The sequence below is a fragment of the Leopardus geoffroyi genome, chromosome D3 (assembly GCF_018350155.1).
Source record: "Leopardus geoffroyi isolate Oge1 chromosome D3, O.geoffroyi_Oge1_pat1.0, whole genome shotgun sequence".
Taxonomy (NCBI): domain Eukaryota; kingdom Metazoa; phylum Chordata; class Mammalia; order Carnivora; family Felidae; genus Leopardus; species Leopardus geoffroyi.
In genome coordinates, this window is record NC_059339.1 from 31,836,361 (window position 1) to 31,948,645 (window position 112,285).

Sequence of the window (112,285 nt, forward strand, 5' to 3'; positions counted from 1 at the left end):
GCCCAGTTCTGTAAATGCATATCTTCTGTACAGACAATAAATTTTTGAGTTATATTTTGATATGTTTGTCCCTACTAAAGGTAGTAGGTACATTTTCCCTGAAGGGGGTATAAATTTCTTATGTTAATTGGAGGAAGAGGAACTTCTTAGAGAGAAAACTGAAATTCAGAAGGTAGGCCTTAGTCCAGTAAAAGAAGGGACTCTAAATTCTTGTTATGCTTCATTTCTTTTGGTCTAGGCCAGTGGTTCCCAATCTGTGGCAGCAGAAGCTGAAGGGGGCAAGACATTACTATGGGCTCAAGTATACAATCCATCAAACATTATCTGTAAAATGAATAAATAGATTGATAGATTTGAAAATACACGTGGCTGCTTTTTTAAATTAAAATTTATTTAAAAAATTTTTAATGTTTATTTATTTTTGAGAGAGAGACAGACAGAGTGCGAGCAGGGGAGGGGCAGAGAGAAAGGGAGACACAGACTCTGAAGCAGGCTCCAGGCTCTGAGCTGTCAGCCCACAGCCCGACACCGGGCTTGAACTCACCAATTGCAAGATCACGACCTGAGTGAAAGTTGGACGCTCAACCGACTGAGCCACCCAGGTATCCCAATTGAAATTTATTTTATTTATTTATTTAAAAAAAATTTTTTTTTCAACGTTTATTTATTTTTGGGACAGAGAGAGACAGAGCATGAACGGGGGAGGGGCAGAGAGAGAGGGAGACACAGAATCGGAAACAGGCTCCAGGCTCTGAGCCATCAGCCCAGAGCCTGACGCGGGGCTCGAACTCACAGACCGCGAGATCGTGACCTGGCTGAAGTCGGACGCTTAACCGACTGCGCCACCCAGGCGCCCCTGAAATTTATTTTAAAAAGAATTTTTAAATTAACAGATTTTGTTCACTGTGTATTTTCTTAAATATATAAAACTATGTACGTAAAAGTATAGCTACTGTCAAGGAGACTTCAACAATTTAGAAACTAAGGATACTTAGTTAACTTACTTAAAAATCTTGGAAACTTCTTTTTTTCTTAAAGAATGGCATTTCTAAAACATTTTATTTATTTATTTTGAGAGAGAGTACCTGCACAACAGCTGGGAGGGGCCGAGGGGGAGGGAGAGAAAAAGATTATCGAGCAGGCTCTGTACTCTGAGCTGAGTGTGACTTCGGGCTCAATCTCAGGATCCTGAGATCTTGACCTGAGCCAAAATCAAGAGTCAGATGCTCAACTGACTGAACCATCCAGGTACCCCGAATCTTGAAAACTTCTGATCTCAACTTTAAACTGGGCAAAGATCTAGGTGCAGTCCCTGGAAGTGGCAAGGTAAGACCTGGTTGACTTGGGCATTGTATGCCAGAGAACAAGCCATACTCTGTACACAGAATATCTAGAAACAAGTTACTCTCTTGTTTTCTTTTCATCTCTGAGCTTTAGGAAAGCCTTGTACACCTATTCTTCTAGAGCAATAGTTTTCAAACTTCAACATGTGTAAGAGTCTCCTGGAGAGCTTGTTAAAACAACTTCCTGGACTCCATCACCAGATATTTTGATTCAGTAGGCTGGGCTGGCGCTTGAAATTTGCACTTCTAACAAGCTCACAGTTGATAATGCTGGTGAGATCTACTGCCTTAGAACGTTAGCTGCTCTCAGCAACATGGGCTGACTGTCAGAGGGGCAAGCACTACTTCCCCAACTAGGGAGGTTGACAAGTGAGTTCCAAAAGAGTGGTAAAAATCTGGTGACAGAATTGTTGCTTTTAGATCAAGATGCTCTTCCTTTTGTAGAAATGCCCCAATATTGCCAACCTTGAAGAAAATGAGTTGATATAAGTGGGCAAATGTGTTTCCTTTCCTTATAGAACAGCATATATTTTCAGATTGGAAAGCAACCTGATGAGCTGGTTAATGCTGAAGAGGTTCAAAACAAGCCTCCCCAAAATGTACCATTTTGGCTATGGACTATTTTCAGCTGAAGGCACTCAAGACCCAGCAGACTCAAGAAGAACTTTTACTTCTCCCTTAAACTCCCTAAAATAATTTGGGTAGGAGGCATGGTCCAGAAAGAAAACTATCCCCAAGAGATAACTTTTTTATCTGTCTGGCAGGACAAACATTGAATTACCAACGTCTGCTCTTTTTATCATCCTGTGAATCACCTCCTCCCTTTTGAAGCCCAGACCCCTATCCCATTCTTTAGCTCAAGATGGCATATAAACCTCAATTGCCAGGCTGGTCTGTGAGTGTCATATTGTGGATCTCCCAAAAGTATGTAATCAAATTTGGTTTTCTCCTGTCAATCTGTTTCATGTTAACTTGATTATTAGACCAGCCAAAGAACCTATAAGGGCATAATAAAATTTTTTCCCTCCCCGACAGTTGGTACAGCTGGCAGGATATTTTGCTGGCTGGACACTGCTCACTGCCACAGCAGAGAGATCCTGGGGCCTCTGAAAAGTGCCAGAGGAGGATAAAAATTCCTACCACATTAGTCTCCTGGATCTCTACCTTCAGGGTCAGGTGGAAGTGAGAGTGGTGAGAATCTTTTTTATTTTTCTAAATTTAGATTAGCAAGAGAAAATATTTGTGGAACTATTTCCTTGGGTATAGCAACCCTGCTAAAGATTTGCTATGAGTACTCCTGGTTTTACTGATCCTTTCCCACCCAAAGATGGTTGCTGTTTTCCTTTGTCTCTGTCCATTGTGTTGTTTGTCTTAGGGAGGAAAAACCATAGGGCAGACCACAGGCATATGCCCTATAAACCTGCTGTTCAAGTCAGACTCATAGACTGGTGAGTTCACGGTTCTCACTAGACTAGACAAACTTTACTGTGGGTCCCCTAAGTAAAAACCAGATGAGGTTTTTCTTCTTGTCTTATTCTATGTCCTAAGAGCTTGACTTTTTGACCAGTGAGAATATTCTCTCTGGTTTCTGTCAGCTGGAAGGTGCACTTCCAAGGGTACCACATCTTGGTGGCCAGTTGAATAGACTGGGTTTCCCAGACATGAAGTCACAAGCTATGCTCTCTTTGACTATGCCAGCTCTTAGGGGACATTGTTATAAAGGGTCCCAGCATGTAAGGTGGTCTTTTTTCTGTCTCAACCTTCATTATCTCATTAGTGCCATTCCAGTAGTACCTGCCTGGTGTCACAAATTGGCAGGGTGACTGGAGGTGTCTTACATTCTTGTGGAAAACTGGAGACACTGTTTTCATTACACTATCCTTACTACCTGTGCAATTAAGTCCTTTGCTTTCTCAGTCTAAGTCTGGGAGTGAATTTTCTAGATTTTGTGAGGGTTATGTCTTTTGTGGTGCCTCTTGCATCCTTGGTCTAGCCAAAAAAGGCTTATTGGTTTGAGTCGCTATTGAGATTAATGAGATCCTGCTTGTCAGTGGCCAGACAATGGATCCTTTGAATTGGCTATATCTGAAAGACAAAAAAAAATTAGAGAACTCTCATCCTAAACAACTGCCTTGGAGAGCCTAGTGGCTCAGTCATTTAAGGGTCCGACACTTGGTTTCAGATCAGGTCATGATCTCACAGTTCGTGGGATTGAGTCCCTCATTGGGCTCTGCTCTGACAACGTGGAGCCTGCTTGGGACTCTCTCTCTCTGCCCTTCCCCCCCCCCCTCTCTCTCTCTCTCTCAAAATTAATTAATTAAAAAGAAAAAAACAGAAACTAAACTGACACAACTGTCTTATTGGTACCTATAAAAGGGCCAAATTAAATAGAGGACACACAAAAATATAAAGATTAGCCTTGGGGACTCCCTTAACAAGATGAAAGAACAGAAGTTAGACTTACAACAAAAATTAAAACCAACATAAAGGTCTTCTCACAATCCAGCCCCACTGCCTGTTTTAACTTCCTTTTCCCTACAAGATTTACAGAGAGCGCTCTGGCCTGATCTCCAGGTCCAGGTATACAGGTTACTTGTGTACAAGCTGAAAGTCAGGAAGTGAATTTAGCAGAATCACCTGGGACTGGCAGTAATGCTTGCTTTGTGGGGTTCTGTAATTAGCTTCTCCCAGCTTCAGGTCTTCCTATGCAATGATCTTAGCAGATATTTCCTAGACCTTTGCTCCCCAAAGAATTAATGTCCCATAGAGAGCAGCAGATTCTTTAAATTATAAAGCCCCTTTTCCCCACTTTTAGAGGATCCCACTGAATTTAAAAGGAATTAAAAAGAATTAATGACTATTTACAAACCCACTCAGAAGGATCTTGTTTGGCTTCTAAGGGGTAGTCTTCCCATCCATGATTATATTGTAGTTATCAGACTAGCCACTTAACCCTCTGGAACATCCCCCCTCCAGAGGAAACAGGTGATCAGAATTTCTTCTAGGCCTTCCTACAAATGATTAGCTGAGGATCAATATTCAAGGACTGATAGACTTTTCCCCTAAGGTGAATCAATTCAAGGTTGAATTGCACACTCAGAAAGGCCTCTGTTAAAACATTTTATGCAGACTTCACAAAGGCACGTTGCATTAAACCCTGAAAATGCTATTTGTCCTGGCTGAAAACTGACAAGATATTTAAAATAAAAAAAAATTTTTAATGTAGCTCTGTAGTCAAAAGTTGGCCAGATTGGAAGCTGCTACTCAGAGCCTGATAGAAAATTTTAAAGACCTTCTCTCCTAAGCTAAAGTAAAACTATGTACGCAGGGGGAAAGTAGCATATTCAAGATAATGTAGTGGGATGGGTAGATCAGTCTATGATGTCACTGATGTTGCAACCCAATTCCTTGGGGATTAAAAACAGCTGTCCTTATTTTACAAATCCTTGCAAAACTAGAAACATAACCCCAGAAACAATTCAATGTCAATCTTTCCCTTTTACCAATCCCCAAACTTCACTTCTTTATCTCAAAAGGCTTGTAAGTATTGTCCTCAGGAAACCAACATTTTTGTTGGAGGATCTTGGGTACTTTCTCTGTACCTTTGTGATGAAGATTTTCTTTTCTTTTTTCTTTAAAAAAAATTTTTTTTAATGTTTATTTATTTTTGAGAGAGAGAGAGCACAGGGGAGGGGCAGAGAGAGAGGGAGACACAGAATCCAAAGCAGGCTCCAGGCTCTGAGCTGTGAGCACAGAGCCTGATGCAGGGCTTGAACTCACAAACCGTGAGATCATGACCTGAGCCGAAGTTGGACACTTAACCAACTGAGCCACCCAGGAGCCCCTGTGATGAAGATTTTCTACTCCCATTTTCTTTATAACCAAAGAGCCATTCTTCGAAATGCAAACTTTAGAGAGAAGTTTCTTATCACAAGGGGGGAAAAAAGAGGAGAGAGGAAGTATAGGAAATTGGGCATAGGAAAAATCTTCTCCACAAATGTTAGTAACTACAAAATCTCTGTGTCTATCCATACGTCTGTGTATTGCTATGTGTGTATATTTAGGTGTGTGATATTTTTCTGCCTCTGAATGTATTGTTAAAATTAATTTATAAAAGAGCTCTATTTAATTGGCTTAAAATTAATCCTTTCTAAATTAAGCGTTTCTAAATCTCAGAAATATAATAGAAATTAACCCAAATGTTTTTGAGTTTTTGTGATCTAGGATAATTTTAAGTAAAATAAAAGCTAGTTTAAGTTTGTTGGTTTAATTAATACAGACAGGTCTTTAGTATTAAATATAGTACTTTTATTCCACCTAAGTTTACTAAAGGTCAAATAAGCTCAAATTATCTCTGTTACAGAACTTGTCAGCAAGAAAGATAACTTAAGATGATGGCTAGCTGTTTAACATCGCATGAAATTTTCATGACTAATCTAAACATAGTTGTTAAGAAAAAGTGAATTAAATAAGATGTAAGTAAGATAAAAATTTATGAATGAACTTGTCACAATATTTATGTTTTAAGGTATGTTTACTTAAATACTTACCTCAAATCATTTTGGTAACTTAAAACCTTAGAGTTTTGCTAAGCTGAATTAGATGATGGATAATCATTAAATATCTAGATAATTTACAAATAAGAAAAAATATTGAACATTTATTACTAGCTCTTCTGCCTATGAAAGCCTTCCATTTTGTTCAGCTCCACAGAACTCCTTTCCATTTGCTACATGGGATTCTACTTGATTCATGAATTTTGCCAATTACATATTCAAATTTACTCAGTTGAATTTTGTGGGTTTTAGAATTTTTTTTATGTTTATTTATTCTGAGAGAGAGCGATTGAGAGCAAGTGGGGGAGAGGCAGAGAGAGAGAAAGAGAGAGAGAGAATCCCAAGCAGGCTCCCTGATGTCACAGAGCCCAACACGGGGCTCGAACCCACAAACTGTGAGATTATGACCTGAGCCGAAACCAAGAGTTGGATGCTCAACCCACTGAGCCACCGAGGCACCCCATGTGGGTTTTTTTTTTAAGTTTATTTATTTTTGAGAGAGACAGAGAGACAGAGAACAAGGGGGGAGGGGCAGAGAGAGAGGGGGCAGAAGATCTGAAGCTGGATCAGCGATGACAGCAGAGAGCCCTAAGATCATAACCTGAGCTGAAGTTGAATGCTTAATGGACTGAGCCACCCAGGCGCCCCTGTGGGGTTAAAAAAAAAATGTTTATTTATTTTTGAGAGAGAGAGAGAGACAGAGAGAGAGAGAATGAATGGGGGAGGGGCAGGGAGAGAGAGAGAGAGAGAGAGAGAGAGAGAGAGAGAGAGAGAATCCCAAGCAGGTTCTGCACTGCCAGTGCAGAGCCCAACTCAGGACTCAATCCCACAGACCCTGAGTTCGCAACCTGAGCCAAAATCAAGAGTTAGATGCCTGACTGATACACCCAGGTGCCCTGAATTTTGTGGGTTTTTAAAAACACCATTAAAGAAAAAGATATTTGGATCTGTTGGTAAATATGTGTCACATTGAAAGATCATACTGTGAAGAAGCCTATGCTTCTAGAAATTATGAAATGGATTAATAAATTTGCCAATGTAAAGAGTGCTGGTATGACACATTTCACAATTGCTTACTTTTTAGTTTTTACTAGGAATTAAGGTTTCTAAAGGCTAAGAATTCTAATTAATATATGGCACTAATGATGTGGAAAATGTTGGGGTTTGGAGCCAACAGCCAAGAAAGAATTCTTGAGATGTCATTAGTGCAAAAAGTTGGTTTTATTAAAGCACAGGGACAGAACCCATGGGCAGAAAGAGCTGCACTGGGCTTGTGAAAGGTGACTGATTATATACTTTCAAATTGGGAGGGGGTTAGGGACAGCATAAGTCTCTAAGGAATTTTGGCAGCAAAATTTTGAGGATCCTGAGGGGGCTAGCTGTTGTTAGGAAAAGGTCACTTATAACTGTCTAGTAAAACCTCAGGCATGAGACCCTTCGGATGCCTATCAGTGGGCCATATGCTTGGAGGATGATTGCTAACATATATTTGGGGGGTAGAGATAAAGGAAGTTTTCAAAGGAATTTTTATATGTTAAAGTAGACTTACAGGATCTTGGGGTAAGGGGTTGGGCTAAGATTGCCTTTTGCCCTTAGCAAAGTGTCGTCATGGAGGCAGCTGAGATCCTAGAGGAATGTCATTCTTCTTGTTTCAAGGACTTGTCAATGGGTTGTAAGTTGTAAGGAAATTTAATTTTTTCTTTTGCCTTTGTTTCCCATATTAATTAATGATGCTGGAAATAATAAGGGAAACATCTTAGTGTGCAAGGAAAATTAAGTGTGTGTTGTAAAAGATTTGTAGAAAAGGAATCTTTGGAAAGGATTTTTTTGTTTTGTTTTGCATAGTCAGGACTGTCTAGGATTTCTAGGATTGAATAAATTTAATTAAGTGAACAAGTTTTAATATCAAAATAAGCTGGTGCACAATTAAAATTTGGTTTTCTCTCTGTTAAAAGGACAAACATTTCTTGTACTATTGGTTTGCTTTTTTTTTTTTTTTTAAGTTTATTTATTTGGGGAGAGAGAGGGAGCAGAAAATGGGCAGAGGGAGAAGGAGAGGAATCCCAAGCAGGCTCTGCACTGTCAGTGCAGAGCCCAACTTGGGGCTTTATCTCATGAACTGTGAGATCAAGACCTGAGCTAAAATCAAGAGTCAGATGCCTGACTGACTGAGCCACTTAGGTGCCCCTGCTCTTGATAATAAAAGATTGTGAAAGGATTTTCTTTGCTCTTAAAACAAAACAAAACAAAACAAAAAACCACTTTTATTTTGAGAAAGAGTGAGTGTGTGAGCAGGAGAGGGACAGAGAGAGAGAGGGAGAGAGAGAATCCCAAGCAGGATCCATGCTGTCAGCACAGAGCTAACACAGGGCTTGATCTCTCCAACCATGAGATCATGACCTGAACTGAAATCAAGAGTTGGCTGCCTAACCGACTGAGCCACCCGGGTGCAACAGGATTTTCTTTGCTCTTAAAGTAATCTACCTAGAGAACAAAATTTCTGTGTTTTATCAAAATAATGTCCTTTGTTTGTCTTAATTAGGTCTCTGATTACTTAAGAAAACTCAATCTTCTCCATATTATAAGAGCTAGGTTTTGCTAACAACTATGTAATCTTCTGTATTTGCCTTTACAATGTTTATTGTCACTTTGGTTAAATAGATAAGTATTATTTCATATTGGCCTATGATCCTATTTAATCAAATGTTGAAACCTTTTGATATTTTTGACAAATTTCCCACAATACAAATTCTAAACAAAGGCTTTTTCAGTCACCTGGGTGGCTCATTCGGTTAAGCGTCCCTCTTCTGCTCAGGTCATGATCTCACAGTCCATGAGTTCAAGCCCTGCATCAGGCTGTGTGCTGACAGCTCAGAGCTTGGAACCTGCTTTGGATTCTGTGTCTCCCTCTCTCCCTGTCCCTTCCCCACTCACACTCTGTCTCTGTCTCTCAAAAATACATAAACATAAAAAAAATTTTTTAAAAAATGGCTTTTTGACTTAGAACTAACTTTGAGATATAAGATATTCCAGAGGATCCCTGGAACATCTCAAAGGATTTATCTCTTTTTATAAAAGAGAGATATTAAACTAATTAAACTTGGGGCGCCTGGGTGGCGCAGTCGGTTAAGCGTCCGACTTCAGCCAGGTCACGATCTCGCGGTCCGTGAGTTCGAGCCCCGCGTCAGGCTCTGGGCTGATGGCTCAGAGCCTGGAGCCTGTTTCAGATTCTGTGTCTCCCTCTCTCTCTGCCCCTCCCCCGTTCATGCTCTGTCTCTCTCTGTCCCAAAAATAAATAAACGTTGAAAAAAAAAAAAAAACTAATTAAACTTATGTGGTATGTTAAATTACATGGGAAGCATTGTCAAATAAATGATGATAAACTTTCTTAAGTTATATTGTAAGGGAACATATTATTAATACAAGAGTTCTAGATATTGTATAAAATTCTTAAAATTCTATTATGTCCTAGTATAGTCATAGTTCTAGCTACTCTCTTAAGATGTATGTCATAAAAACAACCCAATTCCCTTGTCAATTACATTATAATGAACTCTCATCATATCTTTAACCATGGCATTTTTAAGTTTTTTGCTATTTATAGACAGTTATTGTTTTACTCTGATGCTTTTGCAAATGTGTTTCATCTTCAAAGAGATTCGTGGAAAGGATTTTGACTAACACAGGTTTCTGGTAATTTTAAGGTCATAAAACTGAACTGGGTAAGAATTTCCAGAACTAATGGCAAAGAAAAAAACCTGGGTTCAAATAAAACAATTATTAATTACATGGGACTACATGATCTAAGGAGGATAATTATAATTATTTATGAGTTTTTGTTTAAAATATTGCTAATTCTTGGGGTGCCTGTCTGGCTCAGTCAGAAGAACATGCGATTCTTGATCTCAGGGTCTTGAGTTTGAACCCCATGTTGAATGTAGAGATTTCTTAAAAATAAACAAACAGACAAACTTTAAGGGAAAAAAAAAGGAAATATTGCTGTTTTTAAAAATTTTTATTTTTCAGATATAAGAAATCTTTCCTGTCAAGCTAACTATGACTTACAGAAATTTGGTAAGTTGGGTGGCTCAGTAGATTAAGCATCAGACTCTTGACTTTTGCTCAGGTCATGATCTCACAATTTGTGAGTTCGAGTCCCGCATCAGACTTTGCACTGGAAGTGTGAAGCCTTCTGGGATTCTTTCTCTCCCCCTCTCTCTCTGCCCTCCCCTGCTCACTTTCTCTAAGTAAATAAATAAACAAAAAAAGAAATTTGGTAAATTATCTCCTTGTAAGTAGAGCCGAACATTTTCTATTTTTTCTCCCTACTGGATCCCTCCAGAATTCAAAAACTCTTAATGAGTATTCTTATTTTCATGCAATATAGTTATCGACATAAGTTCAATAAGAATCTATTCTCCTTGTAACAGGACACAATTGGAAACATTGGTTAAAATACCAAGGCTTTAACTAAATATTGTATTTGAGAGAGATATAAATAGACTTAGATGCAACCAGATTGCTTTAAGGAGCTAACGTTGACCTTATGGAGCCAATAAAGCCTATTGTAAAAATTGGCCTGGTACCAGCTTACAGGGTTCCCAGAAGCCTTACTAGGTAAGAAAAGTCACTTCAGGGCAAGCACAGGAACTTCAGGATATTTTGGGGACCTTGACAAGAGGAGAATTCGTCTAAATCTCTAGGTATTGCAGGCAAAGTCTTATGGCAAGTCCTTGGTGTGGCTTCTTAGCCTCAAGAGGCTTTTAAAAATTCAGTCGTAGATTCTTTACGAAAAGGTCCAGCCAAGTAGATTTAAAAGAGCCTAGTGGTCAATTACTATCCTTGATGTACTTATGTAAATAATCAGGCCAACTTTATTGAAACTAGATTTGTTTTGCAGATGAATTAGTCTTGCTGTGATTATCTTTGATCAAAATGAGAGCAATTGTACGGGGAAAAACTATGTTTCAGTAATATACTTTTGTGGATATAAATTCTAGTGCTGTTAATTGTCTTTGAGATTTTGTTTTCTACCTATAAACTGGACTAGACTGAATTCTTCTAATTTACTCCAAAATTCATCTATAACTCTTCAAACTGACATTTCCAATTTTCTCTCACTCTTCTGACTTGGAATCATTGAGAATTAAAACTGTCCTATTCCATGGGGCGCCTGGGTGGCGCAGTCGGTTAAGCGTCCGACTTCAGCCAGGTCACGATCTCGCGGTCCATGAGTTCGAGCCCCGCGTCAGGCTCTGGGCTGATGGCTCAGAGCCTGGAGCCTGTTTCCGATTCTGTGTCTCCCTCTCTCTCTGCCCCTCCCCCGTTCATGCTCTGTCTCTCTCTGTCCCAAAAATAAATAAACGTTGAAAAAAAAATTAAAAAAAAAAAACAACTGTCCTATTCCTGAACCCATGCAAGCCAAAGCTAGACAACTTGATATAAACTTCAGATAAATCACCACAACCATTAATGTACAGATAATCTTCATGCCCACCGCTGTGCACGCCATTCAGAAAGACCACCAGAGACATTCAAACTGCAAATCAGAAAAATCTATCAGATTGTTACTGCCTGCCCTCACCCATCCAAAGATGCTTCAAGCTGGACATCTAGAAGTCTTGCCTGGCTGCCTTCAGAATTCAGAAACTGGGATTATAATCTGCTCCAATTATGAACCTTTGTTCCCCCCCCCCCCAAATGGCTCTTATTAAATACGTGATTGCTTGTACCATAGACCTAATATTTGGAGCCCACCTCAATCACTGTCTTTCGAAATGATACCCAACTAGGGTTTTGTTGTTGTTGTGGTTTGTTTATTTATTTTTTTTGAGAGAGAGAGAGAGAGAGCATGAGCAAGGGAGGGGCAGAGAGAGACAGAGACACAGAATCCAAAGCAGACTCCAGGCTCTGAGCTGTGAGTACAGAGCCCAATACAAGGCTTGAACTCATGAACTGTGAGATCATGACCTGAGCCAAAGTTGAGGCTTAACTGACTAAGCCACCCAGGCACCCCTGAAATGAGACACAACTGTTTAACTGAACTGGCCTATTCTCAAGACTAAGAGCCTGGTTCACTGAGCTGGAGTAATCAACCAGCTTAACTTCTGGACTGTGAAACTTCTTGGGGAAGTTTCAAAGGTACAAGTGAAGGGGTTCAGAACAAGTCTCCCCAAGGGCACCTGGGTGGCTCAGTCAGTTACGTGTCCAACTCTTGATTTTGGCTTAGGTCATGATCTCATGGCTCATGAATTCAAGCCCTGAGTCAGGCTCTGTGCTGACAGTACAGAACCTGCTTAGGATTTTCTCTCTCTGCCCCTCCCCTGCTTGTGCTTTCTCTCTCAAAATAAATAAATAAACTTAAAAACAAAAAAGGACAAGTTTCCCCAAAATGTGCCACTTTGGCATGTGGACTATTTTCAGCTGAAGGCACTTAAAACCCAGCAGACTCAAGAAAAATTTTTACCTCTCCTTAAACTACCTGAAAGAATTTAGATAGGGGGCTTGGCTCAGAAAGAGAAGTTTACCAAGCGATAACTTTTTTCCCATACGGCAGGATAAACATCTAATTACCAAGTATCTTCTCTGCTTTTCTAATTGTTCTGTGAATCACCCTCCTCCTCTCTGAACCCCTTGGCCTCTATCCCATTCCTTAGCTTAAGATGGCATATAAGCCTCAATTGCCAGGTTTGTCCTTGAGTTTCATGGCCTTACGGGGCTCCCATATGCAGGTAACCAACTTGTTATTCTCGTTAATCTGTTTTATATTGATTATTAGAACCAGCCAAAGAAACTGGAAGGGTAGAAGGAAAACTTTTTCCCTCTCAACAATCTTGGGAGACACCATGTCTTTAACATAAATAATCGGTTTCAGTGACAGAACCTTAGAAACCAGGACTATTAGATTGTGGGATATTTCTGGAGGGACGTTTCATGTATTTATTTGTAAATTACACTATGTAAGGAGAAAGGCTGGCTGTCTGCTTAATTTTCTGTTACTATGATTTCTTCTACTTCCCACAGCGTATTGTCTTTACGGATAAAAATTTTCACTATGTATATAAGGACTCTTTTTTTTTTGCCCCATATTTTAATCCTTTCAGGCAGCTCTGTCTCATAGAACTTTGATGATATTTGTGCTCTGTGATACATTAGCTACTAGGTACATATGGCTATTGAGCATTTTAAATGTGGCTAGTGCAACTGAGGAACTGAATTCTTAACTTCTGTGAAAGAAAAAAAATTATTCATGAGATTTGTTGAAAATGGTGAGGTAGGAAGACTTTATTCAAAGTGAGGGGGACTATTGCAATAGGTATAGGACTACTGCAATGGGTTATGTAGTGGTGGAGAGATTGAAATCAACTTTGAATGGGACAGCATCTAATCAAGTAGATAAACTGAGGAGCTGTACAAATCGAAAAACTTTTAGAGGCAGAGGGGGCAGGAACAAATTACTTATACTAAGCAGAAAAGGAGATTGCTTACTGCAAAGTTACTTTCCTTCAGAGGATGGCAGCGGTCTATTAGGCAGATTACCTAACTAGTGCTGATCAGGTGACTCCTAATTGACTCATTTAAGATCCCATTTGTGGGAGAGCTAAAACAGTAATTAAGGGTAGGTTTGGTGACAGGGGGCTTAAGAAGCAACTCCATTTTAGGACTGTTGTCTTGTTTTTAACACAGAAAACAATCTACATTCTGACTAACCTAATAGGATTCTTGTTGAAGGCAGGCCAGGGCGATCAGACATCACCTGGGGGATAGTGGAAGATGAGGAACCTGATTAAATGTCCAGGGTGAACAGATATTGAGAATGGGGGATTCTGGATAAATTGGCTTAGTAAGATTCTTGCTAAAATTAGACAATGCAGAGAAACACGAAGTCCAAAAGTCAAGGCCTAGTTGAAAAAGTACTCAGAGGAACCTGTATAGAATTTGGTCAAGGTGTGAGTCTTTGTCATTTCATTTAATTTTAATTAAAATTTAAACTTCAATATTAGACAGCATAGCTAAAATTTTTCTAACCCTTCATATTTTTTATGATGATATAACAAGATACTGTAAGCATTTATAATTTACCAACAATGAATTACCTTAACCTGAAAAGAGATGATTTCCATAACCAGCATGTTTGGGCTGTAATAGATGACTTGTCCTTTTTATAGGTAACATTAATTTTTAATCGTGTCACGTTTACTTAACCACGTGTATTCTTCCTAACTCCGGGAGAGGAGTTTTGCTATAGTGGCTTATTTGGCACAAACCCCTCAGGTATACAAGAGCTGGCATCAGGGCTGGTTTATACTCTCTGTGAGAGCTGAGAAATTTGTTTCAAAATTGGACACAGGCTGCTAAACTGACCTAGGTGACGTTTAAAATAAAATGACAATATCGCATTAAAAAAAAATTAGGAGTAAAGAGAAAAAGAGAAATGGGACAGCAATAAGTAAGGAGGTCTTCCCAAGGGATTTTGTTGGTCCGCTCCATTCCTGGGAAATTCGCGGTATTGCTTCTCCTCCCCAGGGCCGGTGAGCACAAGTTCTGAGAACGGGTCACCTTCCGCCCAACTTCCCGACAACAGCCTCAGGGTGGTCCCCTTGGCCCCGCCCCCTCCACCTGGGCGCCCTATGGGCCACGCCTCCCCAGGGCGCCCCGCCCCGCCGCCGTCCGATTCCGGGAGGCGCGAGTCGGCGCGCTGACGTCCGACGCTCCAGGTACTTTCCCCGCGGCCGGCCGGGCCCGGCGTGGGGGCGGGGCGGGGTGCGGAGCGCGCATGCGCCGCAGCGCCAGCGTTCTCCCCGGATCGTGCGGGGCCTGAGCCTCTCCGCCGGCGCAGGCTCCGCTCGCGCCAGCTTGCTCCCGCCGCCATGTCTGCCACCGTCGAGCGGGAGTTTGAGGAGTTGGATGCTGAGAATCGCTGGCAGCAGCTGTACTTGGTGAGTCACGGGCTCGCGCAGCAGCCGCAGTCCTCCGCCGAGGACCCAGGCTCGCGCTCGCCGGCTCCCTCCCGCCTCCCCCGCCTTCTGCTCCGGGCGGAAGTGGCGGAGCGCGGGCCGCGTCAGGGGCGCGCGTGCGCCGACCGAGTCTCTGATCCCTTTGGAAAAAAATGACTTTAGATGGGGGGCGGGAGGGGGGGGGGGGGTTCTTCGTGAGCGCAAGCGCAAAGTCGGTTCTCGAAGGCGGCTCCACAGCGGCACCTGGTGGCGGGCTAGGACGGGCTCCGCGGCCGGGGGAGGGGAGACCCCGGGAGGCTGGGGAGTACCAGTGAGACCCGTGGGCGATCCGAGAAGCTGCTGGGGGCCGTGAGGAGCCTGGCGAGGCTTGGGCGGGGGGCGCGGGCGGGCGGCGGGGAGCCGGCGGCAGCCTCGCGGTCGCTCGCACGCTCTGGTGCCAGGCTCTGCCCATGGACACCTTTTTCGCTGGCCAGGTGTTCTGTGGCCGCGCGGGCGGAGGCGGACCGCGGCACCCATTTCCAAAGGCGCGGCCGGCTCTTGCCCCGGTTGTTGTGGGTGACTCCGGGGCCTCTCGAAATGGCAGTGCCTAACCGTAGTGGTGGCGGAAGCTCCCGGCGAATCAGCAGTCATCGTGTTTTCAGAGAGCGCAGTGTCTTCAGCGCGTGGGTCGTCCTCCACAAACAGCTTCCAGACACGAGAATAGGGTTTGGTTGTTTTAGTTAAAAGAAAGAATAAGGATGTTCTCTTTTAAATTTTATTTACTGAGGAATAGTTAACGTACAGTAAAATACACAGATTTTATACATGGAATTAAGCGAGTTTTCTAAATGTATATACCTGTGCAAGCCCCAAGTCAAAATAAAGAGCTTTTCCATTACCTCGAAGGTGCTGTCATGCCCTTCCATCTCAGAGACCACTGTTCTGATTTCTTACCGCCATACAGTAATCTTGCTTGTTGTTAAACTCGTCTGAATGGAATCATGTAGTTGAATTCTTTTGTGACTAGATTAACTTGAGAACCCTTTAATTCAAATAGGATTTTATGCCTTTTGAAATGATTTAGATGCTTGTTCTGTACTGTTTAATTATTAGCATATTATTCCCAAGATTGAATTGAGTGGTTGGTGAGTTAAATGCTGCTGCTCCTGCTGCTGGGTTCACTCTTTTTACATTAAAAAAAAAAAAAAAAAAAAAAAAGTTTTCCTGTAATTTGGATGATCCTGGGTTTTTCCCCATTTCATTTAGTTAAATGACAGTAAAAAGTGTTTCCTTGGTCATTATGATTAGAATGTAACATTTTCTTCTTGAACACATTATCAGGAAGTGTAATAAATACCCTGATTCACAGGAGTACAGAGTATGTTAGAATAGAGTACTAACTTTTAAGAATGTTGGTAAGGGCTTTACCATTTATAGAACATTTTAAATGCAAATTCTAGTAGGACTCTTTATGTGAGAGCCTGCCAGCTGTCTCTTCTCCAGTTACATTTGTTTAAATAGAAGCTTCTGTTTCCAAGTTGCTAGCAGTATATCAAAATACAGCTTTGAGAAGAGAAAGGTGAATGCTGCAGCTTAATTCAGCTTAACATTTTGGTTGGACAGTTTGATTTGGGGGGGGGGGGATGGGGGGTATCATTAATATCTTTGAAAATTTAATGAAAACTGTAATCCCTCTCACCAGAAAAATGTACTTTCTTACATCCACTGAAAATTTCACATTTAGTTTCAAGGAGTTCAGGAAACCCTTCCATGGACTCATGCCAAGGAATCCTTTAGTGGGTTGTTCATTGCTCTTATTATTTTTTCCTAATGGAAGAAGAAGAGCACTCGTTTGGTCAGTAGAAATCATGCAATAAATATACCCTCTCTCTCTGACCCTCCCCCTGTTCATGCTCTGTCTGTCTCAAAAATAAATAAACATTAAAAAAATAAAAAAAAAAAGGGGGGGGCGCCTGGGTGGCTCAGTCGGTTAAGCGTCTGACTCTGGCTCAGGTCGTGATCTCGCATTCCGTGGGTTCGAACCCCGCGTCGGGCTCCTGGGCTGACAGCTCGAAGCCTGGAGCCTGCTTCGGATTCTGTGTCTCCCTCTCTCTCTGACCCTCCCCCTGTTCATGCTCTGTCTGTCTCTGTCTCCAAAATAAATAAACATTTTAAACAATTAAAAAAAAAAAAGAAATCATGCAGTATACATGCTATTACAGTAAACGTAGGTCACGAACCAAGAAAGTTAGTAATGGAAAGCAAGTATAGGAAGAGATTTTCCTTTGACTCTAGAATATCCATTCAGCCACACTACAAATGTATTGAGCATCAGTGGTGTGCCAGTCCCTAGCTTTGGGCCTTGGAGATTCAACAGAGAATGCAACGGAGTTCCTTCTCTTGAGGAGTTCACATTCTAGGACTTGTTCTTTTGAGGGCCTCATTGCAATTCCCCATTTTCACTCATTTACTTGTAACACATCTATTATATGTCAGCATTACACTGAGTCCCAGCCTCAAGGATCCACCCTGCCATAGAGTAGTAAATAGGTAAGAAGATGAAAACATAAAGTAAGAAATGCAAAAGCTAGTGTTAAGCACAGGGTGCTGCCTAATCACCGAAGGGGTGCACCTGGGAATTCTGGTGATGCTTCCTGGAGAAGGGATGACCTTACCAAAGTCTTGAAGGACAAGTTGGCCAGGTGTAGAGAATAAAGGAGGGGAAAAGAATTAGTGCTCCAGAGAAGGAAGGAATGTGTACAAAGGCACAGATCATAAAATCCCATGAGGACTACCAACAAATTAGTAAGATCATTCTACTAGTGTGATGGATGGGGCTAACTGTAGGCAAGTAGCACAGAGAAGTAGTCTCTTGAAATAAACCTGAGGAGAAATGTTGACCTCCTGAACTAAGGCAGTGGCAGGAGGAATGAAGGAAGGGGGGATACACATTTGAAGTGGGAGAGGGATAGGTGTATTTGGTCTTGAAATTGTTCAATTCAGTTTGAGATACCTGTGAGACATCAAAATGGAAGGAAATAGTTTAATATATCAATTTGGAGTACAGGAGAGGCCTGAGCTGTAAATAGCATTTTGGAAATCATGAGCACATAGGTGGTCTTTGAGGTCCTAGATGTGGATGAGATCCTCCAGGGAAAATAGGGAGAGTTTGGAAATGCTGAAGGCCAACAACAGAAATCTTGACCACCAACAACAATTAAGGGCATAGGTAAAGAAAGAGGAGCTTGCTAAAAAGAGTGGAGAGGAATAGCCATGGAAGTGGGGAGACAACCAATGGTGGGTGTGAAGGGAGTTGATGGTCAGGAGGGCCACATGCAGCAGATGGCACAGTCAAAACTGAAAGGGCCTTTTGACTTAAGGACTGGATGATCAATAGATACCTTTTTTTTTTTTTAATTAAAAAAGTTTAATGTTTATTCATTTTTGAGAGAGAGACAGAGTGTGAGCAGGGGATGGACAGAGAGAGAGGGAGACACAGAATCTGAAGCAGGCTCCAGTCTCTGAGCTGTCAGCACAGAGCCCGGCTCGAGGCTTGAACCCATGAACCGTGAGATCATGATCTGAGCCAAAGTGGGACGCTTAACTGACTGAGCCACCCAGGAGCCCCAACAGATATCTTTAAAGAGAGCAATTTCAGTGGAGTACAGAAGTCAGATGCTGAGCATTGAGAAGAGAAGGTGGGAAGAAGTACAACCAAGCAAGTGTAGACTGTTTTTTTAAATAAGCTCAGCTTGACCAATGGAGTGGGGAAGGTAGCTAAAATGAAGCACATTTATGTCCCTTCACTACTGAAAACCTTCAGTGGTTTCCCATTGCTCGTAATGTAAAATTCAGATCCTTCTGTGGCTTGCAAGACCACATGGCCTGCCTGCCCATACGACTTTCTTCCCTCTTTTCCCCTGGGTTCTGTTCCTTGAAAAGTGCATGACCATTCTCCCCTGAGGGCCTTCATAATTGTAGCTGTCTTTGCCTTAGCACAACTTCTCCCCTTTTTCCCCGCACTTTTGCTTAACTGCCTCCTACTCATCCCTGAAGTCTCACTTCCTTAGGGGGTGCCTTCCTGACCCTCCCATGCAGGATATAATCCCCTGTTACATACTCCATAGCATCACATGACTTCCCCTTTCATAGCAATGTGTTGGATGCAATGCAGCAGCAGATTATTTAGGGAACACAAATTTGCATTAAGAAACCACTGTTAACTTGAGTAGGGAAAAGTGTTTAAGTGGGCTCTCTGCTTTGATTATCACAAGACAGGGTGGTATTTGTGTTAGGTTTTTTGTTGTTTTTGTGTGTGTGGTGTTTTTTGTTTTTTGTTTCGGCAGTGCTAACTGGATTAGGAAAAGAAAAGCTTTGCTGTTTTTTTTTTTGTTTTTAACTTTTTAAATGTTTATTTGTTTTGAGAGAGATGGAGAGCACAAGCAGGGGAGAGGCAGAGAGAAGGAGAGAAAGAATCCCAAGCAGGCTCTGTACCATCAGCACAGAGCCTGGTGTGGAGCTTGAACTCATGAACTGCAAGATCATGAACTGAGCCGAGATCAAGTCAGCTGCTTAACCAACCGAGCCATGCAGCTGCCCCAAGAAAAGCTTTGCTCTTGAGCAAAAAGTAGATGTAACTAGAAATTGGACTTGCTTAGTGGTATGAGAATTTTTACTTTACACCTTCTTGAAAGTCTTGCAGAACAGTGAATTTATTATTTGAGTCTGAAACTCTTCAGCCCCTTACTTTTTTTCACCCAGTTTGAAAAGTTGGTTTTATAACACAGCTTTTGATAATAGGAGATTTTGTGTCAGAGCCAAACAGACTATGAATTTATCTTTTTCACTACCTCATCAGAGCTTCATGCAGGCAGTGCCAGGGCCTTGCACAGCATCAGGCACCTAGTGGGTACATGGTAAATATTGTTGAATAATGACTTCTTACCAGAAAAGGGAGACTTGATATGTTTACATGTTGGGGCGGGGGTGGGGGGAAGGATAAGCCTAAAGAGAGAGGTTGGAGGTTGAAAAATAGAAGGAAATACTGTTGGAGCCAGAAACCTTGGAAAGCAGGTGCTGATGGGAGTAAGAGCACACAGGTTGAAGAACTGGCCTTGAAAGGGCACAACTAGCAGTAGTGAGATTGCTAGAAAAATCTAATTTGGTCTGACTGACAAACTAATGACATTAATGTAGTCTGAGGTTAACTCTCGCTTTTTGAGAAATGTTCATGATTGCTTTTTTGCTTTTAGTCACTGCTGATTGCTGTCTGAATCAGTCTGGGGCATGAGAGGGGCAGAGAAAGAATGGAGTTTTGTGAGCTTTCAGGGAAGGGAGTACAACTGTAGGGAAATAGCAAAAAAACAAAAAATGTAAGCCATGGAATAATGTTTCTAGTAAATGGTAGCTCAGAAAGAATTTGGTTGACTAATCAGAGTTTAGGAACCATGGAACTCTTACCTGGTCATTTTTCTTTATTAGAAATTTGTAGTTCAGGATGCCTGGGTGGCTCAGTTAAGCGTCCAACTTCAGTTCAGGTCATGATCTCACGGTTGGTGAGTTCGAGGCCTGCATCTGGCTTTCAGCTGTTTAGCGCACAACCTGCTTTGGATCCTCTGTCTCCCTCTCTTTCTGCCTCTTCCCCGCTTGCGTGTGTGCACATACACTCTCCCCCCACCCTTACCCCCCCCCCGCCCTAATAAATAAACATTAAAAAAAAGAAATTTGTAGTTCAAATATTGTCAGTAAGAGCAGGTTGTGGGTTTTTTTTTTGTTTTTGTTTTTAATGTATTTATTGTTTGAGAGAGAGAGAGCTTGCACGCTAGCAAGTGGGGAAGGGGCGGAGAGAGGGTCAACAGAAGATCCAAAGCAGGCTCTGCGCTGACAGCGGCTAGCTCTATGCGGAGCTCAAACCCCATGAGTCACAAGATCATGACCTGAGCCTAATGCTCAGTCTACTGAGCCACCCAGGCGCCCCAAGAGCAGTTTTTTACTACTTGGGCGTCAACTACGTTTTGGAAGTAAGGTATCAAGGGAAGTCTTCTAGTATTTATAGTAGGTAGTCATAGGGTAAAAAGCAAAGCCTGCTTACTCTAAAACACTTCCCTTTGTATTGTGTACTACACTTTGCCCTGCAGTTGTTTAATCTTAGGGTTTGGGGTTTCACATCGTTGCATGTGCTCTTGCTGTATCAGATTCCTTGAATTTCCTTGAAAATAGCCTGTTTTCTCACACCTTGGAGTCTGCACATGTTGGATATGTTCTGTGCCTACCTTATCTATCTAGGAAACCTCTTTAAGACTAGACTGTGGTCTCTTTAGGCAAAGCTATATGTTCCTTCTCTGATTCCTGAACCCTCTATGTTCTTTTATTGGAGTATAAATCACATCGTTTTAGAATTGTCTGTTAGCTCTTTAAGGAATGCTTTGTTTTTGTTTCCCCACCATTATCCTGTAGTTCTGAGATGTTAGATGCCCAGTAGTCACTAAACAAAATAATACTGTTTCCTTTTAAAATGTCAGCACCTTGGGGCACTTGGCTGGCTCAGTCAGTGGAGCATATGACTCTTGATCTCAGGCTGTGATCTCAGGGCTCTCCACATTGTGTGTAGAGATTACTTAAAAATAAAATCTTAAAAAGAAAATGTCAGCACCTTGGTTTATTCCAGCCCCCTCATTCACAGCTGAGGAGACACCCGTCCAACATGAGGTTATGATTTATGTAAGGTTACCATATCCAGTGGTGATACAGATGGGATCCAAATCCTGTCCTTATTTTTTTATTGTTTATTTAAAAAAATTTCTTTCTGGGGCGCCTGGGTGGCTCAGTCGGTTGAGCGTCCGACTTCAGCCAGGTCACGATCTTGGCGATCCGTGAGTTCGAGCCCCGCGTCGGGCTCTGTGCTGACGGCTCGGAGCCTGGAGCCTGTTTCGGATTCTGTGTCTCCCTCTCTCTCTGCCCCTCCCCCGTTCATGCTCTGTCTCTCTCTTTCCCAAAAATAAATAAACGTTGAAAAAAAAAATTCTTTTTTTACATTTATTTATTATTTTTTTTTTTTAATTTTTTTTTTTTAACGTTTATTTATTTTTGAGACAGAGAGAGACAGAGCATGAACGGGGGAGGGGCAGAGAGAGAGGGAGACACAGAATCCGAAACAGGCTCCAGGCTCCGAGCCGTCAGCACAGAGCCCGACGCGGGGCTCGAACTCACGGATCGCCAAGATCGTGACCTGGCTGAAGTCGGACGCTCAACCGACTGAGCCACCCAGGCGCCCCTACATTTATTTATTTTTGATAGAAAGAGACAGAGCATAAGTGGGGGAAGGGCACAGAGAGAAGGAGAAACAGAATCCAAAGCAGGCTTCAGGCTCCGAGCTGTCAGCACAGAGACCGACGCGGGGCTCGAACCCACAAACTGCGAGATCATGACCTGAGCCGAAGTCAGATGCTCAACTGACTGAGCTACCCAGGCGACCCTGAATCCTGTCCCTATAATTCTCATTTCTGTGTTACCCCAATTTGTCAGTGTGACTGCTTACATTGCTTTCTCCTTAAGATCTACTTGAGATTAATGGAACAGAGGGAGTCATTTAAATTTTTCATAGCAAGGAGGGAGTGGAATGTGTTATAATAGGTGGGGTCATTTTGGGGATTGGAGGCCTTTAACACAGTATCTAGGATCCATCGATTAGACTGGAAAGTGATTTCCAAGTCCCCTGAAACTGTATGTGTGAGTGTACCTGAGTATTTCATTTCTAGGTGATTCCATAACTTTTGTCACATTCTCACATGGATCTCTATGACAATAGGTAAGGACCACTGCTTTAAGAGAGAGCAGCCTTGGGAATGGTGCCCCAATAGAGAATATATAACTGGAAGTTATAACTAGGTTTGCCTCTGTGTAGTACTGATGCCTGTCTGCAATTGTGGAAATTCAGACAGTCACAGTTGTCCCCTAGCCTTTCTAGCTTGCCTCTTTTTCAGTTTTTTGATTTTAATGTTTATTTGTTTTTGAGAGACAGAGACAGAGCACAGGCAGGGGAGGGGCAGAGAGAGAGGGAGACAGAATCCACGAAGCAGGCTCCGGGCTCCGAGCTGTCAACACAGAACCCAACGTGGGTCTTGAAACCATGAACCATGAGATCATGATCTGAGCCAAAGTTAGACGCTTAACCCACCAACTGAGACACCCAGGCGCCCCTAAAAAATTTTTTTTAATGTTTATTTATTTTTGAGAGAGTGTGAGCAGAGGGGCAGAAAGAGAAGGAGACACAGAATCTGAAGCAGGCTCCAGGCTCTGAGCTGTCAGCACAGAGCCCAATGCAGGGCTTGAACTCACAAGCTGTGAGACAGATCATGAGTTGAGCTGAATGAAGTTGGATGCTTAACTGACTGAGCCACCCAGGTGCCTCACTTTTTTTTTTCTTTCTTTCTTTCTTTCTTTCTTTCTTTCTTTCTTTCTTTCTTTCTTTCTTTCTTTTTAAGCCACTTGTATTTCCTTTCTTTTTTTGATATGTTGGAGATCTTTACACACTGAAGAAGTTAAGCTTTTGTCATATATTGCAAATACTTTTCAACCTATCAGTTACCTTTGACTTTGATTATGGTATTTTTTCATGTAGAAAACTTACGTGTTTGCAAAATCAGATTTATGAGCCTTTCTAGGTTTTTGTGCCATGACTTAGAAAGACCTTGTCTATCTAAGGTAGCCATCCAATTACATTTTTTTTGTGTGGGAAAATATATAATAAAATGTGCCATTTTAGCCATTTTTAAGTGTACAATTCAATGTCATCGATTCCATTTATATTGTTGTGCAACCATCACCGCTGTTTCCAAAACCCTTTCAGCACCCCCAAATAGAAACTCTGTACCCATTAAGCAATAACTCCCTATTTCCCCCTCCTCCTGTTAACTTCTGCTCTACTTTCTATCTGTGAATTTGCCTATTCTAGAGACCGCATGCAAGTGAAATCACACAATGTTTTTCCTTTGTGTCTGGCATTTCACTTAGTATAATATTGTCAAGGTGGAACTATGCTGTAGCCTGTTATCAACTTCATTCCTTTTTATGGCTGACTAATATTTTTTTGTATGTGTATACCACATTTTGTTTCTCCATTCATCTGTTAATGGACATTTAGGGTGTTTCCACCTTTTGACTATGAATAATGCTGCTGTGAACATGGCTGTGCAGATATCCATTGGAGTCCTTATTTTTAATTGTTTTGGATTTGGACCCAGAAGTGGAGTTGCTGGATAATATGGTAATTCTGTGCTTAGCTTTTTGAATAACTGTGAACTGTTTTCCTTAGTGGCTGCAACATTTTACATTCCCTCTAGCAGTGTTTGAGGATTCTGATTTCTTCATATCCTCACAAACACTTGTTATTTTCCATTTTTAAAATTATAGTCATGCTAGTAGGTATGAAATGGTTTAGATTGCATTTCCGTAATGACTAAGCATGTTGACTATCTTTTAAATGTGTTTATTGACTGATTGTAAAACTTTGGAAAAATGTCTATTCAAGTCCTTCACTTTTTTTTCCAAGACTTCATTTTTTAAGAGCAATTCTAGGTTCACAGGAAAATTGAGGGGAAGATACAGAAATATCTCACATACTTCCTGCCCCCACACATGTATATCCTTCCCTTTATCAAAATCCCTTGCCAGAGTGGTATGTTTATTATAATTGATGAGCCTACATTGATATATCATAATCATCCAAAGTCCATATTTTACCTTGGCGTTCATTTTTGATGGTGTACATTCTGTGGGTTTAAACAAATGTATTTGAATCCAGCATTATGGCATCATACATAAAAACCCTGTGCTCTCCCTATTCATTCCTACCTCCTTTTCCCAACCCCAGCAACCACATTGATTTCTTTTACTGTCTGCATAGTTTTGCCTTTTCCAAAATGTCATATGGTTGGAATCCTGTAGTAAGTAGCTTTTTCAGATTGGCTTCTTTCACTTAGTAATATGCGTTTAAGGTTCCTGTGTGTCTTCATGGCTTGATAGTTCATTTCTTTTTTTTTTTTTAATTTTTAAAAAATGTTTATTTATTTTTGAGAGAGAAAGCATAAGCAGGGGAGGCACAGAGAGAGAGGGAGACACAGAATCCAGAACAGGCTCCAGGCTCTGAGCTGTCAGCACAGAGCCTGATGCAGGGCTCGAACTCACAAACTGTGAGATGATGACCTGAGCCGAAGTTGGACGCTTAACCAGTTGAGCCACCCAGGCGCCCCGATAGTTCATTTCTTTTGAACACTGAATAATATTCATTTGTCTGGATGTACCATAGTTTGTTTATCCCTCACCTGCTGAGGGGCATCTTGGTTGCTTCCAAGTTTTGGCAGTTATGAATAAAGCTGCTATAAACATCAGGTTTTTGTGTATATGTAAATTTTTTACTTCTTTGGGTAAATACCAAGGAGTGCAGTTGCTGGATCATATGGTAAGAGTCTGTTTAGTTTTGTAGGCCAAAACAGCCAAACTTTTTTAGAACTATACCCTATTGGTGGGAATGCAAACTGGTGTAGCCACTCTGGAAAACAGTGTGGAGGTTCCTCAAAAAGTTAAAAACAGAACTAGCCTATGGCCCAGCAATTGCACTACTAGGTATTAATTCAAAGTATAAAAAAATACTGATTTTAAGGGGCACATGTACCCCAGTGTTTATAGCAGCACTATCAACAATAGCCAAATTATGGAAAGAGCCCAAATGTCCATTGACTCATGAATGGATAAAGAAGGTGTGTGTGTGTGTGTGTGTGTGTGTGTGTGTGTGTGTACACACACATACACAATGGAATATTACTCAGCCATCAAAAGAATGAAATTTTGCCATTTGCAATGACATGGTTTGAACTAGAGTGTATTATGCTAAATGAAATAAGTCTGAGAAAAATACCATATGATTTCATTCATAATGTGGTATTTAAGAAACAAAACATGAACATAGGGGAAAGGAAGGAAAAGTAAGATAAAAACAGGGAAATAAATCATAAGAGACTCTTAACTATAGAGAACAAACTGAGGGTCACTGGAGGGGAGGTAGATGGGGGTGGAAGGATGAGTTAGATGGGTGATGGGTGTTAAAGAGGGTGCTTGTTGTGATGAGCACTGGGTGTTATATGTAAGTGATGTATGAATGAATTCTATCCCTGAAGCCAATACTGCACTATATGTTAACTAACTTGAATTTAAATGAAATCTTGGAAGAAGAAAAAAAAAACAAAATGGCTGTACCATTTTGTATTATCACCAACAATGAATGAGTTACTGTGTTTTATGTCCTTGTCAGCATTTGGTGGTGTCAGTATTCCAGATTTTGGCGATTCTAATAAGCGTCTGCCTATTTTTATGTTGTTTGTCCTCTTGTTCAATGGTAGGAGTTCTTTGTATATTGTGGTTATTAATCCCTTATCAGATATATGATATGCAAATATTTTCTCCCAATATGTGTTTCCTTTTAAGTGTATATTGTTACTTGATGTTCAAAAGCCTTTAATTTTGATGAAATCCTATGTATTTTTTTGTTACCGTGTGCTTTTGGTATCACGATTTAAGAAACTATTACCATATCCATGATTATGAAGATTTTCATTCCCTGTGTTTTCTTCTAAGAGTTTTGTAGAGTTAGCTCTTACATTAGGTCTTTGATCTGTTTTAGTTAACTTTTGCATATGGTAATGGTCCAGTTTCATTGTTTTGCTTGTGGATATCCATTTTTCCCAGAACCATTTGTTGAGAGATTTTCCTTTCCACACTGAATGATTTTGGCCTGCTTGTTGAAAATCAAGATCTGAGGGTTTATTTCTGAATTCTATATCCTGTTCCATTGATCTCTGTGACTGACTTTATGTTATACCACATTGATTTGATTACTATAGCTTTGCAGTAAGTTTTGTAATTGGGAAGTGTGTGTCCTCCAACTTTGTTACTCCTTTTCAAGATTGTTTCGACTCTTCAGAGTCCTGTGAAATTCCATATGAATATTGGGATGACTTTTTTCATTTGTGCAAAAATTGTTGCTAGTATTTTGATAGCGATTACATTAAATTAGTGTATCACTTTGGGTCATTTTGTCATCTTAGTATTTAAATCTTCCAATCCATGAATATAAGATGTTTTTGTATTTATTTAGGTTGCCTTTAATTTCAGCTGTGTTTTGTATTTTTTAGTATACAAGTCTTTCATCTTTCTGGTTACGTTTATTGCTAAGTATTTTATTTTGATTTTATTGTAAATGGGATTATTTTCTTAATTTCCTCTTTGAATTCATTGCTACTCTATAGAAATACAACTGATTTTTGTGTGTTGATTTTGTGTTTTGCAGCTTTGCTGAATTTGTTTATTAGCTCTAACAGGCTTTTTTGTGTGGGCTCTTTAGGATTTTCTACATAAAACATCATGTCATTTGTGAATAAAGATAGTTTAACAGCTTTCTTTCCAATTTGGATGCCTATTTATTTTATTTTATTATTGCCCAGTTGCTCTGGCTAGAACTTCAGTACTGTGTTGAATAGAAGTGGTGAAAATGGGGGGGTGGGGTGGGAGGGCACCTCGCTGGCTCAGTTGATAGAGTATGCAACTCTTGATCTGGGGGTTTATTAGTTTGAGCCCCGTGTTGGGTGTCAAAGATTACTTAAAAATAAAATATTTGAAAAATAAATTAAATTAAAAAAAAAAAAAGTAATGAAAGCAGGAATCCGTGTCTTGTTTCTGACCATTTTTCCTCCTAAATAACTGCCTGCTTTTATGATACTGTTTGTTGAGTATCCTATACCTCTCTCCTTCCTCTTCCCCCCATTTGCCATCTTTGTAATTTGCAAAATTCCTATATGTGTGTATTGGGTGGATGAAGCATGAGCAAATGCCTGTATGAGCTGATCTCTCTGCACTTGTTCATCCCCATTTCTTGTATTTTCCTCTCTTAAGCACCACAGGTTTTGTGTTGCTTATACTTCTTGTAAGATACCAGTTATTCATGTTTTCATTTATGTTTTATGTACCTTCACATCTTTGTGACTTTGCACAAGCTGTTTTTTCTACTTAGACATGTCATTCCCTACTTGTTTACGTGGCATACTCCTGGTCATTGTTCAGGTTTATTCATGCACTGTGATCTTCACTCCCCCAGGTGAAAATAAATCCACTTTCTGTGTTTATTTATTTGTGTATTCTTTTTTTAGTTTATTTTTGAGAGAGACAGAATGCAAGTGGGGGAGGGGCAGAGAGAGAGGGAGATACAGAATCTGACATGGGGCTTGAACTCATGAACCAGGAGATCATGACCTGAGCCGAAGTTGGATTCTTAATCGACTGAGCCACCCAGACAACCCTCTGTTTATTTTAAATGTGAGCATACTTTTCTTATGGTACTTATTAGGCTGGCTCCTTGATAGTCTCATGAAAATTCTCAAGTTTGATTATAAAAAAAGAGAAAGTCATTAGATACAGTTGTACAAATAGCAGTAAACATTGGCAGCAAGAATAGTGATAGATAATGATAAGTGGACATAATTTTCCAGGTTCTTAATCTCATTCAGTAGAGGCTTTTTGTTGTTGTTGTTCTTATTTATCATTGAAATGACCAAAATACAGTGATAAGAAAAAAATCTACATTATTATTTGACATGAGAGAAGGGTCCTACCCATATATTTGAGACTTAGAGGATTTTTTTTTTTCATTTTTATTGAGAAATCACTATACGTTTAAGGTGTACAGCATGATGGTTTGATTTCCATGTATTGGAAAATGATTACAGTAGGTTCAACTAACATCCATTTTCTTGTATAAATCCAATCAAAAGAAAAGAAAGGAAGGAGAAAATTTTCTTGTGATGAGAACTTTTAGGATTTATTGTCAACATTTCTCTGTATCACACAGCAGTGTTAGCAATAGTTACCATGTTGTATTACCTCCCTGGTACTTATTTATCTTGTTAACTGGAAGTTTGTATCTTTTGACCACCTTCCTCCAATTCCGAAACTGAGGGGATTTTGATAGTAAACAGTGTAAGCATCCACAAAAACTTGGGTAAGAGCTGATGCCTACGTTTTCTGTGAAGATGAACAAATGTTAGGCATGTGAAAAATTCAGCTCCTCAGAGACTCAACGGGGTGCCTGTGTGGCCCTGACTGGTTCCTCGACTCTTGGTCAGAGGTCATGATCTCAGTTTGTGAGATTGAGCCCTGTGTCAGGCTCTGCACTGAGAAGCCTGCTTGGGATTCTCTCTCCATCTCTCTCTCTCTCTCTCTCTCTCTCTCTCTCTCTCTCTCTCTCTCTCCCCTTCCCCTGCTTATGTGCACGAGCTCTCTTTCTCAAAATAAATTAATAGACTTAAAAAGTTTAAGACTCACTAGCAAAATAGTGCAAAATACCAAGTTAGCTTGACAAAAATCTCTGCATTTGGGAAAAAGATTTTTAAACTGAATATTCTGAGAAAGCATTTAAAACACATAAAGGTCTCAAATCTTTGTGATAGGCAGTTCTGAAAGAAAGACCCTGAGGTGATACAATGACCAAAGAAATAATGGAAGAATACCTCTGAGCTGAAGAAAGCCTTGAATTTCAAGATCAAAGGGGACCAGAAAGTCTTCACCAGGAATATATTTAAAAAGCAGGAAAACCTGCATGAATTTCTGCATGCATCCTGATGACTTTTCTAAGTATTCAGGATAAAGAAAAAGCCCTGCAAGGTAGAAAAACAAGTAATCTTTAGAGAAGAACCAATGACATTTGCATCAGACAAATGCACTCTGACATTGGATGCCAGAAGATAATGGAGAAATGTCACCCAAGAGCTGAGAGAAATGGAATAGGTGTAGAAAGTAGGTTTGGGGGGCGCCTGGGTGGCGCAGTTGGTTAAGCGTCCGACTTCAGCCAGGTCACGATCTCGCGGTCCGTGAGTTCGAGCCCCGCATCAGGCTCTGGGCTGATGGCTCAGAGCCTGGAGCCTGTTTCCGATTCTGTGTCTCCCTCTCTCTCTGCCCCTCCCCCGTTCATGCTCTGTCTCTCTCTGTCCCAAAAATAAATAAACGTTGAAAAAAAAAAAATTAAAAAAAAATAAAAAATAAAAAAAAAAAAGAAAGTAGGTTTGGGCAGTGAAGCCAAATACAATCTAGAGTTAACGCTAAATAGTTATAATTATACTTGTAAACCTTACTTAAATGATAAATATTTTTGAAATAATTGCACATGTTAAAAAATATGGATGCAAAGTTCTAGCTTATTTCAAGAAGATTTGGGGGATTGAGCTGTAGGAAGAGAGAAGTGAAACCTATAGCAATTGTACTATATATTTACCAGTAGGGATTTATTAATAAATATTTTCACATTAATAGAAATATATAAGTCCAAACATGCTTTTGCAAAATTTTAAGACTAATTCCTGGTAAAATAGGAATGGTGCTTTTACTTCTAAATTACTGGAAGTAAAGAGGAACAAAGAAAATGTGATTAATACAGAAAAAAACGGGGAAAAGGAAATAAGGAAGCGTAACATAGAAAACAGCTAATCATTTCTGGGTGAAAGAATAAATCAAGACTGCCATTAAAGACTAGAAAATAATGAGATGACACTATTCTAAACTTAGAGGATTTGAAGTTTAGAAGTTTGGACAGTCTTTAAAGTAAGAAAAACAAAAAAGAATATTAATGAGCTAAGTATTGTATTCAAGCTAGAAGAATGATAAAATGAAACAAAGCTTTAGAAGGGCAGATTGAATACACAGGAAAGGTAGAAATGAATGAGTAAGCATTTCCTCTCCCCTTCCAAATAGGTAGTTCAATTTTACCTATGATTATAGCCCTAAAACTAATGTGTCATCGACAGATATTATCTAGAGATAAAGTATAAAACACCATTCCCAAATTTATTCTGGGGATATAAAGAATTAGTAACACTATATATACTGTTATATAGTGTTACATAGTTATATAGTGTTACCATAGTAACAGTATATAGTAACACTATAGAATTCATCCTCATTGATTAAAGGACGAAAAAAAAAAGTGTAGTCATGTTGAGATCAGTTAAAATTAAGCAACAAAAATTTTTTGAATACTTAAGAATATACTTAGGAAATGTGTTGGGTTTTACAGTTGCACCAAAAACCTTAAAATACCTAGGAATAAACCTAACCAAAGAGGTGAAGGTCTATACACTGAAAACTATAGAAAGCTTATAAAAGAAATTGAAGAAGACACACACACACAAAAGAAAAGTATTCCATGCTCTTGGATTGGAGGAACATACACTGTTAAAATACTACCTGAAGCAATCTACGTATTCAGTGCAATCCCTATCAAAATAACACCAGCATTCTTCACAGAGCTAGAACAAACAATCCTAAAATTTGTATGGAACTAGAAAAGACCCCTAATAGCCAAAGCAATCCTGAAAAAGAAAACCAAAGCTGGAGGCATCACAATCCCGGACTTCAAGATGTATTACAAAACTGTAATCATCAAGATAATACGGTACTGGCACAAAAACAGACACTCAGATCAATGGAACAGAATAGAGAACCCAGAAATGGGCCCACAAACGTATGGCCAACTAATCTTTGACAAAGCAGGAAAGAATATCCAATGGAATAAAGACAGTCACTTCAGCAAGTGGTGCTGGGAAAACTGGACAGCGACATGCAGAAGAATGAATCTGGACCACTTTCTTACACCAGACACAAAAATAAACTCAAAATGGATGAAAGACCTAAACATAAGACAGGAAGCCATCAAAATCCTTGAGGAGAAAGCAGGCAAAAACCTCTGACCTCGGCTGCAGCAACTTCTTACTCAACACATCTCTGGAGGCAAGGGAAACAAAAGCAAAAATGAACTATGAAAAGCTGCACAGCGAAGGAAACAGTCAGCGAAACTAAAAGGCAACCGATGGAATGGGAGAAGATATTTGCAAATGACCTATCAGATAAAGGGTTAGTATCCAAAATCTGTAAAGAACTTATCAAACTCAACACCCAAAAAACAAATAATCCAGTGAAGAAATGGGCAAAAGACATGAATAGATACTTCTCCAAAGAAGACATCCAGATGGCCAACCGACACATGAAAAAATGCTCAACATCATTCATCACCAGGGAAATACAAATCAAAACCACAATGAGACACCACCTTACACGTGTCAGAATGGCTTACATTAACAACTCAGGCAACAACAAATGTTGGCAAGGATGTGGAGAAAGGATCTCTTTTGCACTGCTGGTGGGAATGCAAACTGGTGCAGGCACTCTGGAAAACATTATGGAGGTTCTTCAAAAGATTAAAAATAGAACTACCCTATGACCCAGCAATTGTACTACTAGGTATTTATCCAAGGGATACAGGTGTGCTGTTTCGAAGGGACATATGCACCCTGTTTATATATAGTAGCACTGTCAACAATAGCCAAAGTATGGAAAGAGCCTAAATGTCCATCGATGGATGAATGGATAAAGAAGATGTGGGATATATATACAATGAAGTATTACTCAGAATCTGAAAGAATGAAATCTTGCCATTTGCAACTGCGTGGATGGAACTGGCGGGTATTATGCTAAGCGAAATAAGTCGGTCAGAGAAAGACAAATATCATATGACTTCACACATATGAGGACTTTAAGACAGAGAACAGATCAACATAAGGGAAGGGAAACAAAAACAGGGAGGGGGACAAAACATAAGAGACTCTTAAGTATGGAGAACAGAGGGTTACTAGAGGGGTTGTGGGTGGGGGGATGGGCTAAATGGGTAAGGGGCATTAAGGAATCTACTCCTGAAATCATTGTTGTACTATATGCTAACTAATTTGGATGTAAATTTAAAAAAAGTAAAATTTAAAAAATTGTATTAAAGAAAAAAAAATGGATTCTACCAGAGCAGTAGGTAGTGTTCACATTTAAGCTGCTGAACAGTTATTTAGTGCTATAAATAGTCCCAAATACTATGCTAAAGATTTTTCTCTTAAAAGAATAAAGTTATTATAAGAATTGGAAAAAAAAAAAAAAAAAGAATGTGCTTTTTACCTTGTTGGCACAGGATATCTCCTGCCCATTTCCACCCCTGACCCCTAGTGGCAAAACCAGTACCCAGGGCAGGCAGACGTGAGAAGGACACAGGTCAGCAGAGCCCTTTTTATCTGCAACCCAGCCCAGCGATTTCTGCTTGTTCTCTGGCTGGAACTGTGTCGCATGACTATTCTTACCTGTATTGGAGACTGGGAAATACAGGTTTTTAGTTGGGCTAACTGTAAGTTGGAAAGTAAAATTAGGAACTTTGAGTAAAAAAGAATGGGTATTGGGATAGGCAACTAGTATGTACCTCTGGAGCTGCTTTTTAAGTATTGGATAGGTTCTGTGTTGAGTCGACTCTAGTCTGGCATGGTGAAGAAAAAGAAGTATTAGGGGTTCTAGTCTTCCTAAATGCACTGAAATTAAAGAAAGGTAAAGAAGAACAAATAATAACATTGGAAATGAGAGAATGGACCCTGTAAGAGTTATGTGGTTTTTTATTTTAATTAACTGAGAAAATAGAATGTATTTGTTATGAATATATTTCTTAACCCAAGAACTTGGCTGTTTTATGGTGTTTTGTAAATTAAAATTTCTTCCCTACCTCTATACTTGGGGCTCCATCTATTTGATTTTTTTTTTTTTTTTGGTAACATCAGTAATGATTTGTCACAGTGTACACAAATAAGTGTGTTTCTTTAGGCTAAAAATTGGAATCAAACTGACAGATAAACTTAACTGTGGAAAATAGGTTTAAATTTTTTTTAATGTTTTATTTTTGAGAGAGCGCGAGTGGGAGCAAGTAGGGGAGGGGCAGAGAGAGCAAGACACAGAATCTGAAGCAGGCTCCAGGCTCTGAGCTGTCATCACAGAGCCCAACATGGGACTTGAGCCCACGAACCTAAAGATCATGACCTGAGCGAGATCATAACCGACTGAGCCACCCAGGTGCCCCCGGAAAATAGGCTTATATGTATAACACAAGCATTCAAGAAGGGCTCATATAATGGAGGGACCCTCTGTGCCCAATAAAAAAATTTTTTTTCTTAATTGAAGAAGTTCTTGATATAATCCAGATAGCAGTCCCTTATCAGATACATGATTTGCAATGATTTTTCTCCCATTCTGTGGATTGCAGCAACTTTTCAATCTGATTTTAAAACTATATAGCATTAGAACTGATATTATACTACTATTTATTAGAATTTTAGTTTATTTTAAAGTAATATATGAACTCAAGAATATATAAATATATGGTTTAAAACCCAAATGGCACAAGAAGTGCCCAATAAAAAGGAGTTAAGTTCAATTTTTTTTCAACGTTTATTTATTTTTTGGGACAGAGAGAGACAGAGCATGAACGGGGGAGGGGCAGAGAGAGAGGGAGACACAGAATCGGAAACAGGCTCCAGGCTCTGAGCCATCAGCCCAGAGCCCGACGCGGGGCTCGAACTCACAGACCGCGAGATCGTGACCTGGCTGAAGTCGGACGCTCAACCGACTGCGCCACCCAGGCGCCCCAATAAAAAGGAGTTAAAAGGACAGGTTACTTTGGAAAGAAAGAGGGGCAGGGTAGGGGGAAAGCCTTTAGCTATATCTGATTTATGGGGTTTTCTTTTTTTAATTATGTAAGTTTCAGGTGTACAACTTTACTGTTTGACATCTGTGTACATGACAAAGTGATTACCACCACAAGACTAGTTACCATCCATCACCATGCAGTTGGCCTCCTTCATCCATTTCACCCACCCTTAAACCCTCTTCCACATAGGTAACCTCTAGTTTGCTCTCCGTATCTGTGAGGTTTTTATTTTGTTTTGTTTTTATTTAAAAAAAAAAAAAATTTTTTTAACGTTTATTTAGTTTTGAGACAGAGAGAGACAGAGCATGAAGGAGGGAGGGGCAGAGAGAGAAGGAGACACAGAATCGGAAGCAGGCTCCAGGCTCTGAGCCATCAGCCCAGAGCCTGACGCGGGGCTTGAACTCACGGACCGCGAGATCGTGACCTGAGCTGAAGTCGGACGCTTAACCGACTGCGCCACCCAGGCGCCCCTATTTTGTTTTGTTTTGTTTTGTTTTTAGATTTTACACGTGAGTGACTCATACAGTATTTGTCTTTCTCCTGTGACTTATTTCATTTAGCATACCTCAAGGTCTATCTATGCTGTAACAAATGGCAAGGTTTCATTCTTGTTTATGGCTGAGTAGTAGTCCATTGTTTTATTTACATATATTTCACATCTTCTTTATCCTTTCATCTATGAATGGACGTTTAAGTTCTTTCCACATCTTGGCTATTGTAAATAATGCTGCAATGATGTGTTTTATTCCTTTTCTAAAAAGATTTGAATGAGATACTCAAAAGTGGCAATAAATGTTTAATTTCACTGATGGTAACATGAATGTGATATATATTTTTGTTTGATAGCTTTCATTATTAAAACAACTCTTTAGTTACATAAATCTGTACCCTTCCCTAGATGTTCACTTTTCCTCCCTGGAAGTTACTAACTTCTCATCTTCTTCTAGAAGTATTCAGTGTATTCTCAGGCATATATATGTTTGAGTGGAGTGCTTCCTCCCCCCATGAGAGCCTATTCTTTTGTACTTTCTTTCACTACACAGTGTATCTTTGAAATCCTGTCATATCACTGTAGCACTTAGTGTCCTTTTTCCTGATTCCCATGTATTCTGCTGCGTTGGTGCATTGTGATTTATCTCCCCAGTTCACTCCTGAAGGACACTTAACATTCTTGCTAATTTTTCACTGTTATGTACAGTGCACATCCTTGTGTGTACATCTTCACACATACCTGTGTGGCTGTGTGATATAAAACCCTCCTAGAGGATAAGGAGGGTGAATCAAATTTATGATCTTATTAAATCATTCTCACACATTGTATCTGTGTACGTTCTGTCAGTCATGTATGAGAATGCTTCGTCACTCTTATCTGCATAGTGTTTCAGAATTTTTTATTCTCACCAATTTGTGTCTCTACAGTTGATACAGAAGAGCTATTAACAGAAAACCGTGTTTTAGTATTATTTCATATTAATATTTTTTATGTTACTAACTTGCAATATGAAATTATTTGTACTTTGTAGTGTTTCAACTCTATAAAGTGTTTCAGATTATGCAAATAAATATAAGCTGAGACCTAAGTGTTTAATTTTACATATAAAATTTATTACTTAATGTTTAAGAATGTTTATAATGTGTGGAAATAGTTGACACTTTTTCATCTTTTCAGCTAATTACAAATATTTGTTAATCCGTTCATGGAAAAGTATTTGAAACTGAAAGGTAGTATTTCTTTTTATTTTTTTTTGAAAGGTAGTATTTCTAGCCAACTTTTTTTTTTTTTTAATGTTTATTTTTTAGAGAGAGACAGAGTGCAAGTGGGGAGGGGTAGATAGAGAGGGAGACACAGAATCCTAAGCAGGCTCCAGGCTCCAAGCTGTCAGCACAGAGCCTGATGCAGGACCTGGACCCACAGACTGCAAGATCATGACCTGAGCTGAAGTCGGATGCTCAACCAGCTGAGCCACCCAGGCACCCCTCTATCCAACTTCTTATATGAGATTGTGTAACTTTGGTACTAAAACTGAATAAATAACATGCAAATAGAAAATTAGAGGTCAGTTTAACTTAAAAACATAGGTGCTTACATTTTAAATTAAATAATGATGGTACATCCAGACAGTGGAATATTATTCTGCACTAAAGAGAAGTGAGCTATCAAGCCATGAAAAGACATAGAGGAAACTTGAGGTCATATTACTAAGTGAAAATCTGTTAATTGTAATTTAGCACATTACCAGAGTAAAGGAGAAAAGCTATATGATCACTTCCATAAATGTAGGGAACTCATTGAATACAATTCAACACCCATTCATGATAAAAAAATGTTTAGTCAACTAGAAGTTGAAGAGAAACCATCTTAATTTGAAAAGGGTATATCGATCAGAAACCCAAAGCAAATGTTGTGTTTAGTGGTTAAACCTTAGAGGCAGTTGTTTACAAATCAGGGGAAAAAGTATGTCTATTTGATATTGATTAGGCAGTCCCAGCCAATGAAATTAGATAAGTAAGGGAAATAAGAGGTGTGAATAAATAAGAAATATGAAATATAGGGAAGAGACAGAATGATCACTATTTGGTTATATTGAGAAATTCAGAGTCACTACAAAATAATAGAGAGCTCAGCAAGATTGCTGGATGAGAGAGAAGCATTAAAAGTCCATAGAAACAATTGTGGGGTGTGTGTGTGTGTGTGTGTGTGTGTGTGTGTGGCAGATTGCATTTTCCAAAGTAGCCAAACCAACATACATTCTCTGCACACACAGTGTGACTGAGATTTCCTCCCACTGAGAGGTGGTCTGTGTTTCACTACTCTTTGCATCTTAGAAGGCTCAGTGGGTGAAAATACGAACTATAAAGTTACCTGTTCTGGGGCTGGTGGCATATAAGAGGGTGTGGAACCCACAGTAAGGTCATTTGCTAAGTGACTTCAATAATTTATTTATGCTTAATTTATAAAATTATCTGGTGCCTAACTTAAAATGCTTTTTCTCACATGTGATAGTGTGACCAAAGACCCAATTAATTTTTGCTGTTAATGCACACTTTAAAACAATTTTTTAATGTTTATTTTTGAGAGAGAGAGAGAGAGACAGAGTGTGAGTGGGAGAGGGACAGAGAGGGAGGCACAGAATCTGAGGCAGGATCCAGGCTCTGAGCTGTCAGCATACTTAACCGATTGAACCACCCAGCTGCCCCTCACTTTTTACCAGAATTCTCAGAAAAAACATATTCTATTTGGGTGAAAAAACAAATTGGGTGATACACCAAATAGCTGAGTGCCTAGTGCAGCTGTGTCCTCACAGAATTTCTTCCATTGTAGAACACAGAAAACTGTAAGGGTCCTAAAATGAGCTTCTGGCCTAGTGGTGGTTGCTAAGCACTTATGGCTCTAGAAATAAAATTTGAGGATATTTCTGGACTCAAAGTAACAGTAAAGTGGCATAAAGATGAAGAAATAGATTAAAGGTTTTTTTTTTTTTTTAATTTTTAATGTTTATTTATTTTTGAGAGATAGAGTGTGAGCAGGGGAGGGGCAAGACAGAGGGAGACACAAAATCTGAGAATCCAGGCTCTGAACTGTCAGCAGAGCCTGACACGGGGCTCAAACCCACAAACCATAAGATCATGACCTGAGCCAAAGTCAGCTGCTTAACTGAGCCACCCAGGTGCCCAAGATGAAGAAACAGATTAAAGTTTTAAGGTAGAAACTCCAAAATAGAGATGGGTATTATTGAGAGTTTAGTCAGAAATCTGAGTGTGATGTGTTTAGCCTAGATAACCTCCATTGCATTAGTTCTGTATTACATAACGTGTTTAAGGTTACTTGTAGGGGTTGAATATTGCATGGCAATATATAAATTCATCAAGAGCAGAGACTTTGGTGCCTGAACGACCTTTGTTGTCCTGCTACTTACTGGTTTTGTGACCTTTGACAGATTGTTTTATCTCTCAGAGTCTGTCATCCCTCACAGGGATAACTGTTCCTACCAGTGTTGTCAGAATTGAAATAGATAACGTAGGCAATGTGCTTTGTGTTGTACTTGGCATATCATAAGTGTTCAATAAATGTTACTTTATACTGGCTGGGAAGGTATCTGTTTTGCTATATACAATTTAAGAGGAATATTAAAATATATTTTTGTTATTTTAAGGAAATTCGCAATGAGTCCCATGACTATCCTCATAGAGTGGCCAAGTTTCCAGAAAACAGAAATCGAAACAGATACAGAGATGTAAGCCCATGTAAGTATTTGTGGTTTTGTGTGCATGTGTATGTTGGTTTGTTTTAGGCAGGTTACGGTGAAAAAGTTTGGGATAGCGTTGATAAATACAGTGGTTTTTTTGCATATTAACATAATAAACGTTCTTTAAGGAAAAATTTCAAGGTCTAGAATAGAAGGAAGGAAAACTGCTCATAATTCATCCTTCAAACACAGCCACCGTTACTTTGGTGTACTTTCTACTAATCTGTTTTTCTTATGCATAATTTCCTTTCTTTAAAATAATTGTAGTCATATATGTGTGTATGTGTATTCATAAACATACTTCCTTTTCCTATTATTCCGTAGGCTTTGTAAGTTTTACTTAAAATATTAATCAGTATTGTTTGCTTTTTTCCCCAAATTATAAAAGTTGTATGTACTCACTGCAGAAAACTTTTAAAACAGAAATATGTAAAGGAAAAAAACCCATAATTTAAAAACAAATAAAAACTTTTGGGTTTATATTCTTTTTGTATTTTTTCTGAACAAACATATATACACATTCTTTTAAATTTAAAATTAGAATCCTTCACATATTGATTGTAGCTCTTTTCCCACATAGCAATACATTATAAACATTTTCCTATATTAAGTCTTTTAGTGGCTTTAATAGTGGCTTTGGATGTGCCATTCTTTTGTGTAACGGTTCCCTTGTGGTTGACCATTTGGATTCTGATGTACCCACTCATGTACATGCAATGATGGTTTGGTGTTAGTGTGCTGAGTCCTCCTGTATAGACTGAATAATCTCACTCTATTCAAGGTCACAGATTATATACCCTTATGTATGTTGTATTCCTTGTTAGAAGGGTATGGACATTCCATTGAAAATCTAATTACTGGGGGGAAAGTCCATACTTTATTTCTTCCATGAACAATGTTTTTCCTTCTGTCAACCAAGTACATTTCCATGAAAAGTATGTTGGCTAATTTTGGACAAATCAGATGGACTAATCTGTTAAAATATTTCATGTCTGTTATCAATTACTTATTAAATACTAGGTTTCTCTTTCCATATGGTGTGGGTGTGTGTGCAGGGAATGGGGTTGTGGGCAGTGGTTGTAACATTTAGGTGCTCCTTCACCCTCTTCAAATTTCTGGTTGAATATCCTTGAGCTAGAGACACTAATCTCCAGTGTTTACCATGACTTTGAAGACCCTATGTTCCAGGTGTACACTTTGCTTTGTTGCCTTTAATTTAAAAAAAGAAAAAAACAAAAAACCAAACTTCTTGTTTTGATAATTGTAGATTTGCATGCAGTTGTGAGAAATAGCACAAGGGTATCTTTGCCTGGTTTTCCCCAGTGGTAACCTCTTACATAACTACAACCAGGAAATCCACGTGGATGCAACCCATTCAGATCTCCCCAGTTTGACCTGCACTTATTTGTGGCTGTGTTCAGTTCTTTGTGGCTCTGTTACACGGTAGAGTGTGGGATCACAGTCTGGGCACAGACCAGTGGACCAGCCCCACCACAAGATCCCTCCCTTTTGTGGCCCCAGCCACCTTGCTCCCTTCCTCCTATTCCAGGTCCCTAGTTGCCCTTGTTTTTTTTACATAAATCTGTTGTAATTGCAATCACTGGATATGATAATTGATGTTTGAATTCCCTGATTAGTTTGATCAAATTGATCTAAATCGAGGAATTGGTAAAAATTGGGACTGAGATGCTTAAAAGTAAGACATTTGTAACTTAAATTCCTCTCAAATATACAAGTCAATGAAATGGTTGTGATTTGTCCCTTAAATGTTAGACGTATTTACCCAACTACCTGTTGGACAGGCCAAGTTGAAGGCTGCAAGGAGAGCTTGGTTGTTACCAAGTGTACTTAGTAACCCTGCCTCCATCCTCACTGGCTTGGGCTCTTTTTTCTGTAAGTCTTCTCAGGAAGAGAGCCATTCGCCTTGTATGGGTACCTAGTATTAGGGACAGGCATTTCTTCCTCAGAGGAGGTGTGGCCCCATGCCCCCTGCTGTCTTTCTGGCCACTCTCTATATATGGTGGTCTCCAAAGCTGCACTCTGCTATGGGCATGCCACTCAGTGAACCCCGTCCCTGCATCTTCTCCTTGTAGAGGCCTGGCTCTCCCCTGAGTAAACTACCTTTCTGTCTTTCTCAGGTAGAGGCTACTTGTTCTTGCTTCCCCTGTAACCACAGAACTTCCTAGTCCAAGCCATTACTCTCCAACTTGCATATTAAAATGATCTCCTCTGAGACTAATGCCATCCAGACACATCACACTGCTGCCCTTGGATCTGTCCCGACTTCACAGTCTCCATGTCGCAGCCTCCTCTCACATATTTGCCAAAGGCTTGAATGCTGAGGACGCCGTTCACTGTCTTCCTCTTTGCCCTCTCCTCTCAGTACCTCTTTCTTTGTGCCTGGATGGCGTCGTGTCCCTGGGAAGGAACCATGTAATGCCGTAGACAGCTCACAACCTGAAATCTTAAACGCCGCTATCTTGACGGCTACTTTCTGTCTTCTTAGCCCTTGACTTCACCAGGATCTTTAGTTCCTTGATTTTTTCACCTATTGTAGTACATTACTTCCTTCCCCACCTTACTTATTACTTAATGACTTTCTTATTGTTCTAATATGTTGGAAAAATAATCTCTGTGGGTCTGTAATTCTCCCTAACCCCATGAAACTTTGCCTCAAGTAGTTTGTTGTTCAGCTTCTGTAAGCTATCGTTGGGTTCATGTGTGCACTTGGGTAAGCTTGGGCATTGATTGGACCTGGGGTGCCTCACTGTCCTCCTACACACCGTTGTCATTCCCACTGCTCCTCCGCTATGGCTTGTCCCAGAGGAAGCCAGCTCTCAACCCACCTTCATGCCCACTACTCTCAGAATGTGATCTGCCTTCAGTCCTGCAGAGAAACATTTTAAAAATCAGGAAATAACTCTTCAGCTTCCACCACCTGGAAAGTTAATATCTCTCTGCACTCATCTTAAGTCCCAGGAGAAGAACCTCCCTGCTCTGATCCTAGGTTTGTATCCCAATGCCTCATTCCTCCTCAGGGACCTCATTCTCTGTCATTACCACTCTTAATCGTGTCTTCAACCTTTTTCTCACATCTCCTCTTCCTTATTCTATAAATGTGCTTCAGCCTCTTCTCATCTCAACCCTCTTCTCTCATCTCGGCCCCACTTGTCCTATTACCTGTGTGGACATAAGCACGTGCACACCTGTGTGCACAGAGTCTCAAAAGAAGACATCATACTATTTGCCTCTCCATCCTCATCACCTATGCATTCTTCAGCCCATGGTTCTGCCCCAACCTCCCCACTGAAACCTTTATTCTAAAGTACCATTTTCAAGCTTTCTAGTTTTGAAATGCAGTGAGGGACTTTCCATTGGTTTCTTTTCTTATCCCTCTGTGACTTTTGATAATGTTGACTCTGCCTTCCTTCCCTAAAACCATATTTTTTCTAATTTTGCTGTTACTTCTCTGGCTAGTCACCCATTTCAGAGCTTACCTTCCTCAGTTGACTTTGTCTTCTTCAGGGTTCTGTCTCTGTCTCTCCTCCTTCTCACTCTTAACAATTGTATGTATGAGTGGTCTCATTCTGTGGGTTTGTTACCATCTTTCTGCTTATCACCCTAAATCTCATCTTCAGCCTAGGTCTCTCCTCTCAGCCATAAACCCATCTATGCAAGGCACTCATCTCTGTGTGGATGTCCTGTAGCTGCCTCAGACTCAATATGTCTAGATACTGAGCTAGCATTCCTCCCACACAGTCCATTGGTCCCAGCCCTGAGACCTGCTTTTTTCCCCATCCATAAATGGTGCCACTGTTGGCACATTTACTGCAGCTAGAAACTCAGACTCCTTTCCCATTCAGGTCCCATATCTACTTGATAACTAAGTAATTATAATTCCATTTTCACAATGTGTGGGGTTTTGTTTTGTTTTGTTTTGTTTTTAGATTTTTAAGTAATCTCTATACCCATTGTGGAGCTTGAACTCACAACCCCAAGATCAGGCATCACATTCTCCACCAACTGAGCCAGCCAGGCATCCCCCAGTGTGACCAGTTTCTGGTATCATTACTTTTTTGGAACATCCTCCTCTTTCTGACCCAGAACAGTCAAAATCTTCTTCTAATTATCTACAGCCACTTCCCCCTGGATGTTATTCTCACACAGTGGAGGAGGTCATGAAGGTGGTGACTCTCACTAAATCTAGACAGCTCCAGGAATGTGTATTTTTTAAACACTCTCAAGATGATGTGGATGTACCTTACCTGATTGATAGTCACTTTATCATTTAAAAATATATTTCCATACATAATACTTGACAGTTGTTGATTTGGTTCAGAAAACATGTATTGAAAACCAGCTACTGACAATATGCTTGCGTTGAGAATACCTTGAATATGTGTACCATGCCCTCTGATAATTCATAGTCTAGTGGGAGATACAGACCTGTTGTGCTTTATGTATCATGAGCTAGTACTGTGTATTGGTGGAGCTGTGTCTGAGGAGTTAGGGGTGGCTTTTAAGAGAATACATGGTGGAGTGCCTGGGTGGTTTAGTCGGCTAAGTGTCCGACTTCAGCTCAGGTCAGTGATCTCATGGTTTGTGAGTTTGAACCCCGCATTGGGCTTTGTGCTAACAGCTCAGAGCCTGGAGCCTGCTTCAGATTTTGTGTCTCCCTCTCTCTCTGCCCTTCCCCCACTTGCACTGTCTTTCTCTCTCTCTCTCTCAAAAATAAACATTAAAAAAATTAAAAAAAAATACATAGTAACCAGCTAAATAAAGGGGAACTGAACATAAGTTATTTTTTTATGAGTCCTAGATTTTTCTAGGTTTTGATTCAGTAGGTCTGGAAATCTGTGTTTTTAAACAGTCTCTTCCTTATGTGATTCTTATATACCCAGCTTGGCACCAGTCCTCAGACTGACATATAGAAACTACATTTGGAGGTGTGAATATGAAAACTGTATTCAAACAGGGATATTTTGAAATAGAATTTGAAGAAGTCCACAATCTTCCTATAATTGCCACAACCAAAAGATGCCTCTATTGTCTCCATTAACTGTGAGACAGTTGTGAAAGAGGCAAGAACTTGGTTGGTTTAGAAGAGAGTAAAAGATTGTAATAATCACTTGAAGAATTATATTTATACTTTTAGAGACTACTGCTAATTTTAAAAGTTTCTTACTCTCTGCTTTACAGGTAGAAATTCTGTAAATCCTGTATTTGGTCTAACTGTCACCTGTTTTCACTGGCTCTGAAGCAGTTTTTTTTTTTTTTTTAATTGTGGTAAAAAAACCATATAACATAAATTGACCCTCTTAACAATTTTTAGGTGTATGCTACAGTACTGTTAACCATATGCACATTGTACAACCCATCTTTTCATCTTGGATGACTGAAACTCTGTACCCGTTGAACAACATCAGTTTTCCCTCCCTTCAGCCCCTGACAACCACCATTCTACTTTTTGTTTATAACAGTTTGATTACTTTAAATTCCTCATATAAGTAGAATCATGCAATATTTGTCTTTTTGTGACGAGCTTATTTCACTTAGCATAATATCCTCAAGGTCCATCCATGTGAAACTGTCAGTTTTTAAAGGAAAGTAACACAAAGACTTATGATTCTGGTAGTGTGACAGGTTATATAGTCCATAGTCCTTTAGTGCTACAAAACAAGAAGATTCTCAATAAACTTTTTAAAAAGTTACTAGGTGGGGAGGAAGTAAGGAAAACTTGCAGAATTCCTGTGCCCCTCCACCTCCAAAAACAAAAACAAAAACAAAAAACTCACCAAATGGCATAGCTACTCTGAATGCAAATGCCAGTATTAGCTCTGAGATTTGTATTCACTTAGTAAAATAACCTCAAGATCGATTAAGCAAAAAAGAATAGAATTATAGGAAGAAACTGACAAGTCCATATTCATGGGCTTCTTAATAAGATGAAATATAAGTAAAGAAATAGAAGATTTAACCACACAATTAAGCTTAATTTAATAAGAAAAATATGTAAAACCTTATGTCCATTTTCTTCTAGGACTTTGGAATATTTATAAAAAATGGACCATTGACTAGGCTGTAAAGTAAATCTTAACAATTTAAAAATTGCTGTCTTACAGGCCATGTTCTTTGACCAGAATGCAATTAAATTATAGATTATTAATAAAAGGATAAAAAATCACATAAATTTGGAGATTTAAAGATTTCCGAGTAATTCATGTGTCTTGGAAACTTTAAAATGCTTAAAAGTGAATAATATGTAAAATATGTAAATAAAAAGTGAACAATATATACAGTGTTTATATAAAATAATGTATAAAACCTAAAACTTTAATAAAGCAGCAAAATAGTAATGCAAAGAAAATATGTTGTCTTAAATGTATTACAACAGAAGGATAAAAATTAATGTGCAAAGAATGTGCCCCAGTTCTTTCTCTGAGCTCATTATAGAACTTTGATATCCAAACCAGAAAAGTTAGTAAGAAGACTAAAAGTTACAGGCATATCTCCCTCATGAATATAGATGTAAAGATTAGCAAACTGAATACAGCAGAGTCTGTAAGTTTATTTTAGGAAGATAGGGGTGGCTTAACATTAGAAAATCTTTAAAATGTTGGTTCACCACAGTAACTAGGTAAGGGAGAAAAAGTCATATGAACATTTCAGTAGGTGCAGAAAGATTTTTTAAAGTCAGTTCTTGCTCATGATTAAAAACAAAACACATAGCAAATTAGAACGGGAGGGGGAACTTCTGTAACTTAATATAACAGAAGTCTAAATGATAACACATTAGAAACATTTTTTTAAAAATGAAGAACAAGGATGCCCACTGTTACCACTTCTGCTTAACATTGTGCTTTAGTCCTAGTCACTACAGAAAGAAGAATAAGAAATGAAAGGCATACAGATTGGGGAAAAAAAAAATTAAGACAGAAACAAAGCTGTCATTTTATCTGGTGCCATAACAAACCACCCCAAAACAGTGGCTTAAAACAATAGCAATCAGTTATCATATATACAAATATATGGACTCAGGAGATTCTTGCTCAGGGTCTTTCATGCTGATGGTAGCTGGGGCTGGAGTCCCCTTGAGGCCTTCCTCGCTCAGTTGTGGGCTGTTAGCCGGCACACCTACAGGTGGCATGTCCATGTGACCTGGACTTCCTGGCAAACAGTAGCCAGGTTTCAGGAGTGAGTGTTCAGAGAGAGCCAGCTAGAAACTGCATTGCCTTGTGCCACCTAGACTTAGAAGTCACTCCAGTTCCATCACATTGTGTTCATTAGTGGCCATTCAGGTTCAAAGCGAGAGGACTGAAGCTCCGCCGTTAGGTGGAAGAATTAACCAAAGAATTGTGGACATGTTTCAAAACCATCAAAATTATAGATGATACTGTTTTCTTGGTAATCCAAAAGCACAGATACATCAAAGAATTGCAAGGAACCATTTTGATAGTCTCAATTATAAGACAGCAGATATTTGAGTTATTAAAATAGGTCTTTATACCTGACAGGGATATGCTTATCATCTTCCTTAGCAGATTTAAATAAAAGCTGTTGTATAATAGTAATCAGAGCAAGTATAGATATACTTAAGTTTTATAGTAACTCTTATGTAAATATTTGTCAGTAGTCTTCCTTATCCCATCTGAAGTTCAAAAATGAAGACCTAATGCGCTTCGCATTCTCAAAATCCATTCTGTTGTCAGCTTCTGTTCATTCTTTTCTCATTCTTTGTTAGGACTTTGACCTTTGGTTCTGTCTTTAATTTTGTTCTGTTGTTGTTGTTGTTTTTAATCTTTGATCTTAATCAAGGCAAAATCAAAGCTATTTTGGACTTTTAATAATTTATTTCTACAGGTCACTGCACTGGAGGGGACCCAAGGTATAAGAATTAGAACTCTTGGTGAAGAAGCTAGAATTGATTAGGTGAGGAAAGAAAACTTGAACTGAACAACATGATAGCTGACTTCAGATACTTGAACTTCAAATGACAAAAGGAATTCATTATCCTGTATTAAGCTCAAACAATAGAACTGAGGTTCACAAGTGAATAGCACAGTTGGTGAATTTCAGGTCAGAATATGCAGGATCTTTCTTGCCCTGAAAAGCTACTATTTAAACATACAAATGAACCATATGAACTAGTGCACTCTCATTATTGTAGGTATTTATTCAGAGTGTGGACTTCTCAGAGACATTCTAAAGAGCATTTGTGAATAAATTGTAGAGGGTTGGTTAGATAATTTTGAAATATCTCTTGTATGCTTCACTTCTTGCCCCATTCCTCATCCCTTCCTCACTTTCTTCCCCCATTTGCCATTCTTTCCTCTTACACTGTTGATTCCTTAACAGGTGCAGCCTGTTTTTTTTGTTTGTTTGTTTTTTTAATTGGACTACCTATCCCCCAGTAAGGTTTTGTTCAGTCTTCAAGACATAGGTATCACTCCTCTGAGAGGTACCTACTGAAAGTTACTGGTTTGCTTCTATAGCACTTTATTTCTGTATTCTGGTTCTAATCTTACTGCCTTATAATTTTATTTATTGCGTTTACTCTGTAGAGCAGTGACATTTAACAAGGATGCTTGCCATCTCCTAGGAGACATTATGGAAATTTGTGGGGGCTTTTTTCTTCTGGTGTATTTCTATTCAACTATCTACCTATGTTAACATATAAATTACTTTGCATTTATTTTTATTTCAATTAGGTCATTATTGATATTTAAAAAATTATAGTTTCTGTTATCTCTAATAGGGAAGCTACAAAAGGTATTAAAGACATCGTTAAGCCTCCCCTCTGTCCTCTGAATAATTCAGTCTAAAAGCCCTTGGGGTTGGGGACACAAATGTGGAAGGCATGTAGGTAAGGGAGGGCATCTTGGGGGGGCATATTTGAAGAGTTGAGGGAAGGTGAAGTGAGCCCTATGATGTTAGATTAGAATTAGTGTTTCAGTGGCATGGCTCAGTCAGTTAAGCTCCTGATTCTTGATGTTGGCTCAGGTCATGATCTCATGGTTTGGGAGATCGAGCCCTGTGATGAGGCTGTGCTTTTGACACAGAGCCGGCTTGGGATTCTCTCTCTCCCTCTCTTTCTGCCTCTCCCCCACTTATGCTCGTACACTCTCTTGTTCTCTCAAAATAAATAAATAAACATTAAAAAAAAAAAAAAAAGTAGCCTGGAATGTCTTATAGTCCCAGAAGGTTAAGGATGCTGAAGAAATGATGAGGCTGTGTCAAACGGACATCGAAGCCAGCTTGAAGTCCATGGGCCAAACTTGGGAGTGATTTGAGCATTGAAATAAATAATGATTATAACCTACTGAATAAAATAGGAATCCACGAGTTTGTACTTCTATCAGTAATTAGAATAAATGGGGAGAAAGGAAAGATCTACCTTAGTGTAGGATGTCAAGTAATGTTGAAATAAATGCTAAACTTGGTGGGTAAAACTTTGATGAGGAACAAAATATTTACATAGTCTTAAAGTGTCCTTATACAAAATACTTATTAATACAGGAGGAGAATAGTAAGTGTGCGGTGGAGAAATCTGGCAGACACCAACCTTAAACAGGTGATCATGACCAATTATGGGACACATCACATTGAAATCCTGAACTTCCCCTATGGAATGCAGCGAGTACAGAACATCACTCTGTGCTGAACTTGCCAAATGTGTATTATCTAAACTCATCCATGGGGAAATACCAGACAACTCCAATGGATTGACACTCTGTAGTCTTCAAAGGGTTATAAAATAAAACCCTTCCCAGGGAAGACTGAGGAATGGTTCCAGTTTAGAGACTAAAGAAGTATGACATCTAAATGTAACATGTGATCATGTATTGGATCCTTTTGTTTAAAAGGTATTATGGGGGAGTGGGAAACGGTGCCTGGGTGGCTCAGTCAGTTATGTGTCCGACTCTTGATTTTGGCTTAGGTCATGATCTCAAGGTTGTGGGATTGAGCCCTGCCTTGGGCTCTGTGCTGGGCATGGAGCCTGCTTAAGATTCTCGCCCCCTCCCTACCCTTCAGCCCCTTCCCTGCTCGCATGTGTGGGCGCACGCACGTGCTCTCTCTCTCTCTCTCAAAAAAAAAATGTATATTCCCTTAAGTACCACATGATCATTGAAAGATTCCAATAAAGAAGTTTAAAAAAAGAAAAGATATTAGGACATTTGGTGAAACTTGAATGGGGTCTGAGTTAGTAAAGTATTATTGTTAATTCTATGATTTTGATGGTTGTACTGTGGTTAAGTAGAATTGAGTCCTTCTTTGTAGAAAATACACACAGAAATGTTCAGGGATAATCAGGTATCATGCTTGCACTTGCTGTCATGATTTAGGGAAAAAATTCTTTGTATTTTTCTTGGCATTTTTCTGTAAGTTTTGAAGTTATTTCAACTGAAAAATTTTTAAAAGATTATTTAAAGGGGAGGATACTGAAGTCAACACGTGAAGGCAAGAAAAGGAAATAAAAGACATACACATTTGAAAGAAAGAAATAAAACTGTCTCTATTTGCAGATAGTCTAGACATGATAGTCTACATAGAAAATCCCAAGAACCTCCTAGAACTAATAAGTGAGTTAAACCAGGTTGCTATGTGTAAGAGCAGCATATAAAATTATCTTTCTGGGGCACCCGGGTGGCTCAGTCAGTTAAGCGTCCGACTCTCATGATCTCGTGTCATGATCTCGTGGTTGTGTTGCGTCCACACGACTCCTGAAACAGAATGCTACGGGCACCAGTGACAGTCACAACAAAGTTTATTGCAACAAGAGGCAAGGCCGACCGATCGGCACCGACGCTCTTCATCAGAGTGTGGCCTCGAACAGCCGGGGTACAGAGTTTTTATAGCCGACCACATCGTCTTATCATCACCTGGGAACAGAACAAAGAAATAGTTCCCAGATGGGGGTGGAAACAGTTCAGATCTTCTGCCGTTAAGCCACAACCAGTTGACATCCTTGACCCTGCCTCTGGCACCACCTTTTCAAAGTTCTCAACATGCCCTTGCCCCAGTCCAGTCAATCACCAATCCAGTTGATTTTCCTTGAACTTTTTGTTCCCTTGATTGATAGGACAAGGCTGTTATCTCTTAACCTACAGTGTCAAAACAAAGCTGTTACTTCTCAAGGCTACAGGTTAGCCCTACACTAACCCTTACAGTTGGTGGGTTCTAGCCCCGCATTGGGCTCTGTGCTGACAGCTCAGAGCCTGGAGCCTGCTTCAGATTCTGTGTCTCCCTGTCTCTCTGCCCCTCCCCCACTTGTGCTCTGTCTCTCTCTCAAAAATAAGTAAACATTAAATTTTTTTAAAATTATCTTTCTACATACTAACAATGGACACAAGGAAAACAGGATTAAAAATATAAGGTCATTTGCAGTTGCTCTTAAAAAATGAAATATCTTGGAATAAATCTAACAAAACATGTATAGGGCCTGTCTATTGAAAACAACAAAACACTGATAAAAGAAATCAAAGATGACGTAAGTAGAGAAACATACCATGTTCACAGATTGGAACTCTCAATGTAGTAAAGATGTCAGTTCTCCCCAGATTTTTCTGTAGGTTTGATACAATTCCTATCAAAGTCTCAGAAAGATTTCTTGTAGATACAAACAAGCTTACTCTTAATGTGTGTGAAAAGGCAAAGGAACTAAAATAACTAAAACAATTTCAGAAAGGGAGAAGAAGGTGAGGAAGAATCATTCTGCCTGATTTTAAGACTTACTGTATTAACTGTGGTATCAAGATGATGTAATATTGGCAGAGGAATAGAAACATAGACTGGAAAACAGAACAGGGAACCTAGAAATGGACTCGTGCAAGTATAGTGAATTGATTTTTGACAGAGGTGCAAAGAAATTTAATGGAAGAAGGATGATCTTTTCTACAGTCAGTACTAGAGCAATTGGACATCCACAGCAGCCCCCCATCTCAACCTAATATTCCTTATACAAAAATTAAAGTGGATCATAGACTTCAATGTAAAGTATAAAACTTTTAGAAGAAACAGGATAGAATTCAGGACCTAAGGCTAGAGGAAGAGTTCTTAATGTGACACCAAAAGCACTGTCCGTGAAAGAAAAAAATCAGGAAATTGGACTAAACCAGAATTAAAAGCTTTTGCTCTGCTAAAGACCCTGTTAGGGAATTGAGGATGAAAAGACAAGGACAGACTGGGAGGAAATACTTACAAGCCACAAAGAACTGAGACCTAGAAAATAAAAGATCTCTCATAATTCAATAGTAAAAGACTAAAGCGTAAAACAAAAAAAGTCCAATTAGGAAATGGGCAAAAGATTATGAACACAGATGTCAGGTAGCATATAAGCATATTAAAAACATCATTAACCATTAGGGAAATGAAAATTAAAACAATGGTGGTGAGAGTGAGAGATCACCACACACCCACTGAACAGATAAAATAAGCCACAATACTCTAAGAATGTAGAGAAACTGGATCTCATATAAAGCTAGTGAGAATGTAAAATGTGTAGCCATTTGGAAAATAGTTTGGCAGTTTCTTAAACTAAACATACCTTATACAACCCAGCCATTGCACTCCTGGGCATTTATCCTAGAGAATTGCAACATTATGTCCATACAGAAATGTGTGTGTGAAGGTGCATAGCAGTTTTATTTGTAATAGCTCCAAATTGGAAACAGCCAAAATGTCCTTCCAACAGGTGAGTGGTTAACAAACTAGTATATTCATACCATGGCATACTACTCAGCAATAAAAAGAAATGACCTATTGATAACATGCAACAAGTTGGATAGATCTCAGAAGACTCATGCTGAGTCAAAAAATCCAATCTCAAAGGTTACATATTATATGATTCCATTTTTACAGCATTCTTGAAATGATAAAATTATAAAGAACAGATTAATGCGTTAGGGATGGGGTTGGTGGGGAGTATGACTGTAAAGGGATTGCACAGAGGATCTTTGTGGTAATGGAACAGGACTGTCTGTATCTTGATTGTGGTAGTGGTTACACAATCTCCACGTGTGATAAAATAGCATAGAACTGTACACACCCACACAAATCTGTGCCCATAAAACAAGAAATTGGAGTACAGTCTGGATTATACCAGTATCTTTCCAGGTTTCTGAATTTGATGGCTTCTTGATTTGGGTACTGGGTAAGGGTACTGTGCTAGGCAGTGGGAATACGTAATGAACATGACAGGGTCCCTGGCTACACAGAGGTTAACCCTAACAGAAGGCCACAGATGGCTGAAGGTCTGGGCACTGCTGCTGCCCCAATTTCTGAGTGGATCAAAATCTTATCATAATGGTAGCCTTCTAAGAGAGGACCCCCACTGTAGCCATGGCTCATCACTTGGGCAGCTCACCTATAGAGTACTTACACTGGGGACTGGAAGAAGGTTTCCAGTCCCGCATAGGTTTCACAATGGTTTAATAGTGATTTGTCATTCTAACAAAATTCTACTGTAGTTTAACAATTTAAATATGAAAAATTTCTGGAATTCAGTGTATAAACAATGCTTGAACACTTGCCAGCCTAAATTGTTATGGCGCTGTACTGGGTAGACGCTAAGAAGATGGAAGTAGAAACTTTTTCTCTGAGTTGAATTTAGGAGGTGTGACTAATAAATCAGTACAGATTTTCTTAACTTTCTGAACCTAACTTGCAGGCTGTTTCTCTACCCTTTGTTCATTGGGCTCAAGCTCCATTATTTGTGTCCCTCAGACATGCTGGGCACATACCCACCTTAAGGTATTAACTCTGCTCTGTGCTTGGAACAATCTTAACCAAAATATCCATATGATTGACCTCCTCCACTCCTCCAGGTCTTTGCTAAAATGTCACTGTCTTAATGAGGCCAACCTTCCCCCCTATTTAGAATTGTAACCTATCCTGCTCCTCCTCCCCAGCATGATGTTCCCCTTCACTCTGCATTTTCCCCCCATAGCATTTGTGCTGTATAACATATCATTTACTTAGTTGTTTCGGCTGTTGTTGTCTCCTTTTCTGAGAAGGTGAGCTCCACAAGAGTATGGATGGGTCCTGAGTGCCGAGAGCAGTGCCTGGAATGCGGAAGGATTTACTAAATATTTGGTCTGTATTGTTTCTATGGTGTCCCATGGACTTTTGGATGTAAGGAAAGTACTTTCTGCCAACTCCCTCTACTCTCCATGCTCTCTCTCTTCTTGAAGAGGCAATTATGAGTTTCAAGGAGACGGTTGAGGTGTTGACTGATAATATTAAACTAAAGTTTGTATGTCTTATTTTATACACACTATTAAAGAGGAAGGATATCCGTGTTCCAGAGTATATTAATGTATTTTACACATTTTTAAAGGATACTTCTCAGGCGTTCTTTCCATTGCAGAGACATTTAGGGGTAGATTAAAGACCTGTTTTTAGATTTGGAGATGTGTGGAAGTCAAATTTAATCAATGACCTTGCCCTATCAAGTTTAGAAACTTGAAATCTTGATAGTTTGAATGAGTTGGAAGTCTCAGACAGTTATCCTATTGTCTCAAAAAGATGGGACCTACTGGAACAACACGTATTTATTTACTTGGTTAGCAAGATGGTGGTGGTGTGCACTGGGACGTGTTTCATTGTAACTCTCTGCTCCTGCCGCTGTTTGGCTCTGTACTCATCATCTCTTGATTAAATTGTTAGTGCATCAGTGTGTTAACTTGTCTTCTTGTTCCAGTCTATCCTCTAAAGTGCGCGTAGTTATTTTCTTGAAATCAAATGTGCTTGTGTCAGTCCTTTAAAGAGCTTTATTAAGGTAACCCGTGCCTGGAGTGCAGCACACAAGACCCTTCAGAGTCTGGCCTTAACATGTTTTGGGATCTCTTTTGGCTACCCAGTTCTTCAGCCTTTTTGAATTTGCCAGTCCATGATACACCATTCCTTTTTATTCCTTTTGTGTGTGTGTGCTCCTTCTTCCTCTAGGTAGCGAAGCCTGCTCATCTCACTTGGCTTCCTTAGGGATCAGTTGGTCAGCTTTCTTCACACAACGCAGTGCAATTAAGATAGTGGTAGGAATTACTACTTGATAGAATTTTTTTCTTTTAAAAAACTTTAAACAAATTATTGTTATCTTTATGTCGCTGTTGCCTGGCTCCTAAAATATATTTGTTGAATGAAAATTGCATAAAAGTTGTTGAGGGTATTAAATGTGGAACAGAACTTCATGGTGAGGGTTCCCTTAAACGGGCTATTTAGAGAAGGCCATTCATAGGCTGGATCTTCATGGAAGTGAGATTTGTGTGACAGAGATGAGACAGAAATCATACCTGATGTGAAGAACAGTGAAAGGCGATGGAGGAAGAACTTAGGGTGTGTGAAAAGGGTGGTAAAGGAGCCAACTTGGACGTATCAGAGATAATGTAGTGTGGGAATTATGTAGTCCCTCAAGTTACAGACCTAGTTTGAATCTCCTCTTGTGCTCCTCTAGTGTGTGTGTGGTTATGACTTGACTCCCTGAGTGTCAGTAAAATGAGCATGATAATGTCAACTTGATAGGGTTGTGAGGACTGAGAGAAGTAATGCGGTAAGATGTGTCATACAATAACTGACACATATAGGCACTAAATCCTATATAGCGGTCCTAGTTGGTTATGTTGTCAGTAAAGGAACTATTCATCAAATTGAGTTTTATTTTCAGAGGAAACAATTGAAATGTTAAACTCTTGTATGTGTTTCTTCATTAGTGCTTATGATGACTTGGATTTTAGTTCTAGCTTTTTTTTGGCTCGTTGCTTGATTCATGAGAGAAAATTATATTTTTGTCTCAAGTATTTAACTTACAGAGTCGAAGATGGTTGACATGTCTATAAAATGTTTATTAATTTTTGAGAGGGAGAGAGACAGAGTGCAAGCAGGGGAGGGACAGAGAGAGAGGGAGACAGAGAATCCAAAGAAGCTCAAGGCTCTGAGCTGTCAGCACAGAGCCCAATTCAGCACTCGAACATACAAATGGTGAGATCATGACCTGAGCCAAAGTCGGACACTTAACGGCTCAGGTGCCCTGAGTGCTTTGCATTCTTGCAGGGCTACCCAGGTGCCCTGAAGTGCTTTGCATTCTTGCAGGGAGGTAACATATGAATATAGACATCAGTATTGGAAAACTTAACAGTTTCCTCCTGGTTGAGAACAGGAGAATCAATGGGGAACATCTTTCAATGCTGTACTTACTAATGGAGACATGGTCTTCTTGCCCAGTTGATGATAGTGATTGTTTATCTCTACCTTGGTGTAACCTAGGGAGGATAGTTATGATGGATGTAAATCCATTTTCCTGTTTGACCTGGAAGACTTTCCAACTTTCCAAAAGAAGATCTTTTTACAATTATGATAAAAGGTGAACCAGTGAAGCGGTGTTAAAAAAAAAAAAAAAAGGCTTATTATGACATTAGTGAAAGAGGAAGCTAATCTGTATTGTCAGCTCAGGCCACAGCTAGAGAGTCATTTCTTGACAGATGAAAACATTTCTCGGAAAACGTACTGTTTGAGGGTGGGAGGTGAAGGGAATCTTCATCAGATGTTTGCTTAATTTTTATCCAGTTTACAAGCTGCAATTCTATTGGATATTGCATTTCTTTATTCTCTTGGTGACAAGAATTAAGAGCAGATGATGCCCCCATTAAAAAAAAAAAAAAAGCATATGTTCTTGATAGTTCAGCTTTTGGTGTTATTAGATGTTGAGAAATAAGATTTCCTGTGAAGCATGGTTTGATTGCTTGTTGGTATCTCTTGCAATGTAATTTGAACTGTCTTCATTTTTCTCCCTTTGCTGAATTTTTTAAAAAATAAGAAAGAGGGAGATAAGCATATACTTACCTAGAATGATGATAATAATACTGTGGGCTTTAGGGCTTATTACTTAGAGCCCAGGTGTTAGAGGACTCCATCTATTTGATAATCGCATTTCAGAGGTTTCTGGGCAGAATAAACTCTAGGAGAGGAGAAAGCACTTAACTTTCTGGTGTTTTTGTTTTTGCATTTTTGTACTAATTCAGAAGTCCGAAGTTTGGTTTGGAATGAACACTTCACAGATTTGGGGCTGACTGATAATAACAGGGCAGAGAAAGGGGACATTTGACTCCCAGGTTGTGAGGGGACCTGTGTCCACTCTCACAGATATTTTAAACCATACATGAAGTGATTCTGAGTTGGGGAAGAGGCATTGCCTGTTATAATTGTTAGAGAAATCATAAAGTCACAATTTCTCATAAAAAGGCTGTGATAGTTTCACTTCCTGAAATGTTCTGTATAGTTACTATCTTTGTGGATAGTTATAACATGATGTTTTATTTAACACTAGAAATTGTCTTGCTTTTGTTTCCTTTGAAATCAAAACGTTAAATACACTTTAAAGTTTTATTAATCTCCTTAATAGAAAAGAAGAATTAAAATAAATTTCCATGGCACAAAAACAGACACATAGACCAATGGAATAGAATAGAAACCCCAGAACTAGACCCACAAACGTATGGCCAACTAACCTTTGACAAAGCAGGAAAGAACATCCAATGGAAAAAAGACAGTCTCTTTAACAAATGGTGCTGGGAGAACTGGACAGCAACATGCAGAAGATTGAAACTAGACCACTTTCTCACACCATTCACAAAAGTAAACTCAAAATGGATAAAGGACCTGAATGTGAGACAGGAAACCATCCAAACCCTAGAGGAGAAAGCAGGAAAAGACCTCTCTGACCTCAGCCGTAGCAATTTCTTACTTGACACATCCCCAAAGGCAAGGGAATTAAAAGCAAAAATGAACTACTGGGACCTTATGAAGATAAAAAGCTTCTGCACAGCAAAGGAAACAACCAACAAAACTAAAAGGCAACCAACGGAATGGGAAAAGATATTTGCAAATGAAATATCAGACAAAGGGCTAGTATCCAAAATCTATAAAGAGCTCACCAAACTCCACACCTGAAAAACAAATAACCCAGGGAAGAAATGGGCAGAAAACATGAATAGACACTTCTCTAAAGAAGACATCCGGATGGCCAACAGGCACATGAAAAGATGCTCAACGTCGCTCCTCATCAGGGAAATACAAATCGAAACCACACTCAGATATCACCTCACGCCAGTCAGAGTGGCCAAAATGAACAAATCAGGAGACTATAGATGCTGGAGAGGATGTGGAGAAACGGGAACCCTCTTGCACTATTGGTGGGAATGCAAATTGGTGCAGCCGCTCTGGAAAACAGTGTGGAGATTCCTCAGAAAATTAAAAATAGACCTACCCTATGACCCAGCAGTAGCACTGCTAGGAATTTACCCAAGGGATACAGGAGTGCTGATGCATAGGGGCACTTGTACCCCAATGTTTATAGCAGCACTCTCAACAATAGCCAAATTATGGAAAGAGCCTAAATGTCCATCAACTGATGAATGGATAAAGAAATTGTGGTTTATATACACAATGGAGTACTACGTGGCAATGAGAAAGAATGAAATCTGGCCCTTTGTAGCAACATGGATGGAACTGGAGAGTGTTATGCTAAGTGAAATAAGCCATACAGAGAAAGACAGATACCATATGTTTTCACTCTTAGGTGGATCCTGAGAAACTTAACAGAAACCCATGGGGGAGGGGAAGGAAAAAAAAAAAAAAAAGAGGTTAGAGTGGAAGAGAGCCAAAGCATAAGAGACTCTTAAAAACTGAGAACAAACTGAGGGTTGATGGGGGGTGGGAGGGGGGGAGGGTGGGTGATGGGTATTGAGGAGGGCACCTTTTGGGATGAGCACTGGGTGTTGTATGGAAACCAATTTGACAATAAACTTCATATACTGAAGTAAATAAATAAATAAATAAATAAATAAATAAATAAATAAATAAATAAATTAAATAAATTTCTAATAATGTAGGTGAATTTGAGAGTTTTGTTTGTAATTAGTCCTGAGGAGAAAATATAGGTTCAGGGAACATTTGTAGCCACTTCTAAATAGCTATAGAGTTTTCCTTAAGGATTACCTTTCTTTTTTAGTCTTAATCTAGAAAAATTAAAAACTTTTTTTCCTGAGAAAATTCAGTGTTCTTTTGCTTTTGTTGATTATATAAATAAATGTTAGAGGGAAGTAGGGCCACTGTTTGGGGCCAGATTGTGCAGGACACTGGGTGTCCTTCAGGTAACACCTATTGGCTAGACCCCAGGGCTCCAGGGAATGTATCTGTGCTCTTACCCTTGTGTGATTCAGTGTTTTCCATGTATTGGAATGACAGCTGGTATAGATTTTGAAGCTGAAGGGAAAATAACTGAATTCTAGTTCAAGGTTCTGAGGGGAGGATGGCAGAACTCTTAAAAACAATCTGCCAGAGGTCTTTCTCTGGGCTTATTTCCTCCATAACTGTGGAAGGGTCCCAGAAGGCAACCTGCAAGATAACTGAATTCCTGGAGTTTCCTGGGAAGGAATCTTCCCAGTTTTTATGGATTCTTGCTTCTGTTGGCCAAATTGCTTTTTTCACTTGTGCAATAGATAAGATTAACCTTTGGGGTTTGTGTTTTCTGTGATTTCAACATGAGGAAATACATTCCTTTTGTATTATATTTTAGTGGAATGTGAATTTTAGGAATTGTGTAGCATTCTAAAAGCATACATCTCCTGATACATGTTATACAGGAGATGTATGGTCTTTATTTTGCTTGTTAGGTAGCTGACCTTTTTACCATCTCACATAATTTAACAGTTAAAGGGTGATTAAGCTGTTAAAAAAAAAAAAGTGTTTAAAAAAAAAAAAAGTGCTTGCTGACATCATCTTTCCGAGAACACTAGTGTAAGTGATTTACTATAACAAGATCTTAGTTTTTCCTGTTGGCAAATGACATGTAATATTTACAGAGGTCTTGGGTTCAGTCCAGGAGAAACAGTTCAGATAAATTGATGTATGAAACTGTAGCTATTTAACATTTTCTTTCGTATGGAGATCATGTGAACAGTTTTTTTTAGTTTAAAAGTGGGGAGAAAAAGGACATTTAGTATAGATTTCCTTCAGGGGAGCAGCTTAAATTGAATGTATTCTCCAGAGTTAAACATCAAACATCTGTTCAGTTTATAATTCAGTTATATTCTTCTAACAGTTGTATGTTTAGGATACTAAGCCAGTGTTAATTCTGTTGTATGTACATGCCTTCTGTCCCTGAGAAACCTTCTCCTCCGTTTCCATCAAAATGCTACAAGGTTGGGGTGCCTGGGTGGCTCTGTCCATGAAGCGTCCAATGTTTCATGTTAAGCATCCGACTTCATTGGCTCAGGTCATGATCTCACTGTTGGTGATTTCAAGCCCCGCTTTGGGCTCTCTGCTGTCAGCACAGAGCCCGCTTAGGATCTTTGTCTCCCTCTCTCTCTGCCCCATTCTGCCTCCTCTCAAAAATAAATAAACATTAAGAAATGATACAAGGTAAAGTTTTGTAGTCCACATTTTTAAATCAGCATAATTTCTAAATCTGTGAGATTTTTACTCCCCCCCCCCCCCACCAAAGCATGATTTTTAAGGCTCCATTAAAGTAGTGCACCTTTCATATATTCTGTAATTTACCTGTTATTAGGCATTTTGGAAATTTGTTATTTCCCCTTTTGTGTGTGTGTGTTACTGTTAGACTGTGCTTATCTCTGGGTATATCCATTGGTTTCATTCACAGAAACGGAAACCTTGGATTTGTAAGAGTTTATGCCTATAAACCAGATATCTGAAAGTTCTCTTATAGTCTCATCTAGTGCTTACTAAGGGGCTAGCCATGGCCTGGACAGCACTTCAAAAAGGTTTTGGAAAAATAAACTTTACAAAAATTTTTAATTAAAAAAGAAATTATCTCTTCAATTTAATTTTTATATTTTGATTAATAGTGAGATTTTTTTTCATATTTATTAGTCTCTTGTGTATTGTCCTTGTTCATCTTTTAAAATGGGGTCTCTGTCATTTTCTTATTGATTTGTAAGTACTCTTCGTATCTTAATCCTTCTTTGGTTGTATATGTTGTAAATACATTTCCTTAATTTTGAGGCCTGCTTTTTCTTTTTTTAATTGAAGTATAGTGGACATACGATACTATACTAGCTTCAGGTGTACAATATAGTGATTCAGCATTTATATGTTTATATATAAATTTTATATGCATTATAAAATGCTCACCACAATCAGTGTAATTACCATTTGTCACCAGAGAAAGTTTTTACAATATTATTGGCTGTATTCCCTATGCTGTACCTTTCATCCCTGTGACTTTTACTTACTTTATAACTGGAAGTTTGTAACTCTTAATCCCCGTCATCTGTTTCACTCATCTTCCCACCCTCCTTTCTCTGACAACCACCAGTTTGTTCTCAATATTTATTCATTTTATTTATTTTATTATTTTGAATTTTGAATTTTTTTAATTTTTTTTAATTTTTTTTTTTTTTTTTAGAGAGGGAGGGAGAGAAGGGGGAGAGGGAAGGAGAAAATCTTAAGCAGGCTCCATACGCAGGGTGGAGCCTGACACAGGGCTTGATCCCATGACCTGAGCTGAAATCAAGAGTCAGATGATCAACCAACTGAGCCACCTGTGTGCCCCTGTTCTCTGTATTTATGAGTCTGTTTCTATTTTTTTTAATTTGTTAATTTTTTAGATTCCATGTATAAGTGACGTCATACAGTCTTCCTTTTTTTTTTTTTTTTTTTTTTTTGCCTGACTTATTTCAATTAGTGTAATACCCTCTAGGTCGTCCGTATTGTTGTAGATGGTGAAATTTTTACTTTTAAAAGCTAGAAATATGTCTAAACTAGATATGTTTATCTATTGTGCTATAACACAGTCTAAGCAATGAGGCGTCTTTAGTTGTCTTGTAAAGAATTAGAATATTCTGGAGCGCCTGACTGGCTCAGTACAGCATGTGTCTCAATCTCAGGGTCATGAGTTTGAGCCCCATGTTGGGCATGGGACCTACTGAAAAAAAATTAGAATATTCTCTCTGTATTTAAATATTTTTAGCACTTAATTTAAATATAGTTAAATACTAAAAATTTTTTAAATATAGTTGAATGCAGATCTATTGAGGAATGAAGCAAATGTAGTTACCATGGAAATCAAGTCTCCTCTATTTGAGGCCAGTTGTGTTTTTTTTTGGTATTTTTGTTGTTTTTTTGTTTTTGTTTTTTTTGTAGGTAGACCTATCAGTTCTTAGACCCCAAGACTCTAAATGATCCTTTTACTTTTAGGAAGGTAGGTGCTTTATTCCTTTCACCATATTTTACTCTTTGGTCAGTTTTTCTAGTTACAATAGCTAATCAAGTACAAACAAAAGCATTTCCAATACCACAGTAACAAACAAAAAGATTTCATTTTTATACTTCCTTCCAAAAAAAGGAATAATTTAGGACTTGATTCAACTCTTTTGTGGTGCTGTTATTTTCCTTTGCTTTGTTTCTTCTATCATTTTGTTAATACCTAGAACATTAATATCAATAAAAATGAGAAGTTTGAAATGACAATTATGGTTTGTCATTCTCTATTTCAGATGATCACAGTCGTGTTAAACTGCAAAATGCTGAAAATGATTATATTAATGCCAGTTTAGTTGACATAGAAGAGGCGAAAAGGAGTTACATCTTAACACAGGCAAGTGATGTGGTGTCGAGCAGATGCCTGGCAATGCAGTTATTGTGGTTGGTATGCTTTGAAACATAGCTAAAAGTATGTCTTTACTTCTTTTGGAAATGAGATGCTGTTTGTTTTTTCTGTTGTTACATAGTAGAGTGTAGACATTTTAATGTTTTGCAGGTTTGTATGTGAACATGAAAGTAATTTTTAATGTTGCGCATTCCAGAAGGAAAATGTTTTAATGAAATGGTTTAGGCCAATTCTTTTCAGGCAAATTATCTTCCTTGCTTTATATTGATACAAAGCGTTTGTTAATGCTTTGTTAAGTTCTCTTCACATAACTTGTATCATAACCAGAGGCCCTTTGAAAGCCCTTCTTGACCCACTTCTCTGACATACAGTTTCAGAGCGTTTGAACATGCCTTTGATGGGTATCTGCCCTTTGTTTGGAGTGAGGGTGGTAAGACCAGGTGCCCAGAATACTGGCTAGGAAGCCAGAGAACGTAACGGTTCCCTTTGGCATTCTGCCTGATTGCTTCTTGGCACATTGGCCACACCCATATTCTAGCACTACTACTCTTCCATTCTTAGATAATAAAAATTATTTTGGTTTATCCACACCAGCTTCCCTTTATCAAATGACAGAGACTTAATGAACAGTACTGCTATATCCCCCAGTTACTGATTTTTAAATTTTAAGTATAAGCTGTATGTTCATAATATTTGAGGTTTTTAAAAATGTAGATCAGAATAACCTATTATTGAAAGAGAAAATGGGTGGCTCGGTGGCTCATTCAGTTAAGTGTCTGACTCTTGATTTTGGCTCAGGTCATGATCTCATGGTTTATGAGAGCAAGCCCTGCATTGGGCTCTGTGCTGACAGTGCAGAGCCTGCTTGGGATTCTCTCGTCTTTTCTCTCTGTCACTCCTCTGCTTACCCCTCCTAAAAGTAAATAAACATTAAAAACAAAACAGAGAAAACAGTTTCATATAGTAAAAAGATTAGAGTATTTCTAGTTGGCAGGAAATGAAAATAATTTTACTTAAAGTAAAATGCTCCTGTATGTCAAAAAAGAAAAAGAGAAACAATCTAAGTTAAAAAAAAAAAAACAAAAAAAAAAAAAAACAAAAAAACTGGCAAAGAACATAAATTCATAGTTCAAAGAAAAATATAAAGGTAGACAATATACATATGAAAAGATAATTTTTCTAGTCATGAGGGCATATACATTTAATAACCGCTTTTCACCAGTCAGAACAGCAGAGATTTAAAAGTTTATAATACTCAGTGGTTACATATGTATAGACATAAAGATACATGTGAGGGTGTTTATTGAAACTTATTTTAATAGTACCGGACCAGAAAGAATAGGACAGAAATAATTTGTGAGGGACTGGCTAAATAAATTATACATATACCATTAATATTGGTTATTTCTAAGAATTAGGAATACATAGAGTTTAATTTGTCATTTCCTGCCCTTTTGTAATATTTGGCATTTTTTATGAGCATTCGTGACATTTTTAATTAATTTTTTTTAACATTTATTATTGACAGAGAGACACAGAGCGTGAGCAGGGGAGGGGCAGAGAGAGGGGGAGACACAGAATCTGAAGCAGGCTCCAGGCTCTGAGCTGTCAGCACAGAGCCCAACGTGGGGCTTGAACTCACAAACCACAAGATCATGACCGGAGCCGAAGTTGGATGCCCAACTGACTGAGCCACCCAGGCACACCCCGCATTCATGACATTTTTGATAAACTCATTTTTAGAATTTCAGTTTATTTTCTATTTGAAAAAGCTATAATGTTCAAAAATAGAAAAGAACAATTACTCTAGATCCCTTATCACAACCCTCTCTTTCTCTTTCTCCCTTTCTCCCATTTTCCCAGTCTCATTTATTGGTTCTTCTTATTGTAGTCCAAATTCTGTAGGTGTTTCTCAGGATTCCGATTTAGGAGTTTTTTCCCCTTTTCAGTTTACACTCAAGGCTTCAGACTCTCTGGAACCATATGTTCAACCTTCGTATCTTAAGAGAATGTAGACTCTGGATTCATAGTATCTATGCCCAAATCCTGGTCCCACTGCTTCACTGGGTATTCATCCATCTAACAAAGATTTATTGAGTACCTACTGTGTGGTAGGCATTAAATAAAATAGACATTAAGTAAAAATGCCATTATGAACTTTACATTGTAGTGGGAGATAAGATTAATAACAGCTAGGAATTTTGTAACATTGTTCTGTACTTTATGTTTTGTATGATTTAAGGCTCAGGCTAACTCTCTCTGGTAAATACTGTCATCACCCTGATTTTATGCATGAGGAATCATCTAAAGAGACCAGGAACATTAAACAACTTTACCAAGGTCATACGGGAAGTGAGCTGAAGCCAGAATTTGAAGCCCCATTGACACGATGGGTCATGCTCTTAATCATTCAGCTCTACTAGCATAATAAAATTGCCGTGTGACCTTGGACAAGCTACCTAACTCTCCAAGCTTGTATATATATCTATATTATTGATATATAAATATATCTATATTATCTATGGAACGATGTTGAGCAAAATTCTTATAGTGCCTGGTACTATGGTAAGCCCTCCAGTGATTATTTGTTGTGGCATTTGTTATTACTTTTTATTTGTAGCAGTAATAATGATAATAATTATAAAATATTAGAATATAAATATATTTATTAAAATATTAGAATATAAACATTTATATAAATATAAAATATTATAAAGTCCATCACAATAAAGAAAATACCTGATTAACGCACTCCTAAATGTGTTTAAGCATCCTGTCCCTGTTGGACTGCTCTGCATGTCCTGACAGAATCAGAAGGCTGTTTTCAGTTTTTTATGAATTTCTGAATTTCCACCCTATATTTTCTAGGTCTTTACTGGATATTTTTTTTAAGTTTATTTATTTTTGAGAGAGAGAGAGACAGAGCATGAGTTGGGGAGGGGCAGAGAGAGAGGAAGACAGAATCTGAAGCAGACTCCAGGCTCTGAGCTGTCAGCACAGAGCCTGATGTGGGGCTCAAACTCAAAGACAGCAAGATCATGATCTGAGTCGAAGTCAGATGCTCAGCTGACTGAGCCACCCAGGTGCCCCTCTTTTTTTAATCAAGCCATCTCCCTTCCTGTTTTTCTCACCTGGGCTAAAGCTGTCCTCATCATGTACTGAATCCTAATACAATAGCTTTTTAACTTGTTTCCTTGCCACCAGTCCCTCCCATCCTAATCCATCTTTAACAATGCCACCAGAATTATTTTTGTAACATACAAATCTGATCATACCACGTCTTAAAAACTTTGGTGACTGTTTCCTGTATTCACTCTGGTTTCGTACACACTTCCATACTTCCACTTCATCCTCATTGATTGCTTTGTCTCTCCCACATTTGCCCTGAACTTGCATGTGCCTTGCCTTCTGCTTGGAATGCACCCTTACTCCCCATCCTTCCATGACGCCTCCCTGTATCAGTGCCCTCGTCATTTTTAAGGCCCTGCTGTAGCATCCTTCCTACTCCTGAAGATCTGATGGTTTACCCCTTACTCTTATGGCACTTGATATTTTTCAGTTAGTAGGACAAGGACTTCTTGCCTTTTTACTTAGTAAGCTCTTTGAAGGCTGGGAATATTTTAAAGGACAGAGAAAACTAGAGATGCTATATGTTTAATAAAACCTCAGCTGTTCTGATTGTCCTTTGTAGCTTATTATTTTTATCATCTTTTTCCTCTGAGTTTTTGCAATTAAAATATATATATATCAGTCCTTGGTTTAAATCTCCATTTTGCAGGAAAAAATTGATAGTATTGGGGCACCTGGGTGGCTCAGTTTCTTAAGTGTCTGACTCTTGGTTTTGGCTCAGGTCATGATCTCATGGTTTTGTGAGTTCAGGCCCTGCAGACGCTGTCTCTGTCTCTCAAATAAATAAACTTTAAAAAAAAAAAGGCTTTAAAAAAATTGATAGTATTGCTTGTAGATGGGAAAACTGAGCAATAAACCCACCCCCCTCCCTTTTGAGCCACCAGTGGAGTGTGTTTTGTTTTTTTGTGTGTGTATACACTAAGGAGTGACTTCTCTGGTGAATTGATAGATCCATTTATTTAGATGAAAGAAAGGGCATTAATTTTACTGTGGATTTTCTCATTGCTCTTTTTTATTTTTACACTTTGTTTTAGAAGTAGATCAAGTAATAGATAATGTACATTGAGGACAACAGTATCTTCAAACATTTGGTTGCAGTTTCTCAGTATTCTGAGATTTCCAACCTTTTTATAATTTAGAAGCTTAGAGTTTATTAATTCAAATAATATTTCAGAGCATCTGCTATATACTAGGGAATACAACTGCCTAAAAGATGCTTTCAGCCTTGAACCACTTGAATCGTCTTGTTTGACATGGGAAGCTGATGTTCCAGAACACCTGGCCTCCAGCCCCTGATGCTGCCTGTCACTCTGCCCTGTGAAAGGGACACATGCTGACTTATTAGCTGCGGTAGAACCTCATTCACTTTCACCTTTAAAATTAGTTCCAATTTGGCCATGACCTTTTCATCTCTTATTTGCCCTTTCTTCTGCCCTATGCTACCATTAAGCAAAATGTGAAGATAATTGGAAGTGCATGATATGATTTGATTTTTTTCCCCCATGACAATATTGTAATATGAACCATTGCCCCTTTTAAGTCTGCTATTGAGGTTGTACATGCTGTGGTTTTTGTAGATTAGCAGCTTTGTAGTGGTTCAGGTACTTTGAGATTTCTGCTTTTTCTGGAAATCTTTTGCCAGTTAACTCAGGGTGGTTGGTTGGCTAGTGATGGCATAGATTTCTTCTTTTGTAAGACTGCCATGATCCATGACAGTCAGGGCCTCTTTTCCTAATATGAAAGCTGAAGGGGACAGAAATTTCCTTTGCAGCTAGAACTGGGCTAGTCAGATACTCCTTCCTGTGATTTTGACTTTGGTTTATTTATAGGTTATGCGTAAATGCTACAGCCACCTTAGTATGGCGATGCCAGCAAAGCAAGGTGATAAGGAGTGCCAGTGTCAGGAGCACTGCACCAAGCTGACTGGTTTGAGCAGAATCTTGCCTGGACGTTGGTTCCCACCAAAGCCTGGCTCTCCAGCCCTCAACACCAAAAGTCATCTGATAGCCTAAAAAATTCCCTTTCTGCCTAAGTAAATAAAAGTCAGTTTTGATCACTTATAAACAACTAGTACAGACCTATTTTTTAAATCAAGTAGATTTAAAGTTATGATTTACTTACTATGATCCAATAAACTGTTTCAAACCAGAAACATACTTGAAGGAATTTTCTTTGAGCCTTGTTCCATCTCCTTTCTCTTACCTACTTTTTCTTGCCTGTTCTTACAGGGTCCACTTCCTAATACAGGTTGCCATTTCTGGCTCATGGTTTGGCAGCAAAAGACCAAGGCAGTTGTCATGCTAAACCGAGTTGTGGAGAAGGAATCGGTAAGTAATACTTAATATTTACAACTTGGTGTACTCCCTGTATCATTAGCTTATAAATGTTTTCATATTTGTTTTGGGATATTGATTCATTCATTAGTTTGGCTTTGAATTGCTGAAGCCTAGAGGTCAGTCTGTTTCTGACCAGAAGAACTCTAGTATAACCTTTTCCTTTCTTGCTGTAAGCATTTAGGTAACGATTGCACACCACTACCCTCCAAGATGTAAATGTCATGAAACAAATATTGACCAGTAGTGATACATAGATCTTTGGAATCCCTAGGCTTTATTAGAATTTTTATAATTTATTGGGGCTTGTGGGTAGCTCATTCAGTTAAGTGTCTGACTCTTAATTTCAGCTCAGGTCATGATCTTACAGTTTGTGGGTTCAAGCCCCACAGCCTGCTCGGAATATTCTCTCTCTCTCTCTCCCCCTCTCTCTCTCCTTCTCTCTCTGCCCCTCACTCCCCTGCTCACACACTTTCTCAAAATAAATTAAATTTTTAAAAATTTATAATTTAGTATTATCAAAATCGTGAAAATTTTATAAAAGATTAAAGTCACAGGGTTGGTTTTTTTTAATCTTGATAAATTTTAATTGGCTCTTAGGCCATGAGACGTGTAAATTTACATGTATCAGTACGGAAATGTATAAATTTATTAAAACTTTAGGTGCAGTCTAAACAGGTATTAATAATTAGTTAAGTCTTTAACTTTTGTAGCTTTAGGTTCCTTTTCTGTCAAAGAAGCAAATTGGAAAGTATTGTCTGTAAGATCTCTTCCAGCCTTAAGATCTTGGACTGTTCTACTTCTTCAGATGCCTGATTCTTACTTTCTTCTAAATTCATAGTTGGTGGCTTTTAATGGTGATACAAATTATTCTACTCTCTTTCAAATCTGAAATGGCACTGACATACTAGAATGTCCAGCAATGTCAGCATAGTTTTTTATGGTGGCTTTTTCATGGTTTTCAGTGTGACTTAAAAATTAAGTGATGATGACATTGTTTGAACAGTTTGAGCAGCATTGCAAACTAGATGATTTATAAGTCGCATCTCTCTTTTTGGAGTATAATTACTAATTAATAAAAGAAGACTGCCCATGGAAATTGAAATCATATTTATAGTGCTTGGATCTAGATACTTAATAAGATTCAGATTTAATTATTTTGGGGAAGATTATTTCATGGGTGGTATTACTTTGTGAAGAGTCCCATAATGTCTTTTTATGGTGCTAGCGGTCATTGCTGGTCAGGGCTTACTTAGTTCCTTAATTAATTAGGGGTTATGAAATAGTGGTATTTCAATTTTATCATTCCTTCTTGAATTTTTGTTGGAATACTTCTATAAAGAGAAACTTCCATTCTTGTTAGTTGACTACTTTTATATAGGAAAAGCAGTTTTCAAAATAGAGTTCATTTCCTAGTGTCCTCAACAGGTGACCAGGTAGGTTTTTTTTGGTGTGGGGCAGGCACTGGAGGGGATCAATTATTATGAACTCATAGATTCAAACATACTTGATTCATTTCACTCCATTGCAGTTATTGTCCTTATTAGTATTCTAATATTATTATCCTTAATATCCTTAATAATAATAAGGATAATAATAGTATTATCCTTATTAGTATTCTAATTAACCCTCCACTGGTTGGCAGAAATCTCTTCAAGTTGGGCTCTGAGTCAGAAACCTAAGAGTCAAAACCAAGGAGTCTTTAATAATTTTCTTAATATCTGGAATGACTACTTGTTGAAGCTTATGTTAACCTCTTCTTCATAGAGTTAACCATGTCTCTAAGGAGCCTTGGTTTCCTTTTAATGGGCAATGGTATTTCAAGGTGGCAGTAAAAATAGGGATGTTTGATGTTGGACTGGTCATTGTTTTTAGAGCTTTTCAGTGAAGAGAGCTAAGAAAAAAATATGTTTGTGTGTTAGATCATACTTCAAGGGTTCATACTGATACTTCTGATTCAAATTTAGAACTGTAGGGGTTGGCCTAACCCTTTCTACCTTGTATCTGTTATCTCCTTTTTCCATACTGTGAATCCTGCTCCTCAAAGACACTACGGATAAAGAATATCTTATAATGACTCTTTACCTTTGTTCCATATTACACACCAAAAATACTCATAATTAGGGTATCAACTCCAATACCAAAATAATTACTAAAAAAGTTTAAAAATTTTTCCATTTTCTTCTGTTTTTTAAGTTGTATTTTACCTACGTTTTCAGAGTATATAACATACTATAGTCTCTTTCATATCCCTTTTAAGCTCTTAGTTCTACGTGTAAATATATATTTGATATTCATTGCCAGTGTTGTTGATGTCTCTCCAGTTGTCCTGTCGATAGCTCATTCTCTAGTGGATCCTAAGGAAGGACTCATGGGCATTAGAGTTCCTGATTTCTTACCTGTCAATGACAGTTTATCTGCTGTCTTAATGCTTAAAAGTCACTTTGGCAGGATATACAATCTTGGCTCACATTTGCTTTTCTTTGAGCAACTTAAATACATTATTACTCCATTTCCTCCTGGCATAGCAAATTACTGCCAAAGTAAATTGAACATCGTATTTTATTTCCTTTATAAGTCACATGTTTTTGTTTGTTTTTGTTTTTTTTTTATCTAGATTACTCAAAGTAATTTTTTTTTCTTCAAACTCCATTAATTTTACCAAAATATGTCTTTGTGTTGGTCATTCTGGTTCAAATTTTTCCAAGTGTGTAGTGTGGTCTTTCAGTATATGATTTTTAAAGAAAAATGTATTGGTTATACTTGTAAGTATTTTCTGTTTGCTTGCTTTGATGTTCTTCTTTGGGTCCTCCAATTACGCATGTTAGGTTTTCTTTGCTTATTTTTATATTTGTCACTTTCTCTCAAATCTTATGTCTCTTTCTTCATTTCTTTTTTATTTCAGAAATGTCCTCCTTTCCTCATCTTTTTCTCCAAAGACAATATCTGCAGCATTTATTCACACCTCTTTGCCTTTCAATTTAGTCTTCATTTCAGAATTGATATGTTCTTTGATTCCTAATTTTTTTTTTATGTCTCCTGTCACATCATTTCTGAGTTGTTCTCATTCTCATTTACTCTCTTTTCACTTCTTGTATCATATTTAAAATGTCTTTTAGCACCTTTGGAAGTACCAGTTCATAGTATTCATTTGTTTGGAGGTATTGTTACTGTTTGTGATTTGTAGTCGTTTGTGATTTGGACAGGGAGAAGTGGCCCTATTTTATAAGGTTGTTTTTCTGGTGCATTCTTCCTGATGAAGTGGCTCTTTATCTCACCTTGCCTCAGTCTGGTGCCCTCATAATTTGGCTTTGGGGGAGATGCTTTTATTGTCACAAATAGGAATTCCATATCAGTAGTTCTGCCACAATGTAACAACTCTAGGTAGAGGGAGGTTATCTTCTGATTTGCTTCTCTGACTTAATTTTAGTAAGTAAATATACAGTGTTATTTCCAGAATAAGTAGTATTTAGTAGCAGATTCATGGGTATTTTTAGAAAATACTTGTAAAATAAAGCCTTTTCAATACTGTTTGAAAAAAGATTCTTACAAGAGGTTGATAACTTTTAGAAATGTGAAGTGAAGACCAATATGATGTTAAACTGTAGGTTACCATGCTTTAGAAGTGACGGATTCATTTTTATTTTATGAACATACCTAACTGTTTATGGCTTTTTTAGTATAAGTTACAGGAACATTGTGCAAACCTGCTTTTATAAAAATGTCAATCTTCTTAAAATACATTAAGCATCAAACATAGTGTAATTGTTCATAGATTTGGGTACTTGAAAAAAATACAGTATGAATGTGTGTGGTTTGTCTTCCTTTCCCAGCTTTTTATGATTTCATCATGTCTATGAACTAATATATACATATTCTTAAATTTAGGTTAAGTGTGCACAGTACTGGCCAACAAAAGATGACCGAGAGATGCTATTTAAAGAAACAGGATTCAGTGTGAAGTTCTTGTCAGAAGATGTGAAGTCATATTATACAGTACATCTACTGCAGTTAGAAAATATCAATGTAAGACTTTTCATCCCAAAAGATTGGACCTTATGTGTTGATTTTCTGAATTATTCTTTGTCATTAGATTTGAAGCTTGGGGCTGCGCATACATTTCAATATTGTCTATAATACTATATAATCATAATTGTTATGTTTCATATTTATGGTAGCTCTCTGAGGACTCTTGAGAAAACCTAGAAGAATTTTAAAGTTCAGCTTGATATATGAGGATTGAAGATAATTTATTAAAATTTCTTGGGGATTGAGAGGGAGAGAGCTTTAGAATCAGGCCACCCTGGATTCAAATCCCAGCTCTGCTGTTGAGTTTAAATGTCCTTGGGACCTGTTTCTCAACTTTCCTCATCTGTAAAGTGGAGATTGTAATAGCTCCCTTTCAGGGCTGTTTTGGCAATCAAATGAAGTGGTGTATGCAAAGCACCTGATGCAGAATAGGTGCCCAGTAAACACCATGGCACTTGGTACTTACAAGAGTAGCAGGCTATTCAAGAAAATAACTTACTGGAATGTTGTTCATTCGAATGATTCACCACAGAGAAATTTGAGGGAAATGGTGAAATAAGTTTAGCATATGGTCTCAAGAACATTTATTTGGATCTTTTCCAGAAATCTAAGAATTGTTCCTTATTTTTTGGTTGAGATATGTGTACATGGTGGATTGTGAACCTGCTGCTGTTAAGCTGGGGATCAGGACGTTTCTCCCCCCTTTTACCATCTACCTGTCTTGTGTTGTAATTGGGATAACTGGAAAATATGAAATGAGAGTGATTCTGAGATGCTCTTAGGAGCTAGGGAAACTAGAAAATAGGAAAATGTTTGCCAAAAAATAATTTCAGGAATACATCTGTTTCAGTTAACCATTAACTGAATTAAGTGATTAATATGTGATCATTGTCCAAAAAAAGCTTTATAGAGAAGGGATTATATAAAGTGCGCACGTGCATGCACACACACACGTGCACACACACATGCGCACACACACCACAAATACACGCACTTTTAGTTATGTAGAAATACTTTGTATAGTTGATCTCTTGGAACCCCTCTGTTTTTTGCTGCCCACTCTAAGCACAGGTGCACACAGTGTGCTTAGGGCCCACTCCCAACTGCCCATGACATCCATAACTAAGCTTTTCATGGGATCTCTTAGGTTATCTAAGAAGTCTCAGGGTTGGGAATTACAAGGCTTAGATTTATTTATAAATTTCCCTTACTGTAGTTATTTTGCACCAGCTATTCCATTTACGTATGTCTTAAGTTGCCCTGAGATACATCAATAACTGTTTGTGCAAGTGCTTATTCCCAGAAACAGAACTGCTTTTCCATAAACTTCTCATAGTTCTCTGAATCATCTTCTCTTGGTATTTATCCCAAGTACCTCATCTGCTTTGGCATTAAAATTAATTTGGATGGAGAGGGTCATAGATATTTTTCCCTGTTTCTGAAACCCATCCTAATTAAGAGTTGATTAACATGATAAAATAGAATGACTTTTGTATTTTATCATTTTGCAAAGCACTTTTACGTATATATCACTTGACCCATATTCTTCCTATGATTTGATAGAGTAAATATTCTTAATATCTCTGTATTTCATGTATTTTTTAAAAACCTAAAATCCATTAGGTTATAGGATTTTTTCCATAAATAGATTACTCAGCTAATAAGTGACAGGCTCTAGAACTCAAATCCAAATCTCCTGACTTGTAATGATATGGGGCTAAGTCTTTTGAAAAAAGTATGAATTGTCAAAGTAAAGGAAAACCCTTGGTTTTGAAGCATCTTTCTGGATTTGAGGCCCGCATGTGAACTGGCCAACCATTGGCCAAAACTATGTTTTAGTTGCTAGCAACTGTGAGATTTCTTATTGGCCAGGTTCAGAGTCCACCGTAATTAATAGCAATATTATGTTTACATTCTACTTTACAATCTTTAGTAAGAGCTAGGAATGTTAGAAGAATAAAGTAGCATTTCAGTGTGAGAAGCAGAATTGCATTTAACTAGGTATTTCAGTTCTGGAACCAGATGGTCTGAGTTTAAATTCCAACTCTGCCAATCCTGGCTGTATGATTGGTCCCACTCTTTACCCTCTATGCCTCAGTTTCTCATCTACAGAATGAGGATAAGGACGCACGTACCTCAGAGGGTTGCTGTAATGGTCAAGTGAATTAATGCTGTTAATAGGCCTAAGACTCCATGCAAGAGTCATAATTATTAGCTTTAGTTGTGTGTATCTGTTTCCTTTGTAATATTATTGAGTTGGGAAGGACTGCAGGAGCAAGGGCAGTTGACCAGAACAAGTTGAGGGAGACAAATACCAAAAGAGAGAGAAAGGTGATAGTGCAGTAGGTGAGTGGTCACCCACCTCACCCTGAGCTGCAGAGAACCAGTTTGCTTCTAAAGGAGTCTGACTTGTATGTATTAACAGGTCTGAGGCCAGGGCTATTGTCTGTGCGGACCCTGCTTTTTTAGAGGCCTCTGGTCTAAGAGAGCAGTAAAGCTGTACGCCAGTGACACTTCCCAGTGTCTTCATCAGAGCTAAGAGTCTGAACTTTTGCCCCTGAATGAAGAGATTCCATCTTTGCTTTTAAAGTGGCCCTGTGGCTTAAGCTACAAAGGAGCTTTTGCAGGGCTTCTAAAATACAAGGTCATCTAGAGTGCTTATTTGTCTTTCAGGATTTTCTTTTCAGTAGCCCTTCACTATTTTCCATAATATTTTTGGCCAGCTTTATGTTTATCAAGTTCCAGGAATACTATTGTAATGCTGGCTGCCTTCTATTTCTCTGTCCCTGTAGAGTTGCCCAAAACAGGATGAGTGCCTAATTACTGTGATGCTCAGCTGGGATTTGATTCAGAATAGTTTAAACAGTTTATCCCACCTGGAATGTTCTCTTCCTTTCTCTGCCTATTTATATCCTGCACATCCTTCAGTACCACCTTGTGGCCGATTCCTTACTTAGGTCTTTCTCAACTTATCTCTGACACATTCATTCCTGACAGCTATGATCTTCTTACACTTCTCTCCATAATTTAAATTTTACCATCTTATAGTATAGGTATTTACTTTGACTCCGTAACAAGGTTCTCAGCTCCCTGTGGATAGTCCTTACCTGCTAACTTTGTGCTCCCCTCTGCCATTGCACTGAGTATGTGGTATTCTAAAACACAGTTATGATCCTTCCACCTTGCTCTTAAAAAATCCTTCTGTTGCAGGGGTGTGTACGTGGCTTAATCAGTTATGCGTCCAACTTCGTCTCAGGTCAGGATCTCCTAGTTCGTGGGTTCAAGCCCCGCATTGGGCTCTGTGCTGATAATTCAGAGCCTGGAGCCTGCTTTATATTCTGTGTCTCCCTCCCTCTCTCTGCCCCTCCCCTGTTCACACCCTGTCTCTCACAAATGAATAAACGTTAAAAAAAAAAAAAAATTTAAAAATCCTTCTGTGGACAATGCAGAAGTCCAGGGCCCAGCACAGCCTGGTCCTTCCTACTTGTCCACCTCCATCTCCTTCAGGCACTCAGGGTTTGTTCTCAAACAGGTTGTTGGTTGGGGGCCCTCACCTCTGTGTATTGCTTTTCTCTCTGCTTAGAATGCAAGCCCCATGCCTACCTGTTTCTGTCACTCTCCTCCTGATCTAGTGAGTTCTGTTCATCTTTCAAAATGAATTGCAGTAACTAAATCTTTAATACAGATTGTACAATGATCGTGGCAAAAATTGATGAGGGACTGAACTAAGGCACTTACAGTGAGATACAGATTTGATTTAAAAAAAAAAAAAACTGCATTTAGGAGATAAGGTTCCCAAACTTCGCTACTCCTTCATGTAGAGGAAGTATTAAGTACATATTTCCAAAACATTGGAAATGTGGAGAGGCTTACAATTGATAGGAGCTTTTTGGGAGCTACAATAGAAACAATTGGTATAATTATTTCAGAAAAGGTATCTGTTAAGCATTTACCATGTGCAGGCATAAGTTGGGTACTTTACATTTAATGTTTCATTTATTCCTCACAATAGCTTTATAAGGTAAGTACTGTTTGTAACCATTTACAGATGACAGTATTGGGCTAATGAAAGTCTTCTGGGAATATTATCTTGGTACTTCTGTAAATACCTGAAGTGTGAAAATAATTGGGCCTAGGACCAAAGAGCTATATAGATTTCTTTATAATAGAAATATAAATAGAAAATTCATAATCTTATTTATGTGTATAAAATAATAGTTAAACTTGAATTTGAATCACTTTAGGTAGCATACACTTAAATTGCCATAGCTGACTGTTCTCCATTGTCTTATACCTACTCAATTCATAGATTATCTTCCTGGCTTCCATATATAATGAATTAGATATCCTTCAAGGATAGAATTCTCCTTCAACAACTGTAAATAAGATTTTGTCTTAAAAAGAGCAATGAACCACTGACATTTTTGCAGTGTGGTATACATAACACAGCATTTTACAAAGAAGGTTTGGCAGGCACGTGCACATGGGGATGGAGACGGGGGCAGCCACCTAATTGCGGTTGCAACCAGGTGTGCATGGGGTGTGAGGTCAACAGTGGGAGGGAATGGAAGACGCCAACTGGGCAGCACAGGAGGACTGAGGTGATTTGCTAACCCGGGAGAAGAAAAGGCTGCTTCCACTAGTTTTGAAATAAGGAGTTTGTCAAAAATTGTTAAGCCTACGTGTAGAGCTTGTTTGGAATAAAGATGAATTTTGTTTTAGCTCTCTAGTCTTTGGCTACCCTTTTTTCCCTCCTCTCATTTTTTTTCCAGCATGAAGAGGAGGGAAAAGAGATCTTATCAAGCATATAAACATTCCTTTTTTTTATCTCAGTACTAAACATATGGATCTTATTGCTTCATGAAGTGGTCCGTTGGGAACTGTATGATTTTTGTGAGCTGTGATTTTGAATCTTGTTTCAGTAGGGGCACATTAATAAAACTAAACTTCTCAAGAAGTTCTTTAATTTGGTCCTGTTAGGGGAAAGAAAAAGACTGATTCTCAAAAATCTATTAGTGGGGAAGACTGCATCATACAAACAGTTGTGAACATTTCTGGAAACCGACTTGGAGTATCCCAGACAGCATGACCTGAATTTGAAAAAAATCAAGAGACTGCTAGTCTTGAGCCAAAATCATACAAGCAAAGAAAAAGGAAGCAGTTGCTCAGGATTGTGGGTTAACTATAGGTTTTGAGCCAGGAGGTGATGCAATAAGTGAGCATACAACCACTTGGGAACACTGAGTCACACCCTGCAGAGCACGGCTCGCAGGAGAGCGGGGTTCTGGTGCCACCCCTCCGAGACCTGGGTGCTGCAGCAGGTCCACACAGGACCTGCTTGGAGCTCATATGGATCAAGTCTGGCCCCGCTGTGTATTGTCAGCACTGCATAGCGGCAGATGACCACAGCAGGGCAGTTGTCAGGGGAGAAAAGGGGTTAAACACTCCCACTGAAGTCTTAGACCCCATTTAAAGTAAAATGTGACTGAGTTCTCTATGGCTCTGGGCCAGCCAGAGACCAGCCACTTTAGCCCATTCCTCTGTTGGTGTTGTGTTGTTACATGTCCATTTATGGCTTTGTAAGAGGAAACTGAAGTTTAGCCTTCTTAATTTGGAATGTTTTAAATATCATTTTTAATAAAGTACATTTAATTCCCTTTTTTTATTTTTTTTTTTAATTTTTTTTTTCAACGTTTATTTATTTTTGGGACAGAGAGAGACAGAGCATGAACGGGGGAGGGTCAGAGAGAGAGGGAGACACAGAATCGGAAACAGGCTCCAGGCTCTGAGCCATCAGCCCAGAGCCTGACGCGGGGCTCGAACTCACAGACCGCGAGATCGTGACCTGGCTGAAGTCGGACGCCCAACCGACTGCGCCACCCAGGCGCCCCGAATTCCCTTTTTTTAAATATATAGTAAGATACAGTCTTTTCAGTGTACAGTTCTGAGTTTTGACAATGCATTCAATTGTATAACACCCCTCCCCCATCAAAGTACAGAGCAGCTCCATCACCTTCCCCCTGTGAGTCTTACAAATTTTCCCAGGTTGCCTGTGTACAGTCAGCCTTACCCCACTCCCAGCTGCTGGCAACCACTGAGCTGGTTTCTATCCCTATAATTTTGCTTTTTCCATACTGTCATATCAATAGGATTATATAGTATATAGCCTTTAGAGTTTGGCTTCTTTCACTTACCATGCTTACTTTGGAATTTAAAAGGAAATGATTTCAAATCTAGTAATCCCAATGGTCACTTTAATTAATAATAGAGAAATCATCTAGTACCTTCAGTATATTGAGAACCGGTGGATCAGAGTATCTTTGGAATTGTGAAAGCCAAATGTTAAGAAAAATCAATCACTAGAAGTATATAATTTGAAATTAAAAAGTTTCTGCAGTGTATTTTATCAGTGTTATACCTCATATAACCAAATCTGGGATTTGGGAGTCTTAATCTCTACTTAAAAAAAAAAAAAAAAAAGGAAAATTTATTTTCTAAAAAATGAAAGTTAACCTTAATTTTGAAAACTGGTAGCAAAAGCACAATGCTGTAATAATAATCTTTAGCTCTTAACCATTAAAAATAACTTTTTTAAATGTTGCTTATATGGCTTCTCCCTCCAAAAACGTCCTATAATGAAACTGAGAAATTGTGCAGAGACATGCTTGAGGGTTACTGCTTCGTTTACAGAAATGAAGACGAGAAGGCACCGAAGTGCTCCTTGGGGCAAAAGCAGCTGGCAGAAGCTTAGGAACATTTTCATAATGAGTTAGTCAGAAATAAAGCTCATCAGGAATATCCAGGAAGTGATAGTGAATGCCAGGCAGGCTTTAAGAGACAGGAAGCATTTAGCATATTGGTAAACCATTTTAGCATATCACAAAGTCATGTAAACAGTTTTAGGATTGGAAATTATTGCCATGGGGAAAAGCAGCAATTAGAAGAGCAATTTCAATAAAAAATGTGAAGATTGTTTCTTTAAATTAATTCTTGAGTTGCTTCTCTGAGCCTGGGTAGCACAATCTACAAGATGACTCGTATAACGAGAAAAATTATATCTGAAAAATCTTGGGAGTGCTTAAAAAGGAAACCACTAAAGAATGTAAAATTATACTGGTAGAATTTTTTTTTTAATGGAAGAAAAAAACCCATGATATATGAATTAAAATCCTGGCAACATGTATGGTTCAGGTTAGTGGCTAAGAACCCAGACTGCTGCTTCCGATTCTGGTCTTCTGTTTTCTAAATCTGTAACCTTGGGTAAATTGCTTAACCTTTGGCCTCGGTTTTCTCATCTAGAAAATGAATTTTAATAGGATTGTTGTATGAGTTGAATACATAAAAAGCTTAGAACATGCCTGCGAAATAATGTTTTAGAAATGTTAGCTATTATTAATAAATTCCAGATTCTCCTAAAGAACTCCAAACTTGCGTGAGTGATTATCAGAAACCAAATGAAAAATCATGGTACAAAAGTCCATAAGGATTAAAAGCATTACACAAAATACATAATCTCTCTGAAATAATTTTTTTTTTTTTAAGAAATTAGAACTAACTTTTCCCCCCTTGATTTTCACTTTGTAGAGTGGTGAAACCAGAACAATATCTCACTTTCATTATACTACCTGGCCAGATTTTGGAGTCCCTGAATCACCAGCTTCATTTCTCAATTTCTTATTTAAAGTGAGAGAATCTGGTTCCCTGAATCCTGAACATGGGCCTGCAGTGATCCACTGTAGTGCAGGCATTGGGCGGTCAGGCACCTTTTCTCTAGTAGATACCTGTCTTGTTCTGGTAAGTGCTTCTTATGATCTAATTTTAGTCTTGTTTAATTTTTACTGTTTCCACTGGCAGAAGTAAGCTCTAATACCACTGTCCCAGAACTGTGATTTTCAAACTTCTGCCTTCTTTCAGAAAAACCTAAACAAACCTCATTCATACCCTTTGAACTGCCTCTTATTTGTGAGAGTGCTGGTCCTGTGTCCAAGGTGATTCTAGAGATCTCCCAGAAGACTTTTTTTTTTGTTTTTTCCTGGGAGCTTTATATTACAAAAACAATAAGCCTCCTCCCTCTTTGTTTATCCAATATAAATTGATACGTAATATTGAATTCCTGCTTCCTCAGACAAGCACTTCATTTCTCTTGCCTGAGTTTCCTTATTTACAAACTAAGGATAATGGCACTTTTCCTCACGGGGTTGTTGTGAGAATTAAATAAATTAATACATTTAGAGTACTCTGAAGAGTCCCTGGTATTTTGTGAGATACAAATAGATGTTAGTATTGTTATTCCCCTGAGACTCCGATATGTGCCCCCAAGGGCTGTTTTCTTTCTCACCACCCCATTCCCAGCCCCAGCCTGGATACAGGACATTTTTTAAATGTCCATTTTTCCTTACTTGGGTACAGAGCACCTCTAGAGTATAAGAATAGTTGAGTCTTAATACACCTACCGTATTACTTTACCACTCTGCCTATATGTAATATACCTCAGTCAGAAACTGAATTGTTATATGGCAATTCATGTAACAATTGTTACATGTAGCCAATTGTTACTGGCTAGCTCAGTCAATAGAGCATGCAACTCTTAATCTTGAGGGTCATGAGTTCAAGCCCCATGTTGGGCATAGAGCATACTTGATTTAAAAATAAAATAAAAATTTTTTAAAAAGATGTTTTAAAAAAGCCAGAGTGTTACATTAAAGTGAACTTTGACATGTTTAAAAACTCTGGTGTCTATTCAGTTAATGGTGAATATTAAAAACTGGATTGTGTGTTTGTGCCTATTCCCTGCCAAACATAACTTCCACTTTTTGTTTTTCATTTGTGGTGAGGAGTACGGTGGTTATAATACCAGATCTATAGTCCAGGGCTGGTGGGGCGACTCAACAGTGTCATAGTGCATCTAGGCTCTTCCTGTCTTCTCCACCATCTCTAGGTGGCTACTGGACACAGACATGAAGGCAGAAGGGCAGTGGGCAAAAAAAATTATTTCTGCCAAGACCTTTAAGAAAAAAAGAAGAGCACCAATCTCAGTGGGTTTATCTTTACATTAAGCCAGAACTGGCCATAAATCCTTCCTTAGGCAAACACTGGCCAAACTGAATGAGATTACTGTGATTGGTTTGGAATCAGTTGTATATCAGCTAAAGGCTTCCACCTACTGCTTGAACAGTTGCGGTGTGGGGGTGATGGTGGATTGGGGTGCCTGTTTTGTACAGAAAGAGTTACAGCTGCAGTGGTAACTTCTTGTTCTTGGGGGGCACACACTGCTCATTGTAAAGTGCTTAGCAGCTATCCTGTATTGCTTCTTTTCCCTAGACCCTAACAACAGAAGGCTTGAATAATTTTTACCTTTCTTGCAGATGGAAAAAGGAGATGATATTAACATTAAACAACTGTTACTGAATATGAGAAAATATCGAATGGGACTTATTCAGACACCAGACCAACTCAGATTCTCATATATGACTATAATAGAAGGAGCAAAATTTATAAAGGGAGATTCAAATATACAGGTAAATTTTTTTAGGGGAAAAAATACCTGTGTATTATATATGATTAGCATCAAATAACTGCACACCATTTAAGCACATATTTTCTCCCTTCCTTCCAGAAAGCATATTTACATTCACGTGGTAAATCCAGCTGGCTGTCTTAAAACTAAAGTTTAAGCTTATTGCCTCATACATACCTCAGCCTCATGTTAAATCCTTCCTGTTACTCAAAAGCCCCAGTGGGAATAAGATTTCATTAAAGAAAGCGAAATGTTTATGTAAGGAGGGTATAAGCATTTAAGTATTAAAATAAACCAGAAATTGTTCGTACTTTCAGCTCATTAAAAACCTGACCTGTGATTATAGAATAATTCATGTAATAAATACTTAATTTTATAACAGCAACTTGAGTACTTATGGCAGACATAATGAAATTCCAGTACAAAGTTATGTTTCTCTGGGTTGCTGGCTGTACTCTCATGAAGATATTTTTATTCCACATTTGCAAAAACTACGTTCAAAGACTGATATCAGAAATCTGTGTAATGTACTAACATAAAATGTAAAATAGAAACAGAAATAACAACAGACCCCCATTTCTTGTCTGATCTGATCACATAGTATTGAACATAAGTCGATAAAATCTCTTTATGTTTCTCTTATGAACACATATACTGGCTCTTTCATATCTGTGATTACTAGCCAAGACAGGAATATTCTGAATAAACCGCCTTTTATAACTCAGATCAGACCATCTGTCATAATGGAATTAAATATAAGTTAGGTGTCGTGTAGATTTCAGAGACATTAAAATATTCTTAAGCAGTTCTGTTCCTCAGCTAACTCTTCTCATCATTAGTATAATTGTAACTATTCAAAACAAACTATTACCGGTGAGATTTTGAAGTTGTATTAAAATCATGGGGCGCCTGGGTGGCTCAGTCGGTTAAGCGTCCGACTTCGGCTCAGGTCATGATCTCACGGTTCATGAGTTCAAGCCCCACGTCGGGCTCTGTGCTGACAGCTCAGAGCCTGGAGCCTGTTTCAGATTCTGTGCCTCTCCCTCTCTCTCTGACCCTCCCCGTTCATGCTGTGTCTCTCTCTGTCTCAAAAATAAATAAACGTTAAAAAAAAATTTTAAGTTTTATTAAAATCTTGCCATTGGCAACATCATGAATGGAGCTAGAGAGTATAATACTAAGCGAAATCAGAGACAAAGATAATTACCATATGATTTCGTTCATATGTGGAATTTAAGAAACAAAACAAGCAAAGGGAAATAAAGTAAGAGAGAGGCAAACCAAGAGACTTAACTGTAGAGAACAAACTGATGGTTACCAGAAGGGAAGTGGGTGGGGAGGTGGGTTAAATAGGTGATGGGGATTAGGAAGTGCACTTGTGTTGATGAGCGCAGAGTGATGTATGAAATTGTTGAATTACTAAATGATATACGTGAAACTAATATAACAATTATGTTAACTGGAATGAAAATAAAAACTTTAAAATGAAGAAAGAAAAAAATAAAGTTCATTTAAAAGGTTTTTTTTCAAATATTTATATAGCCTTAAAGAATACTCTTTAATAAAGAGAAATATTGCATCAGTCCACAAGGTAGTATGTAGCTTAGCTTAGCCCACAAAGCATGAGACCCTTCTTCCATTAGGAAAATGTCTTTTTTATCCCAGTGAACTCTCCAGTTTAAATCTGGAGTTTAAAAAAGTTAAGTAGTTATACCAGACTTTTATCACACACTTGTATGTTCCCTAGTTGTTTCACTGCTCATCTCCTGGATGTTCTTAACACACTAATTGTAGGGAAAGTGTGCCATCCTTTGGATAGTATCTCTCCCTCCACTTTAAAAGTTTTTCAAGTTTCTTTAGTTTCAGAATATATACACACTTACTTTGAGAATCTTTTTCACTACAGAGATGAATTTTATGAACATACTTTTTGTGGTCTTTATTATTATGACAGTGTAGTTTGTGACTTGGGAGGGTTTTTTCTGTCTCAATTTATCTGGTACGGTGTAGCCATCAGAATCTCCTTTTGGCTTCATTAGCACTTCATACAAACCCAAGGTATTCTCTGCCCCTTCTTCAGGAAGACATTGGAAATGTCTCTGTATTTTTCAGGTATTAAGGATCAGAAAAGCCTATTACCCATTTGGAGGGGTCAGTTTCCACAGAAATGATCTTAAGGCTCCTATAATTTATATGTGCTGTAATTTTTTTAATTATAATGATAATTAATGAGTATCTGTATTTTAATGAGTAAATATATATGGGTTTATCTTACATAGATATTTTTCTCCTCCTGGAACTTTGCTATAATACTGTAGCCATTAACCACATGTGTTACTGAGTACTTGAATTATGGCTAGTTGGAATCAAGATCTGCTTAAAGTGTAAAATACATACCAGATTTTGAAGATTAAATACAGGGAGAAAAAGTATAAAATGTCTCAATAATTTAAAAGATATTGATTATATATCTAGGGCACCTGGGTGACTCAGTTGGTTGTCTGACTCTAGATTTTGGCTATGGTCATGAACTCACGGTTTAGGAGTTTGAGCCCTGTATTGGGCTCTGCACTGACAGTGTGGAGCCTGCTTGGGATTCTCTCTGTCTCCCTCTCTCTGTCCCTCCCTTCCTCTCTGTCTCTCAAAGTAAATTAAAAAAAAAAAAACACTTTAAAATATTGATTGTATGTTCAAATGACAGTGTTTTTTAAATTGGGTTTAATAAAACATAGCTAAAATTCATCTTTTTTTAACACAGCTGCTAGACATTTGAAAATTGTAAATGTCACTATATTATATTTCACTGGACAAGTGCTGTTCTAGAACCTTAGCTTAGAATAAAAATCTAAGAAAAGGAAAGTTCCCCGAGATCTTAAATTATAAGATCTAAAGTTAATGTAGAAACCCCAAACTGCATGAATATAACTGTAGCCCATGAAATTGTCTCTTTTGACGTACAAGGATATGATAGCCAATTTATAAAAAGGCTCTTCTTTCTCTCCATATGCCTACCTCCTCCTCTTTACCTCTGAATTTTAGGGAAAGTTAATATTTGTAAGAAGAAGGAAGCTTCTTTCTTTGTGAGCATGGTGGCCAGGGGTGTGGGAGGGTGATACTTCCTGAACCTGTGTCCCCCCAGAGAACTGTCTGTTCAGCAGCACCCAAACCATATTTCTTAGTCTCTGTTATTTGTTCCTAAAGGGGATATCTGTCTTCACCTTCAGTCTTAATTTAGATTTGTATTGTGTGAGTGGTATTTTCATTATTGGATACAGTTTTATGTTAGTCTTCCTATGAAGGTTTTTGACATATGTGGATAGAAAGTGATTTAGAACCTGTCAGGAGAAAGGAGAGCTGTTAATATACACATCAAAGGTGATTGTTTCTGAAATCAATAAATACATGCTACGTAATTGTAATCATTGGGAATTTCCAATGACCTTGACCTACATAGATAAATACAGGTAAGTTCTAGTTGTCTCTAAAAACATATCATTTACTGTACATCTTTCTTGGCACATGGCTGGGCATAAAAACACATTGTAGTTACTGGTATTACCACATATTAGCACACTCCCAGTATCCATGATGACAGCAAACTTCACAGAGTAAAATATCCAGATTGGCAATTCAGAATCAATCTTGTAAGACCTCTAGTTGGTAATTTGATACTACTACTAAAGCAAATGATTTATTTTTAACAAATTATAGTGGGTTTCAAGTTTAACTGCTCCTTCGAGTGACTTTCTTCAGTGAAAGATGGGTAGGGTGGGGTTGCAGGCACTGTGCAGGGTGATGTGCAGGCAGCACGTGATGTGTGGGGTTTCGTTCAGTGTGAGTGTAGAATTAGAAAGGGAGATGAGAAACTCTCAGTCCAGATAAGCTGTCCTCCAGGCCTTCAGATGAGAGCTTGAATGAAGTAGCTGAATGCAGTATTGATTCCTTGGCTTCACCAGTCAGCAATGACAAGCCTAGGCAGATGATTCTGGAGTGCCTGCTTGCTTGTGGGTCACAGGGAAGGCAAAGTTGAGGGAGTTTGCTGCCCAGAGACATGGCAAAATGACATTTTCTTTAAAAATTCACTAGCATTAAGTATCTCCTTTCCTCCACTCCCATCCCTTTTGCTGAATCCTTTTCATGTTGACAGATTCTGAAATTTGTTGCATATTCTGGGAAATGGTCCAGTAAGACTTGATTTTTGTCATTGTTTTGTTTATTGACATTGTTGAGTTTTGTCCAAGTATAAGGCCAAGTTGTTATAACTAGGACCCCAGTGAAGAATTGAAATTAAAAAAAAATTTTTTTTGAACAGCCTAAATTCTGGAGACAATTTCACATTTTTATTGGGTACTTTCTTAAACTATGTGGTATCTGAAATTGATGAGCTTTTCACAGGTACAGTTAATCAGGGATTATAGCATTAAAATCTGGGCCTGCTGTTCATTAGCTGCATAACCTGGGCAAGTTACTTCTGTTCTTTCAGCCCATCTCATCTGTAAAAGGGGATAATCATAGCAGAGGTAGCACCTCCCTCCTGAGGTTCTTCTGAGGATTAAGAGCTGGTGCAGTTGAAGTTTTAGGTCAGTGTGGGTATAGTAAGTGCTTGAAAAGTTTCCCCACATGCATCTTCAATATACAAAATGCTGTCTGGACTGAGTAACAAAAATGTAAAACAGGGGAAGAAAGAAACCCGACATAGTCATCTGAAGTGAAAACATCTTACTCTTGGAGCACGTGGGTGGCTCAGCCAGTTAAGCATCCCACTCTTGGTTTTGGCTCAGGCCATGATCTCATGGCTTTGTGGGTTCGAGCCTCGCATTGGGCTCTACACTGGCAGTGCGTACGGAGCCTGCTTGGGATTCTCTCTCTCTCTCCCTCTCCCTCTCTCCCTCTCTCCCTCTCTCACTCTCTCCCTCCCTCCCCTACTCATGCTGTTTCTGTCTCTCTCAAAATAAATAAATAAATAAACTTTAAAAAACACATCTTACTCTTACGTTTCATTACAACTGTTTCTCAAATACTGACAGAATGTTCTTTCTGGATGTGGTTTACATCACATCCTATGAGGTCCTTGCTTAGGAGAGGTTGGTTCCATTCCATTATTTCTCACATAAGTTCAGAGACTTCTTTCATTGATGTCTTTCTTTCTGGCCTCATCTCTCAGGGCCAAGCTCCACATGTTCTTCATCTGCTTAGTCAGATTGTACCATACTGTATTACACCCTGTCCTCCAAATGTAGCAAATTACAAAATTTTACATTCTCTAAGTGTTTTGTAAATTACTTTTAAAAAGAGACACATTAATTATGCATCGCAATAAACTAGCTATATATGGGAAAGGTGGAATGTGGTAAAATGCCTTTTTCCTTTTTAAGTCCTCTGTTGTAGGGTAGTGAAACAAGTTCGAAACTAATTTATCAGTGTATCACTGAATTTTCCAGGGATTTTTTTTTAATCTGAATATATAAGCATTGTTTTTAACTATGCAGTTTTTTAACCAAAGCAACTCCAGGGAAAGATTGTTTCACTACGTTCCAGACTAGTATAAATTACAATGTTACATCTCTGTTCAAGAACATTAAAATCCTCAGGCAGTAAGTTACAGAGTCTCTTATTCATTAGATTCCAGACTCCATGCTTCTGTGATAGGATCTTCTAAGAGGGCCACCCCTGTCCATACCAGGTCATTTTGCACCAGTTTCAGAGTCACAGATCATCCAAACCATTGGCTCTTGCTGCCACCTTTTCTAGTGTTGTCAGAGAGATGGATTGTTGTGTTCCCAAGCCCTTGAAGGACTTGAGGTGTTCCCATGCCGAGGTTATGCTTGTCTTCTCCCTCTCTGGCTAGCACTTTGTCACTGCCTTCATCTTCCAGGTACCCAGGTACACTTTGCACCTCTTCCTCTCTTACAAGGGATGGTGACATTGAGGGCAAAGGAATCTAACATTTGCCAGACATGGTGCTAGGCATGTTATGTCTCATTAATCACAACAGGTGATGACAGCCTGTTTGACAGATGAAGGAAATGGAATTTCTCTTCATCTTGGTCTAAATCCCGCCTCCTCTATAAAGTCCAAGCATGCTAGCAGAGTTTTCTCTAGCCTGGTGATGGGCTTGCTACCTGAATCTGCTAGCATATGTGGTAGGAAAAAACCAAATTAAAGTCCTCTGGCATCAGAGAGACCTGCCTGGAGATTTCACTGTTGTTTCTCCACCAGACCAGACTGTGGCAAGGAACTAGGACATGCTAGATCACATTCAACTGCCATCTTGGTCACTGTTTCCAGTGATAACATACCTGTGGGTTAGGAGTCCAGCAGAATCCGGCTTTGGCTAAAATCTTCCTATGACTCATAGTTTGGTGAGGTCCTGGTATAGTTTATCTTAAATAGGTTAAAGTCCACTAAATTTCATTAAGATTCAACTATATAGTGATGTATATAAATATTAAATGCTATATTTTTTAATTTTGCACTTACCCATCTACAAGAGGTTTTGGTAAAATGCCTTTTTTTTTGTTTGTCAGCATCACAGGGTTTTCTTAAGTTGAATCTAGAATTTCAATTCATATATCCTTCTTATTTAAAGAAAACCACAATTTTAGTATTTGCATTTGTTTTTCATTTCTCTTCCCTACCTAGAAACGGTGGAAAGAACTCTCTAAGGAAGACTTATGTCCTGCTTTTGATCATTCACCAACCAAAATAATGACTGAAAAATACAATGGGAATAGGATAGGCCTAGAAGAAGAAAAACTGACAGGTGACAGATACACAGGACTATCCTCTAAAATGCAGGATACCATGGAGGAGAACAGCGAGAGGTAAGCTGATGGCAATAGCATGCTTAAAAAGATGAGACTTTTTTATTTTAATAAATTCAGTGGATATGAACTAATATAGGACTTTTGTTTATTGAATTAATGTAGCTATTCACTTACTTACTATCTAAGGGTATTTGAGTAGTATATGATGACATTGTTGATCTCAAAAGCGCTTTGGCCCTATTATGAGGCCAGTACTGATAGAAACCAGTTGGAAAATGGCTTAACTCAATACTAACTTGAGTGCTATAAAGTTAATATAATTAGATGCTAAAACGTACAGTATATAGAAAATAAGTTGTATGAATACCTAACATTTGTACAAGTATTTGTGTTCATATTTATGGTTGTAATGGAATTGATACTATGCCTTTAATGAAATGATAAAATAGTTAAATGAATATTTAAGCATCATTCCATTATTGGAAGGGGAAGAATCTTTTAAAAAAAAAAAATTACACAAAATGCCCTTTTATACTTTTTGAGTTTTGAAGCCATAGGAATCTGTAAACGATTTCAGTTTTTAAATTAAACATTTCCATTTCTAAGGCTCTGATTATCTCTCACCAGTTAGGAAGCTGATATCCTCAGGTGTGAGTGAAAGAGCTCATTCATTTCCTCTCTTCATCTGTCAGTGATGTTCTCTCTCTTCTTTTTGTCTAATAGCTTTTTGTGGAAAATTGCATGTTGTAGTCCTGTTTGTTAACATTGGGATGTTGGGGCACCATGAAAATTATTGAGTTCTCCTATACATTACAGTAGCTTCACTTCTGTGTTTCACCAGTATAAAAATTACCTGAAATCCTATGACAGGTAACATGACAATAAATACATATGTGTTATTATGTATTGTACTGAAGAGTTTAGTGACTTAGCAGTGTTACTCCTTATTTATGGCTCTAGTGGTTTTAAACTAAAGTTAAAGCATGAAGTTGCTTATTTATTCCTTCTTTCACTTTAATTAGAATACTTTTAAACCAAGAGATCAAAATTGTTTTAAATTGTCTTTATCGATAATAAGATTCTCAGGTTCCTAATGTTGTTGTTTTGGCTAGTACCATGTGCAGAATTAAATGGAACACAGCCTTGATGATTGAATCGGTATCCTTAGTATTTCAAAAGTGATGATTTTTAATCTTTCCTAAAGAGGAGAACCACTCGGGAGTTAGAGTGATTGCGGAGGTGGTTTTATTGGGGGCAGGGGAAGTGGTGTGTGCATACATAGGTTGTTTGCTTCCCCCACCCCCAGGATAGAGCAGACCAGGTTGGGCTTGAAAGCAGAGGCAGGGCCCCAGTAGGAAAGTAAGGAAGTAAGGATTGTGAGCAGAGAAGACTGAGAGCAAGGTTGTAGAAAAGTGAAAGGGCATAAAAGAAAGATTGCCATGAAAAATTGTATTGTTCAATCCTAATAAATTTTAATACTGATCTTATAGCTTTGCATTAGGGAGGCTAATAAAATAAATCAAGATCTTATTGAAGGAATTTCAGTTTCAAGGGAATAGAACACAATACTTTTTGTTTCATTTTCATTATTAAATATCCTTCAAGTCAGTTTTTTCATAATGAAGGTCCCACATTCCTATAGTCATGAAATAATTTAGTGAGTTATAAAAAAGCATTTTTTAAATAATAGAATACAATAAAATAGAAATTAGAGTTTAAATTAGAGGATAAAATAGATCAGAGTATCACAGATAATAGCTAAGTATTTTAACATCTTTACATAATATAGTAATTCTATACATTGGCATATATATTGTGTACATGTATAAGTGTATTTATGTGTGAGGCTACTTTTATGTGATGACCGTAAGATATTTCTTGCTGTTAAAGTTTAAAAGCCAGTGTTCTCAATTATAGTGTAACCCATAAACCCAGGTCACTGAGTGGAGAACAGTTTGGATAAATGAAAAGTCAGGTTACTTGGATCCTTCTCCTTTGTGTTTGCATAGCATGAAGTATGCCTGTCAGGACATGTATTGGTAGTAGCCTGCTGTGGGTGCCACTGTAAGGAATTCCATGTGGCCTTCCGATGGCAAAGGCCCACAGGAATCGTTCCCTACCGATTTGTGGCTTTTGAATCATAGAATTGTTTAGACCTGGGAAGGTTATTACATGGGCATAATTTCCTTAGGCCCAACTAAGTAAATAAAGATTCACAAATAGAGAATAGTTCTTACTTCTCTCAAATTGCATTCTTAAATTAAGTAATGTCATCTCTTGGTACTTGTTTTCGTTCCATTCCTGAAAACATATAGTACGTTTTTGGAAAGTAAGAGCCTCTATTCCATTATTCTACATGGGAAAGAATTCTGTTTTCAACCCAATCAAAACCACAACCAGTTTCTCTAAATATCATAAAAATCCTCTTTAAAAAATCCTCATGGGGTGCCTGGGTGGCTCAGTTGGTTAAGCATCCGACTTCCAGCCCAGGTCATGATCTCATGGTTCGTGGGTTTGAGCCCTGTGTTGGGCTCTGACCCTATTGGGGTTCTCTCTCTCCCCCTCACTCTGCCCCTCCCCGACTTGCTATCTCCCTCCCTCTCTCTCTCAAAAAAAAAAAAAAAGAAAACCTCTTAAACTCTTACATAATATTTAAAGCACTAATTACATAATCATGTAACAGTGAACTCATATTGGAGTTATATGGTAAATATCAACACTGGATAAAAGTTATAATTATCTTCTATATTGTAATGAAATTTTTAAATGAAATAATCTATTAAAGATTCTATCTGAATTGCAACCTGGTTGTTTGGCCTCAGGCTTCTGGCAGGAGAAAGTACATGTAATCTTTTACGTATTTTATATATGTTTCACCTGCACTTGGATACAACTTAATTTCTTTTCGCTGGCAGGTACACACGTATTTGTTAATAATGAATTTTAAATTCAGGTAATAATTTCTGCAAGTCATTACAGCAGAGTTCAGACTGCCAAAGATACCCAGGTATATGATAGGTAAAGTGAGGAAGACATTAAAATTCAAAGGGCACACAGAGATAAGCAAAATAGAGCCTCAAGCTGCCAACATATTTAGGGAGTAAAACAAGATCCCACATTAGCAACATGACTTATTTACTGTAAATTAAATGCTGTAAGGTAAGAATAGAGGGATTCTAGGGGTCGAGTGGAGAGAGAAATGGAAGAACAGAATTGAAAAGAACATTGTTAAAATAATCTAATATATAGTGTATATTCAAATTTCTCTAGTTGTCTAAAAGATCCACCTTACAGCTTTTTAAAAAAAAATAATTTTATTGAGCAAAAGTTCAGTGGATTTAGTACATTTATAGAGTTGTGAAGCCATCACTATAATCTAATTTTGGAATATTTTCATGATCCCAGTCTCTGTAGCTATTTAAAGAAATAATTCAAGATTTAATCAGGGATCATGGATTGTATTTGATTGATGTTAGTCTTTGGTCTCCATTAATCTGGAACTTTTCACCACCACTTTTTTTCCCCTTGCCTGACCTTGACATCTTTGCAGCTGCTATACCAGTTGCCTTCTAGAACACCCCACAATCTTGATTCCTCTGATTGTTTCTCATTATTAGATTCAGGTTAAACATTTCAGCTGGGGGGAGAAAGTTGGCTCTTAATGTAGTAGACTGACAAGGCATTCAAAATTTGTAATCAAGCTACACAACTAGAGAGCTGGACTTAAGAACACTTACTGTGGCAATAATGTTTAATTCAGAGGCAAGAAAACTGGTTAGGTTTTTGCTGTATTATAGGAAATAAGTGAAAAGAGGAGATGGAGTTTGTGAAATTTTTTTAAAGGCAAGATACAGTAATGTACATGTTGCCATTAGCCATTCTTCTTTACAGTGCCCTAGGACTGTGTGTCTTGGGAGTCAGAGAGCTTCCATTGGAACAGACATTCTGTATTGAATAGGAAGATGGATGCTAGAAATAAGTGTGAAATAAGTGAAATAAGCAACGTATTCTCACAAACAGATAGGTAGGCATCCCATGGTAGCATCTTCATGGAAGTATGAAGCAGATAGCTTTTATGAGTGGCCTTTGTGGAAAATCACGTAAAGACAAAAGTGGCTTAGATGCCAGGGACTCTTATCCCTCACCTCTTCCAGCTGCTTAGGAAGAAAACAAGCTGACAGCCTCCAGCTCACATTTCAACAAAAGAAAGCACCATACTTATTTTCAGGTCCTGCCAAAAGTATTTATTAATAGAAAATTGTACCAGAAATTGTTGAATTATTAGAGTACATCTCTGGACCACTTAGAATATTGAAAATCCTCCCCTTTTTCATTCTAGTGTTTTAACGAGTTTAAAAATGTGGGGCTTGGGAGGTGGGTATTTGGGCTTAGGTCCTCTGCATTAGAGTAACTAAGTCTTACCATGCACTTCCTTTCATTTGTTTTTATGTATTCTAGCGTTCTACGGAAACGTATTCGAGAGGACAGAAAAGCTAACACGGCTCAGAAGGTGCAGCAGATGAAACAGAGGCTAAATGAGACTGAACGAAAAAGGAAAAGGTGGTTATATTGGCAACCTATTCTCACTAAGATGGGGTTTGTGTCAGTCATTTTGGTGGGCGCTTTTGTTGGCTGGACACTGTTGTTTCAGCAGAATGTCCTATAAATAACAGTTCTGCCCCGCAAGCTCCCGCACTAATAGCTGACAGTGTTGCGTTAGTCACAAGGGTTTGTCTGTTAGCAAACTCCTCACACCCCAGAAATGGTGCGGTAGAATAGACACCAACCAGACAAGTGATATATTCAGTCCCCAGCCCAACATCTCAGGACACTGTCCCCAAACTGTAAACAGCTATCTGAAATAAAGACTTGAATGCTTGTTGAAAACTGGTACATTTTGCAACTGTATTCGTACATGTTCAGTGTAATATTTCACCTGACCAGATTGAGAAATCCTCAAAACAAAGATTTGTTTTTGGAGGCTATCTGGATTTTAACCTGCACTTGATAACAAGCAATAAATATTGTGGTTTTATCTACATTATTACTGGAAAGAAAATGACCTTTAAATAATGCGTGTAATGTATAATGTACTGTTGACATGGGCATCAACATTTTATATTCTTAATCATTTCAGGGTAAATATATTTTATAAGTATTTAATCTTTTGTAGTTAAATGTACTTTTTAAAAGCTCAATATGCAAAATCTGTTACCATAAAAAAAATAAATTGTATGTTGATTCAATTGTACTGGATACATTTTCCTAAAGAGAAGTTTGATATGAGCAGTTAGAACTAACTTTAAATAAGCACTTTTTACTATATATTTGCATTTCTTTTATGTTTTACAGTTTTCCCAAATTTAAAAAGAAAAACAAACAAAGAAACAAAAATTTTCCCTAAAAATATCTTTGAAGGAAAATTCTCCTTACTGGCATAGTCAGGTAACATTTGGTCTCAAGACTTTGTAAAGAAATTGGTTTCTGTAAAGCCCATGATGGATACTGTTTATTTTTCATGAACATTTCAATGTAATTACCCTAATTTATAGTTGGGGTAAACATGCTTTAGGAAATAAAAATAAGGAGCAGCATTTTATTATCCACAGTTTCAGTTTACTATACTGAAGTTTTGAAGTAAAATTTTTTCAAGTTCTTTCTACTTCAATAAATAGTATGATGATGTACAAACCTGACCTTGTCCCTTTAACTTCTTAATGGGTATTTTAAAAGCATATTGTCTGGTGAATTTAACTGCTCATTTGAGTGCTAGCCTTCTTCATATCCCAACATTCCATTCAGTGTTTAACTTGTTTAGCTTAAACTTTAAATAGTTGTTATAAATTTAATTACTGATATAATAAAATCACATTATTTCACTGGTTTTCGAACTACGCTTATTGGATTTTTGAAGGGTCGCCCCGAGGTGGTTGGAAGGACTCCAAGCTACCAGCCTTTACTTTCAACCAGAGCATCTCTGCTTTATCAATTTTATATACTACATAAGATCGCTGCATGAGGTTTAATTATTTTAAGGGGACAGTTAAAATCTTAAAAACAGTTTGAAAACCATTGGTATGGATAGGTATTTTGAATTGATTTGAGTAGCCTTCTTGAATGTGTTAAATTATGCTGAAAGTCTGAAAGCAGGATGTAGGTGGTACTACATATTAAATAAGATTTACGTAACTTGTGCCTGTGTCCTAATTCAGTATTACTGTGCCCTGTAACCTTTAAATGGAGAGGAGGTAAGAGGGACTTTTTTTTTTTTTATGTCTGTCTGCATTAAACCTGTGTTCAGGTACCGGGACCCGTCATTATTGGTTTAAAACCTTTCTAATTTGCCTTGGTTTATATTTGCTAAAATGCAGTACATTACTCTGCAAGTAAAATATGGGTAGATCATACTGAGTGTCCCAATTGAAAGTAGCCTTGCCTTAAACAAAAAGGTAAAAACTTCTTACAAAAAACAAATGCTGATAATGATGCCCCTTTGCAGGGTAAATGTGCTTCCCTGGATTCTGGATTTTAGCTTTGCTTTTTGTCTGCTTTCTTTCCTTCCGAGTGGTGTTTTTTGTCATATATCTTAACAATCATGTTCAGTGTAGTAAACATTTGTTGATAAACTTCTGCAGGGGTTAGTCATCTTTCCTCTCAAGCAGATCCTGAAGGATAGTGTGTTAAGTTTTTACCAGTAATAATATTTTTGGTGGGTTCCATGTACTAATTATTAAAAATACATGTGCTGTGGTGCCCAGGGTCATCATCCTGGCCCCTTTATTGAAAGCGGTGTGCTAGTCAGAGGGAAGGACACAGACCGGGCTCCTGCCTTCTCGGGTAACAGCCAGACGACAAAGTTAGCAATCCGCGGTAGGTTTTACATTTTACAAAATTTGTGTGTCCTAATATTTTCTGATTATAACAGATTTTAAAAGTCAGTTGTGTAGTTTGACTTTAATGAGGTACTATTATTTTTGGAATAGGTTAAGGACGAAAAAAAGGTTTTTTAAAAAGCCAGAGGCTTTATCATTTTTAAGAAAGGATATCTACATTAATATATAGTGCATTTGTGTTCATATCTGTCCCTGCCGATAAACTGACAGCTGTCTTTGATTTAATGCTGTCTTCTCTGGCTATACCAACTGGTCACGTATTTGTTTCCAAGTGTAGCTAAATATTTTATGCTGGCCTATTAGCAATTTTTATCTATGCTTGCTTATATATAACATGTAAAAACAGTTCTCCATTTTTAGTTTATCTGTATATAAAATAAAAATAATACCTTTTCCTGAATCCTTAGAGGATTAAAAAAAAAGTAACATGTGAAAGTGTATAGAGAACTTTAGATCAATATAAAGACCATTCTTCATGTTTAGGATATATTTTATATATGTGCTCTGTCCTTTTCCTCTTCTATCTTCAAATTAATGCTGACTCTACATTGATATATTTCTACCAAAAGGAATGAACAAAAAAGAGGAAGTAAAAAAGCATTGATTTTTTTTTTTGTTGTTTTTTTAATATCTCTGCTTAACAGGTATGTTACGAGAAGTAATTATAACTCTTAAGTTAATTTTTATGTACATTTGTGCTTTTGTCCCTTTCATTTTAAATACACTAGAATTGATGGTATAAATCAAAAAATACATATTGGTTTAAAAAGTAGTTTATGGAATGGAGCAGCCTCCACTCTTTATATCAAGTCCTTTGTTTTCAGTGTCAGTTCAAAGTATTGGTACCATTTATTGATTGGTACCAATAAACTGTTACCATTCATTGATCATTTACTATACCAGGCACTGTGCTAATATGCACTTTTATAGATTATCCTATTAAATCCTTACAATACGCTTTTGAAGTAGGTGTTGTTATTAAGCCATAATCAACCTGAGACTTAACATTGCTAGGTTCTTTTATGCTGCAGTCATTGAAAAGGCTCTGTAGATTAGAATCGATCATTCTCAAAGAAAGACTTCCCTCCTACAAGTCCTTTCCCTCTTAGAAAAATATCTGACTAGATTCTATGTAAATAGACACAGGCCAGAACCTGATTATATTAGAAATACTGTCATTAACCTTTGTATATTGTATTTCAGCAAGTACCTACATCCCCAGGGTGCCTGCCTGGTTATTGTACAGATTTTAAAATTTGGTCTGCCTTGGTTTTTACTTTCAGACGCAAAACCTAACAGAGGTTTTTCTTAATATAGTCTCTTATAAGCCTAATGCCATTATGTATGTCATCCACTTCTTCCTATGTTCAGGCAGGAGTTGAGGAATCACACCTTCTGTAAACATCTATTTGGTTTTTTTTGTCCAGCAGTCCATGTGGGTTTGGCAGGGGAGTGGGGAATAAGGATTAAGGGCTTGGATGTCCGAAATCTGTTGCACCCCAATAGTGGGGGGGAGCTGAGGTCAGACCTTGGTGCAGTGATCTGGTCTGAAACTAAGTGCAGAAGTGTCTGTTCTGTGTTCTCCTTTCTACATCAATAGCTAATAATAAAGTCTCTCTTATTTTAAGAAACCTTTCATTTGGCCTTGACTATTTAGAGGATAGGGGCACAAAATCTTACAAATAATATTTTGAAGGTAATATTCTTCCACATAACCAAACTAAGTTCTACTGACTTAATATGTGGGTCTTGGTCATTCCTTGAATGATTTATTCTGGAGTTGACCTGTTTCTTTCATCTCTTTCCCTAGTTCATTTGTTTAGATTTGATTCCATTTTTTTAATACTTATCTTCAAAGCGCTATTTCAGGATGACGTCATCCATAGCTCCTACAAGAGTGAATATGTTAGAACTTCAGCTCTCTCTTGTTCCATCAGGTCTGTGATGCATAAGTGCTGACTTGCTTCGGTGGGAAGAGACTCGGGTTGTGTGAGCTGCACAGTGCCTGCTCTGCCTGGGCCTCCCCAGTCCAGATACTGCATGCTTTCAGCTACTTCCATGTCCTCGCCATGAGATGGCCATTTCATTGTCCCTCCAGACCTGAGAATTTAAGCTTTTAATTTGGGAATTTTAAGCCACTCACTTCCATGGGTAGTGTTCTAAAGAACAAACTTCTAGGAAAATGGTTATGAGTTTAGCCATCTCATTTTTCCCTCATCAGCAAGCATTTTCTCAATATTTACCACATTCAGATTTCTCCAGCAACAGCAATTCTGCACAAGTGCTTTTCCTCAACATTCTTCAGAGAAATAGCCATTAAATTTTGGAAACTTCTTTGGGGAAAATGTTTTCCTCACTGTCATTTATTCCATCACAGGGCATTGCCAAGTGGAAGCAGTGACTCAGATGAGAAGCTTTTACTTGGTATGAAAGGCTTTGTCTTTATCAGTAACAACCTGACAGTGAAAAAATTTTAAAGAGCTCTGACCATCTCTGGGTAGTCCACTGGGAGACTGCAAAGTTCAATCTTTTGAACTCCTTCTATTTTGGTTTCATAATGTAGAGCAGAATATAGGAATTACAGGATATAGTGGAGATATTACAGAGTCTACTTTAGTACTGTGGTTTTTCATTAGGTAGTATTAATATATGTGTGTGTGTATATGTATATATATATATACATGTATGTACAGTACCTATTATATACATAGTGTATTATATATAGTATATATTATATACATAGTATTTATAGTATATAAGAATTGCATGGAAGGTTTTTTTCTTTATAGAGACCATTTTTTAAAGAAAAGCATCAATTCTTTATTGTTGCTCTAATTTGACATAGATTTTTGTAGACGTGATGGTGTCGGTATTTCAGATTACTACTATAAAAAAACCGAAGTTATTTTGAGTTTGGTGAATTCAGGAAAGGGAGAGTAGATATGTTTGATTTCTCTATAAGGCAATGCTTTCTTTGCTCACCTTTACAAAAGGTTTTGTGATTCTTTTCAGTAAACAATAGTGTGAATATCTGGTGGCAAAAAATACTTCGGATGCAGCTTGACTTTCTATTACTTCAGGTATGGAGCCAGCTTGGGAAGATCATGCTCAGTCTGTAAATCTGGCCCTGTTCCAGAATGACAGTGGGCAGTGTGCACAGGCGCTTTCTCCACAGAAAGCTTGCAGCACGCACGGCTAATTCCACTTGATTTGTTTGAACCCATTTTACCTTTGACTTGTTAAATCAGCAAAAAGTGATTCAAGTGAACATATTTTTTCCTAAAATAAAGCCCATCTTCTCAGTCCTGCAAACAAATATATTCTTTTAAAATAGTTAACACTGCCAGTGATTCCATCTGACTTTTCCTATCCCCCAGAATAATATTTACAAAGAAAAAAATGAATTTTTAAAAATGCTGTCAAATTCTTTTAGTCGTTACAAGTAATAGTTTGCCATTGGTAAGTGAATCTTTAACACTGCTGGGGAAGACGGCAATGTGTTATTGGACACCTGCAGTTCTGCCAGTCAGCTTAACTGCATAATCTAAATTTAACCTGCCTAACACCTCTTCTACATACATTACCCTATTTTAAGATAACAAAAGTAAGTCAGAGGAGAATAAGTAACTTGCCCACAGTTGCACAGCTAGTACATGACAGCTGAAATTCAGACTCCTGTCTGTGAAATTCCAGTAGCTCCATACCTCACTCTGCTTCTATTATGACTTTGTTTTTTATGGAATATTCAAATATTTAAGTGGAAAAAATTAGACAACCACTTGTTAAAAGCCAAAGTAACCCTCTTCTTGTTTTTTAAGTGAAACAAATCGAAGTTTTTCCCTCCAAAAATTTTTGTGAAAACAGGTTGAACTGCCACTGAACAACACCAGAATATTCTCTAAAGCAAACCATTATTTGATTCACTTTGATTGAGTGGATTAAATTGCTTTGTTTTGATGGGCAGATTTTCTCAATGCATGGGAAATAAATATGTTTTTTTACAGCAATCAGAGTCAGTAAGAAGCACTTTTCCTTACTATGTCTGCTTGGGTTGAGGGCTCAGCAGAACCCAGCAGTAAGCATCCGTAGTAGGTTTTGTGACTCACAGACAACTAATGAGAATGTTTCTTGGTGACTTGACATTTCTCTGTGCTGGACAATCAAGAGAAATGGGGTATTCAGAAGACCAGGTGCTTGGTATTGTTATTCTTCAGTAGGAAGAGTCGGTCATTAGGAAAAAGCCCAGTTTGTAGTATTTGAAAGTTTCTGACTAAACGTTATGGGAGAATGTGTGGGTATGGTTTATATTCCTATTTATACATATGGAGACAATAATAAGTATTTATTTAGATTTGGGGGTTTTTTGTGTGTGTCATAGCGAAGGAAGTCAGGGGAAGAATGGAAATAACATTTACCTCCAGAGTTCAGTTACTTGCAAATATTGTGAAATACCATCAAAAACTGCCCTTAAAATAGTTATTTCATCTGTCTGTTGCTTGTTTAAACTCTCATTAATCTTTACTTTTTGACATTAAAATACAATATGTCAATTATTTTATGTCTGTGTTTTCTTTTATATTGGTAGTAACCTAAATGATGTCACTTCGGTTCTGTATTGCTATAATCATTAGTGTTATCCTTCAGGACAAAAAAGCATGCTGCTAACAGTCCGTGACTTAAAGATATAAGCCAACTTTATGTTCAGACCTTACGTTCATAATATTTTTAGCAGTATGATACAGTGGAGGTCCAAATTGGATTAGACTTTTGCATTGAATTCCAAAGTATTGGTAAGTCTAGCACATACCATATAATCTTGCTAAACTGTTGTGGGTACATTTTTTTTAAACCCGTCTGTCTGTCAGTATTTCACATGGAGGTCATTTCTTGAGTAATGCAGGATGACCTGAGAAATTCATAGTTAGTAATTCTTGATAAAGCCGTATGAGTTACGGTGCTTTAACATGAGTCTCCCTCACACCACCAATTCTGTTTGAAAATCGAGCGCATAAGCAGATTTACCAAGATAACAGTGAAGCACTTAGTGTGGTTGAATGTGATACGTTGGAATGTTTTTTAGTTGCTTTTTTAGTTCGTTGTTAGTCCTTTTACGTTTGTGTGTGTCTATGTATGTCTGTGTGTTTGGTAAATCTGAATTGAATAGATGACTTCTTATTTTATGTTTTAGGCCAAGATTGACAGACACCTAAATATTCATGACTTGAGAATATTCTGCAGCTATAAATTTTGAACCATTGATGTGCAAAGCAAGACCTGAAGCCCACTCCGGAAACTAAAGTGAGGCTTGATAAACCTGTAGATTGCCTCACATTTGTCTGTTTACAGAGTAAACTTTACATCCAGGGAAAGAAGAGCACCACCAGCAGAAGACTTTGCAGAACCCTCTAATTTGATGTATTGTTAAGTTTTTTTAATGTGTGTATGAAATGTAGAAAGATGTAAAAGAAATAAATTAGGAGAGACTACTTTGTATTGTACTGCCATTCCTATTGTATTTTTATACTTTTTGGCAGCATTAAATATTTTTATTAAATAGACTATGTTGGTTTGTGTGCCTTATCTTAGGACAGCACTGCTTTAGATAATGAATGTTTCCTTAAGAGTTTACTCTCACTTTTTTATAACTCATAATCGACGTTTAAATTGAAATCGCTTCAAAATGTTGGTCACTTGCTTTTAAAATTTTTCTTTAGTTACCTCTCAAGTAGTCTTCCTGTCAGAATAGGTTAGATGAAAGCACAGAAGAAAAGTTATAATACTCCTTTTGTTACTTGGAAAAAATATTAATATGGATTATGGTATTAAATTATTTTTAAGTAAGTGTAGCAACTCAATGCAGTTTTTAAAATCATAGTGTTACTCTTGTGTTGGATGTTGTGTGTTCCTCAAACACTTCCTGTTATAAAAAGACCAAGGGTTCCCTCTTGAGTGAGAAGCTTTTGGCTTCTTTACCATCGAATTTCCCAACCAAGCGATGTGTTTGGGCTGTGTATGCAGTCAGTTGTCAGGTTACTGGTGATATTCTTCTCGTCTAGACACACACAAGCCTGTGTGTCATGTGAGCATCACCTTAACAGTATAACAAACTCATAATTGGTTTTGTTTTGCCAACTGTGAAATTTTTATAATACTGTTTATTGAATACATCTGTTTCATCTTTTAAAAATGTAATGACTCTCCTTATGTTCATTTTGCCTTGCTTTCCAGTGTTTCTGGTTTATTTTGGGAGTAAGCAAATTCTTGATCCCTAGTAAATCTTTCATAAAGAATGCATGAAAAATTCATTATACCATAAAGTAGTGCAGGAGGATAATCCTCCTTTTTTAAAAAATACTTATTTTGAGAGAGAGCACGCACGCCTGTGTGCGAGCTGGGGAGGGGATGAGAGGGAGAGAGAGAATCCCAAGCAGGCTCTGCACTGACATCGAGGAGTCAGATGATTAGCCGGCTGAGCCACCCAGGATAATCCATCTTTTGTGTCAACAAAGTTCTTGAAGGTCATCCACACTCAACTAACTACTTCGATTTCCTCATTACCCATATACTCTTTACCCCAAGAGTGTCTGACTTTGTCTTGTATCACTACAGAAATGCCCCAGAAAAGTCATCTTAGCTCGTATTGTAGCCAAATATAGTTAACTCTTCAGTTGTTACCTTATATGACTTCTTGACAGCAACATTAAGAACTCCTTTGAAACTTTCTCCTTAGACTCAACGAGACCTCTCTGCTTTCTTGACCTGTCTTTCTGCCTGACTCTTGTTTTATTGTGGTAAGAACACTTAACATGAGATCTACCCTCTTAACAAATTTCTAAGTGTAAATTATGTTGACTGTAGTTACGATGTTTGATAGATCTCTAGAGCTTTTTCATTTTGCTTAACTGAAGTTTTATGCTTGTTGAATATAATTCCCACTTCCTCCTGGCCCCCAACCCCCACCACTGGCAATCACCATTCCACTCTTTGATACTATGAATTAGGCTATTTTAGGTACTTTATGTAGTGGAATCATGCAGTATTTGGTTTTCTGTGACTAGCTTGTTTTACTTAGCATAATGCTCTCAAGGTTTATCCATGTTTTTGCATACTGCAGAATTTCCCTTTATAAGGCTGAATAGTATTCCATTGTATATATACAGTTCACCCTTGAACAACATGGATTAGGAGTGCTAACCCCCACAGGAAAATCTGTTTATAACTTTTGACTCCCCCAGAACCTAATTACTAAAAGCCTACTGTTGACTGGAAGGTTTACCAATAACATAAACAGTTAACACATATCTCGCACTTGTGTTACATACTACTCATACAATACAGTAAGCTAGAGAAAAGAAAATGTTAGAATCATAAGGAAAATACATTTCAAGTACTATACTATATTGTTACCATAAGTTTATGTTCTGTGTGTGTAAGATGAAATTGTCTGTCAGAACCTGTATCAGTATTGTCTTACATGATTCAAAAAACTGTAGATGTGATACATATTACCAACACTAGATCAAAAATGAAAAGATAATGTGGTAAAGAAATTAATGTTTCTTTGTAGGAATAATGATTTCATGCATTGATAACAAACAGCAATATGATTGCATTATGGTAACCTAATGTGATCAGTACGGTTATTTCACAGTGGCTTGGTGTAATCAATATGATTGTTGCAAGATAGCCTAACATTACAGAAATGAATGAACTGTTATAAAATTTTTATGGCATATTGCATTAGAGTCATATTCATAATACAGTATTAGAAACATTAACACTTGATGTATCTCGGCAACACAGTTCATTTGTGAGTTTTTTCAAATTGTTGCAAATCTCCAAAAAATACTTGTAATATATTTTGAAGAATATCCACTAATACGTGGATCCACACAGTTCAAACCTGTGTTGTTCACGAGTCACCTGTATATGCCACATTTTCTTTATCCATTCATCTGTTGATGGACTATTGGGTTGTTTCCACATCTTGACTGTCATGAATAGTGAGTGCTGCAGTGAACATAGGAGGGCTAATATTTCCTCAAAATCTTGATTTCCGTTCTTTTGGATAGATACCCAGGAGTGGGATTGCTGGATTACATGGTAGTTGGATTTTTAATTTTTGAAGGAACCTCCATTCTCCATAGCAGCTGCACCATTTTGCATTCTCACTGTCAGAGCACAGGGGTTCTAATTTCTCCACATTTTCAACACATTTTGTCTTGTTTTTGATAATACCATTCTGACAGGTATAAGGTGATATCGTGTGTGTGTGTGTGTGTGTTTGCATTTCCCTGATGATTAGTGGAGTTGAGCATTTTTTCTTGCACCTGTGGGTCATGCGTATGTGTGTGTGTGTGTGTGTGTGTGTGTGTGTGTGTGTGTATGTTTGCATTTCCCTGATGATTAGTGGAGGTGAGCATTTTTTCTTGCACCTGTGGGTCATGCATATGTCTTCTGTGGAGAAATGTCTATTCTTTGCCTTTCAACTGGTTTGTTAGTTTTTTTCTGATATTGTAGGAGTTCCTTATATATTTTGGAGACTAACCTTTATCAGGTACTTGGTTTGCAAATATTTTCTCTCATTTAGTAGGTTGTCTGTCTTTCTGTTTCTCTTCTGACTCTAGGACTCCATCTTTGGGCCTTGGATTTTAATTTTAACACACTTAACCTTGAATGATCTCATCTCTGCCCAAGTCTTTATCTGATTCTTCTGTGCTGATTATATGCAACTTCTTCCACTCCTGCTCCAATGTCAGCTCTGAGTTATAAACCATGTACCCAATTCCATAAATGGTAATGGCATAAATTTCTTAAACTCCAATACTGAATGCTACCTTCCTCCTGTATTTTCTAGTTCATTTGGTGCCACCCACCAGAAACTGGAGATTCATTGTAAGTTCCTCTACTTAGGCTCTACATCCAGTCGGTCACAAAGTTCTGTTAATTTTTCTTTAAACTTTCATTGCAGATGGGGAACACAGCAGTAGACTCTCGTGCCTCCTGTGGCATGCCTGTTTGTGCCAATCCAGTCTGCACAGCCTCCCCGAGTGACTTAAAGATCTGAGTGTCACCCTTCTTAAGATGATCTAATGGCACCTTAGAAAAAATTGCCTTCATTTTAAATCCCAAAGCCCCAGCATGCTGCATACACCACTTCATCTTTTGGCTGTTTCCTGACTATCCTCCTTTTTTTGTTGTTTTTTGTTTTTCCCCAGTTTTACTGAAAAATAATTGACACGCATCACTCTGTAAGTGTAAGGTGTACCGCATGATGGTTTGATTTGCATATATTGTGAAATGATCCCTAAGTAGGTTTAGTTAATATCCACCTTCTCATATAGATACAATAAACAAAATAAATTTTCCTTGTGCTGAAAACTCAGGATCTACTCTCTCAACAACTTTCATACATATCACACAACAGTGTTAAGTCTAGTCATCATGTTGTACATTACATCCCTAATACATGTGACTGGAAGTTTGTACCTTTTCTCACTTCTCCCTCCCCACACCATCCACCTCTAGTAACCACAAGTTGGATCTCTTTTTCTCTGAGTTTGCTGTTTGGTTTACATATATAAGTGGACTCCACATATTAAGTGACATTATACAGTATTTGGGTTTTCTCTACTTTCACTTAGCAAAATGTCTTCAAGGTCCATCCATGCCACGAACAGTAGGATTTGCTGTTACTGTTTTTTTGTTTTGTTTTTTTTTTTTATGAATGAATAATATTCCACACATATCACATCATTCTTATCCATTCTTCCATTGATGAACACTTAGGTTGTTTCCATGTTTTAGTTATTGTAAATAATGCTGCTATGAATATGGGAGTGCAGATGCCTTTTTGAGTTAGTGTTTATTTTTGGATATATCCCCCCAGCAGTGAAATTGGTAGATGACAAGTAGTTCTATTCTTAATTTTTTGAGGAGCCTCCATGATGTTTTCCATAGTGGCTGCACCAATTTACATTCCCACCAAGAGTGCACCAGGGTTCCCTTTCTCCACGTCCATCCTCTTGTCTATTTGGTCATGGCCATTCTAACAAGCATGAGGTGATATCGCAGTGGTTTTAATTTTCATTTCCTTAGTGACTGGCGATGAGTATCTTTTCATGTACCTGTTGGTCATTTGTATATCTTCTTTGGAAAAATGTTCAGGTCCTTTGTCCATTTTTTAATTGGATTATTTGGATTCTTTTGCTGTTGAGGTGTGTGAGTTCTTTATATAGTTTGGATATTAACCCTTTATCAGATACATAGTTTTTAAATCTTTTTCCCACTTTGTAGATGGTCTTTTCAGTTGGCTGATGATTTATTTTGCTGTGCAGAAGCTTTTTATTTTGATGCAGTCCCACCTGTTTATTTTTGCTTTTGTTGCTTATGCTTTAGGCATGCCTGCCTGTTCTTAATGGGCACCCTAAACGGCTGCTATGCCAAACTATTTGGAATTAGTGGAATATTCCTTGCTCATTCATTTGTTGAATGAGTATTTATTGAACGCTTATGTGGTAAGCACTGTACTAGGGCTTTCGTATTCTGTGATCGGGAGAGAACATGGTTGTGGTCGACTACAGTCTTGTGGGAGAGCTAAACAGTAAGCATGTAAATAAGCAAATATGCAGTTAAAACTAGTGTTAAAGTGCCATGATGAACAGAGGTACCTACTTAGATGTGGAGAAGAGGGCTTTTCAGACTTGGCAAATCAGAAGCAGAGTTATTATTCAGGGATGCTGGCACATTCTGTTACTCTCCTTGGATAAGGATAGGGCCTCACAAGAAGTTTGGCTCAAGAACAGGAGAGACCAATTTGTGATGGCATTAGGTTAAAGAAAAGTGCTTAGATTGCTCCTGTCTGTTCTTTGGAATGGCAGTAGAAGCCCCCAGTTTGGAAAGAGCAGTGGCAAGGCAACAATCAAAGCTGTCAGACCTGGTGAGACATTGCCCTGTGGTCTTTGAGACTCACAGGCACATAACTCCTGAGGGTTCTGGCATTTAAGGGAAGCTCCTCTAAAATAAACTATATCTGCCACTGCCCTGTGGTGATCACCTTACCTTTGATAACAGTTTATCTTAATTGAATCAGAAATTTAATGTAACCTGCTGGGTCTTTGGATGGGTCTCTGCCCAGCAGTTCTTAACCCACTTGAAATGCTGCAGCTACTGTCAAAATGAGATTGATGTGAAAACCCCACCACCACGATTGTACTTTGGATGGCATTTTCAGAAACCCAAGAAGTGAGCAGTGACCTGACTCTTCCCAGGTGGAGACCTGATGGTATGTGGCATGAGACATCTGGGTGGTTGAGGGACTCATTAAGAGCAAACCATACAGCAAAATTCACCCACTGATCAGTACTTCAGATTGCCTGGCCCAGTGAACAGCTTAAGGAAACCGAGATAACAGCAAGGCAGCCCAGCGCACAGCACAATTCCAAGCTTCTCCTGATCGAGGCTGTAGGAATACTTAAGGTCCCCCTGCCAGAAGTTGATCAGTCAGTGGGATCAGAGAGGTCCCAGGGACACCCCCTCTGACTGCCATGCAGTGGCATTCCAAGCAGAAATTGAATAACTACCATTTTAGGTGTGGAGGAGAGAATGAAGCTGAGAAATGTGGTAACTTTTCATGTCTTGTGGGGAGAAATGTGCCGTGGGGTACAGAAGGAAACTGCAAGGAGGGGAAAAGAAATCAGATTCCTTTATATAGTAATTACATTGACCTGTGTGAATCAGTCTTGCTGTTGTTACAGGTAAAGATTGGAAAGATCTGTGCTAAAGCTCTGTAAGTTGTGCATGTTAAAAGAGCGAGCCAAAAAAAAAAAAAAAAAAGTTGATATTAAAACAAGGAATAAAAACTAATATTATGCCTGAAAAATAACAGCTTCTAAGTAGAAAACTAAATATTCTTTAAAAAAATTTTTTTTAATGTTTATTTTTGAGAGAGAGAGAGAGAGAGAGAGTGCACAAGCAAGGGAGGGGCAGAGAGAGAGAGGGGAACAGAGGATCCAAAGTGGCTGAGCTCTGACAACAGTGAGCTGGATCCAGGGCTTGAACTCATTAACCATGAGATTAGGACCTGAGCTGAAGTCAGACGCTTAACTGAGCCATCCATGAGTCCCTGAAAATTAAATATTCTTAATTCAAATGACTGTAAGATGATTCCATTTAAGTGTTAAATCTGATTTCAGTCTAGTTCTATGTAGGACTTATGGCAGGAATGGGGACCTTTACTCCTTACCAAATATTCTGTTTACTCTTTGAATTTCCATTCCCCGGCCCCACCCCTGCAGCTGCATTGGGCATGTGACTAGTTCTGACTGTGAGATGTGAAAAAGAAGTGAGGTGGGGAAAGCCCACACGCAATTCTCCCAGCCCTTCCCCTGCCCAGGCAACTGAGGCCAGTTGTTCTGATAGTTTAGTTAAAAGATGACAGAGTCTGCAAGCCTGAGTCCCTAAAAGTGATAATATCAAACGGAATTCCTTGCCTTCAGGGGACGTATAATGAGAGTGAGAAATGAACTGTAGTGTTAAGCCACTGATACTTTGAGATTGCTTTTTATCCATAACAGACAACTTAGATAGAAAAGGATGGTAATAAACTAGAAGTGTTGGGGTTGGAAGGCAAGGTGCATATTTTGCGTTTTATGGAAACTTTGCTGGAGTCCCGGGCTTTTAATCTGAGGAAGAGATGAATAAAACATTGTTGTAATGCAGTCCAGAGATTCTACTTTATTTTAACTTAGATTTTAGTTAACATAGTGTTAGCAAATGTGCAACATTTGTTTCAGAAATAGAATTCAGTGATTCATCACTACAACACCCAGTGCTCATCACACAGCAAGTGCCCTCTTTAGTACCCATCACCCATCTACCCCATCACCCACCCACCTCCCTCTGTCAACCCTCAGTTTGTTCTCTGTCATTAAGAGTCTTGTGGTTTGCTTCCCTCTCCCCTTTCCCCCCGCCCAATTCTACTACTTTCTACCAAACATTTATATTGATCTATTCAAACTGAGTGAATTCTACAATTAAGTTTTTATCTGTCACCTAGATTTAAAATGCAGAGCTGGACTTCTTTCTACAGAGAGAAATTTTAAAAGATATATTAAGTGTGGCTATATACAGACTATTACAGATATGGAAGAATGTTATGGACCCTGTGGAGCAAAGAGGAAATCATTTGTCTTGGAGGAGGACAAATTATTGGTGTTCATTGGTAAGAATGTGTAAAGTTGGGGTAAAGGAAAAATGAGTACCTGGTGAAGGGAACAAACCAAAGCACTGGAGGAAATGGAACTAGAGGGGCCATGGCACCTCTTAGAGGTTAGGGGAGAGAGAGAGAGGAACAGGTGCAGAGAGAGCCCTTGTGACCAGGGAGGCTCACTGAGCCTTGGGAGACCATCATCCCGGAGCACCCAGCCAAGCCATGCTGCCATTTCTAGCCTTGGAAGCAGCTTACAGTGCCTGTCTAGGCACTGATAGTGGGCTGAAAGAGCCATGACAGCAGGAAGTAAAATGAGATGTGGGGGGATAATGCAATCCCCTGCTGCCAAGTGAGGAGAAATGGAATCAGGTTTGGATGTGTTACTTCTCAGAATAATGAGCTTCCAGATGGAGTTGTCAGCTGCTCCCTGAGAGGAGACCAAATTCTCATAACCTTCTCACCCCTTCTCACCCCAAATGGCCAGTGGCCATTTGTGGAGGTGACAATAGAATGGGTTTGGCCTGTCCCATTATCCATAACAGCCCCAATGCAGTTAGTTCACCTGGAACATGGAAATCCCTCAGGGTCACAAAGTATACCAGTTAAGAAATATTGTGGCTAGTATGCACAGATTGGATAAAAGAATGGCCTTTACAGGATAGAAATTCAGGCACATGTAGTTCAGGACTGGTTGGGCAACTCAGGGAGCCACATGCTATCTGTTTCTCTACTCCACCATGCATGGGTCTTATTCTCAATGTTATCTGAAGTCCAAGAGAGCTGCTGGAACTCCAGTTACCACATTCACATTCCAGGAAAGCAATAGCCCCCCTGGCTCAGCTTGCGTTAAACAGGCTCTCCTGAAGTTGGCATTCCACTCTCACCTCCTTTGCCAGAATTTGTCCACATGCACGTACTTAGTTGCAAGGAAGTCTAAATATTTCAGCTGGGTATATTGCTGCTCTGTATAAATGGAGTTCAGCCACCCACACACAACCTAGTATAGGCATTAAAAATAAATCCATTGCCCTTTTCTGCTGACATCCAAGCAGGAAGCTGAATGCCTGGTAAATGTGTTTGGTTTGGGGAACAATCACTCAGTGCGTTTCTGGGTCCATGTAGCACAGGACACAGTGTCTTTACATTTCACCTGTGGTGCTCAAGTAATAATTCTAGAATGCAACATTGGAAGAATGGACATGACACCGTTTTGTCCATGTAAGGCTTCATGTTTCTGTATTGAGTTTTCTATGACCTGTACTTTCTCTAATAGAAACTTCAAGGATACCACTACTCCAGCCAGGATTGGGTGCAGGGTATGGTATGTATGGAAGAATGGATGATAAACATAACAATGCAATATTATTATCAAAATGTGCCAGTGTCCTTTATGAATTGATACTTGTAGGACCCAGACATCATTTTTGTAAGCTATATGAGTCAAAAGAAATTATTCCCACTGAATTTTTTTATGTTACTAAAGTATCTTGAGCAATTCTTAATATTAATTTGCTTGTGTTTGGGATATTCACTTCCACACTTACAACTTTGTGGATGTTTCTGTCCTTGGCAACCTCCAAACTGGTGCTGTACAGAGAGGGAGATTCTAGGAAATGTTGTTCTTTGTCTGATGCAGTAGACCTGCCATATGGCCCCATTCCAATTGTCTGCATCCTTTCTAGTCAGTTAACTCGTGTTAACACAAGAGACCCTGGGAGGCAATTCAATCCATGTTGTAATTCAGCCATGCTTAGGTTAGACTTGGGGTGTGCTTTTCAGAAATCTTAGCCTTCCCTAGGGGACCTGGGTGGCTCATTTTGTTAAGTGTCTGACTCTCGATATCGGCTCAAGTCATGATCTCACAGTTCATGATATCGAGCACCACATCTGCTCTATCAGCACAGAGCCTTCTTGGGATTCTCTCTCTCTCTCTCTCTCTCTCTCTCTCTCTCTCTCTCTCTCAAATAAGTAAGCATTAAAAAAGAAGAAGAAAAGAAAAAGAACCTTAGCCTTCCCTGTGACTAGGGTTTTGTTTTGAGCAGCCATAGAAATGTTCAGATTCCTTATGTGGACTTTGAGCTGGGAATTTAAAGCCTTAAGATTCTTATTCTCTTTCTTCCCAAGTTCTCCAGCACACTTAGAAACAAACCAATAGCTTTATTATAGTCTTTATTTTTACTAATGTCATCTGTGGCAGCAAGTGCTTGGTCATCTAGAGCCTTGCCTTTTCTAGGTATCTATCTGATTACATGTATCTACAAATGATAATTTGAGTAAACTGTTTTGCCAGAGCATGCCACAGACTGTCAGTGTCCCTGTTACCACTGGAAATAGAGTCATTAATATCCTTAAATCTAATTAGACCAGACAACCAAATTCAGAAAGCCCAGAATCAATTGAGAGAATTCAGCTTTAAGATTCCATTCTTTGGGGCACCTGGGTGACTCAGTCGGTTAAGCAACTGACTGGCTCAGGTCATGATCTCAGTTTGTGAGTCAAGCCCGGCGTCAGGCTCTGTGCTGACAGCTCGGAGCCTGGAGCCTGCTTCAGACTCTGTGTCTCCCTTTCTCTCTGCCCCTCCCCTGCTCACACTCTGTCTCTCTGTCTCAAAAGTAAATAAACATTTTTAAAAATTTTAAAAACAAGATTCTGTTCCTCTGGAAGCACCCCACTTCCAGTACCAGATTCTGTTATCAGTCAGGGATCAATTCGAGAAGCAGAACCACTGGGAGGTATGGGTATAGGTAGGCATAAATGAAACTATCAAGGGATTTGGCCTCTTGTACCTTGGGGAAGCCAGTTAAACAGGCTCTTTAAAGCTGTTGTCTCAGCACCTGCAGCTAAAACCTGAGGTTCACGGGTGGGCCATGGTTATAAAATGTTATAAAGTGGGGAAAGCAAGGACAAGTGGGAACTCAGAAGCATAAGCTGGACCCATGAGGGTGGGCTGGAAGCTGTGACAGCTCTGTCAGCCTCTAGTGGTATGGGTGTCCTGCAGGAGAAGCTGGTGCCATTTGTCACAAAACTGACGTCCAACCATGACCCAGAGCTTGGTTGAGGAAAAGTGAACAGTGCAGCCCACTGCTTTCCCATACCCGCAAGTTGAGCCCACTGGTAGGTGGCAATGTGTACAAGCCACATAATGCCTACTGCTTCAAGTCTACCCTCCAAATCTCCCGTAAGTCTCTTATGGCCACCTTAACTGGAAATGTACAGGGAGGTGAATTCTGGGAAATATAGTTCAGCCTAACAAAATTGGACATATTCCAAAGCCACCACATTGCTAATATTTGTATACTAGGATTAGATATCACAAAGGATTTCTGGAACCAGATCAGCAAAACTGCTGAAATAGACCACTCTCTAGAGAGAATGGAAAGAACTTATTCTGAATCCTTCCTTGCAATGGTATTTACCATCAAGTGCTTCCCCAAACTGCTAACACTGGCATTATGAATTTGCAAGTCGTGCTGCCTTCAATTAAAGCTAGTCCAATTCTGGGGGGAAGGAATAGTATTCTGGTGTGTGGTAGAGTTTGTCTTAGTGACTCTCCTGTTAAATAGTCCTTGCCCTAATGGTCCTGGAATCTGCAGGGAAAGAAGATATTCAGCTTTTAATGGTCTAGTAACCGGCCCCTATCTTGGGTTTCCCAGAAACCAAATCTAAAAGACTTGTAAACTAGAAAAACTGCAGATAGGTAGGTCAGGGATATATAAAGGTGTATGCACACACACACACACACACACACACACACACACACACGAGCATGCACATATACATGCATAAACCACATCCACATAATTGGTTTTGTTGTTAGGACACATTTCACAGGTCACAGCTTAGGTTTAGAGAACTGTTAATATTTTCCTATAACTGAACCTAATTTTTCCTTGAGTGTTCGATCTGCTTGATAAGCAGAAGAGCAAAGTACTCTCTTTCAGGTAAATGTGGTCAGTGGAGGCAGGTGAAGGTGCAAACCCGAGGTTCTATCCCTCCTTCTCTCTGCAGAGGCATCCAAGTTCTCACCTGCATCTTGGCACAGAGGGTGGGGAAGGGTGGGACTGTGGTCCTGGCACATCTCCTGCATGGGCTTCGGTTTGTGCAGCCTGGGGCGCATTGGCTGGAACCACAGTCCTGAGGCCCCTGCAGCCCTCCTTCAGCCTTTCAGGAAGCTTGAGGATGGGGAGGGAGGCTCAAGGGGCCACCTCCTACTGCTGCCTGTTACATCTGCTCTGCTGCCATGTCCTGTGATACCAGGGACATCTGGGGGGCTGGCAGTCCCCCAGGCTGTACCCTGAAAAGAGGGCCCAGGCCTCTTATCTCTCAGACTCTCTCTGGGGTTTCTATTGTCACTTGCCCATAGTATTGCAAAACAAGCCACAGATGGTTGGCAGAAAAGCCAACAGACATTTATTTTTTCGCAGTTCTGGAGGATAGAAGCTCATGATCAAGGTGCCCACAAATTCACTTTCTGGCTAGAGCTCTCTTGGTGACTTGGAGACTTCTGCCTTCTATCTGTGTCCTCACATGACCTTTTCTTGGGCGCCCGTGCATAGACAGAGCAAGCTGTCCGGAATCTCCCTCTTTTTGCAAAGACACCAGCCCTGTTGGATTAGGGCCCCCACTCTAATGACCTCCTCTAACCTTAAGTACCTCCTTAAAGGCCCTGTATCCAAAAACAGTCACATTGGAGTTAGGGCTTCAACATGTGAATTTGGGGAGGGGGGCACAATTCAGTCCGCAACACCCCATTCTTGGCTCTAATGGGATGCAGGGTGTCTCCTGGGAGACAAATGTTTTCTCCTAGAACATTTTCTCTCTTTTTGAAGACATTTGAATGTGTAAACTCTGCTTTAATCCCTTTGGGTTCTTAGCATTTTGGCACTCAAACCTCTATTCCTTTCTCAAAAGCCTGACTCCTTTCTAGATGTCTGGGAATGTTTCCTATCTTAACTTTGGAGAAGGTTACACAGAAGTTGACATATTTAAAACTTAACCAAACTGTAAAGTTCAGATTTGTGTACTTCACTATCGGTAGGTTACTACTCAATTTTATTTTATTTTTTTGAAGAAGCCCAACTCTTATTAGCAAAACATTTGC

At 38.5% G+C, this 112,285-nt stretch overlaps 1 protein-coding gene and 1 long non-coding RNA gene across 5 annotated transcripts; both read left to right on the plus strand.

Annotated features, from left to right (window-relative positions):
- Positions 1 to 14,624: 14,624 nt before the first annotated feature.
- Positions 14,625 to 99,532, plus strand: PTPN2 (protein tyrosine phosphatase non-receptor type 2). 4 transcript variants are annotated; one of them, XM_045459645.1, is made up of 11 exons: positions 14,658 to 14,838; positions 38,593 to 38,683; positions 61,194 to 61,294; positions 66,664 to 66,762; positions 70,657 to 70,794; positions 78,382 to 78,591; positions 80,163 to 80,315; positions 86,957 to 87,138; positions 91,540 to 91,641; positions 92,434 to 92,526; positions 99,163 to 99,532. In XM_045459645.1, exons 1-10 carry the CDS (start codon positions 14,770 to 14,772, stop codon positions 92,483 to 92,485), a joined length of 1,197 nt encoding a protein of 398 aa, XP_045315601.1. In that variant the 5' UTR covers positions 14,658 to 14,769; the 3' UTR covers positions 92,486 to 92,526; positions 99,163 to 99,532. The 4 variants fall into 4 exon arrangements, with proteins under 4 accessions (XP_045315602.1, XP_045315600.1, XP_045315601.1 ...); XM_045459646.1 differs by lacking the exon at positions 92,434 to 92,526 and having other exon boundaries at positions 14,625 to 14,838; XM_045459644.1 differs by lacking the exons at positions 92,434 to 92,526; positions 99,163 to 99,532 and having other exon boundaries at positions 14,625 to 14,838; positions 91,540 to 91,972.
- LOC123588532 lies at positions 29,138 to 30,476 on the plus strand. The gene is made up of 2 exons (XR_006707898.1): positions 29,138 to 29,680; positions 29,941 to 30,476. It is a non-coding gene; the product is annotated as an uncharacterized LOC123588532 (long non-coding RNA).
- Positions 99,533 to 112,285: the final 12,753 nt, after the last annotated feature.

Coding starts and splice junctions, on each gene's coding strand:
- PTPN2 (XM_045459644.1), top strand. CDS start 14,770: ATGTCTGCCACCGTCGAGCGGGAGTTTGAGGAGTTGGATGCTGAGAAT. Junction 70,795..78,381: donor TGCAGTTAGAAAATATCAAT/GTAAGACTTTTC, acceptor TTCACTTTGTAG/AGTGGTGAAACCAGAACAAT. Junction 80,316..86,956: donor AGGGAGATTCAAATATACAG/GTAAATTTTTTT, acceptor TTCCCTACCTAG/AAACGGTGGAAAGAACTCTC.